The sequence below is a fragment of the Gorilla gorilla genome, chromosome 11 (genome assembly GCF_029281585.2).
Source record: "Gorilla gorilla gorilla isolate KB3781 chromosome 11, NHGRI_mGorGor1-v2.1_pri, whole genome shotgun sequence".
In the NCBI taxonomy this organism is placed as follows: Eukaryota; Metazoa; Chordata; class Mammalia; order Primates; family Hominidae; genus Gorilla; species Gorilla gorilla.
In genome coordinates, this window is record NC_073235.2 from 100,717,906 (window position 1) to 100,862,084 (window position 144,179).

At 37.1% G+C, this 144,179-nt stretch overlaps 1 long non-coding RNA gene across 1 annotated transcript; it reads right to left on the minus strand.

Annotated features, from left to right (window-relative positions):
• Positions 1-15,868: 15,868 nt before the first annotated feature.
• LOC109025908 (uncharacterized) lies at positions 15,869-91,615 on the minus strand. Its single transcript, XR_002004866.4, has 3 exons — positions 91,401-91,615; positions 90,993-91,134; positions 15,869-18,320 (listed from the first exon to the last, which is right to left on the minus strand). It is a non-coding gene; the product is annotated as an uncharacterized lncRNA (long non-coding RNA).
• Between the last annotated feature and the right edge of the window lie 52,564 nt (positions 91,616-144,179).

Sequence of the window (144,179 nt, forward strand, 5' to 3'; positions counted from 1 at the left end):
TGGAAGCTACTACATACTTTGAGTAGCAAGAATCTAAAACAGTGGTTCTCAAATTCTGAATCTTTGATGAACAGCATCAGAATCACCTGAGAACATGTTAGAAATGCATTTTCTCAGGCCCCATTTGAGATGTATGAAATCAGAATTTGCATTTTAACAAGACCCCCGGGACTAGTACACACCCTGAAGCTGAGAAGCCCCATTCTAGATCACCTGGTCTTTACTGTGCCGATTTTATTGTACAGTCCGGCCATTCTATTTTTATTTCAGATAAGATTTTAAATTTTATGTACTCTTTAAAAATGTTTGATTACTCATTTTCACCACAGTCTAATCTGATTATGGATGCAATATCTTCTCAAAACATTCTGAGGCTACTCCTTATACATTTGGGCTTTTTTCCATTTTCCACGTTATTTCTGTTCTTTCCAGTTTTCCTTATGCTGCTTATTAATCTTCTTCCTTGTATTTGTCAGCTGTCCTGTGGTAAAAAGTGGTCCCAGAAACCACCATGGCTCATAAGAACAAAGGTGTATTTCTTGTTTATTGTTTATGTTGGCTGAAAGTCAGTACCAGTTCCACTCCTGCTCCCTGTATCTTTTCATCCCAAGAGGCTAAATAAGGGGGCTTAAAATGGGCTATGCCTTTTTTGAGGAAGAAGGAAAAGAGCAGGAGGACTGATAGAAACACACAAGGGCTCTTAAAAGTTTTGCTGATTCATACCTGTAACCCCAACACTTTGGGAGACTAAGGCAGGCAGATTGCTTGAGTCCAGGAGTTTCGTACCAGCCAGGGCAACATGGCAAAACCCTGTCTCTACAAAACATACAAAAAATTACTTGGGTATGGTAGTGTGTGCCTGTAGTCCCAGCTACTCAGGAGGCTGAGGAGGGAGGATCACCTGAGCCTGGGAGGTAGAAGCTGTAGTGAGCTGTGATGTGCCACTGCACTCCAGCCTGGGTGACAGAGTGAGACTCTGTCTCAAAAAAAAAAAAATAGTTTTGCTTGGATACGGGGTCCATCATATCTGCTCACATGCTATTGCCAAAGCAAGTCTTAAGGTAAATCCAATATCAAGAGGATAGGAAGTACGCTTCTTCCACAGGAGGCTCCATAACTTACAGATAGATGAAGAGACAATCAATAGAGTTATATAATCCCATCAGAAGAAGGGGAAGTAAAAAATTGCAAACAATAATACAATTTGCTTCCTGTTCTTTTATGATGTTGGTTTTCTTCAAAAACCTGGTATGTATACATATACATACATACATATACATATGTGTATATGTATATATGTATGTATCAGTGATAGATATTATACTATGTAATGAAGCATATATACAGGCGGGGCATGGTAGCTCACAGCTGAAATCCCAGCACTTTGGGAGACCGAGGTGGGAGGATCGCTTAAGCCCAGAAGTCTGAGACTAGCCTGGGCAACACAGTTAGACCTCATCTCTACAAAAAAAAAGTTTGCTGGGCATGGTGTTGTGCACCTGTGGTCCCAGCTACTTGGGATGCTGAGGCAGGAGGATCACTTGAGCCCAGGAGTTTGAGGCTGCAGTGTGCTGTGATAACACCACTGCATTCCAGGCTAGGTGACAGAAAGAGACCCTATCTCAGATAAATAAACATCAGCCCATCCTGTTCATGTATAAATGTAACCAACCTATGTTGGTTTGTATAGGCAGTTGGCATGGATTTCCTCTGAAACTGCAGGTCTGTTTTCCCTGCAGACTTCTTCCTAGAACGGGAGGGTGGTAGCTATTGCCATGAAAATTTGGTGTGTATTCTGATCATCGAGCTTCTTTCTATGCTGCCTGTCTGAGAAGCAGGCAGGTGACACTTGCCAACAACTCCTGGAGTGGTTTATGCTCTTTATTCCGGCAGGCACTTCTCACTGAATTAGGAGTGGGCATATGGGAGGGAGAGTAGGAGGAGAACAGAACATTCTCAGATCAAAGAATATTGGTCTAACGACTTCTAAAATGTGATGAAACTTTGTTGTGATCGCACTCTACCACGGGGATCTTGGTGAGGGTGTTAATGGTAGAGAGCCTTTCAGCCCAGGCTGGAGGCTTGGAGATTTTCTCAGCACAGTAGGAAGGCACTGGAGGGTTCTAACCAGGGGAGTCATGTGATCTGATGTATAAATCATTTCATTTTGGAAATGATGAAATATTTGATAGAAAAGAATATTTGTTATATTAATATAGCAAGATGAAGAATATTAATGAAATGAACGCTCACAGGATATTCCAAACCAATTTAAGTAATATTTTATCAGCCAGGGTCCAATCAGCTTACTGAAGCCATACTAGTTATTTGAACAAAGTGAATTTAATATGAAGAATTGCTAAGTACTTCTGCAGTTGTTAACTAGGTAGGGGGAGGGTGAAGGGAAAGCACTAGAGGTGTCATAGAGGTCGCAACTGCAGGGAGCGGCTACCACTCTGGGAGCTAGGAGAACAAAGGGAAGATGCTAGAATTATTAAAACTTGGAAGCTTAGGGGAGAAGCCCACAGAGATAAAATCTAGGTCTCTGAGGAGGGTGCACTGCTTGGCTAGTGATGTTACCAGAACCTTAAAATTCCCTGAGAACCTCCCCTGAATGTTACTTCCTAGCCCACAGAATTAACCACTGTCCTGACTTTATCCCTGTCCATTTCTTTAGAGTTTTATCACATAATTATTTCCATGCATTTCTTTAGAATTTACCGCATGCACATGTATGTATCCAGCATTATATTATTAAGCACTCCCTGTTTTTAACGATTAAGAATAGTATCTTCTAAATGTTTTCTTCTAAGAGTTGTATAGTTTTAGCTTTTCTTTCAGGTGCATGATCCATTTCCAGTTAATTGCTTTCAGTCTTGGGTGAGGTGAGCGTTGAGGTTCATTTTTTCCCCCGTACCGAGACCCCAGCATTGGCAGTCTCAGTGCAGACACTCAGAACTGGACAACTGTCAGCAACCGCAGGAGATGGGTGCCCCTTGCCGGACGGCAGTGGGGAGGACCAGGAAGCCCACAGCAACCCCACACAGCTCCTAATCCTGATTGGACACTGTGTATCCTAGTGTAGGCATAACTTTCCTTACATTTTTTCATAGGCATTTGTTTGGTGGTTTGTGACAGTTAATTTTATGTGTCAACTTGGCTATGCCATGGTAGCCAGATATTTGGTCAAAAACTATTTTAGATATTACTGTGAATGCACTTTTAAGATGAGATGAACATTTAAATCTGGAGAAGAGCAGATCACCCTCCATAACATAGGTGGGCCTCATCCAATCAATTAAAGGCCTTGAGACAAAGAAAGACAGACCTCCCTGAGGAAGAGGGAATTCGGCCAGCAGGCTGTTTTCAGACTCAAGTTGCAACCACAGCTCTTCCCTGGGTCTTTAGCCTACTCACCCACCCTCCAGATTTTGGACTTGCCAGCTTCCACAATCATGTGAGCCAAGTCCTTCCCATAACCGCTCTGTATCTGTACACATCTTATTGATTCTATTTCTTTGGAGAGTCTGACTAATACATGGTCTTTTTATTGGATTTTTGGAAATAGGACAACTTAATCTGCAAGGCTGTACTGAAATCTCTCTGTCAGCACTTCAATGCATGGATTGAGACTTTTGTTTGGTTCCACATAGATGGTTGTGTCTAACTGGATGTGCAGAGGGGACAGTGGGAAACTCTGCTGAGTACTTGGTCCAGGTTTCTGTGACCAAGAACAAAGAGGAGATGGATATTGGGTAGGCAACCAGTAGGCTACCATGGATGGAAAATGACCCGCCAGGCTGGCCTTTTCCTTCTCTGAACTTAATTCTTTACCCAAAACAGGTCCAAGCAGTAGGTGCACTTCTATGTGTGGTGAGACAAAGTCTTTTCAAGGTTTAGTGTGTTTCTACAGTGGACCAGGCTCTAGAGGGCATATGTGGAAACTGAATGGAGTAATTTTTGCTACTAGAGGAAACATCTGTTCTCTCCCCCAATCTTCCCGACCCCTTGCCTTTTCTCTCTATGGACACACATTGCATTAGTTCCTTGGCTTCAGAGGCATTTGTTCCATTTCTATGTGTGGGGTGGAGGAAAGGACAGGTCCTGGGTAGGATTCAGGGATCCCACCTGGCCAGGAGGCTGGCAGTCACGCTGAGCTCTGCTGCCCTGGGCTCCATAAGAATAAAAGAAATGTCCTCTGATATTCATAAAATTTCCTCCATTTGCTTATTTAGAAGCCAAACATCCACAATTTATTATGTGAGGGTTGATCCCTGGACATAAAAGAATGATAGGATATGTTAAGTCCATGCTCTAAGACCTGACCAACAAGGTTGTGGCCCAGAAAATGCATGACACTCATTATATGCTTTGGAGGACAAAGGCTGAGCCACTTTTGTGGTCTGAATTCTGGACAATCAGTGGTTGAAGCCGAAGAGCAGAGACAATTAAGTCATCCTGTGGCTTAGTATTATGACCACTTGACAATCATTTAAAACCCTAAGCCCTGACTTTTTAAGTGCTCTCTAGAGTTAGAAAGTAAAAACAAAAAATTAGGACACTTTCACAGCTGAGAAAAAAGTAATTTAAAGCATACAATCAGGTAAATATTTACTTTTTGATGTTGCAGAACTGGAAAATGCATTCTCCAAGGATGTTGTCCAAATTAATCCTCCTCTTAGAGTTAATACCCTGAAAGGAAGAGACGTTTGTCCAGAGCTGATTCAGATCCCCAAAGTTTGTCTTCTGCTGTGTATAATAAAATGACTTCCAAACTCCAAAGGAAGATGAGGAAGGCCCAATGTGTGCTTCAGATTAACTTGATAATATACTTGATTTACAAATGATCACATCAAATCACTAGAATTTTCTAAAATATCCTTTCATGCTGTAACTCATTTCTTTTCCAAGGGTGTTGTTAGAGAAGGTGCATTTGCAATATTTTAACAATTTAACCGAGGCCAACTTTATAAAACAGTCACATAAAGATATAAAATAATGTTTAGGCACATTATAATATTTAGCAACACAGGAAAATAAGGCTCGCCCTTAATGATATTCAAAAACAGACATTCCAAGGAGAAAAACCTATGTTTTCTTTTTTTCTATAAGTTTATAAGACATTGCAAGAAAAAAATGATTAATTCCATCTTCTTTTTTTTTTTTTTGAGACAGAGTCTTGCTCTGTCACCCAGGCTGGAGTGCAGTGGCGCAATCTTGGCTCACTGCAAGCTCCACCTCCCGGTTCACGCCATTCTCCTGCCTCAGCCTCCCGAGTAGCTGGGACTACAGGTGCCCGCCACCATGCCCAGCTAATTTTTTGTATTTTTTAGTAGAGACGGGGTTTCACCGTTTTAGCCAGGATGGTCTCGATTTCCTGATCTCGTGATCTGCCTGCCTTGGCCTCCCAAAGTGCTGGGATTACAGGCGTGAGCCACTGCCCCTGGCCCTTCTTCTTATTTTTTAATGAACCAGACACGGGCTAGGTGTAGGGTCAAGGCATTTTACCTGCACTGTTTAAGATAAAAGTCTTAAAAGCCCCAGTGGGCTAGGTAGGTTTCCCATTCATTTTGGTAACATTTGGGAAGAGAGGAGGCTCCACCTGCATGAGATGCGGCCAGGGAAAGACTCCTCAGGGAGATCAAAGGAAACACATAGTTGATCAAAGGAAACAAGTAGCTGATTTCTTCTTGCAAAGATAAAAGTGGCTTTTAGACTAAGATTATGAGTATTGGGATATTTTTGAACTATAGGAATACCACTGAGTCCTGGAAACCTGGAATCAGGACATACCAGATAAAATAGATAATGATATTAAGAAAAATATAGTTTTTCCTTCTATTTTCCCCTTCCTGTCTCTTTCTCTTTCCCCTCCCTCCTTTTCTTCCCTCCCTTCTCTCTCTTTCTCTTTCTCTCTACCTGTCTTCTTATGGTTTGCAGTCACAATAAAAAGTAAAATGAAACCTATTCATTTTAAATAACAAATTTATTTAACCCAATATACCCCAAATGTTATGTTAATTGGGATCAATATAAACATTATGAATGAGACATATTACAGTATTTTTGTTTTTTTGGTACTAAGTTTTTAAATTGGTGTGTGTTTTGCACTTACAGCACATTTCAATTTGGACAAGACACATTTCAAGTGCTTAGCAGCTGCATGTGGCTTGTGGCCACTGTATTGGACAGTACAGCTCTGAGGAAAGGAAAGAGTGGCATTAGCAAATATGTGCTTGATTCTAGTTTTTGGAGAAGTATTTTCAAGGCTGTGATAAGAAATATTGTTATGTGCCAGTTTATAAATGCCTTGATCTTGATTGCACATTTAGATATTTAATGATCTCAACCCTACATGGCAATGATGTATCAAACAAAATTTTCCTCAGGAGCCCACAAATGAGTTTGCCAGGCAGAATATTCCCAAAGTCTGTTGAAGGCTATGGGCCGACACAGGAACAACATGACCCTCCATGGGGTTTAGCAGCCTGGAGCACGCTCATGTGGCCCATTCTGATCATTGTGATAAAGTGAGACAGACATCAAGGGGCTCCAAGGGAATATTTACTAGAAATAACTGGCTAGGAAAAACCTTAAAAGACACAAAACAATGTAAAGATGGTAGTTAGGTAAGGTTAAGAGAAAAAAATACTGACGCGTTAATGTGAGGAAATAGAGAAGATTTATATGGGATATAACTGTAGATGGCAAGTGAAGTTTGGGGGAAATTTTTCTTTTTCTTTTCTTTTTTTCTCTCTCTCTCTCTCTTTTTCTTTCTTTCTTTTTCTTTTTTCTTTTTTAATACAGAATCTTGCTCTGTAGCCAGGCTGGAACGCACTGGCTCCATCATGGCCCACTGCTGCCTTGTCTTTCTTCCTGGGCTCAAGTGATCCTCCCAGCTCAGCCTCCTGAATAGTTGGGACCACAGGCATGTGCCACCAAACTCGGCTAACTGAAAGTTTTTGTAGAGATGAGGGTCTCTCTGTGTTACCCAGGCTGGACTTGAACTCCTGGACTCAAGTAATCCTCTCACCTTGGCCTTCCAAAGCTCTGGAATTATAGGTATGAGCCACCGTGCCTGGGCTGATTTTGCTTTTTAATTACATGTGTCCATACTGGGTCGATGGCTCACACCTGTATTCCCAGCACTTTAGGAGCCTGAGGTGGGAGGATTCCTTGAGCTTCAGGAGTTCGAAACCAGCCTGGGCAATATGATGAGACCCCGGTCTCGGTAAAAAATACCAAATTTAGCCGAGCATGGTGGCCCATGCTTGCAGTTATAGCTACTTGGGAGGCTAAGGTGGAAGAATCGCTTGAGCCCCGGAGATGAGGCTGCAGTGAGCAGAGATCACACCACTGCACTCCAGTCTGGGCAACAGAGTGAGACCTGTCTCAAATAAATTTTTTAAAAAATAGTAAATGAATTAAATGTGTCCAATTTGGGGCCAAGAAGACATGCAAATTCCCATTTTTAAATTTCCTTCATTTTCAATAATTCTATATGCTACTAGGTTTTGCTGGGTGGTAGACATAAGAATGTGGGATTTCGGGTGTGACCTGACTGCCCGGTTGCATGATACCCTCCTCAGTCTCTCCCTGTACAGCAGCCGGCATGGATTTATGAGGACATGGATCAGATTAATTTGTTCAAAAGCAAACAAACAGAAACATTTAGAAGAAACAGATGCTGTACTCAGGGCACTTAGCCCTACAGAGGAGTCTACACGAACTCATAGGATCAGGCCCTGCCAGGCTTTTCTGTCTCATCCTGTCCACCTTCTGCCATTCGCCACCTCCAGCCTCTGGGTCCTCAAACACTCTGCACTTACTCCCACTTCAGGACCTTTGCATGTGCTTGTGGCAGGCTGATTAAGAGGGCTGACCTGGGAGCTAGCTGGACAAGCTGGGCTCTGCTGTTAGGGGAATGCAAGAAAACCCTCTGTGCCTCCGTTTCCTCATTTGTAACATGGTGATAGTGACAGCGCCCCTGCCTCCTAGGATTGTAATGAAGAGTAAATGAATTAATGTGTGTGAGCACTTAAAACAGTGCCTTGCATTGAAAAGTAAAAAAAAATATAGCTGAGTAAATTATGTCAGATTACAAAAAAAAGTGAAAAAAGTAAGTTTCTTGCAAACTCATGTAGCCATAAAATGTGACCTGTACTGATGAGGCTATTGGCGTGTTTCATCCCACTTCATGTGATAAATACATGTTTTCTGTGGCAGTATTTATAAGACTGATCATGAGTTGCTGTCCCAGATCCTGCTGTGGGTGTCATATACAACCTGGTATGTTGTATATGAACACAACCTGTGTTCTCTGTCTAAAATCCCAAAATTCCAATTCTGAAACTCACCTTTCCCTAGGGGTTGTGTATAAGTGACGGTGGATGTGTTTACCACTGTTCAAGATTCAGCTGACCATTCCCCTGTTTAGAGAGGCCTTCTGACTGTCCTACCTGGCTGGCTTTCTCTGTGCTGTGCCTTCTCTTCCATGATCCTGTTTGCTTTTCCTCATTGGACTTCTCATTATCTGCAATTACCTTACTTGTTTCATGGCTTTAATGGGTACTTTCTTCCTAAGAGGTCCAAAAGTCATACTTCCAGCACGAACCTCTCCCCTGAACTCCAGATCAAATTTACAAACAACCCCCTCACGTCTCCACTGGGACGCCCGAAAGTGGAACTTCTGTTCCCTCTAACCTGCCCCTCCCAGGCTTTCTCTGTCAAGGTTACTGGAAGCTCCAGCCTCTCTGCTGTGTCAGCCAGAATCACTGGAGTCTTCCTTGTCTGCACCCTCTCTCTCCTACCCCACATGCATTTTCCCGGAATCCCATTGGTTTTGCCCTCATAGTCTATCTGAGGCCTGTCTGCCTCTCCGCCTTCTGCCGTTTTTAGACTGGTGCACCTCATCAGAGACTTTTGCCCGTGTTCCTGCCATGGCCTCATAACCTTCCTGCCCCCCTTTCGGTGCAGGATCAGTCTGTCCTCCAGGCTGGTCATCTGAGGGCCTGCCACCTCCCTCACAGCTCAGTCACAGGCCCGTCCCAGTGTGGCTTCCCTGGCAGCCGCCTTTACTCCCTGACCCCTTGCCCTATGCAGCCTGTCCTCTCCAGATTCACTGCCTCCATGCTGTCCTCCAGTCTTGCTGCCTCTCTCTCTGTCTAGAGTGTGCCTCCCTCTGGGCTTCCTCCCTAGTGTTTCAATGTTCATCCCCTACTCAGAGGGTCTTGCCTGATCACTCTGTTAAAGTTGCAAATTTCCATTGCCTTCACGATTCCTAGACCCACCTGCCACTCAGTCTCCTCATCACAGGCCACACTTTTTAACTACTCTCGTGGACCCAGTCCATGCCCCTTCCTGGATTCGCTGGGCAGTGCTTCTCTGCTCAGTGATGCTCCGGGAAGATCACCCAGCAGCCACCACATTCTGGTGGGCATAGAGGGGAGGGCTTGCCCTTGCCTGAAAGCAGGCTTCTTGAGCTCTGTCACCATCCTGGTGGGGCGGCAACGCGGCGTCCCTGCCTTGGGCAGGTGGGCCCTCTGCGAGAGCCACTTCCAATACCCCATTCCATGCTCAGGCCCAACTGGACTGAGCACTGCTTTTAAGGAAGCTTTAGCCAGTTTGACAACTCTTTCTGTGCCTCATCTTTTCTCTCTTTCCTGCTTCTCTGGAATTTTACTCTCAAAGAAGTTTTAGCCATAAGCTGTTGCCTCAGGTTCTATCTTCTAGGGAAACTCCCCAAAGTGTAAATCTCATACTATGTACTTGGCTTCTCAACTTTATCATCTATCTCCCCTCCTAGTATATAAGCCCCGTAGGGCAGGGTGTGTGTGTGTGTGTGTGTGTGCGCGCGCGTGTGTGTATTTCATTTAGGGCTGTATCCTCAGGGCTTAGAGCAGTGTCTGGCACATTGAAAGTTATCAATACATGCCAGTTAAATGGATGGGTGGTTATCAGAATGTTATCTGTCTCTCCCACTGGAACTTAACTTCCATAAGGGCAGGATTGCTGCTATCTTTCTCCGTATTGTTTCCCCAGCAACCACAATAGTTTAAAAAAAAATTTAAAAAGTCTTATCTGATGACAGATTAACACCACAGTAGTTTGTGGGACATGCTGGCTCTCAATATTTAAAACTAATACATAACAGAGGTGGGAGAAAGAAAGCAATACATAAAGATAATGTTGTTGAGGGAAGCATAGACATTGGAAACCAGGGAAATAGCCATGGAAGTTTCTGGAAAGGTCCAGGGACCAGGACAACTTAATCAGAAGGATCCAGTCAAGGTCATCCCACTTGAAAAGTAGCAGCTTCACTGGAAGTGTCATGGCATCTTTGGCATGTCATTACATAAACAGTTCAATACTGAATTTTAATAATCTTTGGAAAAGAACAAAATGTAGCCCCCTGTGGCCCATGCCCCTTCCAGTGCATTGGCCCAGTGTGGCTTTTCCAGGCATCCCACCCAAGGGGCTGGACATCTCTCCTCCATGACCTTGGAAGGCCTGTATCTTACAGGAACACATGTCCCTAAGAGCACTACATGGATCTAGCCCCATTGCTGCAGGTAATTTGATTGCCCCTCGGTGTTTAGTTTGAGTTAGTTTTATATGAAGGTTTCCTTCTCTCCCCCTTTTCCATTTATTCCAGTCAATAAGACTTTCTTTAAAATAGAGAACCTGTATGCCAGGTACTGTTAGGATTTGGTGATATCTATCAATCAACGGCACCAATAGAAAACAGAGGGTACCCTCAAACTGAGATTATTCCGAGAGAGTTTGCACAGCAGGGGCTGTTCACACTGTGCGAGTGTGGGGGAGCGACAAAGACTGGTGCAGTTGCTGGAGCCAGTAGTTGGTGCTCCCCTGACAGCTGCAGAGCCCAGGGCAAGAGTACAGATGGAGGCCCATGTGCTCCGAGTCAGAATATTTCAAAGTTATAACTCAAGCAAACACATTGTTGAATAAAATCTGTTCTGTTCTCTACCTCAACAAATGGGGCACTTATGTAATGACTTTGAAGACCAGGTCTGCACATAGAATTATCACATTCTCTAAGTTACAGACCATACCACCAGAACATGGAGGTGAGGGATAGACATCTTTCCCTCAGTTCTGCAAACACCTTTACAAGCTCATGGCCAGACACCCTAGGCCATGTGTCCAAACTCCCCTCACAGTTCCACAAATAACTGCCCCACTGGCCCTTGGGTCTGGGGTCACAGTTCCCACCCACCCTGAGACAGAACTGAGGATTGGACTTGAACAGACCCTGGAAGCTGGCTTGGGTCTATCTGAATGGGAAACCTGAGTTCTGAGTACACAGTGTGTTCTACAAGTGGAGAGCTCAGTAAAGATTAGTCAGGACCCATGTGCCTGTGTCGGAGGACCACAGCGATAGTACCAGCAGTGCTAGTATTACCAACTTTCCTTGCTAGGAATGGAGGGAGGAGGCAGGGCTGTAGACTGCTACCTTTGAGCAGGGGTGATCTTCTTTCTAGAGGCAGTGTCATCTGCAGGTAACCTTGCAGCAAGGGAGCAAAGGGTCATAACCTCCCTGTGATACCAAAACTTCCTATTGGCTACACCCAGCCAGAATCCAGAGGGCTTGAGGGTTCTCATGATGGGGCTCTCCAGGCCAGAGAGCAGGCAGAGATGTCTGTGGAGTGAATCTGGGGGTGCAAAGTAAAGATACCAAGCACAGGATGCATCTGTGAAAAATACAGCCCTGGGTCCTGGACCTCACCCACAGTCAATGCTTTACCAATGCCAGTAAAAAAGAGTTTGGCAGTGCCCATGGCCTTAATGTTGTCTGGGCCTCAGGGAAAGTTCAATGGGAGCCTGGAATCTGCTTACCCTTTGACCTTCAGGATTTTTAAGAGTTGAGCACTTGAAGCTACTGGGAGGAGAGGAGAGGCACAAAGGTAATTAGCTACAGTGTTAATGGATGTTGTCACTTGCGTGAGTCCTTGAAATAATTGTATATAGGACATTGTTTAAAATTACTGTATGACTTTTCATTATTTGTATGAGCACATTGCTAATTAACACAAGTAATCATCCATACAAATGGATATTTATTGTGCACCTGTTTTGTGCAAGGCACTGTGCTAAGTCTGGCGGGGACGTTCTGTGCCCCAGGAGCTTAGAGTCTAGATTTGGCTTCCAGCTCTCTGATCCTTCCATTCTCTGAGATTCTCCCCATTTCCCTTCCCAGCCACCCCATCTCCTTAATTCCTCTGGGATCTAAGAAAAAATGAAATAGAACAGGAGATGGAACTAAAGAAAACTTCTCTGGGTAAGGTGGGCCAGCAGAGAGAGAATAGAAAGGAGGTTTTTAAAAGGGGCAGGGTGGCCGGGTGCAGTGGCTCATGCCCGTAATCCCAACACTTTGGGGAGCTTAGGTGGGAGAATCACTGTAGCCCAGGAGTTTGAGACCAGCCTGGCTAACATGGCAAGAGCCCATCTCTACAAATAAACCAAAAAAAAAAAAAAACCCAAAAATTAGCTGGGTGTGGTGGTGGGTGCCTTTAGTCCCAGCTACTCGGGGCTGAGGCAGGAGGATCCCTTGAGCCCAGGAGGTCAAGGGTGCAGTGAGCTGTGATCACACCACTGCACTCCAGCCTGGCAACAGAGCAAGACCGTGTCTCAATCAGTCAATCAATCAATGAATAAAAATAAATAAATAAAAAGGAAGGGAGCAAAGTGTCTCAGAATGTAGTACCCAGGGAAGCAGGTGGAGCTCTGGAAGGAGGATGAGAGAGGTGATGAAGAAGACCATGAATTAGTGAAAGAAAAAAAAAAAAGAAAGAAAGAAAAAAACATGTAGGAGGAAAGGAAGGTCTCACCTTTTGAGCATGCATTCATTTTTCTAAGTACCCATACACTGAATATCCTTGTCCTGGTTCACTGAAAAACATTGTTACCGAGCTCCTGCTGTATATACTGGAGGTCTCCAGTGTGCACAGATGCATCTCCCACAGATGCATACTACCTAGTCTCTCTGTAAGATTATTTTGGTGGTCCCTGGAAGCAGTCTTGTTTTTTCAGGACTAAGGTGAAAGTAACTTAAAATTTGCATTAATCAAAATTAATGAAAGGAAATCCATGATGAACAAAATATCAACAATTTATATAAAGGCAATATCAATATCCTGGTGCTGAAACAACAGATCATTTATGTTCCTATCAATAGTGAAACTCATATAGATTTCTTATAATTAAAACAAAAGGAAGGGTATAGGGAAAGACACCAGCCCGGGCAGTCTTAACTATTCACAGTCTGCTCAGTTGTGCAGGCTCAGTTGAAACAGCTGGTCTGGGGTCTGTGGCCGCTTTAGGGATAATTCTGAGGTGGGTTCGTGCTGCCATCTAGTGGTCATACTGCATTTTACGCCGTCTTTACTTCCGGAGGCTCTCTTGGGGGAAAACGTGATTAAACCTGAAAAGATCCAGGTCAAGGAGGTAGACGAATGTGAGAAATTCTCCGGATTGACAGGTTTTTGGATGTAACCAATTATTTGATATTCTGGTTTTTTTTGTTCTCTTAAAATACGAATTGGAATCCTCTTATGTTTGAGGAGCTGTGCTAGATGCTGGATATGGTCTGGTGAATATGCATGACCATGTCTTTGTCTGGGAGAGCTCCTTGAAAGAGTCCAATTCACCCACCAGCCCATTTCATTAACAACAAAGAACCCTGGAGAGAGTTGGAGAAAGTAAGTGATTGGTTTAAAGTCACATAATTAGTTAATTGGGGAGTCAGCCTTAGAATCCAGCTGTGTAAGCTTTTCATTCTATACTGTTGTCTTCTCACCTTAACAGAAACTTGTCTTTAAGATGTTGAGCCAAGCATTTAAAAGTTACTCCTCCAAATCCTTCCTGAAAGGAGTAGTTGTAGCATATTTCAGATACAGCTGCATTTCTGCTATTAACTCTCTAGTTTAAGTTATAGCAAGCAGTGCTGCTAAGAAACTTACTGCATAAGTACGTAAGAGTCAAAGTGATACAAAATTGACAAGAGTCATCTTTGTTAAATGTAGTTTACTTAACACTAGAAAAAGGGAAGTGATAAGTTACCCTTCGTCCTTGTGCCAGCAAGGGTATCATTTTTTTTTTTTTTTAATAACTGAGCTGCTTCCCATTCCAAATTTCAGTAAGACCCTGGCTTCAAGGGATCATCAATGATCCCTTCTCCTACTAATCTCTTGAAAGTAGCTTCATTTTTCTAGGTGCAGGGCACTATATGTTCACCAGCAATACTTCTTATATTGAGTTTGTTTTTTGGGGGGGACAGGGTCTTGTCTGTCACCCATGCTAGAGTTCAGTGGCGTGATCTTGGCTCACTGCAACTTTCACTTCCCAGGTTCAAGCAATCCTCCCACCCCAGCCTTCTGAGTAGGTGGAACTACATGTGGTGCACCACTATGCTTAGCTGTTTTTTTTTTTTTTTTTTTTTTGAGACGGAGTTTTGCTCTTGTTGCCCAGGATGGAGTACAATGGCCCAATCTCGGCTCACCACAACCTCCGCCTCCCAGATTCAAGCGATTCTCCTGCCTCAGCCTCCCAAGTAGCTGGAATTACAGGCATGCACCACCATGCCCAGCTATTTTTTTGTATTTTTAGTAGAGACAGGGTTTCTCCACGTTGGCCAGGCTGGTCTCGAACTCCTGACCTCAGGTGATTAGCCCGCCTTGGCCCCAAAAGTTCTGGGATTACAGGCGTGAGCCATCGCGCCCAGCCTGCTTAGCTGATTTTTAAAATTTTTTGTAGAGACGAGGTCTGACTATATTGCCCAGGCTATGTTGATGCTACTTGTTCAAGATAAAATAATAAAGTCTAACAAGGCGAGATAAAAAATTTTGATTAAGTGCTAAGTGGCATACATATTTAATATATACTGTATTTAATTTTTATTATAAAAGCTTTCAAACATACACAAATATAAAGTTTGCAGTGAACCCCAATATATCCATCACCCAACTTGCCGACATTGGCATCACTCATTTAGCAAGATTCTGCTGTATTGTTTTTTCTATCCTGTTTTTCTTCCTTTTTTTTCTGAAGAATTTAAACAAATCACAGACACTTTACCCTTATTACACTTTACTCTTAAATAAAAAATTAAAATTCCTCAAAAATATGGTTCTTTGTTTATATATAGACAGTCATATACTGTATAACGAGGTTTTGGTCAACAGTAGACTGAATATATGATGGCACAATTATTATGGAGCTGAGAAATTCCTATCAGCCGACATGTTACTGCCATTGTAGCATCATAACTCAATGCATTACTCTTGTGTCTGTGGTGATGCTGGTGCAAACAAACCTACTATGCTGACAGTCATATAAAAATCTAGCACATACAATCGTGTATAGTAAATAGTCCTTGATAATGAAAATAAATGACTATGTTACCGGCTTATGTATTTACTATACTGTGCTTTCGATCATTATTTTGTAGTGTACTCCTTCTACTAATATAAAAAAATTAACTGTAAAACAGCATCAGGTGGGTCCTTCAGGGGGTATTCCAAAAGAAGGCATTGTTATCACAGATGACAGTTCTTGCATGTTATTGCCCCTGAAGACCTTCCAGTGGGAGAAGATATGGAGGGGAAAGACAGTGATGTTGATGATCCTGACCCTGTGTAGGCCTAGGCTAATGTGTGTTTGAGTCTTAGTTTTTGATAAAATATTTTGAAAAGTTAAAAGAATTAAAAATAGAAATGAGCTCATAAAATAAAAATAAAGAGAGAAAATATTTTTGTACACTTATACAATTCATTTGTATTTCAGGCTAAGTATTATTATAACAGTCAGAAAATTTTAAAAATTAAAAGGTTTGTCAAGTAAAAATGTTACAGTAAGCTAAGGGTAATTTATTATTGAAGAAAGAAAACAATTTTAAAATAGATTTAGGGTAACCTAAGTGTACAGTGTTTATAAAGTCTACAGTAGGGTACAGTGATGTCCAAGGGCCTCACATTCACTCATCATTTACTCACTGACTCACCCAGAGTAACTTCCAACCTGCAAGCTTTATTTATGGCAAGCAACCTATACAGGCACACCATGTTTTATCTCTTATACAGTATTTTTACTGTACCTTTTCTATGGTTAGCTATGTTTAGATACACAAATACTTACCATTGTTTTACAATTGCCTACAGTATTCAGTACAGTAACAGGTTGTACAGGTTTGTAATCTACCAGCAACAAGTTATACCATATAGCCTAGGTGTGTTGTAGGCTACACCGTCTAGGTGTGTGTAAGTACACTATGATGTTCACACAATGATAACAGTGCCTAATGACACATTTCTCAGAAAGTATGCCCACTGCTCAGTGATTAATGACTGTATATATATGCACACACACACGCACACACGCACACACACATATATATATGAATTTCTAGATCTATATAGAAATTGGCTAATGCATGATTATGGAGGCTGAGAAGTCCCAAGACCAGCAGTTGCAAGCTGGAAACCTGGGAGAGTCAATGTATAGTTCAGTCTGGAAGCCAGCAGACTCAGGATACAAGATAAGCTGATTTTCAGTTTGAGTCGGAAGGCAGAAAAAGAACAATGTTCCAGCACCAGAAGTCAGGCAGCTTGAGATCACCGTATTTTGGGGGAGGTTCAGCCTTTTTGTTCTATGTAGGGCTTCCACAGGTTTGATGAGGGCCACCCCCACTGGGGAGGGCAGTCTTCTTTACTCAGTCTACTGATTCAATGTTAATCTCATCCAGAAACATCCTCACAGACATATAAAAAAAATTTTGACAAATGTCTACACATCCTGTGGCCTAGTCAAGCTGACATATAAAATCACCTGTCACAGTAGTGTCTACCATATTTGTCCTCTACAGGTGCTGTTTCCCTGGGGGAATGAATGAGGATTCCGTGTGTGATATTCTGTGACTGTGTCAATGTCCTGCTCCCCAACATTTTATCCAATGGAGTCATAGAGCTTAAACTGCTAAAAGGTGCTACAAAGTGCTTGGGTTAGTTGAAAATAGATAAATAACTTCCTTCAATGTTAAGAACTTCCTACAGAGTCCAGTTCAAGGTCAAGATCCAGACTGGAAGGCTAAGGGTCAGAGAGCGATATGAATCTGACAGGGTGACAGTCTTGAGCCAGGCAAGGGCAGGCATGTGGCTCTCCTGACTGGTGGCCCATGCTCATGGAAACCCAGATTTGAGGAAAAACTGTGGGAACTTTCAGGTTGCTCTTCAAACTCTCCCCAGAGCAAGGGTGCCAGGGCTCCTGAAGAGAAGGTAGGAGAGGGTGGTTACTTAGCTCAGCAGGAGTCTGAGATGGTGAATGTAGCCCTGGCTTCAACTTGGAGAACTCTCGGACAGTTCCAGGGGAAAGGACTGTCACTCTGCTGCATAGTGACACCTTGTTTTGCAAATAAGTGCATTAAAGGGACTGGTTCTGGGCTTTCCATCTCTGTCACTGTATGCATGGAGCCTGGGAGGTGGGACAGATCTGTGGGAGGAGAACAGGGGCCAGGAACCATCTCCTTGTCCTGTCCTATTCATCCTCAGAACTATAATGGACCCCAACAGAGTAACCCGCCTTTGCGGAGGAACGAACTGTCTGAGCACTAGAAGACTCTTTTTTTTTTTTTTTTGAAAGAAGCTTTTTTCCAGAATTCCTCCTCTCAAATAAACTTTGTTGTTGTTACTGCTGCTGTTTTAAGACACTATATAGGATTTTTAGCTAATCAGTGTCACTCACACATCACGTTATGGCCTTCCGAATGTCTATTTCATCTTAGGTGATTTACATATCCTTTTTTCCCCCTTACTACCTCACATCCACTACTGTACCTTCCAGTTGCCTCCAATTTTTCGGCATTTTATACATTTAAAAGAGAAATGTCACACCTTTTATTTTATCCTCACAATAACAAGGAGATATTGTTGCCAGTTTATTTTCTGTAAACTGAGGCAAAGGCAAGTAAAATAACTCATTGAAAATTCCAGAGCAATAGCCCAGGTTTCCTGAACATCTGTCTTGTGAGAGGCACCCACAGCTGAGTCTCTGAGGGGCATCTTCATATTTTGCAGACTAGAAACTTCCATTATTGTCCTTTACTTAGGCTCAACAGGACTCAAGTTACTTTTCTAAGCAATATCTTTTGCTTTTTTTTTTTTTTTTTTTTTTTTGAGACAGTCTCTTGCTCTGTCGCTCAGGCTGGAGTTCAGTGGCATGATCTTGGCTCACTGCAACCTCCGCCTCCTGGATTCAAGCAATTCTTGTGTCTCAGCCTCCCAAGTAGCAGGGATCACAGTTTTGACCTGGGAAGTATTGGAAATAGAATACATATAGATAATTATTTTAGTATGCCAGTTGTTCTTAATGTAAAATATTTGGCTCCTTTTTTGAACCAACTTGATTCTACAGGCAAAGAAGAACCAGATTATTGATTTCTCAAGTCATCCCTTTGTTAGTGTTTGCTGGAGTTACCTGGAAAAAACTTGCATTTAATTCCTTCTTTGCCATTTCCTTGAATGTCCAGGCATGCACCACCACACCTGGCTAATTTTTGTGTATTTTTAGTAGAGATGGAGTTCTGCCATGTTGGCCAGGCTGGTCTTGAACTCCTGGTCTCAAGCAATCCACCTGCCTCGGCCTCCCAAAGTGCTGGGATTGCAGGCGTAAGCCACCGCACCTGGCCAGCAATGTCTTTTTCATGTTGATACATTGAAAAGTTTGCTCAGCTCTGCCTTCTAAAAGAAACTACAAAAGCCGTTGCTATGTCCTTCCCTATTTATTGTTTTAAAAAGTTTTGACCTGGGAAGTATTGGAAATAGAATTAGGGGGAAGATCCATCCCAGGCTACCTTGTACATAAAGTGATGTACAAGAAGTTCAAGCTAATGTACGAGAAACTTTACCTAGGAGAAGGGAACGAAATGTATAAAAATAAGTTATACTTAAAAAAATAAGTAAAGATTACAACTTTGCATAGTTTTAGAATGAGCAAAGATAGATTCTTCTCCATGAAATGGCCTTTTGAGTGTGGAAGGGTATACGAGATCACTTGTATAATGCTTCATTAATCTTAATTACTAATCAAATGACTAGCATTTTAAAAAATAAGCAATTATACTAAATTTTAACATACTACTTACGGAATTTACTTTAAAAAGAAATTTTCCCCCAACATGTAAATAATACTTGTACATATAAACACTCTTAAACAATTAAAATCACAAGTTTAGGGCTGGGCACAGTGGCTCACGCCTGTAATCCCAGCACTCTGGGAGGCCAAGGTGGGTGGATCACTTGAGGTCAGGAGTTCAAGACTAGCCTGGTAAACATGGTGAAACCCCATCTCTACTAAAAATACAAAATTAGCCAGGTGTGGTGGCGGGCACCTGTAATCACAGCTACTTGGGAGGCTGAGGCAGGAGAATCACTTGAACCCGGGATGTGGAGGTTGCAAAGCCAAGATCACACCACTGCACTCCAGCCTGGGTGACAGAGCATGGCCCCATCTAAGGAAAAAAAAATCACAAGTTTAACAGATCAGATTACCTTACAAAGATTAAAAATCTTTCAAAACAGACCAAACACAAACTAACCAGGGTTCTAAAAGTGCTCAACACACTTACCACTAGAACAATTAAGCAGACAGTTTTATCCTTATCTTGATTCTCACCACAATGTTTATCCTCACTTTCATTTATTCCTGAGGTTGCCTCCTTAGGCTTTCAGTAAGCAATACATTTACTAACCCAAAGTAAAAAGAGATGTGGCCTCAGACCAATAGAAGTTACAAGATTTGGCTGTCCAGTTCAAAACTCTTGGGTGGGTGTGAGACCTGCTTATTTAGTTCAGGAGCTTCAAGCCTGCACACTGATCATTAAGCTGAGTGTCTATTAATAATCAGGGCTTTCTTGTTATGTCTTCAGCCCTCATCGGGGATATAGGCTTTAATTTTTTGAAACTAGATGTCTTCCACAGAAATAAGGTATCCTTCCAGCTTCACGTGGTCCAGTACATAGCCATCGTCCTAACATTATGATTCACTGAGCTACTTTTTCTTAGCATCATTAGACGTGTGTGTTCCTTATTAGTATATTATAAGAATTTGTGGGTTATCTAAAGGTTTTGGCTCCTAGGAGATGAGGAAGTCAGTCTGCTTTATGAGCCCTCCTCTTTGGACCCTCTTTCTGTTTTGTCATTTGCAGCACATTGTTGAGCCTTCTTTCTACTTGGTCATTTTGTGTGACCATCCGAGGTTAAATGTGGGTCCTCTGGTTATTATACAAGACCAGAATACTGATCAGCCCTTCCTGTTCTTGATAGAGTTCCTTCTATTTCTGTGTTAGTTCAGCTCACTCCCAATTATTCTGTCCATTCTTCTTTTCTACTTACCCTGAACATATATATTATATACACACATATTTATAAACTAATATAGCAGCAAAATTTGTGCATATAATTCATATATGCATATGTATGTACATTGGTATACATATAGGCATATATACATCCCTTACCTCATGAAATAATGACAAACATAAATCCTGTTTTCATTCTTCTTTTGTATTATAAGTTTCCTTTTTTTTTACTATTTCTTTTAGCTTTTCTCCTTTGACTTTGATTTTGAACTCAATCTTTCATAGATCAAATCATTCCAATTACCTAATACTATTTTTATTTTATACCTAACACTAATTTTATTTTTATTTAATTATAATGTAACAATAATAATTATTTAATATTTGAATTATCACAACTTTTCAATGAGAATTCCCTTAAGTCAGATCCTTTGATTTTTTAATCATTGTCGCTATATTTTTCACATTATCCTCATTTTCTGGTACCTGCAGGATGTTCCCAACCCATCCTGAGTGTTTTCCTTTTGCTTACCAATTCTGAGTTCCCCCTCCCCACCACCTCCTCAGCCATCAGCCTTGCTGGCACAGGCTCTCCGTGATCACACCTGGGGCCCTAGGCAGTCCCTCTCTGCAGCTGTCTGTTTAGACACCTCCAGGGCAGGATATGGAATGGCTTTGCCTGCAATTCCAGCAGATCCACCAACGTCACTTTCACTGGCACCGTGAAAGCCTGCATCTTTTGCAAGACTTATATCAATTTGCAGTATGTAGCACTATATTGTTCAACATTTCCAACAGCAGACTATCTGGGGAAAAATTAATGAACAAAGCCTTGACTTTATGTGGGGATGGACCCAGCCAGGAGCACTCCTGGAGTGGGGACTAATTCTTATAAGTTGTCAGATTACTAGTAAACACTTAATGTTATGGTGATTTTTGCTTTCCTAAACAATCTGGCATCTTCAGGAAGTCACACAATGAATGCTGGGTTAACAAAGATCTATTATACTAAATAAATCTAGTGCGCTAAATTTCAAGACTTTTAACCTAACCCAGCACTTAAAATCTAAGATTAATAATCAAGCAGAGTGGGCATTGGGAAGGCGTGAGCCACATTCCTGGGATCTTCCTTCTGAGACTGGGTATTGCCCAGGCTGTGAAAATAGGCAGGCTCATGACCTGGAGCTTTCCTGTTCACACCTCAGCTCTTCCTGCTGGTGCTCAGCCTTTACTGGAGAAGGTAACTCGGTCTTTTCATCTTTTGAAGAACATGAGCACCCAGTAAGATGTCAGCAATACGCATTATCAGGTTCTTTTTGCCTTCTGGTATTGGACCAGACCTGATGTGAGCTATTATACAGAGACCTTAGTGTAAGGACACCTCCCTTGGTAGTAAGCGCTGGGCTTTAATGATCTGAAGAAAAACTGAGCTGCGTCCCAGTTCTAGAGTTCCTAGAGAGAGCACACTCCCTCTCTGGAGATTCTATTTTTCCTGTAACTTATGGCAAAGTGGTCCCCTGTGGATTTTTTCTTTGCCAAGCTTCTCCCAACTCCACATCCCATTGGTTTTGCCCTAATTGTTATTTATTTAAGATAAAAGAAAATGTAATCCTTATGCACCATATTCCATAAATTTAACTAATAAAAATGTTGTTTTGTAAGAGCCTTTTGAAGTCCAAGTAAACTTTGGAATCATTTTTATGAGACTTTAAAAATCTTTCTCTTAGGGGCAGGAAGTTATATTTTGCCAAGAATAAATGAACTCAAATAGCAAAGGGATTGGGCTTGACATGAGGTGCCAAACCCACAATGTTTCAGTGGCTTCTGAGCTGGGCCAAGTGCGTTTTCCCAGTCCTGAGAGTCAGGACTGGTATCTAAAGTTTCAGACTAACATGTTATTACTTATAAATAATTATTTTAGTATGCCAGTTGTTCTTAATGTAAAACGTTTGGCTCCATTTTTGAACCAACTTGATTCTATAGGCAAAGAAGAACCAGATTATTGATTTCTCAAGTCATCCCTTTGTTAGTGTTTGCTGGAGTTACCTGGAAAAAACTTGCATTTAATTCCCTCTTTGCCATTTCCTTGAATGTTCTTACCTTCTTCATTCATATTAATTTAAGATAATGTAATTTTTTTCCATGCCCACATTCTAAAACATTTTTAGGAGTGTTTCCAAAAAGAGAAGTGATGATAAAACAATATAATTAATGTTGGAAGCCATGAAAAATTCATAGACACTTCAAAGAGAGTATCAAGTTGTGTCATATGAGGGCGTATCATTCCCAAAGAAGCTTTTATAAAAGATGAATATGAAGCTGGGCATGGTGGCTCACGCTTGTAATCCCAGCACTTTGGGAGGCTGAGGCGAGCGGATCACAAGGTCAGGAGATCGAGACGATCCTGGCTAACATGGTGAAACGCTGTCTCTACTAAGAATACAAAAAATTAGCTGGGCATGGTGGCGGGTGCCTGTAGTCCCTGCTACTCAGGAAGCTGAGGTAGGAGAATCGCTTGAGCCAAGATTGCGCCACTGCACTCCAGCCTGGTTGACAGAGCAAGACTCCATCTCAAAAAACAAAACAAACTAAACTAAAAACAAACACACAAAAAAAGATGAGTATGAAAATTAATAGCAAGTTCAGTTGTCATTTTAAGACAAGTTATTGATTTAAAAACAAAAATATTTGACCCGCCACCCTCTTCTCCACTTCCCAGCTCTTCGCCCATCAACACAAGGTTTTCCAATTGTATCTTCTCGTTCACTGTCTCTTCCTGCTACCTCTGAACTTCTGTCACACATTCTATTTCAGTCTTGCTTATGGCTGCTGTTATCATCACCATTATTTTGTGCTACCACTTCCCAGGTTCTCCGTTACTCCAGATCTTTCTCTCAAAAACTCAGTCCTGATGGCCTCTGTTTTTCTTGAGTTCACTTCCTCTGTCAGTCCAGGATATCCTGTCTTCTTTCTTATCCCCTAATTCCAGCCCTACACACTCCCCAGGCACAGCCTTCCTGTGACCCTTGTCCCAGCCAGGCAGGCACCAGATCATTAACTTTAGATTTCCTGACCACTCCTCAAGGAAAGATGGAAGATCTTTTCCTTGGCTCCAGCTAGGGATGTGAACAGACACCTTCCCCACCCCCTGCAGCCCTCTCGCTAATAGGTAGTCAGGATGGCAGCTTGCACCTAGGCATCTGGTGAATTCAATTCACTTCTCTCAAGTAATCACTCTGCAAGGGCCCACTGTGTGCCAGGCACTGGGCCATGTGCTTGGTAGGCAAAGATGAATCAACTAGGGGCTGATTATTATCACAGGATGCAATGCAAAGCAGCCTCCTGGAAGAGGCAGTGGTGAATTCTGCTGTGAGGGGTTGGCTGGGAAGGCTTTCAGACGCAGCAATGCTTGTACTGGATTTGCATGAGAAGGAGAAGAGAAGACAAGAGGAGACCATTCCAAGAAGAGGTAGCCACTTCTCTAAAGGTGTGGAGTAGTACACAATGGGGGGTGTGGTTGAGGAAATACAAGTGATTATGTTTTAAAAGAATGACAATGACAAAGGGGAGGCATAGTGACAGCCACCCAAAGGTTTAAGGGAGTGATGTGATTTGATTCCTCTGGCGAGCAGGTGGTGGTTGCACTGGGGAGAAGGGTGTGGGGAGGACTGGAATAAAGCTGACCAGAGAGGACACTGCCATAGGCAAAGGAGGTCACAGGCTAGAGAGTGACAGTACAGATGGGAGGAGGGGCAGATTCAGTGTAATGAGGGGTGCATGACCCACCTGGTACCTTGCAGTGAGGTTAGGGTGAGGCAAGCTCTTGTGGAATTAGAAAATCTCAGGCCATAGTTTCATTCAGGCCTGGAGAAGGTTGTAACATCTTAATCCTCAACTAATTCCCGCTTTGCCAGAACGCTATAACCTATTTATAAAAGTACCCTTGTCAAGGATACTTTTGACCTTGTTCTATGAGAAATACACACATGCATCCATATATATGCATACAGAGTATGTGTAAGATATATATATGTAAATATAAATATATATAATATTTATACAACATATGGATTATGTATGCCAGGGTTCTCCAGAGAAACAAAACCAAAAGGATGTGTGTGTGAGTGTGTGTGTTGTGTATGTGTGTGGAGAGAAAGAGAGTGTGTGTAAGAAATATTTATTATAAGGAATTGGCTCATGCCATTATGAATATTGGCATTTTCAAAATCTGCTGTAGAATTCAGGCCTTCAACTGATTAAATAAGACTCAGCCACATTATGGAGGTTAATCTGCTTTATTCAAAGTTTATTTAAAAAAAAAAAACCTTTGCAGCTACATTTAGACTGATGTTTGACTAAACAAATGGGCACTGTGGTCTTACCAGGTTGATACAAAATCACAGACACTTTGCTTTACCTTCTTCCCATGTTCCCCCACAAAAAGGTGAATTCTGGATTTGTGTTTGTAATTTTGTACTTATCTGCAACTTTAGACTAACTCTCAGAGTCTGAAAGAATAAAGATGTTTTCTAAGAATAAAAGCATTGTTTGTATATTTGCTTCTAACCCTATATTAAATATCTAAACTGCATTAATTCATTAAATGCATCTTTTTACTCATACCCTTTTCTTTAAGTATTTCTTATGTGCTATCCCATTAACAATGGATACAGTAAGAATTATCCCTGTTTTGCTGGTGATGATCTGACCAAGGTCCCTGGCTGGTGCACGCTTTGCTGTCAAACGTTCTTGTTCTACCTCACAGCAGCTTTTGCTGATTCCAGCGTAAAGTTGCTTCTCTTTGTTCTCAACAGTTGTCCATCTCGCTTATGACTTATGAGGTATTTATTTTGTCTTTGCATCTTTTGGAAACTTCTGAAATAGTCCTTATTTGTCAGTTTGCCAGTCCCTTGCCTAGGGAGTAAATTTTAATGAATTTACTTGGGGAATTTAATGATGCCTTTATTTTTAAATTTTTAAATTTTTCTTGAGACACAGGGTCTCACTCTGTTGCCCAGGTTGGAGTACAGTGGCACAATCATGACTCACTGCAGCCTTGACCTGGGCTCAAGCCATCCTCCCACCTTAGCCTCCCAAAGTGCTGTATTACAGGCATGAGCCACCACGCCTGGCCCTAATTATGCCTTCAGGAGAAATAAAGCCCATGCCCCAGATGAACATGGTTATTTATCTGAATACAGTATAAATGTAAATTGGGTGGTTAGATTTTGATGAGGTATTTGAACTAAATGTTAGTAATGAGAAATAGGGATAGGCCCAGATGATTTGTGATATAGATGCCAATTCATATTTTATGATATCTATACAAAACAAGGAAATAACCAAGGTGGATGCCTTATTAGATCAGAATTGGGGAAATTAACTTTAACACGTAATGTGACCTTTGTACTGTAATCACCAATGTACTAAGCTAATCTGCATGAAGTCATGTTTTGGGAATTTGCTTATATTTATTCATCTTTTTGGCGGAAATAGCAATGATGGTATTAACAATTGGTATCTCAAACAAAACTGTACAGATATAGTCATGGCAGAGAACATGCTTTATGGTTTGATTTGTAAAAATGTTTTACATAATATTTTTCAGTTGAAATCTGAGTTAAAAATTAATTTTTAAAGGATAGCTGAGGGACCTACATTTTAGAACTAAAATGCTGAAGGATCAACAAATAAATATGAATACCTATTAACTATAAAAGCAAGAGAAAAAACTTTTCTCTATAATAATCTACAGAAAAAAGCTCAAATATTCAGGAAGTCAAATGGGTATAGAAATGTTTACTTAAAATTTGAAACCTTATAATGTATATTTTAACCAAATGGTATTTTTACAATTGGCATAATTTATGTAGACAAAGGAGAGATTGATTTCTATCGAGTGCTCGCTTGCAGTTTTGAGGGATTGAATTAGAGATGCCGTGGGGTGAATGGCTCGCAAATTCCACGAAAAAAACCTATCCCAAAATGGACACAAGAGGGCGCCAAAGATGCAGTAGCTGATGGAGATGTAATGGACGAATACTCTGGCACTTAAAAATGAAGCCATGTTTATTTTATTCTGGGTAATATATTATGCACCTGCTTGTTTTATTTTTTCGACTGATTCGTGTCAAATGACTTTCCAGAAATATGACATGTGTACTGGATCCAGGCAGAACTAATCTTTCAATGTAGAAGTAGTACTATTTTGTACAAACTATATTCCATGATATAATGAAGTTTTACTTTATTGTACTCACTCTAAAGAGAATTAAGAGAATGTAACAAGATGGCACATACTTTTTCAAGCATTTTGTCTCTGTAACTCACTAGGAAACAGTTTTTGATTATGGGATATTTACCACACACACACACACACACACACACACACATACCCATACATACAAATTCCTTTGTTACAGGAAAAGAGTAGTGAGTTTTTGTCTAGAGCATTCAGGGACTAATTTAGGGCTGAGACTTCCAGAAAAAAGAGGACACAAAATGATAACTGAAGGAACTAGAGTTTGCCGTGCATGAGGAAGAACTAAGTCATTTTGGTCCTATAAATGTTTGGCTTATATGTTATTTTGCTAGGGCTGCTATAAAGAAATACTTTTGTCATCACAAAATAAGCCAAAATGGGTGGCTTAAACAATGCTATTTAAATAAATAGCATTTATCTTCCCACAGTTCTGGAGGCCAGAAGTGCAAGATCAAGGTGTCAGCAAGATTGGTTTCTCTTGAGGCCGCTCTCCGTGGCTTGTAGATGCCCATCTTCTTATGATACCCTCACGTGGTCTTTTCTCAGTGCGCACGGAATCCTGGCATGTCTTCACATGTCCAAATTTCCTCCTCTTATGAGGACACCAGGGAGATTGAATAAGGGCCTACCCTAAAGGCCTTATTTTAACTTAAACCCTTCTTTAAAGGCTCTAACTCAGTGGTCTCCAACTTTTTGGCACCAGGGACTGGTTCTGTGGCAGAAAATTTTTCCACAAATGGGTGGGGTGGGAGGTGATGGTTTCGGGATGATTCAAGCATATTACATTTATTGTGCACTTTATTTCTATTATTACATTGTAATATATAAAGAAATAATTATACAACTCACCATAACGTAGAATCAGTGGGAGCCCTGAGCTTGTTTTCCTGCAAGTAGATGGTCCCATCTGGGGGGTGATGGGAGACAGTGACAGATCATCAGTCATTAGATTCTCAAAAGGAGCACACAACCTGGATCCCTCACATGTGCAGTTCACAATAGGGTTGGCACTCCTCTGAGAATCTAATGCTGCTGCTGTTCTGACAGGAGGAGGAGCTCAGGCAGTAATGCAAACAATGGGGAGCCGCTGTAAATACAGATGACACTTTGCTAGCTGCTCACCTCCTGTTGTGCAGCTTGGTTCCTAACTGGCCACACACTGGTACTGGTCTGTGGTGGGGAGGGGTGGGAAGTGGTTTAGGGACCCCTGCTTTATCTCCACATACGGTCTTATTCTTAGATAATGAAGGTTAGCGCTTCAACAGATACATTTTGGGGAGACACAATCCAATCCATAACATCTTGGTTCCTTGCTTGTGTAAGTTTAGAATGGTGGAGGGCAATGGGCTCTCTCTCTTTCTGAGTTTACTGACTAGCTTTCAGTGAAACAAGCTCTGTGCCCTGCACACATCAGGTACTCAATATACATTTGTTGAGTGGGTGAATTTCTGCCTGGAAAAGCGACACATTTTACTCTGCTTAGCCTTGCCTGATATCTTCAGCTGCCTGACAGGTAATAATTAACTGTTGAAAGAAAGGCATAAATACTTCCTTTTAAACATTGACATTATGTCCATCTGGTGAAAGAAAAGGATAGAAGCAAATAAAGAGAGTTCAGGAAATGCTAAAATTTCTCTGAAATAATTTCATTGAAAATTAACAAGTTGATTATTGTGAAAACAGATTCCAATTTACACATAATGGCCAATCATCTAGTTTTCCTGGCCTTTGATGAAACCCTTCCTACCTAGAGTGATCTGCTTTTTACCCCACCATAATGGTTATGGAGGGCTTCTTAGGTTAATTTGCCTTTCAGACTTCAACCGCTTAAAGATAATACATTTAACTCAATTATAAGCTGTCGTCTTGTTCACAGTGCAATTTCTTCTGCCCTGGCAGCCCTGCCCCAACACTTCTGCTGCTGTGCCCACCCCTCATTTAGGGTGCAATAACTGAGTTCTTTGCAATTGGACAACTTGTACGGGGTCTCCAAAACTCTAGCACAGAGGCCGGCAGGGGCAGTTAAAAATCAGAGTCTCCCATTTTCAGAATTGCTCTATTTCAGGATGAATTTCTGGCCACAAGAAGACAAAGTGAGGTCTCCTGGGTTGACCAGCTGAAAGTGGGTCAGGAGGCTGGGCTCATGGGAGAGCTTCCACCTACACTGCCTTACAGGGGCCACTGGACACCAGGCACACGCTCACTTGTCTAGGCTCCCAGGGCCCGGCTTAAGGGACAGGAGGAAGTGAGGGACCCTAAACTTGGTCTTCACTTGCTATAATGTTCCCTCCCTTGAAGCATGTTTCTGTTTTTCCAAACAACTGGTTAATTATTGATTGATTTTCTAAATCTCACCCTCTTTAATTTGGAGCTGTGGGCTAAAATATAAGGCATCGAGCTGGATTTAATATAAATATCCCATCCTTCATGCATCTTCAACTTTCTCCTAACCCTTCAGAAAAAGATTGTTTCTTCCTCTTGTCTCTTGGACTTCCCTTTTTCAGGCTGCTGTGATAAAGTTCTTGATACTTTCTTTCTCAAAAGACTTTTAAAAAATCCTTTATGTTGGCAGGGAATTAACTCATGAATAAATGGATAATAATACCGGCTGACATTTTTGGAGCGTTGACTATTTGGCAGGCACAAAGCCGAGGGATTTGCTCGCATTATCTCACTTGATCCTCTCAACAGCTTTGTGATAAAGCCCACTTCACAAACGAAGAAACTAAAGCTGAGAGAGTTAAGTAGCTCGTCCTAGGTCATGGGATTAGGAAGCAGAAATATTCAATTCTCAAGTTCAGGAGAAAGGAAGGAAAGTCCGTGACTCTGAAACACACACAAAGGTGGAAGGTCCAAAGCTAATGTTTACTACTTTCCCTTAACAAGGGTGTGTAATGCAGCCACTATGCCTAATACCCCGAAGGTAACAAAAGGGGCCGAGCTATAGACCTTGCCCTTGGAAACATTTTTAGTCTACTTTGGTGGTTCCCAAACTGTGCTACACATTGGACTGATATGAGGATCTGTGAATGTGTATACTAATGCCTGCTAGGCCCCCAGAAAGTCATATTTAAATAGTTTGTATGAGAGTGTGATGTGGGCATCAGGACTTTCAAAAGCTTTCCAAGTGATGTTAAGGTGCAAAGTCTGGGAACTGCTGGGCTAGCAGGAGAGTGACGCTGTCATACATTGATTGTGAAGCAGGAGGTATATCCATGTGGCATTGTGTGGCTGGGTTATAATTTCCGCAAGAATTTTCATAATTCACTTGCCATTGAAGTCAGGTCAGCAGACCCTCAAATCTGTTCTTTTGTGTTTTCCTCACTTTGCTCTGGATAGCACATTACTTTGATTCACAAAGCCCTGGGCAACAATCAGTATTTTGGTTTCTTTTCTTCCTGCACAAGGTTCAAGAAAGAGCTTTGGTTCACCTGGGTTTCTGTGGTCTCGCCCTGGCTACTCCCCTTCTCTCCTCTGTTTCCCCTTACCATCTAGCTCGCTTCCCTGTTTCAGCTTTTGTTCTCCATTTTCACTAGTTTTTTTTTGCTCGCTGAAAATTTCTCATCATTTACTACTCCTCGTCTGTCACTCATCTATCTCCCTGATTAAAATTTGACAAGCTTAGTGCTTAAAAAAAAATACAACTTTTTTTTTTTGAAGGGAAAAAAGCTCCAATGTCTTTTGTGCACTCATTTGATTAGGAAATTTACACACATTCTGCCCTCCTTTCTACAAACTCGTATTCCATTCACCTGTGTCATTTCCTGTGCCCCTGTTTGGAGCTGATCACCTAATTATTTTTCATTCAGTATCTGTTGTTCACTCATCCTGTCCAAAGCACTGCTATTCCTCTTTGAATAGCATTTTTAAACTTGTTACGGAAATGCAGAATTCCCCTTGCATGTTACCATTACTCCATTTGGTGTTTAACTGTACTGAACATATTGAAAGGTTGAAAGAGACATTACTATTTTGGTTATTTATCTGTTGCCGAATGTACATGAAAAGATGTAGCTTCTTCCAATGTTCATCAACAGCAGATAGTATTTTATGGCTATGAGATTTTTAAAGCAATTACAGCTATTCATTTACATTTTACTAATTGTTAAATTTTACCAATTTGGACAACGTTAGAAAAATACAGAGGAGGTTTAAAAGAAAGCCATGAGGAGATAGGAAAAAGAAATACTAGAGAGTACAGAATTAAAGTATGAAATTAATTCCAAATAAACATCACCAATAGAGCTGCCGAGATCAAATAGAACAAGAGGAGTAGAGACACATACTTAGAACTATATAGAGAGAAACAAATTCTTAGAACAAAGCAAGTAGGTAGGCCTGGGCTAAGGTTAAGTAAAACACCAGAAATTGAAGATAAGAATGGATGAGTGAGAAAGAGAATTAACAGTTAGAAATAAAGAGTTTACTACTTACAAAGGTATATACGCCAAAGGAAAAGAAACACAGGGGTTAAGTTGTCCTGGTCCTAGTCATAAAGGCGCAAACTCACACTTGTTAATAAAGACCATTGTATTCGAAAACCTGGTTGAGGATTATTCATTCTCGGTAGAAAGAACTTTCAGCAGTTTGACAAAAGTAGAAAGCAGGAGTTGCTTTTATGGAGCCAGAAGATGGCACTGTTGTCAATGTTTGCAGGCAGAGAATAACGAATTCTTGTTATTCAGGCTGATTTCTGTACGGTTTAGCCCAATAGAATGCCCTTAAAGGAGGATTATGTGTGGATATTTGTTCTATAGGTTTTCTATAAAATACAGAAAAAAAAACCCAAACCAATTTGAAACTCAAGAAAAATGATGCATGATCAATGTTTTAGATCCATATACCTGTTACTTATGGTCAATATAGCTGCATCTTCATATGGGCATTCTATTTTGGTTATGTTTTTAGTTTATTTTCCCCATAATTAGCAAAATCTATTTCTAGCTAATTAAGGGTAAGTGATGGATTAGTTGTATTATGTTTCTAAGTTAGTATTATTGGAAATCCATAGACATCATTGTGTTGCTATTGTTTTAGGATGTTAAAACTTCTGCTCTGGTTGTGTATTACCAACCATGTTTTCCAGCTGTGGTGGCTTATCTTACTATGATAGGATTTATGTATTTATTATCATGCTTCAGACAAAAAGATGTACAAGGAAAAACATTTTGATTTCATTTAGAGTAAATATGAAACAAGGCAGGTCTCACTGTTGAAATTTCTTTATAGTAACACATTTCTTGGTTTGTTCTTTGCAAAATTTTGAACAATTAAATAAGTATCAAAAAAGTTAGTCTTGAGGAATAATTCCTGGACCTGAAAAGGAGGCAACACTGCAATTCTCACCCTAAATCTTTCCTTTCCTTTAACTCTCTCTCTTTCTCTGTGTGTGTGTGTTTGTGTGTGTGCTAGGGCTGTTGGTGAGGAGAAAAACTGGGGTGAGGTGAAGGTCAAGAGACAGAGTAGAAAAACGATTTTAGCTTTGGCTATTTTAATTTCATACTCAGCGCTGAATTTAATCACTTTTTTATCAAATGGAATTCTAAAGCTATATTCTGAAGAATCACATTATGCTTAAAAAGAATATATTTGAATGTAATTTTGAAAAATTAACCAGTAATTAAAAAAATAAGAACACATTCTGCAATGCCTATTTAAAAACTTTTTAAGAACTGCATTTGGTGTTCTGTTACATTATTAATCCAGGTAAACTTCCTGCATTTATTCACACAGGTGGGTACATTTCATCACAACCACATATGACTCAGACTTCTAAAAAGTAAAAACATGACATTTTTGGTTAATAATTATTTCAGCAACATTTCCCGAGCATCTTTTATATCATAAACAACGTGGATCCTGATTCAGCTCTTCTGGATTCCATAATAACAGATGGATTGCGAGACTGTTTACTGCTGCTTCCCACAAACTTCCTCTTTGTAAACTACTATATTATTTATGAATCAGAAAAGTTTCAAAGAAGCCTCCTATCTGATTACTGCTTACTGATGAACTTGCATCAGAGAAACTTTTAGCCCAATTATCCCAGTTTGTTACAAAGAACTGTTATTATTTCAAAGTCTGAATTTGTTAACTGGTTACTATGCCTGCTTCTTTGTGCCATTTTACTCACAAAGTCCTTGTCAGACAGATTGCAGTAACTCTATCCTCAGGAAACAGGTCATAGTGAATATATCGGCACTGAAAAATGAAGGTAGACTAATACCAAGTATTTTATAAATAGTATTACTACATCAGACACTTTGAGATCTATTTGAAATATGCTTTGGAAAATATTACAAATGATTTGGCTTTGAACTGATTTATATTTATCTTTGTGGAAAATCATATCTAGGTTTGTGCAACAATGCAGTCATGGAGTTTGTAGACATTTTTGGTCACTGAACTTGACACTTGTAATTGTTGGTTTGAGTGTCATGCAGGAATAAATGCTGAAACATAATGAAGCTGCAGTATACCTCTTTAAAGTTTATTTGAGCCACCATGACGGGCCTGATCCATTCTGATTTTACAATTTACTTTAGCAATAGAGGCAACATTTCTTTTCTGTGAGTGTGTGAAGTGGGCACAAAGATACCCACACTGATAGGTTTTTAATTAGACTCAAGAGAAAAGGAGACAAAACCAAAGGCAAACAAAACAAAAATCTCCCCTAAAATAAAGGCCTGCGAATAAGCCTAACCTTGCCTTCCGATTTCCACCCTCTGTGCTACATTAACGCTATGCAACAAGATTATGATTAATTTATCATGACCTTGATAAGAAACATATTTACAGAAAAATGTGGCAATTACAATTGTTCTTGGGCTGAATCTGAGCTAGTTGTGTGTGTGTGTGTGTGTGTGTGAGAGAGAGAGAGAGAGACAGATACACAGAGAGAGAGAGAGAAAGAGAGAGAGACAGGACCAGTGATGTCATCATCCTATCAAAAATATAATTGTAAATACGCTGATTATGAACTGAGGAAGTTCTCACCCTGCCCCTAGATGCTGTCCTCACCGGTGACTCTCGCTGCCCGCATGGGGACCTAATGCTGCGGCAGAGCAGCTGCAGAATCCCTGCATGCCGAACTCAACCAGGAAGAAGGCTGTGACAGATGCCTCTGCATTTTATGCAAATAACAACTTCATGGATCAGTTTTCCTTTCCTCTATGGAATATAAGCATCTGGAAAATAGAATTCCAAGAGCCTTAGCACATTAACAAATGAACAGAAATGACCAAACCACGCAGGTATAACAGGACTGACCTAGAATGTCAAAGAGGAGTGTGTTCATTAAAGCCCTAGTTTTATTGTAATTCTTTCCCACTCAAACTGGGTGCTTTTCTCACTTCCTAGTACTTTCTTTCCATAAGTCTGTAGTAATTGAAAAGTATATTGTTTTATATCACTGTCTCCCAGCCACTATCCCAACGTTTTAGAGTACATGTAGTCAGAATAAATAAATCAACACGTTGGTTGAAGATGTGTTTAAAATGGTTCTAAACAAAAGCAAAAACAGAACAAGAACATTCTTTCTCAGAAAAAAGTTATTTTTTCAAAAGTAGAACTAAGTTTCAAAGCTTAAGATTTTAGATATTTGCAGTTAAATAATTACTATTTTTTTATATTGCTGTGCCACTTAACATATACTTATGAAAAATCATAAGCTTTATAATTAAAGATGCAGCAAACATTTATGTATATTCTGACATTCAGCTTCAGCTTCTAAATGGAGATTACTACTATTTCAATACATAAATAATTTTATAGTACTCTCATTTGCTTTAAGAAGGCTTTCACATTATACCTAATTTTATGTAAACGTTATTCAGATTTCAATCCAAGAGTTTTGTAGGGGAGGTTAAAGGGTGTTTATCTTGATTTGTTAAAATGCACCATTAAAATTAAGCAGTGACAAATATTATGACTTTTTAAATTGTTCTAAATGGTTTTATTTGTTTATTAGTTTTGTGTTTGTACAAAATATTTTAACTCTTTAAACGTAACCTAATTTGATGAATTGTTCAAATAGGAGCTATACTCAGCAAATAGATCTGGTAATCTCATAAATTCAAAAATTAGCTTGTATTCTTAGTAAACCTCCTTTATGAGTATTGTTTAATGAAATGAAATGATATATGTCACATTTAGAAAAATTAATCATGATGAAAATCAATACAAAAAGAAAGCTTTGATTATTTTATATTCTAAAATGCTACCCTTTATAAAATGATCATAAAAATTTGTGCTTAAAATGTATTTATTGAACATACTTTTTTAATGTTTGGGGAGAACATGTATTTATCTAGAGTAATCACAAAAGAAAAGCAAATTGACAAAGAATATTTCATTAGTTTGTTTTAAAATACTTCTGAAATTGATATTTTAAGGAGAAAAGGAAATAGATCAGAAATGTTTCTTCATAAAAGTAGGATTATTATATTCCTACATATTACTTATGAAAAGTAATCAGCAAAGAGGGTATAGATAAGGCATGGCTCTAAATGAAACCTTAACCCAAAATTCAAAAACCCATTTCAGAATCAAGTATTAATAAACTTCATTTTAGTTTCTCATAAGTGCAGCTGCATTTTCTGTTTAATTACGGGTTTTCAACAGTAGTCATTTTTCCTTGACCTACGTACTCAATCTCAAAAGTCAGAAAATTGCTTCTTTTTAAAAACTGACAATGGCACGGTATGTTTCCAAAGAAAAAAGACAAATTACAGAAAACCATTAGTTTAAGCATATTTAAATAGCCAGGAAGAAGTTCTAATAGAAAACTTGGTGAAATATGAGAAAAAGTTATGAGTTGTTTTTATTGCATGGCATAACATAAATGTTAAGATATTATTATTTTCTTTTTTTCTAAAAGTAAAATAAAAAAATTTGTTGTATAATTGTAAAAAGCCCAATGCGTTAAAGATGACTGGTTTTTTGCTCTTGTAAAAGGGATTCTTTACAACTGTAAATTTATGGAGATTTTATCTGCAGCCTGTGTAGTAGATGAACAGGAAAAGTCATTTTAAAAGTGAAAAATTTAGCTTATTAAGAGATGTAGAATAAAATAGTAAGATAAGTAGAGAGCAGAACATTGGCCTTTGAAAATGTAATAAGATTCATCTTATTTACTCATTATTTACTGACAAATCGAAGCAGAAAACATATTTTTAATTTAAATTGCTAAATCACAATAAAGAGTGTAAACATTCAGGTTTACTTTTAATGAAAAACAAAATAATCTCCCTTATTTAATAAAATAGATTCTCAACCATAGAAGTGAGGAGATGGGATTTTTGTTTATTTGATACAGAGATTTTATGTTTTTGCCAAATTGTTAAGCCTTCTTTTGTGGCTTGTGAATTATTTGTGGGTTAGGGCACAAGTCATTGATTGACGACAGAAAGAAAGATTTAATGAACAATTATTCACTATTCAATTTTCTTACTTTTATCACATTAAAAAACTTTTTTGTATGTATTTATTGAGAGTTCCCCTGATGCCTTAGATGGAATTAAGCAAATTGCATAAAATAAGTTAAAACTGGCAAGAGAATATTCTTTCTAAATCTTAGTTATTAATAATTTCCTTTCCATCATTTGTAATAACAACACATTATGTCTTCACAGTCAAAAGGTGGTTTCAATACCCAGGTTAATTAAAAGGGCCAGGTTATAGAATCTGAATCATTGGTACCACCGAGATCTGTTGAGAATAATAGATCCAGCCAGGAAGCCAAGGGAAACTTTTAATAAAAATCAGAGATGCGAAGACATTCAGAGCTTTGATCTCTGCTCATTTTGATAGATTTGATATCAATGGAATGACCCAAAACCCCCTTCCAAATGCAAAAACTCAGGTTGTCCTGGAAGTCAGGACTCACATTACAGTAAATTTTATGTGAGAATACCATTGACATTTAGCTTAATTCCCCCCCTAGAGTTTCAAATGATTGTTGTATTTTGTAATTTACTTAGTAAAATATCTCTTACAATCTATCATTTCTTGTGAGCAAGGCCCAAGTAAGGATGGCATTCAAATGCCCAATAGCTTCCTCGGAGGCTACGAATTAAAAATACAAACTTGTGGCTTAAAAAAAGAGGCTACTAAACACTGAGAAAGAATTGGGATTTAATCAGCTGGGCAGCAGTGAGTCTGCCCGTGAAATTTAATCACAACATTTCTTCCTGGGACAAAGACTCATGTAAAAATGGTTCTTTGGAGTAAAAGAGACCATGAAAATCTAAATAAAAAATAAATACACATTTGCACCCAATTTCTTGTAAATTATCAACTCATAAGAGACTTATCTTATGTGTCACAGTCAGTTACTACAAATTTTCTTGCCAGTGAATAATATTTTATATTGTCCTTATGAACAGTTCACCCATAAAACAAATGCATAACAATTTTAGATACTTTTTTAATGGTGTGAGAAATTTAATGAAGGAAGTCCCCACAAAGTGAAGTAACTACAGACTTTATGTTTATTTCTTAATTTGTTGAGATATAATAAAATGAAAAAGGTAAAAATAAGCTATAGGTCTACTAGACAGGGTATTGGAATATGTTTTAAGAGTCCAGGGAACCAGTTCTAGGTCCGACAGAGCTCTCTGTGTCTTGGTTTCTTCATGTGTAAAATGAGAATTTAGGTTTAGATGGTCTCTTGGGTCACAGAAAGTTCTAAAATTCTACAACTTTGAAAGTTAAGGATAAAATGCCTCTTGATTTCCCTTTTTATTTAAAAAGCATTGCTCACATTCTTACTATATTACCTTTCTGTGTAACATGCCCAGATTTTGGTAAAAAAATCTAGAAATGCATTTTGGCATGCACAAAGGAAGCAGTTAAAGTTCACCTAGAAAATGAAGAGTAAAATGACTATTGAAAGGAATGGAATTGCTGGAATCAAATTTATAGTATTACCACAAAAACAGGTAAATGTTGAAAAGCCATCATTTACTGAACAAGGATTTCAGAGTAAGAAAAGCACTCCCTCTTCTTTCTCCCATTACAAAAAAAAAAAAAAAAAAAAAAAAAAAAGCCAAAGAGACAAGAAAAGAGAAGAGAGAGAAAGTGAGAGAGTGAGCAATATGGGCTAGCTATCTTTGCATTTACCGCAGGTGTCCCATTTAGGATCAAGGGGATTTTCATCTCTGGCATGCTATATTTTGTAACCACTAAAAATATATAAGCACTTTATTAAAATGGCAAGGCAATGAGGTAATAGTTTGAGCAAATAAGTGCATAGGCACAAGTAGTTAGGTCAGGGAAATCTACAGGTCACAGAGACTGAGTGGCTGAGCCAGAGGTAAAGAGGAAGTTGGGTGATGAGGAAAAGATAACCATTAGCGGGGTAAGGGCCATGTGATAGAAATTACTCGAGGGATAATTCACCACTTTCACCCCTCTTATCTTTGGTCCTCTTTAAAAAAAGGAAAAGCAACAATAACTATAGCCTCATAATTTCACAGCTGTAGTCTTCTGAGAAAGCCACAGTTGTTTAGGAAAATCCCAATTGACTCCTGTATCTGATACTCTAAATTCCGAAGACCTGTGGTGTTACATCATTAGCTGTGAGTGTCTGGCAGGCAGCTGGGCATTAGTAGATCCACGCCATCAGCTTTCATTATCTTCTTTATTTGCTGGGAAACACTGGTTGTCAACTGAGTGTTTTGGTGGGCTATTAGCTAAAGTCTAGCTATGATGAATTGACTTAATCCCTTTCCATGGGAGAAGATGTCTTGCAACAAGGCTGTAAGCATGGACTAAGATTCATGGTAGCTGGTGCGTCCTTTGCTGACTCATCCCATGACCTATACTCTAATAAAGGGCTCAATTCAACTGTCTGATAAAGGCACTCTACAGGGTTAAGACTCCAAAAATTTAACAATCCAGAAGGCAGGCACCATCATCAACAAGGAAGATAGCCTTGAACAGGTCTGGGTTCTCTAGGCTGAGTACTGACTTCAGCAGTATGGGCTAGTAGCCAGCATCAAAATATATTCCTAAAGAGTGTAAGCTCCAAAATTCAATATAAGATGTAAAAAGAATCCTTTAATTTTAGGTACAGCTCTTGTGGTTATTATTATAATACTATGATTTGGGTTAGTATCTATCTTGATATATTGGGCTCACAGATGGTTCTTACAAGAAAAGATCAGAATTTGGGGTTAATTTCCGAGACGCGTAGGAATATTTCAATTTATAATTATTCTGTTATTTATTTATTTTGTTGTTTAAAGTTTACATGTTGGGAAAAATTAGGAGCAACTGCCGTTGTCTCTTCTCCTTCTTTCTCTGCATCTCCTCCTGTCTTCCTCTCAGTCCCAAAGTCACTTGCTCAGTACTGGCCCCTGTGGTGGGTTTGCCAATTGGCCGTATGCACCTAGAAATGGTGTTTCACTTTCCTCACCTATCCAAGTTATTCTCTTTAGTTGCCTAAACTTTCAAACAGTTTGAGGTTCAGAATATGTTTTATTGTGATGAGTCTTTTAAAAGCAGGCACAGAGATATGGATTAATTTTATAAAAAGAAGGGAAGGATATTATTTGATGGTGGTAAAATTTTTGTATGCAAGGTCTCATTTTCCCATTTGCTTGAATTACAATTTCAAAAATTCTTTAGGTTTATTTCAAATATTTTTTTCAGATGGAAAAATTTCTGAATGTTAAGATTTTACATTTTTCTCTCTAATCCATCTTCCCCACTCCTCTATCACTGACCTACAAATGAAATCAACACTTAAATGCAAAAGCACAGCAAGTTTGTCACATTCAGTTATCACCTTGGAGCCAAGCAACTTGGTTTTATTAAAATTTTATAAAGTTTAATATTTTATCATGACATAGTAGATTTATTCAATTTTTATACATTTTATAATAGTTTAAATTTTTATTAAGAAATAATTGTGAATATTTGTTCTTTCATGTTATCCAAATATTTATAAAATCATAATTAGGATATGAAAAAATGCTTTTTTTCTTTGAAATTTTTCAATGAGTCATGGTGAGTTCAAAAACTAACCTATTCTTCTGTGTCACATTAAACATAGAAATGTGGCTTTTGGGACTGGACACAATGAATCCTTCTCAGACAGTAAAATTTTCATTAGGAGAATAATAAAATGCTTTTAGCAGCATGAACTATTTCTGGTTTTCTCTACTTGGTAAAGCATCTGCTTTAAATTCCAGGTTGTTTGGCTTATGATTGAGATCATCTTTAATGTCACTGGGATGAACTTTTAACAAATCTATAAAAACTTGTTAAAAATAGCAACAAAATTTGGTGAAATTTAGTGGGTATCCTGTGGTATTCATATACACATCATCTGTTTTTATAAGTATAAAAGTAAGATAATACCTCTGGACTTTACTCATAATTACAATATAGCCTCCTTTCATGAACAGAAGAAACATTTGCAAAATTTAGTACAGAAATTTAGGGAGGAGGCGTAGATCTATAGAAGTGGGATCTCAGAAACAGGATTATATTAAATCATTATTCTGATTTTGGTCATGTTATATTTAATTTGAAATAAGCCATTATTTTCCATGGCATTAATAACTGGTAGTTAAGGAAAAACTGGTTATATAAATAAACTTATAAGTGCAGTTGCCTCACACCTAAGTGATAGAGCTAAGCTTGAAAGAGAAAAGTGGCCCAGAGACCTCTTTGTGTGAAGTATCTCAACATATTGCTGCCTGTTATATTGTACCGAACACATGCACTTCTGTTTAGTAATATTTTGGGGAGCTGAGATTTAGGGAAGAAAAGACTGTAGCATCTTTGCAACTAATTCTAAAGTTTTATAGGGTTATTTATTTATTGGTACTGTGATGAACATGCATTATTTGTAATAACATTTTCAGTTTAACATTCCTTTTTTTATTTAACTCTGATTTTTAGACCTTCGAGTTTTTCTTTGCTTTAGCTTGGGAAAACCAAATAAGTGCAAGTTTCCTCCAAGACACCTCATGAAAACATTTTTTTTTAAATAAAATCAAGAGTGAAACGAGTCTATATTTATTTGGAAGATCATCTGACTACTGCTAAATGGAGTATCTCAATCTGAAAGTGAAATCTGTTTCACTGCTAAAAATTGCCAAGAGTTTTTTGACTGAGATTTGGGAATCTGCAGAAAATGTAAAAGTTTTTTTTTTTCTACAATAATCTGTTCAGTGAACAAGCTGTGAAAAATAGTTCTGTATTTTGTCCATGTGATGCAGCAGACGGTAAATTTCCATTTTAAAGAACGATATGAGTAGCTTCTGGCACCCATATCTATTGCCTTACTCGAATCTACTTACACTGAGTTACAACAATGCAGTTTATTATTTCTTTAAAGCAAAAAATAACAAGAGATCTTATATTCTTTTTTTTCTACCATAGCTCAGCTCTATTCCTCTATCTGGGATCAGAAATGTGAGGGCACTTTGAGGCCTTATCAAATATGCCTTAAAATACCACATAATAGTAAGAAGATACTATTTCCCTGCATTTAATACTTTGCATTTGAAGAGCTTTAAACAATTTACTATTTCTTTCTAAACATATTTTTTGAAGTAGGTTGTCCCATAATGAATAGTTACTATAAACTGTTAAAGGATAATTTTTTAAAAAGTATAATTATGATTCTTATACAAACATAAGATGAACATGTGTTAAAGATTTTATTACATTAATTAATGAGGAAAGCAGTAAGATGTTACAACCTACTCAAAAAAGGGTTCAAATTCACATCTACACACATATAGGCAGATAAACAATGCTGAAATGAATTTACAAATAGAAGCAAAATGGATCAATATACGAGGCAATAATGAATTGCATTCTACAGGTCATACCTTATTTGTATTTCTATGAACTAGAATGATTTGCATTATTATTAATTTTCTATAAGTCACAGAGATAGAAAATAACTCGAAGACAACAAAAGGTAGGGATGGCCCAGAAGGGTGTACTAGACAGGATACCTAATAATCTTTTTGGGTTTATCTCAGTTTTACCCAATTTTTACCTAAAGATCCAATTAAAAAGTACTTGTCACTTTTCCCACTGAAATTAATAAATTTTGTTTTCTGATTCACATTTCCCTTTTAAATCAAGTGCCTAGAACAATGTCTGACACATAGTAGTTGATACATATTTGCTGAATAGATGAAATTTTTGTTGTGTCTCCTACTGAACATTTTCCTAATAACCCAGTAGTAGAAATGAGTATGTTATTTTGTCTGCAGATCTCGAGCATGTCAGAAAGATTCTGAAAGAAACTTGGGGCAGCTTTTAAGGTTTTAGTACATATCTTTCTTTTGCCTTTGATCTTTAGAGTCAATGATGCATCAACTAAGGGAGTATGAGAAAAATAAAAGAAAACCATGAGTCAAATGTCCACTGTATTTCCAGTCCTCCATGGCAGAGATATAAACTCAGGTGGGTGAAACTAACATCAGTCTGGCTGTTGGGTGAGTCATCTCTGAGGGCAAGAAATCTTACCTCTCTAAGAACAATAATGTACCACGCTGGCTTATTGCAAATCATATGCTTGTTGTGACTTGGATTTTGATAATGTTAGATTGTCCTGGAGTTTGTTTTTGTTCAGACTCAATTTATTTCAACTAAATGATGACCTAGGAAGTACGGTTTCAGGCTTAGCAGAAGGGTTCTGATGCCCATATAATCCTTTTCTTCCTAATTTGTCTGATGCCTAAAATTCTGCCATTATTACGCCATCTCTTTATCACACTGTGACTTATCAGCTGCAATGATTCCAATTATGTATGTACACATTTTCTTTGGAGAGGCAAAAATTCTTAATGTTTTCAGTTTCCACACTTCACTGGGAAGAACAATTAAAGATCGGGTTGTGATTTGTTGTCCTATTAAGATTTTGAAATGAGTATGTAAGACAACTGGGTGCCAAAGGTGTATGACAGGTCAGAGAAAGGTGAAGTCAGGAATGAGAAAGTACTACAGGACTGAGGTCACTTTCTTCAACAGATTGATGGCACTAACTCTCTTCTTGCTGATATCTCTAAAATATTTTAGGCAAAAAATACTCTAGTGTCAGCAGCAGCATCACAAAAGTGGAGGGTATTCTTTTTACCATAGAAAAACTGAAAGTTTTTCATAACTAGCTATTTTGAGTCTTTAGTCATTGAAATACTTTGTTATTTATTAAAAAGTTGGTGACCTTCTGATAGCTTATCACATCGATCACTGGTTTATGGCATACCTAAGATTCTCTTATAGTTTACAAGGTATTTTCATATACATTATCTCATTTAATCTTTATAATAATCCAGTAGTCCCTGGCTGTGAAAAGTGAACTTTGACTCCAAAAGTGTTTTTTTCTCACTCAAGGCAGTGTGTCCTGGGTGAAATAAATGACTGTAACATAATCGTTTTGTTCTCATCAACTATATGAATGGTAGAAGTTGATTACCACAAATTATTTTTGTTGTGGTAGCCCATATCCTGCATGAAGATAATAAAAAAAGAAAAAAACTCTGCAGTCACAGCCTGATTCATCTGCCATTTATAGGTGTGGTTTAGTCTTTCCTTCCTCTCAAGCTTTTCTGTTACCACTGAAAAAATTAGTTCTATAAACACTTCAAGTCTTGACTCACTGTCACTTTGCACTGTGTCATCCAATATTTTCAGATACAATAAAATTTGTATGACAGAATCCTGGAACATAGGTTATTCATTATTCTCATCTGTAACTCTCTATTAAAGCAGTAGAAGTTTTGGAATGGTAGTTGGACTTTATAAATAATGTAACTTGTAAAGGTAAGCATAAGTGATCTTCTGATAGTTCTTACTCTAAATAGCCAGTGTCACTTTAAACAAGTGACTTACTTTTCTAAAGTGAAAAGAATAATACTCTCAGTTTAGATCATAAAAGTATTGTGAGGAGTAAGGGCAGTGAAGTATTCTTACTTAAAATATGTCATTTAAATGTAAAGCATTATTACTATGAAAAGGAATAAGGGACATGAGTTATGTTATGATTAAATTTGCTTTTAAACTCTTGAAACTGAAAGGCCAAAGAAGTCTGTATTTCTGTATCATTGTGTATCCAATAGCTATCTATCTCAAAAGTGACTTTGAATGGATTTTTATTAAATGAGTGAATAAATTTTATTACATTCTCAACTGGCTTTATTTAGTATACAGTTTTACAAATTTGAATGGCTCAAGCATGGAGTGAAATAATTTAGGTGTATCCTTAAACAACAGCAGTGAATTCAAATTTGTATGTACTAATTAAAATTCTAGTTTGGAAAATCATTAACTTTAATGTATCTCAAAACACCTTCCTCTGCCCACTCTTTTCTTACAATACGTTTTTTATTTTAGATTTTGTCTCATCTACATTGATTCTAACATTTGTCAATTTTTGGTTGTCCAGAATCTCTGTTATTTCAAGCACCTTCCCCGCCTTTTAGGAAATTGCATCTCTACTAGTATACTTCCCTAGTACTGTCATGGGGCAATTGAGTGTCGATTTTGGCCAATTAGACACCCTCTTTGGGTACATCAAATTGGAGGAAGTGACAAGGCCTGAAGCATGACTAGAAGTTCTCATAACAGCAGCAGTGGCAGCCATGGCGGCCTGTAATGGTGGTGGCATCCTGGCCAGCAATTCCAGCCATAAGCTAGCTGGGTGCTGTGCTTCTGCTTCCTGTTTCTTAGTCCTTGAAGGGGCCTTGAATCCTGCCTATACCTAAGCCCAGACTTCCAGCTTCCTGTTCATTTTGTGAGGCGTATAAAGGTCTTCCAATGAACTGACCTTTTGCCTAAAGTAGTCAGAGTCAGTTTCTGTTGCTTGCATCCAAGAATTCAGACTGAAACAATGCATTTGTGTTTCTGAGGAATAGCAAGTGAAAAAAGAAAAGTTCCAAGAGTATTACTCGGTTCCATGTAGCCATTGAAATGTTGGCCACTATTATTATCACATACTCTTCTTTTAGCACTATCATATAATATTGTAATTGTCTGTTTAGTTTGTCACACAGACTTGAATGCAAACACTTTGCAAGAATTTTGTCTTAGTGATTTTTGCATCTAGTTCAGTACAGGGAATATAGTTGACATTCAATAAATACTTGTTGGTTGGACCAAAAATAAGTTAAAATTGGCATTATTAGGCATACTATAGGCAATAAATTTAATTAAATTCACTATTAAGTTTATTTGATTTGTTGAGCCCTACTAAGTCCAAGTTACTCTGAGAATTATAAATATGAATAAGTCATGCTGTTTGCCCCTCTACCTTTAATACATCTGTAATTTCATAATGAAGAAAGGATAAAATAAGAAACTCATATTCACTCATATTCAGGTACATTCCTCGACATGAAGATATCTTTTTCGTGAGTTGGATATTATGGTATTATATGATAAATTTGAATCCTGCCCTTAAGACTGGCTTTTTCTAAATAGAGGTGTGATTTAATACTAAATACATTAAAATTGATTAAAAAGTTAAAAATGTATGTATTCTATGATTTCATCTGGTGATTTGGATTAAAGCTGACTCAATAGTTTCATAATCAGGGATAAATGAGATTTCACTATTTTTAATTGATATTCTGATTTTAATAGATTTCATTAGAAGTAGAAAGAGTATTTTGTATTTTGTACCAGAAACTTATTTTTTTCAGTAAATGACCTTTCACAGTATGAGTATTCATAAAATATTGGTAAAATCAAATGAATCTATCAGTTGGACTGAGTACTAGACATATTTATTTAAGTCTACATGTACATAGCCCTTATCAGAACACACAGAAAGACTCACAGCTATATTTCTACATTGTAATATATTATAGGAAGCAGGAAGTAGGACAAGGGTGGACACCATTCTCAAGGGTCTGACTTAATAGTGACCTATAAAAGAGAAGTGTATTTTATAGGAAAGGGTAAGCCCACATCTCAGTATTCTTAGAGCTGGGTTTTCCAAGTATGGACATCTACCAGTGGTTCCTCAGAGTATGGAATGTGCATGAGTTTTGCCCTATCAACTGTTTTTTTGTCTGCTCAAGACAAAGTATTGCCCCAGAATATAAGTCATCTTCATCACCAAATACACCAAGTGTAGCTAACAATTTTTTTAGCAAGACTTTATTAATGGAGGAATCTACGTATTTTTTACAGTCTGACATGAGTTCCTTACTTCACTGTAGACCAAAAACAAACACTTTGTAGGAATCTCTTGTTAAAATGCAGTTTTAGGGCTACATAGGACACCTATTAAATAAGGCATTTGGGGAGGATAGCCACTAGAAATCTTTGTTTTTAATAAACTCTGAAAATCATCTTTCTATACATTTGATGTTTAAGAACCATTGTTTTAAATATAACAAATAGAAAAATATCCTCCTAGCATGACATGGAGCAAAACTTATTTTTTCATTTTTCAAAAACATGAAAGCTTACAATTTTGCAGATTTCCATTAAAATAAGAGATCTAGTCAATCTCTCCAAGGTGAACACCAATATCCCTGTGGCTTAAGCTGCATTTATCAGATTTGTGATATTACACATACAGAACGCTAATAGCAAGGCTATGTGGATATGTACATTAACTTATTAGAAAACATTTCCTGATCTTTCTTATACCTTCATTAATTCAAAATAAGACCATTTACTCACTAATTAATTTAAGAAAAGAAGTAAGAGCCTAAATGAGATTCTTATAAAAGCCTTATTTGAGCAGGATGAGGAATTTCTATAATTTTGAAATAACATTCAGGGGTAAGTTTTTAATAGTAAAAAAACCCAAACAAATCTCAATTGGTCTTCTTTGATAGCTGAATTGCCTTGGCTGAGGGTAGATACATATTTGATTGATACCAGTTGACATTAGTTATGAAAGTCCTTTAGTTAGGGGACAGTGTGAGAGTCTGAGAGTCCCTGGAAGGCAAGTAGGCTATCTAAATTGTTACCCTGTGGTTGGCCATATACAGACTAAGAAAGAAGGTAGAGCCTTTCCTACATGAAAACTGGTAACTTTTCCTTTGTCATGAAGAATTTGAAGTGCAGATAGGAGGACAGGATGTTGAACAGACTGGGCTGAAATAGTGTTTCTTTAGACAATTGATACAGGAAGTTGGGGGCTATTTTTTTTAAATAACTATTTCTTTGGAGATGGTGGGATTTAATGATTTTGATTGATTTTTCTTGTGCTTATCAATATCTGATTCTTCTCACTTTGGCACATAGAAGATTGCATGTCTTAGGCTTCTTGCCATAGGGAGGTGATATATGACTAGTACTGGCCAATGGTTTTGTGAGTATAACTGATGTTACCTTAAGGCTAAAGTGTAGAAGAGTATGTGTAATGTAGCCAGGTGCTTTTTTCTTATACATCAGTAACTTCCAGGACTTCCTATGGAGGCAGCATGGCCTCAGAATAAAAGGAACCTAGATTGTCCAAATTATTGTATCGGAAACAATTGCCCTGGAGTGCTGCCGAACTCACAACAGAATTTGCATAAATGAGAAATAAACCTTGGTCATACCGACACACTGAGGTTGTGGGACTATTTGTTACCACAGCCTAGTTTTATTAACTAGTAAAATAACCTACTAATACTGTCTTGGTTGGCTTGATTTTGTACTTGAAATAAATCAGATTATGAAAAGACTGGTTAAATTAGTAGAGATAAACTATTTCTTTGTATCCATTCATTAATTTGTTCAATAACTCAGCAAAATATGGAATATAGATTATACTCCAATCCCTGTACTGTGCTGAGGGAAGCATAGTATTACAGTTACTAGCATGTGCTATGCAGTCACTTCCTGAGTTTGAATCTTGGTTCGTCCATGGGTGGGCTGTGTGATTATTGCCAAGTTTTTAACCTTCCTGTGCTTTAGTTTATTTCTTTACTTGGAAAACAGTGATTATATTAGTCCCTACCTTACAGAATTTTGTGAAGTAAAAAGGAGATAATATATGTAAAGCGCTTGGCACTGTGCTCCACTAAGTAAATTTTCGAGTGCGTTGATTGTTATTAGTGAGACTATCAAAATCTAGAAGTAAAATACTATTTATACTAGTAATTCATGTATTGGATTTTTATTACTGCCATAACAAATTACCACACACTTAACACACATTTGTTATTGCACAGTTCTACAGACCAGGTTTCTATGTTGGCATGGCTTGTTTCTTTTTCTTTTCTTTTCTTTCTTTCTTTCTTTCTTTCTTTTTTTTTTTTTTGAGGCAGATCTCACTGCAACCTCCATCTCCCAGGGTCAAGCAATTCTCCTGCCTCAACCTCCGAAGTAGCGAGGATTACAGGCGTGCACCACCATACCTGGCTAATTTTTATATTTTTAGTAGAGATGGGGTTTCAGCATGTTGCCCAGGCTGGTCTCGAACTCCTGATCTCAAGTGATCTGCCTGCTTTTGGCTCCCAAAGAGCTGGAATTACAGGTGTGAGTCACCGTGCCTGGCCACTGGCTGGTTTCTCTGCGGCAAGTTTTACAAGGCTAAAATCAATGTGTTGACCAGTTATCTGGGGGCTCCTGGAAGAATCTGCTTCCAAGAACATCCGGTTGTTGGCAGAATCTAGTTCCTTGCAGTTGTAGGACTGAAATTCTTCTTTCTTTGCTGACTGTCAGCTGGGTCTGCCCTTTGCTCCTAGAGGCCTCACTGAGCCTGTGACTGCCTCCATCCCAGAGCGAGGGACAGTGCAGCAAATCTTTCTCATACTTAGAACCTCTTTGACTTCTCTCACCTTATCACTCTTCTGCCTCCAGCTGGAGAACATACTTAGCTTTTAAGGGCTCATGTGATTCGATTGGGTTCACCCAGATAATCCAAGATGATTTCCCTACTTTAAGGTTTTTAACCTTAATTATATCTGCAAAGTCCCTTTTGCTATGTAATGTAGCATCTTCACATGTTCTAGGGATGAGGGCATGGACATCTTTGAGGGACAATAATGTGGCCTTCACAGTTTCCCTGGGTCCGTAATCTACCTTTTCCTGATTTTAGTAAATATACTACTACATTATTGAGTGCTTTCCGTGTGCTAGGTAATAAATGACAAGTCTCTAGCTCTCTAACTTTCTATTTAATTGCCCAAAGTACTGCAAACAAGTTCTTAATTTTTTTCATTTTTAAAGAAAAGGAACTGATGCTTGGAAAGATGATTGAATTTGACCAGGTTACAGATTTACATAACTGATAAATGGAAGCAGAGGGATTCCAAACCAGGTCTGTCTGACTGCACCCTTTGGAACTTTGACTACACTACGTGTCCATAATGGCCACTGGGGCCCCTCTCAACATCTTGGCTTAGTCCATTGTGTAAGACCAATGGGTTCCCAAACAGGCAGTGTTCAATAAATAAAGCTATGTTCTATTTTCTAGAGCCATCTAAATACTCGTGTGTCCAGAGACACAAACTTATTTTGGCAGTCTCTGGTGCTTTGGGTCAACATAAGAAGGGGAGGTGGGATGGTGCCAGCACCCAGGAGATAGACATTGTTCACATTACAATAATGATAAAAATAGCTGATATTTATAAAGAATCAATTATGTGCTGGGCACTGTGCTAAGCACTTTACGTGGAGCCTCAGAACTCATTTAATTCTCAAAACAAGTTTACGAGATTTATGAGATAGATGCTGTCTTCACATCCATTTTACAGAGCGTGAAATTGAAGTACAGCTGGCTCATGTAACTTACTTAACATCTCACAGCTACAAAGTGGCAACACTAGGGCTTGAACCCAAGCCCTAGAGCTCCCTTATATTTTAGTATTAGCAAGAAATAGTAGTCTCCAGATTCTTATGCTTTGGGTTGTACAATAACTATTTGCCATTCTACTCTTCTCTGTCCTCCAGTAAAGTTGCTAACAAGAGGGTCTGTAGTCAGGACTGGGGCTAAGGCTAGTGGCAGGGGGCAGTAAGAGGATAAAGCAGAATGTAAGTGGTGACCTTGTCTCTGGATTAGAGAGTGGCATTTAGCCTGCTAGCTCCTCTCCCCAACATCGGAGTAAGTGAGGCCCCAAGGATGGGAGAGCTTGGGTCACTATAATAAACCACAGAATGAAGAGAGGTCCTTCTCTGGTGCTACCCTGACACCACATTCAGCAACCATTTCAGATGGTTGCCCTTCCCCAAACCAGAACACTTCATCTGTGAGCATGGGTTTTGTGTCATTATAAATGACACTTCTCTTCCTTTCCAGATTGTTGTGCTATGCAACTGCTTTTCCTGACCTTTATTCTTTTCTCCTTCAAAAGTAGTGACATGATAAAGCATATTCTTAAGAGTCTGTGTGCACTTTTACTTATTTATTTTTTTGTCCTGATTTGGGTTCCTTCCACAAATATCTTGAAAATATAGTCTTACATATGTGACTGTTTTAAAATCCTTTTAAATAAAGTTGTAAAAAATGATAAAGAGTTCTGTCTGTGTACGTATGTGTGTGGTTGAAAAGCTCTTGGCCATAAATTAATGGAACATAAAATAAAATACAGTTTTGAAATCATTTTACATTGGTGAAAAATTATGTGGTCATAATGACAGAATTGACTTGTTATTTTTTTATACCATAGATCAAAGCTGTAATAGTGATATTGGGGCTGAATTGAGACTTGTGAGTTTGCATGGTAATAGCCAAATAACTCAGAAGAAACACAAATGATTCACATCCTTCTGTGGACTAACATTCCCTTGAAAAGCTGTTTTAACTTAACACTGAAAAACAATGACAATTAAAATGTGCTCTTAATTATTGGGCTAGAAACATAAATATAATTGTCCTTACTTGCTTTCTTCTTTAAGAGCTACAGATATCTTAAAAGATATAACTTATTTTACCACATTTTACTGCCTTTAATCTAAACTGCAATACTATTATTCTGAGTTTCCCATGGCTACTTGGGATATTATTTAATTTAACATCACACAGCAAAATATGAACTTCAAATGATAGATAATCTTGCAAGATTTTATTTGCTTTCATTAATTTAAAAGGAAACTCTTTGTGATATAAAAGTGGTTCTTAAATTCCTGCCAATTAAAAAAGCACACTAGAAAACTCATCTCAAATATAATCGAAATGTAACTCTCAACAGCTGAAAGCTGCCATTTGGAGAACTTTGATGAGGCTGTAGAGGTGGAGTCAATTCACCTTTTGACAGCAATAGAAATGTGGCTCAGAAGTTTTCAAGTTGTAAGGTATGTTCTGGTTTTATTTTAAAATGGAAAACTGTCAACTTATTTTACAAATGGACTTATATTCAATTTTAAGTTATCCTTTGTCTAATGTTGATGCAAATGTTACTTTTTCTTTTCCAACATTTATGATGGATTATTAGATCAACAAGGGCTGGCCTAGTAATTGAACAAAACTTAAACCACTACTTGAAACAAGCATATTTGGGATTTTTAACAGACCTTTGGAGTTTAATGAACAGTTGTTCAGTCTTGCTGCAGTCTTCATGAAACAAGAAGTTTGGATTTGTTGTTTATAAAACAATTGCAGGCTGAGAATACTGTTGCAGTTTTCAGCAAAGCTTGATACCATTCTAGTACGTAGCAACATTATCACAGGGAAGTCCCTAAAGAGGCTCTAAAACTATTTAGTAAGCTGTTTGGAGACAAAATTTTCCCATATCATTTTCTTCATATTCTTAGCTCCATATTTAATACAGCACTAGATACTTAACATCTATTGACTTAATAATTTATTAAAGACTAGTGGTTGATAGAAACACCACCAACAGAAAATGAAATCATTCATTCATCCATCCAACAAATAATAATTGTGTTAAACCTTGGCTGAGAGCTGGAGATGCAGCAATAAGCAAACTAGATAGGGTCTTTGCTCTCATGGAGCTTATAGGCAAAGAAACCAAATTTCCTCTCTTTATGGGAAACATTTTCTATTGGGCCTAATGGCAGTAATTTTGAAATAAAATCTCCAGTTATTAGATAAACTCTTGTTGCTGATTTCAAGCTGAGTTATATTTTTGTAATGTCAAATACTGACTAGTAATAGCCATACACTGCTATTTATTTTGCTTACTCTACTGGAGTTCTTCGAAAATTAACAGATGATTATAAAACACTATGCATGTGCTTACCAGTATATCATGTCTGGGATTAGCTCTCCTTCACCACTATCTTTTTAGCCTTACCTGTTTAACAAACTAGACAAGCTTACCTGTTTAACAAGCAAAATCCAAACCATAGGTCTTGGTTTCTACTTATGCTCAGGGGGAAATGTTATGAAATATTCTTAAATTCTTCCCTTCTGGCCTCTGCCAGGACTTTTTATTGGTTACAGAAGCTCTGTGTGATAAGGACTCCTGCCCTGATCAATGTGAGCAGCCTGGCAGTGATTAGCATAATCATTAGCACACTGATAAAATTACAAAATTGCATTTGTATATATTATGTGCTTTGCATTGTGCTAAGCATTTTACATGCATTATTAAATTTAACTTTTAAGATAACTCTATGAAGTGGCTATTGTCACTCACATTTTACAGATGAGAAAACTGAGCACAGAGAGGTAACTTGACCAAGATCACAAAGCTAGAAAAAGTTGGAGAAATACGTGAACTTCAGAGATGATGCTCATTATCACGTAATCACCTCTTGCTTGTTGAGGGAACAAGACTTAGGGAATGTTCCTCTCACTTACCTGTTGATCCTGTTAATTCCAGCATTCTAAACAAAGTCATTTTTAGGTTTTTTTTTTTTTCTCTGTCCTCTTTCACTACAGCTCCAAGAGATCAAGTGAGGTTAAAATTCAACTCACTAAGTTCTGAAATCAGCAATTTTTAAACCGGAAACTAATACAGCCATAAAATAAATTTAAAGAATAAAAGCCTCTCAAAATAACTATAGGGATAACAATATAAACTTATAAAACAGGGCTAACTAACATAACTGTCTGAAACATCTAAGAGATATAAATAATGAAAAAGGAACTTCCAACATTTTTATTTACTTCTCTGTCACTGTCCAAGTTTTTAAGTGACTTCTGACGTGTGTGTGTGTGTGTGTCTGTGTGTGTGTGTCTGTGTGTGCGTGTGTGTGTAGTTCTGTGCACAAAACACGAGCATTTAGGTCCTCATGCTGTGAAAGTGGAAAAGTTAGCTAGGATTTTCTTCATAAGAATTTTACAATAGGATGAGAATGTAACAAACCTTGAATAGAATGTCTCTTCTTGATTTCAATAAGCTGTATTTGTGAGAAGCATAATAATGTCTTCATCTGCTGGAAAGATATGTTCAAATGTAATGGCATAATGACTCTTGAATTTGACTATGAAGATAGAAAAATCTATTATAGTGGTGTCATGCCCTGATAGTATGGCTCTGTCTCTAGACACATTCATTACCTGCATCTGTGACCAAACTATTGGACAAAAAGAGATTTTTTAGAAGTTTTAACTTGATGCACGGGATAGTGAGTGTTCTTTTACAGATTTTTTTTTTTTTTTTTTTTTTTTGTGGGGAGGGGAAGGCAGTCAATGATTTCCAGCTAAAGCAACTTCAGGTTCTTAGAGATGGGTACTTTACAACTGTGTTGTCCTAGATGGGTCCTTTGAGAAGGAGCAAAGCAAGGAGTATGCTGGTCTCCTCTAAAGATACGTCTGCAAGTAGACATAACCTATTAACTCATGTTGGAGGTCCAAATACTATGATTTTAATGGCTCTTGGCACGGAAATTTAAGAAGCTCTGTGGCCAAAGAGCTTTACAAATGCCACTATGGGTGCTGATCAATACTAGTGCTTTTAAAATAACATTTTGTGCTTTTTCTCCTAGAGAGAAGAGTTGCATCTGATTCAGTGTCATCTGGGGGTAGGGCGAAGGAGGCAGCTTTTTGCCTAGAAGAACTTTTCAGATAAACATAGAGAATTTGGATGAAACAATTATTAGTATTGCCTAAGATACAGGGTGACAGACTATTTCTGAACATAAGCCCCAGAGGGCTCCTGTGCCCCCACACTGAAGTTCTTGTTCTGATGATGCCATTTACCCTTTTGTGGTGAAGCTTGAGCTTTAAGAGCAAAACATAACTGTACCTTCTTGTCTTGCTTTAGACCAAACTTCAGGACATATTAATATCAGAGACTGTTTAAACAGAGCAATAAAACAACACACTACTTTAACTAAACCCAGCTTGCAGGCTAATTTTAAGGCAGCCGGGTTGGAGGAAGCCCATGCATTAATTTACTCTAATAGCAATGGGGGAAAGGAGGGGAAAGAGGTTGAAAGGCATTGTTAGAAAAAAAAAAAAAAAGAAAACCAAGAACTTGTGCTCAATTTCCTTCTGTCTTTTTTTTAGGTGTTTAACACTTGTACAATTTGGTCAAATTATGGGCAGGACAGCAAGAGAAGCTAGTCAGTTTTAAAAGACAGAGAGCGTGTGAGACAGGACATGATTACTTTGCTGAATCTCCACTTTTTTTTTTCTTCCAAAAGAGACAAAGGGAAGTACTTAAGAACCAATAGTGATGGCAAGGAAGCAATCATTGAGTTGCAGGATACCTTTGTCTCTAGGGGCACGCAGTAATTTTTCCATGTCTGCCACTGAGTGTCAAACATTTTCTTTTCTTTTTCTTTCTATTCTGGATGGCCAAACTGATTATCTAAAATAGAAAATTAGCACACAATGGGTTTACTCTGCGATACCCCTCATGCAACTAATGGCAAAGCTTGTTAATTGGTTGTAAATGCCAGCAGGTTGCCAGGATAATACTTCAGAAATAAGCGGGTATTCTGATAATTACAGCAATCTTCATCTATAAAAGCTTAAGTAGATGAAGTAGTGGCTGGCTTAAAACCAAGATTTATCCCGCTGCACTCACATTAAAAGAAAAAATAAGATGAAAACAATAATGTAACAAAACAATTATGTAGCAGGAAGCTTTGTAGGTTTTAGAGATTGTGAAAACTCAGAAAGTAAAACAGTGCTGTAATAACCAGTTATGGAAAAATAGGCCATTTACATTTGTGTATAATTAAATAGTAGGCTATGCAATTTCACTTTTTAAAGTAAACTGCCTTTTCCTTTTTTATAGGGCAACGTAGCCATAATTGCTGCATTAAAGCTTTAATGAAAGAAAAAAGCAGCAGATCAAGATGACATGTAACGTCTACATTTGTATCGTGGCGCTTTGCTTGTTTAGTAATGGGAAGCTACTGAGATTAAAATTGCAGAATTCTTCATAGTTTGTTCTAAAATTGCTATAGGAAGATCATTCAGGGTCTAAAATATACACAATTTATTTTTCCACCTTCAATCTGCAAGAATTTAATGGCTTTCATAACTAGTAGGTGGTTGGAGATATGTTTTATATTAGAGAGAGAACTACTTCAGATCATAAAAATTATCAAAAGTGAATAGATCATCAGAATTTAAACCTTAAGGGACTTCCTTGGTACATTAGAATATTGTGCCACATATTATATTATAGTTAGTGTTTAACTTGGTGCAGTATAAGGAGTTTTCTTATTCAAAATATCAACAGGTTGGTTTATAACATATATCCTTTATATTTTGCAGTTTCTTTATCACTTCATTAACATTAGGAACTGGTGCAAAAGCCAGTCAATTCACATAGAAGAAGGTAATGTTCTGGTAAGCTGTTAATTGGCATGTGAGCTGATTTATTTTATTATACATATTTTTAAAGCAATAGTCTCTCCTGTGAGCATCTTTCTCATAAGTGAGATATATTCTTCAGGTGTTATGCTCCATATAGGTTGACTATGTTTTCTGTAAACCATCCCTGGCAAATAATGTAAGCAGAGATTGGAAACCTTCATTATGTGTTACAGTACTGAGCACAGGGTATGAAAACATGCTAAAAACACACCAGGCAAAAGAGACAGCAGAATACCAAGGATATTAGTGCCAGTGGCGGGAGAGAGAGGCTTTCTTTTTTTTTTTTTTACATTTATATAAAACCTACATGATCTTATTCTTCCTTTTGTAAAGAGAAGAATGCAAAAACGACTACTTGTAAAACGGAACCTAAGAATGGACACTATAATATAAAGGCCTGGAATTCTGGCTTTTTGGGTTTTCACTTTAAGAAAGTGACTCAATTGCTCCAGGGTTTTGTTTTGGTGTTGGTTTCTCACAGGGCTGATGAAAGGCATCTTTATCTATGTGCAGTTCTTCTGGTATAAAAACTTTAAATACATAGCCTCCTGGAGTGACTGGCTTCCTCACAGTAATCAGAATATGGCACTGGCATCCTGGCTGGAAGCGCGGGTAAGCAGAGCTCGGAAGGGCCGTGGCACCCAGGAAACAGAGCAAGTGCCAGGCAGAGCAGCCTGGGTTGGGATGGGAATGTCACCATCTCACAAAGAGCATCTGCAGCCACTTTTTGTGAGAATACTACCTGAAAAGGAGGCAAGGGGAGGGGAAAGGAAAAAGAAGGGTTTTTAGAATACCTGTGGAAGAAGGGATACCCTTCTACCCCAAAGTCCATCGGGTAAAAGAAGTGAGCCCGTTACCTGTGCTTGGCTGCCTCCTTCATCCTGTGCAGACTTGATGTGAGAAGACTGGCCCCGTACCCTCCCCAACCAGTAATTCATGTCTCTTCACGGCTGGCAGTTGTTGCAGCGCTTAAGATGGGCACATAAGGCATTTTGTTTTAGGCGAACTGAATTAAGATGTTTTCTTTAATCTACATCTTTACATGTGATTTGAACAAGCAGAGAAAATAGAGAGAGCATTTCTTTCCAACTAGCTTGAAACTGGCAGGTTTTTTTTTGGGAACTGGGTAGGTGGGGGGCAGGAGGTAAGCTTGCAAAGGAAGAAAAACTAAACAAATAAAGCAAACTATTCAGAATTAGAAATAGTAGGGGCAGGGGAGGAGCAGGAGAGGGGAGTGGGAGGCATAATAATCCAGGACTGTCTTTTCTTTGACTACCTGAGACCTTGGACACAACTACCTGTATATGTTGAAATTTTATTGACAGGCCTGGTAAGGCAGGCATCGTAAAATAGATCATCTCTACATTCATGGAGGGAAAACTTTTTGAAAAGATAAAAAAAATCTTTAACAAATCAAACAAAAGCAAGGGCACATAAGATAATTTTTTTGCCAATGTAAGAACTTGTGGAAATTATGCATCTAATATATTTTTACATTTTTTGAAGGAAAGAAAACCATTTCTCTTAAGTCTGTTTTGTGGCTGGCCTAAATTCTGTATTATTCTTAATGGTAGGGCATAGTTTTCCCCAGGGTAGTGAAATGCCCATGTGACTTTCCTGAAAGACAAATAAAAATAAACTAGGTAGAGAATACGGTGCTTTACAGTTTTGTCTTTCATATACATGGTGAATATTATCTTTTTCTTGGATGCTTTAATACTATCTTGGTTTAAGTTACTCATTCTTGAAGGGCCATTCAAAATCTCTGACATTTTTGACATCTTTGAGAATTGTTCAATATATGAGCCATGTGCATAACTCGATCAACTTCTATTTGAACTTTTTTATGCTACCAGCATATATTTTTTTTCTGTCACTTATGCTTTGGTGAAGTACACATTGCACAGAATAGGTATTTGAGAAATATTTCTGAATGAATTATTTTTAACTCAAGAGTGGAATGTTTGTGCTGCTTTTCAGGGTTTTAATGATGAACATATTAAATTGATAAGCATTTTTAAGACATATTTCCAAGTCAGTTTGAGGGGTTAGTACTTAAAAGGCAAAGTTCTTTGGCTAGAATTTTCTCCTAGGAGAGAAGCATACTCTACGTGCATACAGAAAGTATAGTATGCCATCCTGATAGCATTTCTTGTGAATCGTGTGTTCATCCTAACAGTGAACATTTTCTCTGTTTCTGTGTCAGTTGTCACTAATCAGTTATACATCTGATGTGCAGATCCATCAGGGAATAGAATTTAAGTCATTTTGGCTTTAGCACATATGATATGCTTGTACAGGAGTTTACCAAAGCCCCTTTTGATACATTTTCAGAAGGGGGACGTGCATATGTTATGGTACCTCTACAGCAGCACTGACTGAACTAGCTGACAAGTGACAGGAGGGTTTTTTCCCTCTTTGGTATTTCATGAAAGTGTGCACAAATCATAACAAGTTGCCTCTCTTTCAATAAGACAGGGAACATTTCCCTTAAAGCACACATGGCTATATGGTGTGTTTGTGTACATGAAAATTCATGCTGCTATCAATTTTAATTTTGCCATTTTTGTTGTTTTTAAATTTCAGGTTTGAAGTTTTTGAAGAGGCTTAAATAATCACTTTCAATTTTGTCTTGACTGATTTTTGAAGAACTCTACCAAAGCCTTAATGGAAAACTAAAGTTCTTCACCACTGAGAAGAAAAGCTTGTTAAATAGTAGACACCAACCGTATGTCAGAGAGTCCCATGTTAGATGATACAAAGCAGGCCATGGCTCACAATAATCTGTCTGAATTTTGACCCATGCTTTAAAGCAGTATTAACAGCAGCAACAATAAAAATAAAAACCCTTGCCTTGCTGTTTCTTCACTAGGTGCAGGGTACTAAGCTCTGTGTTATAGGAAATTTTGTGATAACTATCACAGTAGCATCTCCAGTTTAATGCAAGTAAAGCAGACTGGTGGAATGCAGAGGAAGTGGGTTTGAAGTCAGTAAGATCTGGGTTCAAATCCAGCCTTTAACACTTATGAGCTGTATTTTTGCCCTGGGTCTCAGGATCCTCTAAAATAAGGATCCTGTTGTGAGGGACCAATGCTTAAATCACCTACTATATTATTTGGCACACAAGAGATGCTTAAAAAACTTTATTCTTTTGAGCTGACTGCTCCTTCCTGACCTCAGAATAGCAAGGGACTCCATATAATTCTTTCTAAATAAGTGCCAATCTGTTTTTTCAGGTAAAGTAAGATCTTTAGCAGATAGGTTTCTGGATTCATAGAAGCTGACATCTGAGATAAGCGCCAGTAAAATGATCTGCTCCAAATAACTAATTAACTACCATATTTGTTATATAGTCATGCACTACATAATGATGGATCGGTCAATGATGGATTGTATTTAAGAAGGTGGTCACGTAAGATTATAATAGAGCTGAAAAACCCTCACTGCTTGGTGATGTCATATCTGTCATAACATTATAGTGCTATGTATAACCTTTTCTGTCTTTAGATATGTTTAGATACACAAACACTTGCCATTGTATTACAATTGCCTGCAGTGTTCAGTATAGTAGTGTGCTATACATGTTTGTAGCCCAGAAGCAATAGGCTAGACCACATAGTCTAGGTGTGTAGTAGGCTGTATTGTCTAGGTTTGTGTAAGTACACTCTATGATCTTTGCACAATTACAAAATCTCCTAATGACACATTTCTCAGAACCTATCCTCATCATTATGCCATGCATAATTATTGTGTATATATATTCATATATACAGACACTATATATATATACACACACATATATATGTAAATATATACTCCTTTTTTTCTGGTCAGCAAATATATATGTATATATGTATACATATATGTATGTATGTGTGTATATATATACACATACATATACACATATATATACATATATATACACATATATATACATATATATACACATATATATACATATATATACACACACACACACATATACATATATATATATTTTTTTGAGATAGAATTTCGCTCTTTCGCCCAAACTGGAGTTCAGTGGCATGATCTCAGCTCACTGCAACCTCCGCCTTCCGGTTTCAAGGGATTCTTCTGCCTCAGCTTCCCGAGTAGCTAGGATTACAGGAACGCGCCACCATGCCTGGCTATTTTTTGTGTTTTTAGTAGAGACGGGGTTTCACCACGTTAGCCAGGCTGGTCTCGAACTCCTGACCTAGTGATCCAACCACCTCGGCCTCCCAAAGTGCTGGGATTACAGGCGTGAGCCACCATGCCCGGCCCCACAAATGTATTCTTTTAGAGTTACTCAACATTTCTATAATTATCTGAGACAGTTAGATGTACACAAACACCAAATGATACCTTTCAACTACCTGTGGATTTTTCCTTGAATGAAGGGACAATCTTTTAAAATCATGGAATTCAGGGTACCAAAGGAGGAAAACAAAGAAAGAATTAACATGAGTTCATTCTCATGTAATGAATCCGTTACTAATCTCACGGTTGTGACTTTGAACGGAGTGCAGAAATGGCTCTTGTGTCTGTGACATGGTCCTGCAGACACCACTGCATGACAAGAGGGACATTAGAAGTTGAAGTATTATTACTGAAGAAAAGACTGTTTGTACCTGCATCAGGACCACATAGCATGTGATGATGATTTCCTGTCCCGACTAAAACCAGAGCAGTGTTACTGGGCCTACCGAACGCACTTGTGTAGACTTTACAGGAATGTCCCTACTGTGAAATAATTTGCGGTGTCTGTTCCCCCATTAGTATTTTTTTCTCTCTCTCCCTTCATACCTTCTCTGCTGCTCACCTCTGAGCATGATTAGTGTGAATATGAGTTTTTGAGATCCTGTGGAAGAGTGTTCTTCTTTTTTCTTTAGATATGAAGTGGCTTCTTTTTCTGTTTATGTCTTCATGTGAACATTCTGGATGGTAAGAATGACAGATTATTGGCTCAGTCACAATTTGCCTTACACATAACCTCACTGCCAATTTTATTAAAAAAAAGATGTCTTCCTTCATGGAAGAAATAAGCATAACTTTGTTGTGGTTTAAAAAAAAACACCCCAAAAAACTGTTTCGTTAACCAAAGTCTTTCATAAAAGCAGATACACCTGACTTCTATTTGAGGCGTAGATACTGGACACAGGAGCCTTATTTAACCTACTCTACCCTCTCATGCTGTAACCATCATTTCAGATTATTTCAGGTTGATCTCTAATTTAATGAGAGGTTAGAGCTCTTTTGAGGCTAATAGTAGAGAGAGCTCTTTTGAGGCAAAGTAATATTAATAACCATCATCATCTTACTTGGTGCTTTTTTCTTTCATCTTCCAGGCTGAGTTATGTTAGAGGATGTTACTCGAGGAGATAATTCTGCACACTTAATTTGTTCATACATTATTTCAACCTCAACAGGTTTAATTAACACAAACTTGTTCCACCTTTTTTCTCCAATTATTCTGAATGAAGATAATTAGTAATTTGCTAAGACCTCAGAGAACACAGTAGAAAAATAAAAAAATTTAGGTGATTTGATCTCATTCTTGTGCCTGTTTAATGTAAATCTATTGAGAATATTTTTTTAAATCACAAAGTACAGTTGAATAAAGAAGAAATGTCAGTTAAATTTCTGTATTATTTTTAAAGTTTTAGAGAGAAAACTAGATAACTAGCTTATCCATGATTAATAGGGGATAGGCAGAATAATAATTAGTTATTCTGTGGTATATGTTTCTTCTTCAGATGTTACTTTGATTCAGATAGAGAGATGATGTTAACATTCTTTAATAGATTTTAGATTCCCTAGGGTAAATTTTACTTTATTGTGTACTTAATAAGACTTTTTCAATGGTGACAGTGTGTTATCCAAAATACTGCAGTATTTTAAGTGTAAGTGACTGCTTCACAGTATGATTTAGGATTTTATTCTAGTTCTCTTACATCCATGCAGAAGCTTGAACTAAAAATTTCATTTTCAAATATTTGAAGACTTTTTTCTCTTTTCTAAAGAGACAACCATCTTGAAGATAATAAGAAAAGGTATTAAAAAGTATTATTCTGGTTTATATTGCATTAAAGAAAGCACATTTGATATTACAGACTTTATAGAGTTTGTGTTTTTGTGTAGTTTTAGGCCCTGCTTTGTTAGGACACTTTAGGAATAGTGTAAGAGGGTATTTAGGATGAAAGAGGCATTTAGCTTTAGAAGGCAGTCATTGTACCTACCTTGTAAGTTACCACACTTTTCATCTTGGGTATGCATTGAGAAGTTAATACGCTTCTGTCACTCATACAAATAATGTTAAAACCATTGTGTCTCTGGAGATTTTTGTGGCTTACATATAAAATGCAATGGATTATTTCGGAGGACACACCATGCAGTACGGGCTGACATGCATTAGAAGGATACACAGAAGATCTATGAAAACATAGTATTCTGCTCAAGGATATAAAGAGTGTCAGATATACAGTACTTAACTCTGCTGGGTGGTGTGTCTCTTTAAGACACTAAAGCCTTTAAGAGGTTGGAGAGTTATGATGTCATTAATTAATAACTGACTGCATGCTAATCAATACAATAGGTACACACTGTAATGGCTTATAAGCATGATAGCTTTTTAATGGCTCATGTATAAATGTTAATTGATTTAAAACAAAGGGAAATTTCTGTCTATTGGATCAATAGTTTATGGATTATGACTACCTTTTTAGTTTGAGATTGCTAAAGAATGCTCCTTCCTTACTCCTTCCATTCTCTGGATTGTCTTTCTATGTTTTTTTAATCAGGAATGCCTGCAAAGAAGATACATTAGACCAATTATTGGTACTGGAATCCAATAACACTTGTAAAGCCCCAAAGGCTTCTACAAGATGCCACACTAGGGTGTCATGGTAGATTTGTACAATATGGAATATATAGGAGTCTGTGGAAAGTTCAGTGTTTACTCTTTCATACTATTGCATTTTTATGCAAAAGATGTGTTATATAAATATGAACCCCTTGATTTATTATCAACAATTTTCTGTTTGGATTTCTTATGCTTAATGCGTGTAAAGAGATAAATAATGAATGTGTTATCTGCCAACGTAAATGACCTAAAAGGTAAGTCCATGTTATTTAGTCTAACATCTAAATTAAGAATCAAATACATTTAGAACAGATTTAATACCAAAAAAAAAAAAAAAGAACTGGCAGATAAAATTTTACCTAGGAAACTCCTATTGGCAAACACAGGAGTTGCTTATAACAGATATTATGAAGACTTAGGAGCTGATTATTGTAATATAGTTTTGTGCTTAATAGAAAAGCGGTATGCAGTTAATTCTTTATCATTCCATACGGCAGTTCTCACTTCATCTCCTCCTTCAACTGCCATGCTAGTATTTTTTTTTCTGTTTTATTGCTCCATTCTTGAAGGTCTGCTTTGGAATGGGGCCAGTTATCCTTTTTCATTTAGGCAAATTTTACATGAAAATACTAATTTTATATTTGAAGAAACTGGTGGCTTTGGAATAGTATCCTTGTCAGCTTTTATATGAATGTGTATGAAGTTTAAAAAGCCAAATGGTATTATAAGAGGTCTTGTGAAAAACAGCAGTCCCTTGCCTAGCAGACCTTGGACTCTTCCACAATTTGCCCTCCTCAGGGAAATGCTTCCAATGCTTCTGATTGACTTTTTGTTTTCCTGATGTTTACCTCTGCATTTGAAATAACTTGCTTATACTACAGACTGCTCATTTTTCAGTTTTATATATTGTCTACTGATTTCGTTATATAGAAGATAGGAATTTGACACCTTTATACCTTCACCTTCTCAATAACCTTCTTAGAAAGTTTCTTTAACTGCAACTTCTTAGAGAGTTAAGTGTTTATATTTATCTCCTTATTGTTAATCCTTACCCAGATTTTGTATAAATCTCCTCTTGGTATGTTCAAGCACTTCAGATAATCTGCCCAAGAATAGTAGGGAAAGTGAAACAAGAAGTCTCTTTTTCTGTGTGTGTGTGTGTGTGTGAGTGTGTGTATGTGTGTCTGGTTGGAGTGGGGGCAGGGGTATAATTTTAAGAGACACACAGAAAAGAACTAGTGAAGGAGACTGAGATGGAACAGTCAAAGGTATTGCAGGAAGACCAGTAGTAAATGGAAGTCAAAGGAGAGAGCATCAAGAAAGAGATGGTGAGTAAGTATCAAAAGCCATAGAGAAATGAACAAAGATGGTGACTAAAAACATCCATTAGCCAAGGCTGCCAGGGAATTGGGGTCAGAAGCCTCAATGTCATAAGAGACAATAGAAAATTTTAAGTTTTTCATTTGGGAAACTTGGCTCTTAGGTAAATGAGACACAAGGCAGTTTAAAAATAGCTAGATGTCAATGAAAGACTGCATTCAAAATAATTTTTTGAGATGAAACAGACTTTAGAATACTTGTAGATGAAGGTATAAATTAGAAAATCTGAAGGTGACCAGCAGCCTCTTCCAACCATGCTTCTTTGAATAATTATATTATAGTTTAATGACATTTTCTCTATATTGTACCATATAATGTTTAAGTTATATTGTACCATGTAATGTTTAAGTGAATGTTTAAGTGGCTGTAAAAGAGTTATCTTACCTTGTGTTTTCTCTCTCTCTCTTTCACACACACACACACACACACACACACACACACACACACTGAAAGCTAGCAATTTAGATGTTTCAAGGGGGATATGTCCGTTTTACAGGTCAAAGCCAGGACACAAACATGGCCTCTACTCCTAGTTCGGAGCTCTCACTACCATCCTGCAGCTGGCCTCTGAATCACTTTTTATCTATCTTCTTTTGCCTCTTGGTTGATCTTTGCTGTTAAGAATTTCCTTTATTCTTACTGTTTTGGCAAGGCTTATCTGTCCGTCTGCCTGCTGCTTTTATTTCCTTCAAATCCACAGCTATATCATGTGTTGACTAACTTCATCACACCATAAAGCTGCTGTTACTATTAAATCATACACAGATCCAGACATTTTGCAATGGAAAGAGATTCCCTCCAGTTTCGTAACCTATTTTGAGGACTTATTTTTGTTTGACTGTCACTAGAAACACCATTATCTTAAACAGCATGTGGACTTATTAGAGCCCTACATCAGGTTAGATGACAAAACCATTTTATGTAATTGGTGTTTAACATGGATACTGATGGTCTTTTGGTGCTAAGCTCAACCTGAAAATCTCACTAGGAATATATTTGCTTCTCATTTCACTTTGTAGAAATGACTTTGGTCAACCAGAGCACGAAAGGTTAGTTTATAAACTAAGTAGTGGAAATCAGTGATGGTTTTCAGTCATATAATTATTAATGAAAATACTTGGTGATGTGTAGGTTTCTGGGGTGCAGGGTGATACATTCTTTAATCACTCACTCATTCATTCAGTCAGCCCACGAAAATTTCCTGAGAGTTTACTATGTGCCAAGAACTACGCCAAATGTATTTCTGCCTTCAAGGAGGTCTTAGTCTTAGAAAGAAAGGAAGCAGGAAGTTGGATTTTAGAAAAGCTTGGGAATTCACAAAAGGGCTTTGAGCAAGAGAGCCACATAAGTCAATCAGTCTTTTTAGAAACCCCAATCAGGAGGATGGATTGGAAGGAAATAAGGATGGGGTCATAAGACCGGAAAGCCAGGTGAGAAATTCCTTGAGCTGGAGCTAACATGATGATGATGGGTGAATAGGAGGAAAGATGAGACAGACATTAATATAGAATCACCTGAGCTTGATGACAAATTTGGAGGAGAGAGAGAAGACTTGTGAATTATGATGGCTTCTCAGTAATACCTCTTGTGAATTCCTAGAATGAATGTGCTGGGATGTACTCTGTGGTAATCTGAACAGCTGTTTTGTATACATAGAAGTATACACACACACACACACATATATTTTTTGAGATGGAGTTTTGTTCTTGTTGCCCAGGCCTCAGTGCAGTGGCGCAATCTCGGCTCACTGCAACCTCCACCTCCCGGGTTCAAGAGATTCTCTTGCCTCAGCCTCCTGAGTAGCTGGGATTACAGGTGCACGCCACCACACCCAGCTAATTTTTTGTATTTTTAGTAGAGGTGGGGTTTCATCACGTTGGCCAGGGTGGTCTCGAACTCCTGACTTCAGGTGATCCACCCTCCTTGGCCTCCCAAAATGCAGGGATTGCAGGTATGAGCCACCACGCCCGGCCTATCTAATGATATCTTTAGCATTTCTGGGTACCTAGATTAAAAAAATCCTAAGCCTCCATCTGTATTTATGGCTGATGATTAACCTTATGCAAATGCTGATGTAATTCTGAAGTGAACTTTCTTGCTGTTCTGTGAAGAAGCAATGCTTTGAATGATCAGGGATGCTCTGCACCATGTTTTGGAAATGTATGTAAAGATATATTGATATATATATTGGGTACTTTCTTTCTTTATCCAGGTATAATATTTGATCCTACAAATTTGAAGTTTTTCATAAGTTATGACAATGTGACTATTTCAAACTCATAAAAATGTAAAAAAATAAAAACAAAAAAAAACACCTCACTTTCTAAACTCTAAGAAATTGACCTTGGCATCCTGAAAACTGAACCAGACAATTACATTTGGTTTCTGCATCTTTGAGAATAGAATGACTTTTTAATTTCTTAAAGATAAAAGTATTTATACTTTTTGTTTGCAAACTTCATAAATGCTCATTAAAAGCAACAGAGAATTAAATTAGAAATATATAAAATGAAAAATGAAAAGTGCCTTACAATCTACCATAATCTCATTGCTAGAAACAGTAATTAAAGTTTAGGGTGTATCTTCCAGATATACAAACAACATATTTTTAATGGTACCAAATTATACATAGTTTTTCATAATCTGCCTTCCTTAATAGTGTGTCATGGTGTGTCATGGATATCCCTCTAATCAAATATATAGAGAGCTATTCTTCAATTGTGTTTTTGTTTTATGTATATATAATTTATTTAGCCAGTCCCTTATTATTTTTCCCCTAAATTTTCAGCTGACAAATAATGTTGCTATGAATATCCTTTTACATATGTCTTTGTATATTTTTCCATTTTTTCCTTTTGATACATTTCTGAAACAGAATCATTTAGTTAACGTTGCACATATTTTAAATTTTAATAGATATTTTCAAATTAACACTAGAAGTTGTGCTATCAGCTAAATTTCAGAGTAAATCTTTTCACATGCTGTTACCTACCTTGGTATAATAAACTTTTTATTTTTTTTCTCTGTCAGAGAGGAAAATAAATTCTTGTGACTATGTTAATCTGAAATTCTTGTATTTTTAATATAATGCTGTGTATCTTATGTTTATTATCCTTTAAATTTTCTCTTTTATAAATTACTTGTTAAAGTTCTTTGCTAATTTTTAAATTATGTTATTTATTATTTGTTTATTGATTATTAAAAGCTCTTTGCATAGTGAAGTCAAACTTTTTCTTATCATTTATGATTTGGAGATTTGCTAAGACCTCCTCTCCCAAGATTATAAGCAGAGGAATTTTTAATTAAAAACAAAAAACTAGGGATAAAAGGTCAAGTGAAAAATAAAAAGTAATTAGGGATTTACTGACAAAAACATATGCAATTGGAACAGATTACAAAATGGTCTCTAGACAAGGAGAAACTTGCTCAATTTCCGAACAAAATAGAAATCAGAACTGGAATATAAATTGGATGAGGCGAGTGACCTCTGTCTTGTTCACTGCTGTGTCCCCCCATAGCAGCACTCGGAACACAGAAGTTGCTCAATAATATTTTTGGAATTAATGAATGAATGCATACATCTAAGCTTATATATAAAAGAATACATGAAAATTTGAATTAATAAAGCTCTAAAAATCAGTATTACTTCTACAGTTACTGTAGAAGTAATAGGCAACACCACCATTACAAAGGCAACTTTACTTATCACTATGGAACTGGTAATAGAAGGTTTCAAATCCCTTTTTTATTGAGGCATTGGTTGAGGATTCCCAATCTTCCTGTTTGTGAGGACATTAAATTTGTTCCTTTTGTAAACTTAGTCTTAGAATAATATAACTCCAAGGAGATTTAGAGAACTGGAAAATAATCAACACTATCCTATGGAGTCGTGGAAAAACTGGGCTGGTCATTAGAATATTTATTATTTAGTGATTTATTCCCAAATGATGACAAAATTGTCTTCCTTTGGGCTTCTTGAACACGTTTCAATATTTGACAAAAATGTAAAGTGCACTGGAAAAGGTATAGAAGTTTATCTAAAGAATTAACTTATTTTTAGAAAAGGCAGGTGAAAGAATAACATTGTTTTTATTTTAACCCATTGTTTTGTTATCTTAAGATTATTATACGTATTTATGCCTAAATTTTGAGTTCCAACTTATGAAAAAATAGAGTTAACATTCCTTTTTTTTTGTTTTTATGTTTTTCTGTTTCTGACTTTTCTTGAATTATAGAAGATAGCTTTTTATAGGCTGTGTTCTCTAGCATGTTTTCCCTGAAAGAATAATCTATTTTTATTAGTATAATAGCTAATTTTAATTCTATGTTACAGAAACTCCTTTTACTTTATATGGTATTTTATATAGTAATGTTTATTTTCTATACAAACTCGCTAGGATGTTTTATCTGTTTTATATCCCATTGAATTCTCCCTGAAACTGCACTAGTTTACAATAATTTTATTACTTTATTAATTAAACGTTTTCCAACAAGCTAGCTATGGCATTTCTTATCATCAAGGGTTCCATTAGTTTTTAATGGTGTGAGACAAAATTACCATTTACCCACATGCAATTTAAGAAGCATCATTAACACAAGAAAAGCACCAGGTGGGATTTCTAATAGTTACTGTTTCTCATTTTTGTTTTTATTTAAAAGAAATCACTGGTTTTGAGTTTTTTGTGGCTATATTGCCAAATCTTCACTTGGATTTTATGATCTAGATAATTTAAAATAATGTTATTCTATTTCCTTAGGCAGTATTCAACAATATTTTACTTATGTGCACACAGCTTCAGTCTAGCACTTTTTTTCTACACAGTCGAGTGAGTGTTGTCTGCACAGACAACAGAACAAAGAGGGATCTTCATGAACTCCATCAGATAGTTCGGCCAAGGGTTTGGCAGTGCCAGTGGTTTGGCCATAAACTGTCTCTGTTTTCAGAGAAGTATGAACACCAGGACTGAAAAGATCCAGGGGTCCTGGAAACCAAAATAAACTCTAGGACTCTTGCAAAGTGGACACTCGTTAATTTTTTTCCCGCAGATCATATGAACTCTTTTCAAGGGTTCACATGTTGTAGGTTAGATAATGCTTATCCTCTTGCAGACTGGAAAGTACTCATTCCTGTAAAATGAATATAAGAGAACCAAGCAGGAATATTCAGGCTGTGAAGTTTGTAATAACATAGATACTCTCAGAAGATTGGGAAAATACTGATATCTTGTAATTCAGTGTATTGTAAAACATATGGAACATAATACAAACCCCAATTGCCTATAAACCCTCACTAAAAGAGGCTTATTCATTTAAGTCTTCAGAAAAATTTGTGTCAGCCATTAACAAAAAAACAAAACAAAACAAAATCCAGATTTGCAGGAAGGGGTGTTATAAATCTATTTTGGGCAATTATTTCAGCTTTTGCTGTTATTGGACAGTTACTGTTCTGGCATATAAAGGAATTGGGACAGGGAAGGAAAATCAGTTTCACAAAGTTAGGGTTTGGGCAATACTTAAACTCTTGGACACAAAATAGAAAGATTTAGTAAAACTGACTAGTATTTCAAGATTTTTTCATGCAAGGGTAGGATATATTAAACAATAATTTACTCACTTGTCTCAGGAAAGGCAGATTAAAACATCTTTAATCATCTCCTAGAAAATGTTCTGTAAATTGTATTATACCTGAATAATCTGCTGCAAAAAATGAAGGCAAACTGTTGACCTGATAATCTAGCCGTCATGTCTTTCCTTTCTTTCAAGTGGTTTGTAAGTGAATGGATGGATATTTTGTATTTAGTACATTGCAGGGGAATGCTGTTTAATCTACTTTCAAATAGAGTGGTTTATTTTGAAAGATTTTTATGTGACAGTATTAAATATTAACTCAATTTAATAAATATTGATCATTTATTATAGGTTTGTTGTATAATAAGTATTATATATTGGTTAGTACACCACATTACATAAAAATATTTGTTTCATGACAAAGAGAATTGCTGTAATAAGGGAGTTTTAAGCAAAAAGTGAAGAGAAAAAATATGAATATAATAAAATCTTCTAAAAGTGGACATTTTGATACATAAGAAATAGTTTACTTTTTAAGAGTAAGATATTTTATATTAAGCCAAATATGCACTTCCCTCTTATACCAATCTACATTTTTAGTTAATTTCTCTATAAATAAGCGTCTGTAAACAGAAAATACTCAAGCTTATTTATAACAGTATTGTATTTGTGGCTTTTTTTTCCTGCACAATGATCGTATGGTAGATGGTTCTACTGTTAATACCACATATCAATTCTATATTTGTGTTGTCTACAAAAGGAAAAAAATTGAAGTAATCAGTGAGCTTCTGGGTTGCATTTTCCCTGTAGTATTCCTCTATTTTGAATTCGACCTGCATCAGCTATTAAATTTTAAATGTGTCACTTTGTCCATCACTTTGAATGAGAAATGTTATTTGGATAAATTTCTTTCAGCATTGGTGTACAGGAAGAATTATTCTATTAATCCTTCTCTGGAACAGTTATCACATAGTTTTGCTGGAGAAGTTGCATTTTATTTGGCTGGCACTTATGAACACTAGATTTCCAGGGATCCAGTAAAACATTTTTGGTGCTGCTGGATTCCTGGTGTTTGTTCTATCTCTATTCAGTATGCTTTTATTGTGCTCGAAGCTGACAGAAAATTACTATAGCCAATCACCAAAAAGTGCTTATTTTTTTATGATGTTTTATTTTCATTGCTCAACATTAACATAATGAAACTTCAGATTTTTCTATTAAAACAATGCAGTACATGTAAAGTGTCATGATGAATGACAATTTCTTCTGATATACATTTTGGTGCCTGTAAAATAAAGATTGACATTAGAGCTTCCTGGATTATATACTCTCCAATTTTATTTAGAGGCTTTATGAAAAGCAAACACATACTACACATGCACACACATACACACACACACACACACACACACACACACACACGTATGTTTAAATAGTATTCCTCACCAAAGGAAAAGTAATAAAAATTACTTTTTAGTGCATTGTTTTTTTCTATCATTCAACATCTATTAAACTTCCATTGCCAGAAAAAAAAATCTAGCCCTTACTATTTTGAATTGATATCTTCCACAGAATGGGATGCCTACAATATGTGATTTTATGTCTTTGTAGATTCTCAAAGGCAGTACACTTGGTATGGGATTTTTTGGAAGCAACAACCCATTAATAAAATGCTTTAATTTTATTTTGTATGGATAGCATAAGGTTGGTGTACTATAAACAATTTTTTGAGTTTACCTATGATGGGCTTTAAATGCTTTTGTTTTGAATCATTTTTAATAAGATGACACATAAATTAAGATATAATAATGGTTATATGATTAGGGAGGAAGAGGTGTGTCATGAAAGTTTAAAATTAGAATCCAAACTTTGTGGAATGAAACTTTGAGACAAATAAGTGGTAGATGTCAAAGAAAAGAGGCAGAAGAGTCAGAGGGATGAGGACCTTCAACTTTTGCTGTTATGTTGCACATCCCTTGTTTTCTGTCTGCATAGTTCGGGAATGTGATTATACACTTTCCAGAGCAGGGCATATTCAACAGGAGGAAAAATCAAAGTGGTTTAGATGGAAACGGCTTTGAAATGAGACACCTCTTGTTTCCAGTCTTGTCTCCAAAATCTCTAAGTGACCTTTGGCAAGTCATTTCACCTCTCAGACTTGGTTAACTTTATTAATCTGCAAACAGAAAAACAGGGTTCGATTGTTGTAAGGTTCAAACGGGACAAAACAACAATAATTCTTGCCACAGGGATGGGCACACAGTGCTAGTCAATGAATGGCTACTATTTCATAAGGCATGTTTGTAGCTCCAACTCCCAGGAAATACATAGTGATCAATTAGGTGACTTGGTTTGTGACATTTATTTATTTATTGAATTCAGTTATAGAACCAGAATTTTGATAATTACATCTATTATTCTTGGAAATAACAGCTGGCATTTATTGAGTATTTACTATGTGCCTGGCATGGTACTAAGCATGTGTGCCTTGATGCGCCTGGTACACATGTACACACACACACACAAAACTTACACAAAACACGCACACACACTCTTACATCTATAATCTCATTTTATTCTCTTCTAACATCTATTATGTAGCTACAACTTTATCACTATGTTAAAGATGAGGAAATGCAGGCCAGAGAGATTAAGTCTCTTATCCAACATCTGATAAAAGTAGGATTCAAATCCAGGTAGTCCCAGAGTCCACATATTTAACATGAGGAAAAAAGTGCAGACTGAATGTTAAATAAACACAAATAATTCATTTCAGCGATGAGTCAACAAGAAGTTTACAGCACTGAGAAAGACGAGTCAGCAACAGAAGGAAAAAAATCCAGAGAAAATGGCACTTGCTGCATTGGAATGAAAGATAATCTGCAGAAGGTAAATGGACAGGAGAGATTTTCATCATTTTTAATGTATTTGTAATGACGATGATTTATATTAAAGTTTCTCTTCTCTGAGGCTCAGTTTTCTCAGCTGAAAATAAGCTTGTTGGACAATTGAACTCTAAGGTGCCTTCTCTGGTTCTATTCTACATCACTTCATGAGTTCTTATCAGCTACAAAGAACACTTTCCACTTTTCCATATATGTTTCAGAGAAGATTCCAAATAATGTTTGATCATCTCTAGTCATATCTCAGAGCTGTCAGTTGATAACTGACTCCACTACCTCGGTACCCATTTTCCAAGATGTTGAGAGGAGTTTGGTGGTGCTGGAGAGAGACAGAGACTAAGAAGCTTGGAGACCAAGGGGACCCCTCATTAGCAGTGGAAGCGAATATCGACATATGTCAGCAGAATTCTTTCTCACATGGAAACTCTTCTGTGAATATCCAACAAAGAAATCCATGTTAATGGAATCTTATCATATTTAATATTTTAAGCCAGCAACCTAACATTTCCTACTGAGAATTGATGGATTGGCTAAAACAGAGTATTTTAGCCCCATTTGAATGATTAGCTTAAGTCTCTGCCCAGAAAAAGTGTGGTAAACAAAATCTTATCCATTGAAGCAGCCTGTTTTTTGAGGTTTAACAGCAGCCTCAGAAATTGGACATTTTATTTCATCTGCACAAGCAGTGTCACAAAAGATGGTGACACAGTGACAGACCTTGTGAACATGGAGCCTGGAGCTTGGAGGAAGGGGCACTCGGTGCGTTTACCACAATCAGGTAAGGGATGTGGTTAAATGGACCTAGAATCACACAACTTGGGCTCAAGGTCTGGGCCCAATCTTCAAGAGTATCTCTAAGCCAAAGTTTCCCAACATGGTGATAATTCATAGCATGTGCTATGAGGTAACACATGGTATCACATACTGTCCTGAAGAGTGAGATGATGTCATGGAAGTGCCTTGTAAACCGTAAATCACAGATGTTAAGTGGTTCTGCGGCTGGCTTCATTGTGAGAGGGTTTAGGTGAAGGCACTTTTACACAACAATAGCAGCATTGCCAAAATAAAATCTGCATAAAAGCAAAATAAGTATCATAGAGATCTATGGGCATAAATAACAAAACAATATGCATCAGAGTGTAGTGGAATTTAAGTGCCGGAGAGGTTATATGGGATCAAAGAGGAAAGTTAGCAATAAAGTCAGCCAAGGTACATTTCTGTATCTACTAACTTATCTTAACATTTTAAAGGATTGGAACTGTGAGGAATGAACTAATTGATGGAATTTTGGAAAATAGAAATGTAGGAAACACAATTACACTGGAAAGTGTTGAACATTTTAAATACCTGAAATTCTAAATGCTTAACTACATATTTATAATACAAATTGCCATGAATATTACTTTTGATTATGGTAGAAATTACCTTACGACATTTTAGTGTCTTCCTTGTACCTTGAATAACTATCTTAAGCACTCAAATAGAAGTCAGGTAATATATTAGCTCATCTCATTAGTGGACTTTACTGGTCATGTATCTTAGATAATATTAAGCAAAGAACCAAAGTGACTTATAGCAGAGTTTCTTGGCCATATTGACGTTTCGGACCATGTAACTTTTTGTGGTGCGGGTATCCTGTGCATTGTAGGATGTTTAGCAGCATCCCTGGTCTCTACTCACTAGATACCAATTGTACCTCTCAGTTGTGACAACCAAAAATATTCCTAGATATTGACAAATGTCCTCTGGAGGGAAAAAAATCATCTTTGTTTGAGAGTTACTCCTCTACAGTGACCACCTTCAGCTTTCATGACTCAGAATTCCAAAATTTCTAGGTTATTAAAATTAGAGATATTATATTATAAAGACTAAATGCTTATACATTTAAATGCTTTGCGTTGCTAACATTTTGCATTTAACTCTTACTGTCTTTTTTTTTCCTTTGGTTTTGTTATGAAGGTGCACTATTCTCTCTATGGTTAGACAAGGTACTTCTGAGGGAGTAGGTTGTACGTCTTTTTGTCTTCTAGCTCTGCAGTCTTTTACATTTTCATTTACCTTCTGTGTTTTATTATATGTTCTCAGGTGACTCCCAAAGTAGATAGAAATTGTGAGTGCTAGTGAGACAGCTGCTCACTAGCACTTTGAAATGATTATGTCCCACCCAACTACATCCACATCTGCATCTGCATCTACCTCTGACCTCCTCTGTTTTTTCTCCCTCTATTGATTGATTGTTGTTGCTAGCTCACTGTCTTCTATATACCCAGATACCTCTTAGGGTCAACTTTATTTCCTTATAAGTCTACAGCCTCTCCCCTAGTAATTCATTTCAACCAACACTCTCTCTAAGAAACGCCCCTCCCCACTTCAGATTTTTCTGGGGCAACTATTGTTATCTTCCACCTGCCCTTCCTGCCTCTGGTCTTTCTATATAAGGTACATTTTATTCTGTTATATTAATATCCCTGAAGCATTCCCATCCCAACAAATTCTTTAGCCTTCTAGGGACTAACTCTAACTTATTTCTTCAATCCTATATCTTACCACTGGAACTAAAAATAATTTCTCTGTATCCTGCACTTCTTTAGGACTTCATCTCTTAATTTCTTCAACTACTGTCATTTGATCTAAACCTTTTTTTTGTGTGTTTTTGATCATTTAGACTAACATTTGAAAAAGAAACCCATATCCCCTTTAATGTTCAATGTATATATGGGAACCCGAGAATCTAGAACTTAAGTACTCTAAAGTTACTTTAAAGATTATTTTAGAGAACTACAATATATAGATGGTTATAAAATACTTTACATGGAATTCATGCATCCCTGATGTTGATACTGTTTATTTTGCTTCTTGGAATTTAACATACAGCAGCCTTCTTTACCTCCTCATCTTATGGTGGGACATGAATATGTAAATGTAGTTTCCATATTTAAAAAAATTGTGCGTAAGTCTTAATCTGCATTCCACTTCAGTGGGTCTTAAAAATACTTGCTTAAGAAAGGCTGACTCTACAAAGGTCAAATATGGTGGTAACATAGAGAATGAGAGGGAGACATGATTATTTAGTGGCACTTATTGCCACAGGTACTGGTCCACTTATTGGAGTAGAGTGAGCACATATTGAACTTGTTGTCTGCCATCAAGAATGTTGAGCAGTTCCATGGGAGAAGGTCTTGGCTTGAGCCAAGGTTGATAGTAAATGTAGGCCATTACTAGTTGATGTCTGTTTGATGGTCTGTATGAAATGAGTTGGTGGTCTCAGTCCAGTTATTAGAAGACAGGTGTCTACATCTCAAAACATCATGACAATTGGCACTAATTGGCATCTTTGTTGGGAATCTCAGCAGAGAAGCAGAGGAATAAATGGGGGGAAAGGAGAAGCTATTGTTACCCTAGATAAAGAAGTCTTTGGGGATATAAGCAGAAAATAATTACCTACTGCTCAAAGAACAGTATTTTCAGAAGATCTAGACATTTCCAACATTGAAAGGACTTTTTTCAGTTATTTGTCCATCATCTCTCTCTTATCTTCCTTTCCATTCCCACATCCTCTTGCATTTTAGAACTGGACATTTGGTCCCACTTTCTCGTTTCTTATCTCAGGGAATATGTTCTGGGATGAAAAACATCTGCTTGGGTCTACCATGTTCTTTCATCAATTCAACCTCAGACTTCATGTTCCTGGTTTCTCCCAGGACTTATGATACCTCAGTTTTCGTGCACATACAAGAGCTGAGCATGTTGGTTCAGTTGCTACCTGTTAATGAATTTTTCTTCTGTGCTGTACTTTACTTGGTGATACTGGGATACATGTCTCTTACATTCTGCTGTCTCTCCCACTATTCTGAGCTTTCTGAGATAGGACCCTTGCTTGATTCATTTTAGCATTCCTGCAGTGCACTCATTAGGTACTCAGTTAATGAATGAGAGAAACAATGAATAAATGAATGAATGCATTTTTAGCCTTTGGAGACACATACTCGTATCTAAGAGTGAAATGAAAAGTAAATATGAAAGAGACAGAGTCTAAGAGACAGAGTGGCAGGAATTCATCGTTCTATTCTACTTGGTGCCTTTGACATTCTCCCACTCTCATTTTCAACGGTTGCTTAGTGTTCTAATCTATGCAAGCCATCTTATACAATTGCTTTGTAATCGGCATAATTCAGCTTTCTAGCTGAGGAGCCTGCTCTGATATATGTCTATAAGGAGGATTCTGTATTCTCTGTTAGAGTTTATAATTTCACCACTGCTATATCCAGTGTTTTTCATTGCATGTGAAATAATAATGTAATGAATGCGATTTTGATTATTTTAACCAATAAAATTATTTAACACAAAGGGAAGAATTTCTTAAACACGAGAAACCATGACTACATTTTGGCACTGCAAATAAATATATTAGAACTGTTTTGCTCATGTCTATTAGAACTGGGTAAATGTTTCTGAGTATTTTGTTATTCTTAAAATATAATTTATTATTAAAATGTGAAACAGTACTATTTTTAAAACCATAAACCCAAAATAGCTGTCAAAATGTGTCAAAAAGAGAGTTTTGATTCTCTTTTTGATTATTTAATTGAATAGATCTAACAACATTTAATATAGGACTATTAAATGTAGCAAATGGTGAATATAAATTAGTATATATTGATAAAATATGTGATAAAACACATAGACAGTAAAATTTTTTAATTATAAAATTATTTGTTATGATTTTTGACTAGGAAAATGGTTTCCCTTTTTCTATATCTATATGTGAACTTTAACTAGAATATTTCCCTATTTTTTTGAGAAAAAATGTGTCACATGAACATTGATTAGAAACAACTTTACAAATGTGACAATTTTAATGTCAAGATATGTTTCCTAAGTTCAACATTACTTGTTTTGAACATTAGACTGCCAAATAAGCAGCAACTTTTTACAAATCCTTTAAGTATTAGAACAAAATAACCCTCGTATTAGTTGTCAAGAGTGTGCCGTGTATTACTGGGAATCAGCATTGCAGAGTATTTATAAAAGGAAGGGCAAAACCAGATACTCAGGTTTGTGACACAGGATCATGCACGTTGGAAATCAAGAGAAGTCAATTCAGATATTGCAATCTTTAATAGCAGAACAAGAAACACAGAGCTACCATTGCACTTATTCATTCTTTAATTTCTTAGGTAATTTAGAATATCTTGAATTTTTCAAGTATGAACTAAATGATACATGTTAGGTAGGATTATTACCAAGATTACAGCTTAGGGCAGCGTTCACGTGCAGATCAGTGCTCTTAGGTAATTCAGACCAGTTTCAAGCAGTCAGTTTCTGCTAAGCACTTACCAAAAATTATTTTCAGTAAAGCAAATGACATTTCAAACCCAACATAGAATTTCTATTAACAGTAAGCAATTTGTGAGCTGATCAATGTGGATTCACTATCTAAGGCATGTCAGTATGTTATGCTTTCATGCCTCTTGATATCATCGCTGGAAAACTCTTTGGATTTATTTCCTTGATGCTCATTGCAACAGTCTCTAGAAAGCGTAGCTTATAGAATGGTTTTAAATTTCATCCTTTAATTCAGTTTATGGGCCCTCACCTTCAAAGTTTTTACATTCCCTTAAGACATATTTGGGCTCGCCTTTCTTTTTGATAGAGTTGCAATTAGTCCTGGGGAGCAGTTGTTTCCGATTAACAAGGAGGAGAAAATCACAACTGAAGTTTTATAACAAATCATTAGGCATTCTGATATCAGACCAGTGTATTATGAATTTTTGTAATAAAAATCTGTTACATATTGTTAAAAACAATCCTGCCCATTCTTATTTATTTAGGATCATTACATTTTAGTACTTACTGGCATTTCCTGAGAAGATAAATATTTTGGTGTTTTTGAGCTTCCCAGAGGGATAGAATTTCTACCATGCACATACACACCATTTTGATGTAGCTCATTTTATGTCACACAAACAATAAAATGCCAAATACTCATTCTAATACTGTGGCTTGCACTGAATGGTCACAGCATTAAGTTAAAGCTAACACATTTTTAATAAAGGAAATCAAAGTCTTTTTTTTTTTTTACAGAAGACAAGATAACTATTTTAATGAAACAATGATCTTATTCATCTCACAATCATGTTATAGTTTTGAATGGTGGTGGTCTCTGCCTCTGTAACTTTTTTTTAAAAATAGATGTATTATGATTACAAAAGTTTTGATTCCTAACATCTAAAACTGAAATATTTAATTTTTTTGTGTGATTCCCTGTCTATATGACAAATAGTTCATTGTAGATACCGGTAAATATATCTGAGGAATAAGAATGTGCTAAAACTTACCTTTGGTAATCATAGACTCTTTAAAAAGGAGAAAAATGAAAACTGCTATTTAGTAGCTTTTGATAAGATGCTGCAGTATATAGGGAGCTAGCCTGTAGGTTCTTTTTATATAGTTTAAAACATAACCTCCACCCCCACACACACAGATGTAGACAATATACATTTGTTGTGTAGCTTGTATTGATATTAATGGAACTTACGTGAGCATATCCAGGTCTAAAAGGTGGGCCCTAAGGGCTTTAAAAGATTCTGCTATAGCTGAGAAGGGAAGCTAATGTTTCCTTGATTTTAGAAGTCAGGTCGACTTTCACAGTGCAAAAAGCCAGCATTATGTAATGAAAATATCTCAGTAAATTTCATCAATAGGTATGTATTTTTCATGTTCAGACTTCAGGTAAAAACTGAACAAGCTTTAGTTGAAGAAGATGGGTGAATATTGTAATTTTTGTAGAACATCATTAACTAGGTTAAATAATTCCTTTGCTATTTGGGAACCAGATAAACAAGTTTCTGTAGAGCCCTTTATTAAGTGTGTGTGTATCTCCCTTCGTCTGTGTGTTTGTGTGTTCTGGGGAAGGGGATGAAAGAGTAGCAGGAGTTGTAAATTAGCAGTTTGTGCAATATGCCTATATGATTAAAAAATTTATGTAGAATATTACACGGTTGTTTTTCAGATATATTTTCCCTCCAGATGCAGCATAAAAGTTTTCTTGATTTCTAATCAAGCAATGCAGTTTCTTCAGATTTGAAGAACTCAGAAAGTTAGTTTTTTTATTCTTCTTCATTTAAGTATTATTTTTTAATTGCAGTGTATTAAACATAAAATCTGGTACAATCTTTAAAAATAAATAGGACCTAACTATAAATGGGCCCTGTTGTGTTTTTATCTTTGACAAGCAAGTAATTGCTTCTCAAATTTATCAGTTTGTTTATGCAAAAACCATTTACCAAGCCTAGCTCAAAAGCATCAATTTCATCATTATCATCTTATTAATTTAGCCAAGCTATAACACAGCTGATTATTCCTGAGTAATATCCTCTGCAGCACATCATGTGTGGCAAAACCATCTGTACAGTACCTATTTAATAAATAAACCCTCGGCTAAATGTCTCTGTTTATTGAGAACTAATGTTTATAGAAAATATAATGGAACTCAATAAATAACTCAGCTTCATCAACCTGCATGTGAATCAGTGCGAAGAACGCTGACATCATCACCTTTCAAGTACCAGGGAAAGCAAAATTACCCAAAAGAGCTATAGAGTCAATATTAAGACATTAAAACTGCAATGAAGGCATATTAATGCTTAAAACTTCATTGTTGGCAGTGGAATTGGCACAATGGACATATTTTATAACTCTAGGAATACTTAGGCTTTATGGCTGCTTCTTTGTTGACTGCCTTGCACTTAATGTAGTTTTCCACTTTAAATAAAAAAAACCCTCAAGATCTTTAAAAAAAAAACAAGAAAATTGCTGATTCTAAGCATTCATTTTTAAAATAATGCAAACTGCTGATTCCAATTGTTCAGATTTAAGAAAAAAAAAGCCAACTTCTTTAACTCCATGCTTCCTGAATTCATATTAGTAGTAACTAGATATTTTGTGGCAAAGGCTTTTTAAAAAGTCACAAGTATTTTTTTAAAGAGATTATTCTGAGTGACATCATTAGTACTGAGAATGTGAGAAGGATTTAGTCATTTTGCAAAGAAAGGCCAACTTAGGTTTTGAAACATTAGTAATATTCATGCCCAGTATATAAAAGTGCACAATTATTTAACATACTCACATTGATTCTCATCACCACACTATTTAAAAAATTTGCATTAATAACTTGAATTTTTAAGCTAGTATGAATCCAATGAAGCAAAGTGGATTATTCTGAAATAGATAATGAAAATGGAGCCATTGGTTACAACCTGTTTCAAAAGTCTATCTGTCCTCATTTTACCTTCCAGAAATAAAAGTTCATTGACAGAGAATAAACATTGTCCTTATTCAAATCCAAGGAATGGACCTTATTGATTTTTGAAAGCAACTCTATTTTTGTGCATTAGTATGGCCCACTTCACCTGGAAGCTTAGTTGGCATGTAGCTTAAACTCCTCCCTTCTTCCAGTGCCCACAGGACTTCAGATTTTTACTGAGGCCCTACCCTGTTATAATTTAAAACCTAGGGAATTAGTAGACGCTGACCTGTTGCTAGGGACATGCGGGCTCATTTTCCAGGCCTGGTTGCTACTTCCACTCATGCAGCTCTGAAACCCACCTGGCTCACTCTTCTAGGTGAAGATGGATATGTTCACACCTTGAAGACATTTTTCTAAGGCCACAAGATCTTTGTAAAGTTACAATTAGGGAAAAGAGTTGTGTATATACCTTTCAAATGTCAATCTAAAGGCAGGATGTTGTTTTTGTTTTTGCTGCTTTTCAAAACATTTGTTACAATGTCTCATGAGAGAAGGGGGCAAAGTGTGATAACCCGAGAGGGGTTACGTCCTGTAATCTGTAGATATCAGCTTTTTTTTTGCCTAGACGCTGGATTCATTATGCTAGATGTACAGTTGTGTGTGTGTGTTTTTTTAAGTGTTTCAATTCATGCAGTGGGCTCTGTGGTTTGTACAGAGACTACCCATTCTCCAATCCTAGGAAGGGTTGAGGGAAGATTCCTAACAGAATCTTCATACCTCCTAAATGAGGCAAATGCCTCAAACAAAATGAATACCACATCAAAAGAGCAGAAAGATAGTGAAATGCTGCCAGTAATTGCCTTTTGGGGCAACTCAGCTTAAACAACTTAAAGCTTGCAAACGCTGCACCCACACTACCCAGAAGAATACTTTTGTCCGAGGGTTTAAATTGCAAGCTAGGAAGCCAACAACTCTAAAACCCCTGCTTGGGAGCCAGAGCATGCAGTGTGCCTTTGACACATGTCTGTAAGGAAACCTGTGTCTGGCACATCAGCAGTTTTGAATAGCTCGGGTTTGGTGACCAAAGTCAACACCCCACATCTTTTGTCACAATTAGACTCAGATCAGCAAAAAGGCTGTTGGATTGACTAACTGGGTACATCTACTTAAGATGACCCGTGGTTTAAAAGAGCAGAAAGAAAAGAATGCTAGCCAACGCTCTGCATGCAAGTGGCCTATGCCCAGAGGACTCCTGAGATTAAGCAAAGTAAAATTTTATCTGTTTGTTCTGAGTCTAATTCAGTGTCTAGCCTCCCATTGTGTATCCATAAAGTCATTTTCATCCCATTTTAAGAAATCAATTTTAGATATTTCTGATGAGAGGTGATGTCAGGCCTTACCATTTTGAAGCAAGAAATCAAAATACCAATTCTAGTCATCCACCCTGAGATGGGTAACAGGGGGCAGGTGCATCTCTGCTGTATGTGGAAGATAGAGAGTATGTCTCCCATAAAATGTGAGTGATTTGGACATATTTGAATGCATTGGCCTAACATAGCTCTTAAATCCACCTTGGTCTAGTCCTTAGGACTCGTTAAGGGAGTAGTAATTTAGCTTATATCTGTTAAGAATCAATGCTAGGGGCCACTGAATGTGACAGACCACAATTCAAAGTTATAATGCCAAAGCCGAAGATGCAAAGACAGGCCTTTCCTATAGGCTGGCCATAGTCTTGGAGAAATCTAGGAATTGGTAAATCTGATGTATATCTGTGGAAAATTCCTGGCTTGAGAAAGGAGAAAAATTATGAAGTAGGTGGCACATTTTTGACTTTCTTGCATTCTATGGTGGTAGCAACTCTATAAAGAATAGAAAAACGTATAGTTTCAAAGGCAACATTGCAATAAATACCAATAAGAAGATGGTAATATAATTGGATGATTTAAGGCACAGTAAAATATATTCATCTGTCATGCAACAATATTTATCTAATCATGCAACAATATTTATCAGGTGCCTACATTGTGCTAGGCATTGGGATACTATAGTGAACATAAAGAGATACTGTCCTAGTTTCACAGATGGCACGATCTGGTGAGGAATTGAAAGGTTATAGAAATAAATGCAAAATTCAACTGTGAGAAAGAATATGAGGAGCAGATGCAGGATGGAGGTGTTGAGAACATTTCCAGCAAAGAAAATAGCCCCTTAAAACAACCATGGTGGTAAAGCAGTCCTGTGGTGCACTCAGAGAACTGAAAGAATAGTGTGAATGAACAGTAAGAGAAATCTGGTGCAAGGTGAACCTGGAAAAGGTGGCAGGGTTTGATGTTAAGAATTTTGGTATTTACAGCAATGTTAAAGTTAATCCATATTATCCACGGCCTTACTGTTCACTGGAGAACTTATTACTGAGTCCCATGGCAGAAAATATTTGCCATCAGCTGATACTAAAATATTATTCACTTCTTCAACTGATATTTTATTGAGCACCTACACCATGCAAGGAACGAGCATTGTTAATATAGTGGTGATGCACATATGCATGGTCCATGCTGTCATGAAATTTTTATTCTAAGATAATTTTTTATTTTTAAGCCACAGGGTCTCACTCTGTTGCCCAGGCTGGAGTGCAGTGATGGGATCATAGCTCACTGCACCCTCAAACCCCTGTGTTCAAGTGACCCTCCTGCTGGAGCCTCCCGAGTAGCTAGGACTATAGGCATGTGCCACCACACCCCACCAATTTTTTAAATTTTTTTGGTAGAGATGGGGTCTCACTACATTGCCCAGGCTGGGTTTGAACTCCTGGCCTTAAGTGATCCTCCCACCTCGGCTTCCCAAAGTGCTGGGATTACAGGCATGTGCTACTATGCCCTGCCAGAAAAGATAAACTTTGAATACAGGTGTAACAAGTGTTATAAAGACAGAGTGCAGGGTTTATGACAGGGGAGTCATTTTGATGGTGTGAGTTGGGGATGTCACGCTACAGGAGTGATTTAAGCTGACGTGTGAAATATGTATTCCGGCTAGACTGTCCACTATCAACAGTGAGAAAGTGGTAGGAGGTAAAGAGAAAGAATGAAGGGCTTAAAGCCTTAGTGACTGTTTATAGCTAAATAGTGGAAACCAATATGATTTTGTTAAATGCGGGATGTGGCAGTTGCCTTTTTGACATTTTTCCCATGAACCTGCAGGAATACATGAGTTTTGAGGAGTGAGGATATCTTTGTGAAATTGCTCATCACAACACACACAGTTTAACCTGGATTAGGTCCCTCAAACACACTGCCAGCCAACGGCCACTCCTGCCCTTCAGCAGGGCTCTGTGGTACGTATGAATGCTAAGACCTGAGACCATGATCTTTTTTGACAAGCCATTTTTTGTCCTGGGATCCCAATTAAATCCGTATGCATTCTGTCTCTGGGGTCAGGAGGATTAAAGCTGGGGATGGAATGAGGCAGATAATTATGACTACCTCTTATTTACTCCTTGTTTCTCTTTTGGGGATACTCATATGGAAATACATAAGCTATTTTTCTTCTGTTATCCTCCTGAGGAAAGAAGGAAAAGGAATGGGTTGGAAATCTTGGGCTGAAGCAGAGAGAACTGTGGGCTGTGCTGAGATGGTGCTCTCTGGTTTATAGACTTCCAAAGTTTTCTAGTTCTCATCACTGTTCTGTCAAGGAGTAAGTAGCTCTGAAGCTCTCCATAATATCTGTTCCTCCTGGGTTGCAGCTCTTTTGTATCAGAGCTCAGACTAAAAACAATAGCTGTAGGAGGAGGTATTGGAATAAATGAAAATCAATCACATACTGCAGAATCCTGAGCACTCTGCATCTGCATGGCTCAGACACTACTGCACACAACGTAGGAGTTTGTCTTGTGTTCCACATCATCCTTTGAAAGGGAATAACTCTGCACTTCACATATATACATGTTTATGGCCTAACATGTCCCACTGTCCTAGGCCTTTGTCTTAACACATTACATCCATTGTTTCTGCTTTCTACGGGTTGAGTGAAAATAGATGGTTACATCAATGCATATAGTAAATTGATGGTGGCCCAGGTAATCAAGTCTTGAAAAAATAATTTTAAGAAAAAGATGCACTTCATACAACCTTTTTTTTTTTTTGACTTTCAAGAACTCTTAGTTTAGTAAAAGCTACTCACTACTTTAAAGAGTTTTCCATTTCATTCAACTGTTCACACTGCTGAACTGAGTGACATGGGTACCACTTTTCTTGTAGAAAGGAAAATATAAGATTTACAAATATTTTCTGACATTTTTGATAAAATGTACAACATAGTTTAGTTGAAGAAGGCATTTCCTACTTAATGCATTTTAAATTATTTGTGTTTACTTTTACCTCTTTCCTATAAATCTGTAGTCATTCTGGCAAGATAAGTAATAGGCATCCTGGTGGTTACTGCTCATTAAAAGGGAAACACAAGTTTGACTCGAGGGAGAGGGCTTAGGTGAGAAAAGCCATTCCTTATACAGTGATGGTCTTCACACAGTATGGTGATAAAAGCTCAATGGAACTATTCTGGGTCATTCCTTTATCATCATTTGGTGTCATTTTTGCTTCTTCATTTGCTGATAAAGCATATTTTCTAATGCCAAAGATTGATTACTCCTGCTATACCTGAATTACAAATACAAGGGCTGTATCAGATGCTGTTGTTTCAGCATCAGCGTAAGCCAGAATAAGTATTTAAAGATATTGCAGTAATGATCATTCATAGAAAGAAAGTAGAACTTTGTTAGTGTCTCTGTGATTTAGAATTCAATGAAGGAAAGAGCTCCCAAGGTATAGAATTATTATTGCTTTTTAATAGCATCTGAGTAATTTTCATTTCTTTTCTTTGTCCTTCAAGTGTAAGAAAATATCAAGAATATTCCTTCCTTGTGGGATAAATCTCACCTACTTTTTTTTTGTAATTTTTGCTTGCTTCTTTGGAATGGAACTGAGTCTAGGCAGTATAGTTACGTTAATGTGGGCAGTTTGATTTTTAAAAAAGTCATTTAGAGAATGGTCACCACCTAGTTGGTCAGAATGTTCTCAGGGTGATATAGTAAATGCTGGCCATAGTTAACTTAATTAGCTGACAAACCATGAAACCTCTTGGTCACCTAGTCATGTAGACATGGTATTAAACTACAGACCACTAATGCATATATCTGAGAACTATGTGAAAGCTTTTATTGACTAAAGGAAAGTTTACAGCACAGTGAAATTATATTACTTAATCTATTAAGTTATGTGTTTTTATAAATACTTTGGAAATATCTCTCTGGTTAGTGCTAAGGAAATCTTCAAGTTAATATTAAAAAATTCACCAAGTTAATGGTTTTCAACCATATTATACCCAATTATCCATCACAAAAATATATTTTATGATGCCCAATATAGTAATCTTAAATGAAATTAACAGATAATACTTACCTACTTGTGCACATCATTGAAAGAGGATCTATCATGTTGTAACTGTAATATGTAGGAAATATAAAAGGGAAGTATATAAGGAGATACTATGTATGTAAGCTGTAAATGCTCTGACACCACTATTCTAGTAGATGGAAATACACACTATAAGTCTAAATTGCCACTTAGGTACAGGATTATCCCTCCTGAGAACCATTCCAGGAGTCAAGGGGTTTCCAGTGGTCTAAAAATATGTCTATTTTGTTCTTGCTCCATACCAGTTCTAAACATGGCATTTGGCATGGAGTAAGTGCTCAATAAACACGTATACCATGAATGTTGAATGAGCAAAAGAAACAAAACAAATCTTTCTCCTGCAAGAATTTATTTTCTGGTTAGAATGTCAGGTCAGTTCAGTAACACACAAAGCGAGGGTTCCTTGGTGCCCATGCACCCCAAACGGGCTGCATGGTGCATGCTGTGGGGAACTTGAGGATGCAGGCACCCACCCTGACCAGCTGTGAGCTGAGAAGGACTGCTGTGGTCTCAGGTCATCCAAGCAGCAGGCCAGTTATGCATCTCAACTACACTCTGCTCAGCGCACTTCTGTGCCAGTTACAGGCCCAGGTGCAGGGGACAGATAGGTTAATAAGGCCCTGTGCTCCTGCAACTGCCATTTGAAGGTGTTTCCAACATCAGAACGTGTCAGAAGCCCTTCAGGGATGGTTAAATGAATATTCCCAGGCCCCACCTCAGAGATCCCGATCTGCATTTTAACAAGTTTCAGAAATAAATTGTGATGTAAGTGGTTCATGGACCTCACTTTAAGAAACATCAAATGAGGTGGACAATAAACCTAAAATGTGTTCTTTATGAGAATTTTCAATATTTGGGAAATGAATGGCAACCATGGGTGAATGTTGAGAATTCTTTTGACAGGAAATTTCTTACATTCATTTTATAAATCAAGTGAATGCAAAAGATGAGAGTGTATGTTTTTAAAACTTCATTTATAAGACTGATGCTGTTTGTAAGACATTATTGTTTTAATATTCATGTGATAGTAAAAATGGTCTTGATTATATGTGATGCACTTATATTTGTTTTCTTTTGTTAGTATTGCAGATGGAAAGGTAAATGGAAATATATTTAGAAGTAGAAGATGGTGTTGTAAGGCAGCTTTTAAGTTTTCTAATATCTTATAACACCATCTTATACTAAGATTATTTCTAGGATTTTAAAAAATCACCTTAAAATTCCTTTTTAAGAAACACCTTAGGATTAGCCAAAAGTGTTTATGGTTTATCTCCTTAGTTTAAGATTTTATTTTTATGTACCTTGTACCTTTTATGTACCTTGTCTGAAGTTTTTAACTGTAATCAAACTGTATGTATTAAAAACATACACTCTTATCTTTTGCATTCACCTGATTTATAAAATGAATGTAAGAAATTTCCTTTCAAAAGAATTCTCAACATTGACCCATGGTGGCCATTCATTCCCCAAATATTGAAAATTCTCACAAAGAACACATTTTAGGTTTTTAAGTGTAATCAAGTTTCAAACTGTAATCAAAATAAGAGTATATCTGATGATACATGCCCTTTTAGTAGTATATATCTGACAATATTTTAAATATAGGTAGCTATCTTAGTTACAGAGAAGCTTACATACCAAAGACTAATACAAGTTTTTTGACTGTATATATTTGAATGCATTTTTAAAAATGTAATTGGGTGAAAGCAGAATAAAAGACTTTCCACGTTTTATTATGTATATTTAATAGCTCAACATAAGGGGGTAAATGGACAGTTACTCTGGTAGAAAAAGACCTATAGCTGCGGATAATTCCATTATATCTCCCTCTAGGCAAGGGGACCCACCCCTACTGATGCCTCCACGCACTCCCAGGCCTCATCCTCATGAAAATAAATCAACCAACCAACCAAAATAACCCTAATTTTGAATCACAGATCATTAGCATTACTTACAACCATATTCAAATTAATCACAAATTCACAAAAAAGCAATAAATTCATAGGTCAATTAATAGCTTTGTCTACATGATGTCAAACAAGGGTTTTATTACTATTTCTGAACTGAATGTTTTCTTTTTTAAAAATCTAGTTTCAATGCTATGAATACTTAGCTTTTTAAAAATCAAATAATTTACAGGGCCACGAAGATTATAGTTTTCTTCTTTTAAAATTAGTAATCATCTTAGCACATATAAAGTAAACAAAATGAGAAAACAAATGTCCAGTTTATTGTCTTAAGCTTGCAAATGATAAGAAGGCTGCCTTTTTATTCTTTGGAATAGTTCTATAGGTTATTAAGATAACAGAGGACTAGATGAATCTTTAGTGGGATACGTATTTACAGAAAGTTTTCTAAAAAATGCTTTCTATGGAGAAAATCTTTTTGCTTAGATGTGCTATTTTGTGGGTATAAATTCAACTGGGTAGAGAGTATTCTGAACAAATCCTGAGTTGTTCATTTGTTAAATTTGATTTCCTCATTTTTTAATTTTATATATGACTACTGAAAAACTACAAAACAAAAATTTGGTTTAATTTCCATTTAGACCTTTTCCAAGGAGACTCAGTAATACAAGTGAGCAAAGGTCACATTTTTGAAAGAAACTTCCTCTTTCTTATGTATTCTCAGAGTGTTGCCATCATTTATAAAGATGACCCAGCACATGTTATATTCAAATAGAAAAATGATTATAAACATCAACATGTGTAGATTTCCATAGACTTCCTGATATTCACAGGATGTGTAATACTGAAGAAATGAGGTACGGTTACACACACACAGGCACACACAAAGGACTCAAGCAGAGCAGAGTCACGAGCAGTGGACAGTTGAGTATGGGACTGACTCAAAAGAAACTGATAAAGTGAAAGTGTGTGAAGGCTATGCCTGGTGAGATTGGCCCATGGTTACACCAGATACAATAATAGGACACAGGCGAAGATCCCTTCTGCCTCATGTTGCACTGAGAGTCCAAGAAAGTTTGGCAAGTAGACCCTGAAGTCCTGTCCAGATAATCCAAAATCATCACCCATGGAGCTTAATTCTGAATTTCCGCCCCAGACGAAACTCCGATTAAATTCAATGAGTGTTTCTCATTTTAGAAAGTTGTGCATGTGCATGCCATATTCTTTTCTTAGATAAAAACATACCCACAGCTCCTTCCATACAAAACGAAACCAAACACATTTAGAACACATGTAAGCCATTTCTCTATGGGAAAGGCCATTTGTGGTTAACACAGAAAGTATTTATGGTTTCACTGTTAATTGTGGTTTCTTTGTATTAGCCAAAAAAGGTAGCATTTTTCATGTTAGAAACAGTATGAAAGCAATAGCCTTTCTAAAAAATATCCGCATTTTCTGGGGCATGAGGAAGTAACTGAATTTATGATATCTTCTAAACACCAAAGGAGTATATGCAACATAAAATTGTGTTTTCAATTTGAATAAAAGCTTATTCAAAATTATCTTAATTGTACTTTTGTACATTTCCACAAGATAAGACCGTATAATCAACATTGTATATTTAAGGCATTTGATTTTTTATTTGTATTTGTTATCTAGGAATAATAACATTTATTTCTGAATCAATGCTATTCTTGTAAATTAATTCCTTTCTTCTGAAAATTGTTAATTTTACAACGTGCATGTTTATAAACGCGGATTCATTTACCTAAATCAGTTGGCTGACCTGTCTAATCCCTTCCCTCTGTCTTCCTCTTTCTCTCTTCCTTCTTTCTTCTCCCCTACTCTCCTCTCCCCTCCCCTCTCCTCCCCTTCCCCTTCATTCCTTCCAAAATGCAATACTGCATTTTGGCAAGGATTCTATAATGAGAGTGAGTGCATTCAAGAGGTTAATTACATGTAAAAACAGTCAGTTTCATTAATTCGAATGTACTATACATTTTTGGGGCCTATATGTTAATATTTTTTAACAGACATTTCCACAAGTGCTGCATTTTAACATCTGAATGCATCATGTATATATTATTAGAAGAGGGAAAGAAGAGACAATTGTGATTATTAGGTCAATAACCTGAACACTTAGGAAGATTAATATATCAAGCAGTTTTTTGTAAGTACACTGGCTTTTATTACCTACAGGAAATAATATATTTTCTAATTTCATTATTATGCAATTTAAAAAATTTTAGAAGAAGCAATATATAAATATTTGATTATATCTTATTAAATTCCATAAGAAAAAGAAGCCATCAAAACATGACCCTAATTGCCTCTTTCTGAGTGTGAAAAACATTCTTTATGAAAATGCTTGGAAGTGTAATTTATCAATTTAATCACATACATTTATGTATATCTCCTGAGTGTACGTGAAATTGAGTCTAAATGAACATTTTATGATGTTAAACGCATTTTTCCAAAGATCTACATTTATTCAAAGATCATGTAAAAGGCTGTTAATTTGGATAAATACTATTCTGTCCATTGCTAAGGATTTATAAAATTCTGAGTTTAACTTAAAGACATCAAACATATTGGTACATTTAAATTGCACCAGTATTCGTTTTTAAAAATCTTTAATAAAAAATGTAAAGGTTTTGATTTATATTTTGTCTCCTTTCTCTTACAAATGGAAAATTAAACTGGAATATATTGTTATGTATGAAATTTATTAACTATGATTAGGTTATATACTATATAACTTTCTGCCTCTCAAATATTATTGTAATATATTTTATATAGTGTGTAATATTGAATCTTAGTGTAGTAATATATTTTGACATTTATAGATTTATATATTTTTAAATCTATTCATAATCATAGGATATGTTTTTCATGTCTTTTTGTGATTTTTAGTTTGAAAAACATAAACATTTTAAGCGATAACATTCATAGAAGGCAAATACTTCTCTGTGGAGTCTTTACAAAAAGGAATAAAACCTCAAACTAGAATTCATTTAACTTCATTTTAATAGATATGTTACGTTTTATTTTTGTTGCCGACATCTGAAGTAAATAATTTCTGAATCCAGGTAGTTGTTTTTGCACAGCAGAATAAAATATCTTTTTTACTATTTTACTATTTTCATTTGTATTCAAATATTGATATGAAGTAACCAAAGAACAAAACAGACTTTACTAATACATTCTTCAGTTGCGGGCAATCGGTGGTGAGAGTCAAAAAGAAGAAAAGTCCAAACAAAGGTTTTTCATTTCTTGCTGTTTACAAATATGTAAAAACAAGAATTCATAGTGTCCATATATTTCCTAGCCTTTAGTGTCACATTTTGTTCAGCAAAGGTTTCTTACCTTTTTTCATTGATGCCTTATTGAGAATCCTGAAATACTGCTGCTCAGTTCTTTCCTCTTCATCTGCTTGCATTGTGCATATCAGTCTGTAGGGGGCACTCCTCAGCTACCACAAAGACTTGTGATAAGTCCTTTCTGTGGTCTGAAATGTATTTAATACTCATTATTTTATCAAGGCACTTAGTTTAAAGAGAATTCATAGTTTATCTTTAAAGCATATATAGCCATAATTGAGGAAAAAAACCCTCAGGTATCAAGATGGGCATTTGGATTTCCGAGGATGTTAATACAAATTTACAAAACTGCATTGTACTTTGGTAAATTAGTACTTTTCAGAGCTTCCTTCTTTCTATTCTTTTCTTGGAGCTCAGGGTGGATTTTATAATACCCAGACTTTTATTACTATACCTTGAGCCTTGTTGTCTCTTTGCCTTGAGGGCTCCCAGAGAGCAGAATGTAGAGTGATCGTGATTTACATGTGGGAAGAGGAACCACAGAGTTTTTACATAGAATTACATGCCCTACACTGGAGCTTATAAACAGCTTATCTTTAACGGGAGTGAAATATTGAATTTAAGATTGTGTGTGGCCTTCTCTACTCCCTTTCCTCCCTTTCTCCTCCCATCTCCAACAAAATCTACTTGGGTGGCAATTCTAAGAACCCCTTCCATAATAATGACGTGGTCCTCTCACATGGCTGTATCTTCCAGGTTCACATCAGCTGTGGGTGCAGCTGCTTTGGCTTATTATAGATTTCCATAGTTACCTCTCAGAGAGACCAGCAGCATTAACTGGTCCAACACGTTGGGGGTTGACTTTCTTTCCACATTCAGCCTCTTACTTGCCTCTGTGCCAGTGCTTCTGCGTCCTGCTGTTACCATGGTTGTACTCTACTCACCCTCTTTGAGACCAGCCCCTCCTCTTGATCAGAGAGCCCCTCACTCCTCTGGAGCCTGACACTGGATGCCACTTCAGCAGTTGCTTCGTCCTTTTCCTTATCATCAAACGTTCCCTTTCTCTGCTGTAATTTCTCCTATCTCTCTTCACCCCACTTCTCCTGCAGCCTCTCCATTTCTCAATCCATTTTATTTTTTATTTAATTTTATTTTTTTGAGACTGGCTCTCACTATGTTGTCTGGGTTGGTCTTGAACTCCTGGGCTCAAGGGATCCTCCCACCTCAGTCTCCCGAGTAGCTGGGACTACAGGCATGCCCCACCGCACCTGGCAATTTTTCAGTCCATTTTAGAACAGAACCTCTCAAAGGCCTGTCTGTATCTGATGTCCCAGGCTTTCCACCCCTCCTTCTTTCCTTTCCTGCTCCACTGATGCTCTGTTCTTAAAATCAAGGACCTCCATGATGCTAAACCTAATGGTCAGTCCTCAGCCCTCATCTTTTACTTTATTTTTTTTATTGCTGCCTCCTATATAGTGACTCAGCCCTCATCTTGATTGACATAGAAGCAGCATTTTATTTTTCCCCATAGGGGATCACTCTCTCCTCTTTAAATTATTTCTTTCACATGGCTCTGGTTGTCTTCCTCCCTCACCAGCAGCTCTTACTCCACTCCTTTGCTAGCTGTGTCTCATCTTCTTTTAAAAAGCTTAAAAAACATTTTTTTTTTTAAATGAAGATGGGATCTTGCTGTGTTGCCTAGGCTGGTCTGGAACTCCTGGACTCAAGCAATCCTCCCAGCTTGGCCTCCCAAGGTATTGGGATTACAGGTGTGAGCCACCACACCCAGCCTGAATCTCATCTTCTTGAACCCAGGGAAGCTCAGGTGTCTCTCTCTACACTCGCTTTCTAGGTTAATCTCATCTCTCAGGCTTTACGTACTGTCTATATTCTGAAAAATCCCAATTTTTTCTTTCCAGCCAGGACTACTTCCCTCAACTCCTGGCATGTGTTTTTAACTTCTTTTTCACTGGACATTGCTGTTTGGATGTCCAACGGGCTTCTCAAACTGATCTCCATCCTAATCTCACAAAACAAGCCACTTCTTAACAGTCCTTCCTGTCTTAGAAAAGGGAATTTTCTCATGATAAAACCTCAGTTTTAAGACAGTAGTCCAAGCCGCTGTCATCATTTCCTGTGTCCATTTCTCCTCACTCCAATACACCCTGACATCAAATCCATAGAGGTTAAATATCAGTTCATTTCAGTCCCTTTCTCAAAACCCACCAGTGACTCTCTACAGAACAGAGTGACGGCCACAGTGCTGTTAATGACGCCCGGGCTCTACTGGATCTGACCTCTGAGATACCTCTTGGCTTCTTCCCTTACTCTGCTCCCTGGCTCACTTCACGCCAGCCACATGTCCCACTTTGCACTTGCTTGATAATCTAGGAAAATCCCTGCCTCCAAGGGATTTGTTATTTTCTCTTCCTAGAGTGCTCCTTTCCCTGATACCTTCATGACTCACTTCCTCACTTACATAATATCTTTCCCCAAAGTCATCTATGTACTGCGTAGGTGTCCCTGACCACTCTTAAAAATAGCAGCCCTTGGCTGGGCGCAGTGGCTCACACCTGTAATCCCAGTACTTTGGGAGGCCGAGGCAGGTGGATTGCCTGAAGTCAGGAGTTCAAGACCAGCCTGGCTAACATGGTGAAACCCCGTCTCTACTAAAAATACAAAAAATAGCTGGGTATGGTGGTGCACGCCTGTAGTCCCAGCTACTCGGGAGGCTAAGGCAGGAGAATTGCTTGAACCCAGGAGGCGGAGGTTGCAGTGAGCCAAGATTGTGCCACTGCATTCCAGCCTGGGTGACAGAGCAAGACTCTGTATTAAAAAAAACAACAACAAAAAAAGCAACCCTCCCTAGTGGACTCGGCATTTCACGCAACTTTCTGGCTTTACTTTTTTCCATGGCACTTATCACCATCTGACTTGCCATATCTCTCACCTGTGTATCATCTCTTGTGGCCATCCATGTGTACGCCCCAAAGGGCAGGGGTTTTGTCTGTTGTGTCTGCTTTTGCTTCCCCAGTGCCCAGAGAGATAACTGACATGCAGTAGGCTCTTCGTAATAGTTGCTGAATGAACAAACCCATTTTAGCATATCATCTGTGAAAGGATTTATGTCCAAATTTGGAACTCAGCCAGGATTTGAATTGTATTTTGTCTTTTCTGTTTTAAAGCTTGCTTTCTGGTTTAAATTAGTTCCTCAAAGTGATGCAACTTTATCTTGTGTTTGCACCCTTTGTTTTCTTCAGTTGACTTTGAATACATTGGTCTTTTTGCCTTTAATCAATATTGGATGCAATAATTTTTATTTTTTATTTTAAAAATCTTTTATTTCAACATTCAGCCAGACAGTTGAAGATGTAGCAATTTTTGGAGGCCTCACCATCCCCTCCCCTTTTGGGGGCCATTTTTTTTTATGGGATTAGGAATTTGGGGAGTTTAGGAAGGTCAAACTTCATGAGGAATTTTTAGTAAGGATAACTTTGGGTGTTTTCAAGGACTTCCCCACTTTTGGTAAAATGATAAATCTCTCCTGACGTAAACAAACTTTCTTGAGGAAAAACTTTTTGTTTTTAATAGAGAAAAATTCTGTAAAAGGCTACTTTTGGGGTATTTGGTAGAAGCAGTTGGTCACAGGCCAACTACTTAATTTTCTTGCTCCTCTCTGCCTTCTCCCAATACCCCAATAACCTCAAGGTTATTGTGACCATATGGGATCACCTTTAAATATTTCATCTATAAAAGGTAACATGTTTAATTCCATGCATCAAATTATATGAACAAATTAATTCTGTGCATCAAATTATATGAACAAATTGTGCTACCCTATCTAAGTAAATGTAGAAAAAGCTGTGGAAAAAGAAATCAACATTTGTTTAGGTCAAGCATTGTGCTAAGCCTTTTTCATACATCAACTTTTTATTTTTTTTTTTTTGAGACAGGGTGTCACACTATTGTCCAGGCTGGAGTGCAGTGGCGTTATCACTGCTCATGGCAGCCTCGACCTCCCTGGCTCAAGCAATCTTCCCCACTTCAGCCATCTGGATAGCTGGGACTGCCGATGCATGCTACCATGCCAGGCTAATTTTTTATATTTTTAGTAGAGATGGGGTCTTGCCATGTTGCCCAGGCTGGTCTTGAACTCCTGGGCTCTAGTGATTCTCCTGCCTCAGCCTCCCAAAGTGCTGGGATTACAGGCATGAGCCACCGTGCTCGGCCTTAATACAACCCATTATACAGACAAAGAAATTCAAATTTGGAGAAATTGTATAAGCTTCCCAAGATCTTACATCTAGAAAATTAGAATACTGGGACTCAGAGATTTGTTGGTTTTTCAGACTTGTGTTTAAGAAGCTACTTAATTTGCAATAAACTCTGAAATGCTTTTTAGGCAGTTTTCAGAAAGCATTATGGGTGTATCCTAAATTTTCAGAAAGTATTGTTGGTGTATCCTAAATTTTTAAACTTTCTTGCATAGCTGTGTGAGATGATGATTATTTATTGCACTGGGTCCTTTTCTAATCTTTTACAGGCATTAGCTCTAATTTTTACAATAACCCCAAAACAATGGTGTTATCATCATTGCTATTTTACAGAGAAGAAAACTGAGGCTTATGGAAGTTAAGTAATTTTCCTTATGTTAAAGATGCTGATACCTGGGCTTCTACCTAGGATGATACATCAGATTTTTACATCTTTTACCCCCTCACCTTATTCAGACATCTATTCAAATATCATCATATCAGAAGGGCCCTCTCTAACCAAGCTGTCTAGATAGTTCTGCCTCTAGTGGGTGTCCTCTTAGTCTTCTTAAGTTTTCTTTAAAACCCATTACCACCTAGACATTATATACTTATTTATTTGTTGTGTGCCTTTCCCAGCTAAAATATAAGCTATGTGAGAGTAGAAATATTGTCTATTTTTATTCTCTGCTGTATCTGCAATGCTAGGATACACAATAGTAGACACACAATAAATACCTGTCAAATGAATGTGAACAAGCGTGGCACTGAAAATGTAGGTGGTAAAATCAGATTAAAGTTGGTGAGTTGAAAACAGGAGATAAAGGATTCTTTGAACAAAAGAGAGTACAATAGAGAGGACTAGAACAGAATAGAACAGTCAGATAAGAAATATTGAAGAAATGTTAGAATTTAGGTCCACTTGAAGACAAACCTTGTGAACATTGAAAGGAAAGTCATCCTTTTACATAAGGCAATAGAATTTCTAGAAGAAAGTAATGTATATTTTTGCATCGTAGAAGACTAATAAAACTCACAGTATCTGTTGTTTAGAAAAGTCAGATTTCAAAGTAAAGGAGTATTCAGAGCCTAGACTGATACTTTGACTGGGGAATAAAGAAAAAAACAGACTATTTTGGGGGCTACTTAGGGGAAGAAGTTTTGGTTGTAGAGTTAATCTGAAGACATGTAAGCTACTAAAGAGTTGATGATATTTCTAATATTTTATACTTAAAGAAAATGGGACATTTTACTTAGTTTTTAGGCAGTTGCAGAAAATGAATATTTCTTGAAAAATAACAGGAGGTTTGCCATTGACATATTGTTTTGAGAATTTTAGTGAACTACTTTGTTCATAAGTTTTCCTTGTATCTGTGGGGTGGGGGATAGATTTGAATTAAACACAACATGATAGCACAAAGCAGCCTTTGACTGTCAAAAGCTGGTGCCATGTTTTTTCACTCTCCCCATTCTGGGCTTTTCTATGTTCTTTTCTTTATCTTATTTGTTTTTCCTTTTTGTTCTGTCTTCAAAGCAATAATAATAAAAAATAATTATTATAATAAAAATGATAATAACTGTTAACATTTGAGTACTTTGTGCCAGGCACTATTCAAAGCACTTCACATAACTCAGTGAATTTAATTATCTTGTTAGCTCTAAGAGGTAGGCACAATTATCATACTCATTTTACAGAGGAAATTATGACACAGAGACAGCAAGTCACTTGCTAAAGGTCACACAGCTAGTGAGTGACCCAGCCAGAATGATGAACCCCGGCAGATGGTTGCCAGGGTCCATACTCTTAACCACTAAGCTACCTGTTTTTTTCCTGATGACATTATATTTACATTGAGCTTTTAACCTTTGTGAAATGCTGTTACATACACCAATTTTCTATTTTCTTCCCCTGCCATGGCTTGCCACTGACATTACTCAGCTCCTGCACAGCAACTAGATGACACTTGGCATGAAGGAGCTTCCCTGCCTTGGCTCTCTAGGCACAAGTCATCAAGAAGTCTTTGAATGATTAAGTGATCATTATTACTTGATCATTTAGCAGAGAAAAATCAATCAGAGCCCTTGGCAGAGGCAGCTTTTAGGAGAGATGTTTTAATTTTGTTGATAGGACTTAAGCTGATAGAAAGATGTATGCATGAATGGAAAGTATTAAAACCGAAGTCTTTAATGGTAGGGAGAGGTGCAATAGGGGCTCCATGTGCCCTTTTTTAGGAGCTGAGAAATTCTGAATGTACTGGATTATGGAAGACTGGGAGAAATGTAGCATTTGAAAATTAATAAAAGAGAAGAAAATAAAGTTCTTATAAAATGTCAGGGAATATATTTCAGATAATAGTGGAAAGTTTGGTAATTTAAATGAATAAATATTAAGAGGCAAATATATAATTAATCACAGCTAATCATCCATCCATCCATCCATCCATCCATCCATCCATCCATCCATCCATCTACCAAGTCACATTCTATACACTTGGCAACTGGAGATAAAAAGGAAAACAACGAATTGATCAGGAATGGCATTGCAGGCATCCTATGAATCATTTACTTTAACAGAATTAAGAAGACATTTCTTTTATTGGAAATAAAATTTTCAATATTGTTACAATTTAATATACATGGACACTATACCACATACATTATCATTGTCCAGTTTTCTTGTCTAATTTCAAACATGGGGCTCTTTCTATTCCTCATGTTCAATATTAAGAGCATGCACTGGCTGTGAGAACTGACATGCACAAATTTGGGTCATGTTTGAGGGGGAGAATAATGACCCAACCTTTATAGGTACATACTTATGACTGATGATAATATAATCTCTGCTCCCTGGAAGTCGTATATACGGTTTGGTCTATATTGGGAACTTGTCCATAGACAGGTAGATTTCTTTTCCCATAAGCCCTCCATAGTTGTGGAGAACCATTTAGGAACACGTAAAGACAACTGTGAAATTAACACATTGTGAAAGGCACTTGATAATAGTGAAACTAAAATCAAAGTTACCTCTGCCTGGTGCCAAGAGCAACTTATCCACAGAACTTTGTATGTCTTATGGATCCAGCATGTGGTATTAAGTGAATATTTGTTGAAAGTTTGGCTATAAAAATGAAGAGATCTTTTCCTGTGCAAGAAGAAGCATTCATGCATTCTGTGTCTTTTAGACTGGAAGCATGCATTTTGCTATTCTCAGCTTTACCTCTCTTCCTTTGTCATACCATTTTCTTTTGCGCATGTACACCATTCTTTGCCTGCTACATAACAGATGTGTTTCTCAGCTCGTTCTTCGTAGAGCTAGGCCGTATTTCTGAAATTGAGCTTGAGTTTATCTTTATAGAGTTATTTCTTCTTGTCTTGACTATAGTTTTTTTCCAGGACAGCATGACTTGGCAGGTATTTGGGAGTGTCCACGAGGTCTGTAGCTTTCTGTATTGTAACAAGCCTACATTGTGTATGAAGGGGTACACTTATAGCCCAAGGCTTCTGTGTTGTTGATCTGCATTTCATTTGCATTAATTTTTAGTGAGGGGGGAGTATTTTTATTTATTATTTTTTTGCCCTCATATGCCTAGGACTATAGACTTTTGGTTTTCTAGGCATTACACAACAATAATAGAGGCATGCTATATATGATACCATGACAGCATGACTTCAAAATGACAGGTTTTTTTCTTCCATTTAGGAAAAATGTCAACTCCTTTTTGTTGCTCTTCTTCTGAATCCCATTGTATGAAAGAATAGTGACTAATATATAAGGCCGATAAGGGATAAAGAAAAGCTCCTGAAGTAGACTGTCTTATCTAATATGATATAACACTGAGATTTAGGTGGGAGAAGAAAACAGATGTAAAATGGTACCTAGAATAACATGGGGCAGGAGGGAGGAAACTGTTCCCAACAGGAGGCAATTAAGTGTTTGCTGTATACTATGGGTCCAACTGAACCTTTGACACTTTTCCAAAGGGGAAGGCAGAAGGGAGAATATAAATGGCTACCAAAGCTAGTGGCTGGCTTTGGAATGGGCATCTCATATGGTCTCCATTTAGCAATGCTGTAATAAACCAATGAATAGCTATGACATTTTGGAGGGTTGGAGAAGTGCAACATAGAAATACAGAACACTTTGGAAGCAAAATCACCATTCATCCCAGACATGGAGAGGTGCTAGTCTGACAGAGCCTGTATCTTCCAGTGATATCCAGACTGTGGGCTGAGGATGGGTTTGCCATGGTTAAAATCAGTACTCCAAGACTTGTGTGTTTAAAATGGAAAAAAGACTGGTGGTTGGAAACCTCATTTCTCTTTGTTACTGTTTTTGAAACATCAGGACATCAGCTTGTCTCTTGGGACTGTGCCCAGGAGGTCTAATTTTGCTGAAGGATCCAGTCAAGTCTTTGGAGTTAGTTTAGTATTCTAAATTAGTTATATTTTGATTTTACTTGGATTTGTGGAAAAACTAAAAAAGTCAACATCTAAGAGAGGCAATTCCAGGTTCTTCCTACCTCCCCTGAAATTGTATTTTGGTTGTTATGTTGAACATACAAAAGTAAAAAATATCTCTCTGAAAATGTTCATGCAGCACAAGCAGTTCCTCTTTGAGAACTAACTCATATTCCCTTGGGCTGAATGGCATAATTTCATTCCTAGAAGTATAATAGGAATTTCCTTCTCCTGTTCAGCGATTAGAATGTTGAGATAAATCCTTTCCTGATTGTCTCCATGGAGTGTAGGTACCTGGAATATACTATACAGATTTTTTTTTTGAATCACCAGTAGAATCAAAGAAAATGGGGAATGGAGGAAAGGAAACAGAATTAGAGATTCAAGTTACAACCACAATCAGTGAAGACTGAAACTAGTGAATCAGAGAAAGTCAAGAGATGGTCTGGATCCAGGAAATAGTCAGAAACTGGAAGTCAAAGTAGAGAAGTGAGTCAGAATCAAAATGGCAATGAACATAAACTAGAAATTGAGATGAATGAAGGTTTATAAAAGTGAGTGAACAGAAATAGATATGCTTTACTAGGTAGATGTACATATGACTTTGACTTACCTTGTCATCTTTCTGACAGAAAAGGGACCAATGACTTCTGGCTGTGGTGTCAGGAGACTGAGGGCTCAAAGACCATGCAGCCTGCAGCTGTACACTGTTACCCCAGAGGTGGGGGTTCTAGAATGCTCCAGAGGTTTGATTTTGGAAAGGATGACTATGCTGTGAATCCTTATACTTTCTGTAAATTACATCACCATTTCTTGCTCCATGCCATTCGGAAATATGTATTGCAAATTTAATTTTGTTAATTCACAAGTCTATTTTTTACCTGTTCAATTTAATACCGTTCAGATTTGCCAACAAGTGATATGCCAGTTTCCTGCCAGACTACTCAAGGCGAAATGTGAATCATCAGCGGCTAAATGGCTTTTCTTGACATTGAATAAACTTCCAATTTCCTATTTAGCAATGATGCATGTATATAACTGAACTTAATAGGAAAATAAGGTCTTTCTACACTTTATCTAGCTCAGGTCTTCACATAAGTTTGGTCCATTGTGGACATTTGTGTGTGTCAGTACCGCTTGCTTTATATGGATGTGCATATGCCTACTATGATATGAACACATGTAGATTTACATATAAAATACCTACAAATATGTAGAATAAAAATGACAAAACTTTTAGCTTGCTGTTTTGTTTAATATTAATTTATGTGTCCAAGGTATAAGCAGTTTTTGAGCAGATTTTACTTGTTCATTTTAACAGCTCTTTTAAGTGGGTAATAGTATTCTCATTTTCCAGTAGAAGAAACAGATTTTGAGAGATTAAGTAACTTTTTGTAAAACTCTGATTCAAACTAAGTCTGGTCATGCCAAAGCCCATGCTCACTTCCACTGTCTCACACTGTTGCCTTCTTCTTTTTTTTTTTTGAGATAGTCTCGTTCTGTCTCCCAGGCTGGAGTGCAATGGTGCGACCTTGGCTTGCTGCAACCTCCACCTCCTGGGTTCAAGCGATTCTCCTACCTCAGCCTCCCATGTAGCTGGGATTACAGGTGCCCGCCACCATGCCTGGCTATTTTTTTTTTTTTTGTATTTTTAGTAGAGACGGGGTTTCACCATGTTTGCCAGGCTGGTTTTGAACTCTTGACCTCAAGTGATCCGCCTGCCTCGGCCTCCCAAAGTGCTAGAATTACAGGCATGAGCCACCGTGCTTGGCCTCATTTTATACTCTTGTTGAAAACATGGATTACTTTCTTCACTATTGTAACCTATAGACCCTGAATCTAATTATTAAATTTATTTCCATAATACATTCACTATAACTGCTGCCTTCCATTTTTGATACCTGGGACTGAAAGAGTGGAGGAAATTTTGAAGGAAAATTTTACATGCCGGGTTTATCTCCCAAAATAATTTTCAAAGTATATGGATAGTGCGTATTAGAAATATATGCCTATGGATACTAAAACTGCTGAATTTTTTTCTTGATAACCACATCAAATGTAATTCTTGAGGTTTAGAAAGACAAAAATATTCCTTGGAAAAACAAAAGAAAATTAGCAAAAATTAGTACAAACACAAACACCACAAGAAAAACTTTATAACTATATGCCCTTAAGTATATGTTAATAAATTTAGCAACAAAAATATACAGTGCTTCATGATGTGACTCATTAAAAATGAATTTAACTAGATGGTGGTAGAATATGAATGCATGCACAATGGTTACAGTAAATGTGCGAGTGTAGGCTTTCTTTTAGACCAAGTATTAGGGAAGAAAATTGCATACTTGATGTCTGGTGGTTTCTGGAATGCTGTTTTTGTTTACGGCTTGGGCAAATGCCAGTGGTTTCAACAAAATAAGAATAGAAATCATACATTATTGTGGAGTTATTTTAAAACAACAGATGCAAGGGAGGTCATAGAATGTTTTTGTGACTGTTGGACATGAAAATGGAACCAGACTTTATGAAATTTTTGAAGGGCTTAATTTTTATGAGAATATCCCCAGAATTAATATTATAAATACTTCCCCTGATGCATATATTATGGAGAAATATCAGATTATTGGAATATTTGGTCCGAAGGTTAATTGAAAACTGAATAGATTTTTTCCCCTAGATGTAAAACCTAGGAGATTGCTTATTTCAATGAAGCTAGCATAATGTTAAAATCTGTACATCTTTTTTTACTTTTTTGAACTTTTTTTCCCCTTAGTGCTAATCTCACTAAATTTGTAGATGACATTTTAACTTCATAGAAGCAGCTCCTTAACTCATTTTAACTATGACTGGGTGAGACCTTCTGAGTATTTGGTGATATGTGCACATTTCATCATCACAAGCACTGAGATAAAGTAGTTGTACCCTGTGAAAAAGGATTAGTCACAAAACTTATTTCCAAAAGCAAATTCTTTTGGTTTCCAGCCCATGGTATACATTGAAAAGGACTACTTTATGGGAAAAATTTATGAAACTTAAGTGGATAAGAGCTGTTTATAAACTGATGACTGGCCACTAGCAGGTCTCTCATGGAATGGTGGGATACCTTGTATGTATCTTACGGTCCAAACAATGGGTTACTGACCTGGTTGTGTCTTGAGAAGCCATTTGCCAAGTTTTTAATTCATTTCTCAATTAATCTACTTCCTGTAATGGTTGCCTTCCAGTGAAGATAAAGGTTAAAAATATAACATGTAATTTTTATCTTTTGGAAGGATTTCCAAATGTATGTGGTTATTGCAATTTCTTTCTCTCTCATTTGTAACACCATTTCTGAACTATTATGTTGTCTTCCTCAACTCCTCTCACAAATACAACTTTTAAAATTTGATTTGTCATAGTTTGATTGTTTAATATGACCCCTAACTGTTTCATGTATTTTCTGGTTGGGTCATTCCTGGTGAACAGGATGACTTTCCCTCCTCTGAAATCTGCTGTGTCTTCTTGACTTGTCTGTGGATAAGGCAGCAAATGGCAGTGCTGTCCTACCTAACTGGTTCAGGCCAAGCCAGGATGTTCATGCCTTAATTCATTCCAGCCCATTCCCCCAAACTACCAGAGTGATTGTCCTAAAACAGAAATCTGATTAAACCACTGATCTCAATAAAAGTCTTCAACAGGCCTTAGGATAAATTCCTTCCCATAGGGTATAAAAACTTCATCACCTGGGTTATAACTCTGGAATCATCTCTAGTGGTCTGAAGAACTGGCTTTGACTGCTCTGAGCTACCATAACATCAAAGCTATCCTTTTTGTGCCACAGGGACCTGCGTTAGTGCAGCTGCTTAGCAGTCTCCACCATCATGAGCACAGAACTCTTCTCTGTCTGGGGTTACTCTCAGTGAGAGGTATCTGCAGGAGGTTTGCTTGGGCTCTGGCATGCTATAGAGCTTATGAAGTTCCTCCGTTTGATCACAGAATTCTCCCTTTCCCTTGTGCACACAGGCCACCACATTTGCTGAGTCTGGATGGGCTCAAGTACTCACCATGATGCCTTACCTGCAGGCTTTCCTTTCCTCTGACATGCACCTTCACTAGTAGACATGCACTCTTCCCGAGTCTTGTCCATATGATACATTCTCTCAGGGATACTATAATCCTGGCTCTGGATTTTGACTTCCCCCTAGGCAGGCAGATAAATCTAAACACCAATTAAGAGACAGTACAAGTTGCTTTACCTACTTTGAAGCTCCTCAGCTACCATGTGAATCAGTGGATACAAAACAGGATATTTGGAGAAAGGAGTGAAGCTACCACCACATGCTGCTGCATAATTCCCTTACATTACACAACACATTGCTTTAAACTTGTCTACTCTCTTTCTCCCCCAGCAAGCTGTAAACTCTTTGAGGACAGGAGAATTATATCAGATTCATTTTTATATTTCTGAGCATGATAATAATTGTGCTTGGAGGTAATGAACATTGACAGAAATATTGAACTGCCTCAATATGTTAAAGACCAGAGCAGAGTGGATTACAGGGGTGGATTTGAGGTAGAGGGAGAGTACTCTACTTCTGGGAATGAGTCTTCAAGGCATTTGCTAGTTCCTTTTTTTTTCTTTTGCAGAACAAAGTGAAAAAATAATTTTTGTGGTACAGATCCATTCTCAGTAGTCAGTGTGCACAAAAGTTTATTATATTTGTTCCCATTCTATATAGGACCTGCTCAGTGGCAATAAACATTGGCATTCTTGGAAACAGTGTTTGCCTAAGAATCTTCTGTCTGCCTTTGTTGCTTTGGCCATATTATGATAAGGGCATGACTGGATTTACCAAAATGGGCATGATTGGATCTACTTAATCTCTTATCAGGTAAGAAATGTATATTTGGTGTACATTTGATCATGAAAGATTAATAATGTGTTATGGCAGCAAATGTAGACTAATGATACTTTTAAAAAAGATTAGTTATGTTAATGTCAGAGATGAGCACGTGTATATACACACACATATATATGTATATATATATATATTCTGTGCCTTTTGTAGTCATGTAAGAATGGGTTTGTCAATAATCTTATCAAAAATAAAAGTGCAGTACACCAAAAATCAGTTGACAGGAACATGAATAATGGCATAATTTAAAATAAACGCTAAAATAATTTTATATTTTTAAAACATATAGGTCAGATTACGTACAGAAAAACGTGAACAAATAGGCATCATTAATTCATTGGCTATAATTATTTCCAGCCAATTAGCTTACAAATTCCAGATTATCTTTTGTTTCACTGCATAATATGATGTGAATAAATACCTGCTTTTCAGAAGGCAAACAATGCACTGTGGATATTGGCCTGAAGATGTAAGTATCTCTCTATAATTTGTGTGCTGTGTTTTTCTAGCCATATAATTTTACTTTGATAAATAACACATGATACAGTTGGCCTTACTGGCTGACCACCCCAAAGAAGTTGTCTAAAAGACTCCATAATATTTGCAAAGGAGTTGGGTCAGTAACCACAAAACAACGACTATTTCAAAGCAAATAAACAAGCAGAAGGCCAGTGGTGGTTACAGTCTGTGAAGAATAGTCAAGTCAATCTACAGAGGATAGAAAGTAGAGGACAATGAGTAGGGAGGCCCATTCAGAGGGGAGGGAGTTCTCCATCTACTGTGCCTGACTTCTTTCCTAAGAGAAACCTTTCTTTCATTTAAGATTTAAATGAAAGGTTGAAGCAGGAGGATCTCTTGAGGCCAGGAGTTTAAGAGCAGCCTGGGCAACATAGCAAGACCCCCATATCTATGAAAGAAAAGAAAATAGCCGGTCATCGTGGTACAAGCCTTTAGTTCCAGCTACTACTTGGGAGGCTGAGGCAGAAAGATCAATTGAGCTCAGGAGTAAGGCTGCAGTGAGCTGTGATCATGCCACTGCATTCCAGCATAGGTGACAGAGAGAGCCCCATCTGAAAAAAAAGAAAAAAGATTTAAAGATAGATTTAAAGTCATAATGTAAAAAAGAACAAGAAGTTAGCTAGCTTTCCACTCAAATCCTTGTTTTCCCAGTTTCTAGCTCTTTGGCCTTGGGTCTGTTCTCTTTATGCCTCAATTTGCTTATCTGCAAAAATGAGATGATACCTAAATTTTGGAGTGGAAGGATAAAATCAAATAACATAGGTGAAAGTACCTAGCACAGTACCTTTCATGTAGTAGGTAGTCTACCAGTGTTAGTTTTCTTGCCTCCCCCCATTCTCCCATGCATCTTTCCATCCAATGCATTTTTATTGAGTGATAACTTGGCCAGGCCCATGGAAACTATGGGAATATAGTTTCCAACCAGATCTTCTAGTTCTTATTATTGTAAATACCAAGCTTCTAAGAGACACTTTATATTTTTCAGCCAAACAAATGTGTGCAGCATTCCAAACAGGAGCACAAACTCTTACAACCTAAAGCTTTGCATATGGCAACTGCTTCATTTTCATGGTCCTCCTCACTCTTCCCTTTGACTTCTCCTAACTTTTTATTGAGAATTCTTTCCTAAGCTCACATCTTCTGTTGGTCTTTTTAGACTAATTTCACTTAAATCAGTGAGTGCAGTCATTTTGACAACTCCCTGGAATGTTGCATATGCTTGTGTACAACTTTAATTAGCAATACATATTTCAATACGTTTTTGGCCGTTTGAAATACTTTAATTTTACATTGTATGCAGTGATGTAGAATATATTTCCTCTGTACTCCCAAACCATAATAGCTTATCTTAAAGCAATGGGTTTTTGCAAATGATGACTGGTCATCCGATTGATTTTCCTCTACTCCTGATCTTTATCGTCATCATAATAAGAATGGGATATTCTTACTACTCTTAAAGTTGGAGTAGTTTCTGTGCTTTCACCTTATTACAGAGCCTCCTCCTTTGTTTATCAACACACTTTGCCTCAATGCTATCCACAGTCTTTAGCTGGCTTGAAATTAGCTTCCAGCAGAGTCCTCGGCAGCCCCTGAGTCAGGTTGACGGTTATTATACAATAAATGGCCTGATATCAGTGGTTATTTTTTTTCCATTTGAAATATTTAGTCATAAATTTTAATTAGAAATGATGGCAGAGAATGATTTATTTATAAAGAAAATGGCATCACATGCCATATATACATGATGTATATATCATGAGATATACCTTGTGGTTGCTAACCAAAACATTTGGAATGAAAGTCATAATTTAAGAAAATACAAACTCTGCATTGTTACATTCTAGGATTTATTACTTAAAAATAGCAAACATGCCTTTCCATTATCCATGTTAAAGTACATGGTCAGGATAGTTTATTTCATAAGAAGCAATGGCCCTCACTAGTGTTCATTATCCTTCTAGAGAAGCTACTTAGAAGTCATCACTTCCTATATGATCTCCAAAGGAATTCAAGGAGGATTTAACAATCAACCATGAATACTTAAGGTTTGCTCTGTTTCAAAAGTGGTGATCTGATGGAAACTACTGAAAATTTAATGGGCTTCAACAGAAGAAATGTGGGTTTTCTAACACTTAAAAAGTCATAAAAAGGAGATGAGGTAGGAAAATAAGAGGCCCTTATGTAAATCCATGGAGTTGGTCAACAGAAGCACAGCCTGAGTAGCAACGAAAACAGTGATGAGGCATACAAACACAAGGCCAGTTCTGTCCTTGGAAATACATGCATAGCCATCAAAGGGCAGAATTTGCCTAATAAGCAAATGTGACAACGGGCAAAACAACCAAGAAACTGACAGCTGATTAAGGAACCTATTGGATAAAGCTTTTTGAAATATTCAGAAAACTGAATTATTCTCTAAGCAAACCTATGAGAGATTTCGAGACAAAAAAATTAGGAGGTAGGAGTGAAGGAAAAGGAAAGTCAGTATATTTTTAGCAATAAAGGAGTAGTTAAAATGTTTTCTAAATTTCTGCTATTTATATTTACATTACACATATTTCTAGGTGACTAATGAGAAGCAGGTTTAATCTAATATTATACCGATTGAACATTATATTATCTGGTAGCATCATTTTAAAAGCATATATAGTGAATTACATTAGATTACATGCAGTATTATATGAAACTTAGTTCTATAAAATCAATTTGATTTTCTCATACTGGTGAGAATATGTAGCAACAGCAATGTGTTTCGGAAGGCTGAGGTAGGATTATCATTCTTAGATTGAATTTTTTTTTTTTTTTTGATGACATCTTGCTCTATTGCCCAGTGTGGAGTGCAGTGGTGCATTCTCAGCTTACTGCAAACTTTGACTCCTGGGTTGAAGCAATTCTCCTGTCTCAGCCTCCTAAATAGCTGGGATTACAGGCATGCACCACCACACCCAACTAATTTTTTTATTTTACTTTTTTTTTTTTTTTTTCAGGGATGGGGTTTTGCCATGTTGGCCAGGCTGGTCTTGAACTCCTGGGCTCAAGGGATCCACCTGCCTCGGCCTCCCAAAGTGCTGGGATTACAGGGGTGAGCCACTGCACCTGGCCTGGATTGGATTTTTAATATAGCAGGCCTCACATTTGCTTGGCTTTGAAAGTATGTATAAGAGAGATACGTAGCAGCCAGGGCCTCATTTATTCCCTTAAGTTTCCTTATGCCTTGGAAGTTGTTGGTTGATTTAAGACCTGAAGTTGGTCCATGAGAGCCAATTCTGGCATGTTAATAGCTGGGACATGATTTACCTTCTGACCCTTTGTCTTCCCTAGAGCCCAACATGTCTTCGTTTCCTAGACTTCTTGAGATTCAAACCAGACAACATTTGACTCAGAAAATTGCTTAATTAACACAGAAATACTGGTCAAATTGACCAATGCTGCTTTTCTGAGTGTTTTCCACATATTGAATTCATCTTTTATGTGTTTGTTGCAGTTTGAGCTTGTGGCAAACACAGTTCTCTATTATTCACTTCCATATTCTTGCTTAGGTAAAAACCCTTTGGCGTCATCTGTCATTTCTTTTTCTGAAGGAAGGTTGAGGTCATGTGTGGTCTCTGGTTAGAGCTACTTATGTGATCCTAACTTTTTTTTTTTTTTTTTTAAGAGACAAGGTCTTTGTTGCCCAGGCTGCAGTGCAGTGGCCCAATCATACCTCACTGAAGCCTCAAACTACTAGGCTCAATACTAGGCTGAAGCAATCCTTCTGCCTCAGTCTCTCTAGTAGCTGGGATTACAGGTGCACAGCATCACACCCAGATAATTTTTCTTATTTTTGTGGAGATGGGTGTCTCACTGTGTTTCCCAGGCTGTTCTCAAACACAAACTCCTGGCCTCAATCAATCCTCCTGCCTCGGTCTCCCAAAGTGTTGGGATTACAGGCATGAGCCACTGTGCCCAGCCAGCCCTAATGTTTATACTCTCCCCCTGGATACTGTCTTGTTGCTAAGGGCAGAATGTTATCTACATAGCCTTTCTATTACTTCTTCCCTATTTCTAATTTCTTGTTCTATGACTTCATTATCTCTCTTTCTCGCTTGTGGTTGCTGCTCTACCAGCAAGTTCACTCCTTTAATTTCATGTCTCTGTTACATAAGTCTACCCTATTAGTTAAGGTTACTTGGTACAATGGTAAACAAGACATACCTGTTGCTTTCAAGGAATTTACAATCTAATAAGGGAGAATGAAATGTAGGTAGAGCATTATATATGTGATAAGGTGCCACAACTATTGTAAACACAGGGTTGGAACACATATGCAAGGGTGCAAGAATAAGCACAAACTGATGCCATTACTAGCTGTGAGAAGATGAACTGAGCCAAACAGATTCTTTCCCTCCAGGAATTTAACCAGGAATACTAAATTAGCCAATTAGCAGCAGGCATTTAATCAGAAAGGTGATGAAAAAAGATAAGCATTTAGGATCGTTATGAGCAAGCAGATAATATATGAAAACAAAGGATACCAGTCAATATACAGAGACATATAGAATGAGGAGAATCAGAAGCACCACGAGGGACCACTGCAGCTCCTCCTAAAAGAAGGACTGGAAGGGCTATTGGGATGGAGGGCACATGGGGAAGGAAGAGTCTCACTAAGGATTTCTAATTCATGCATCTTGGAGACTTTTATATTTTTCAACATATGTTTGTCCAGTGAAAAATCAGCTGGATATAACGGTATGCACCTGTAATCCCAGCTACTAGAGAGACTGAGGTGGAAGGATTGCTTGAGCCTAGTAGTTTGAGGCTACTGTGAGCTATGATTGGATGAGAGGATGAGATAGGAGGTAATAGGATGTAGCAATTATCATCAACTATTGTGTCTAGAATGATATGGCTATGTTGTGTCACCTTTGGCAAACTAACTGACCATTCTCATTTTCAAGTTCTCTTCTCTACATTCTATAGGAAATAATAATTGTACTCAACTTTTAGGGTTATTTTAAGGATTAGATGAGATAATCCACTTAAAGTGCTTAGCATAGTTCCTTGTGCATACATTCTGAAAAATGGTAGCTATTATTGTTTTATTTTGCTTTAGTATACTAAAAGGCACAGTAAATTGGTGTTTCTTTCAAACTGCAGGAAGTAATCATGAGTATGTAATATTATAAATTTAGGGAAGAATAACCAACAATCTAAGAAAAGATATAGAATAGAGTATATAAGAAACACTTTCTATAGTAAAGGACTGATTTGCAAAAACCTTTTTTCAGGCGCACATGTCCATGTGTTTATATATCACCAAGCACATAATAATTTGAAGACCACTGTATTATATGAATGCCAGATGCTCATCTCTGTTCTTGTTTATGTATGAAAGGAAAATAAGTCCTTGGTACATCACTCTTATTTGGACTTTCTTTTAAAGGCTCAATTTAATCCCTAACTGATACAAACATGAATCAATACTTTATTAAAGGACATACCTAAATGAGAAATAAATATTTGACAAGATGTTTCACCACTTTAGTATTAAGAAAAAAATGGAATTAAAGGAAGAGAACATATCAATTTATATTTATCACACTGGAAAAAAATTAAAAGAAAATAACACAAAATTAAGAATACCACCTATGAAACCAGAGAGCCTGGGAAAATAAAGGATGCAATATGTAAGAATGCATATACAAGAATAATTAGTTTGTATCAGTATTTGAGGGAGCAAGAAACAAGCCCTTCAAAAACTGGAAATCAAGTGAATGCCTATCACTAGAGAAGTGTTGAATAATTTGTGTTACATTTTCAAGATGAGATATTATGCAGCCGTTAAAAAGAATCAATTTGATGTATCTCTGTTAACTTGGAGAAATATCTGCTATCTACTGTTACATGGGGGATAAAAAGTTTCAGAAAACCCATATAATGTACATATATATCTTTGAAAGCAATTATATTAACAAGAAGACTTTTATAAGTCTTATAAGAAGGATTCAGGCTGGGTGCAGTGGCTCACGCTTGTAATCCCAGCACTTTGGGAGGCTGAGGAAGGTGGATCACCTGAGGTCAGGAGTTTGAGACCAGCCTAGCCAACATGGAGAAACCCCGTCTCTACTAAAAATACAAAAAATTAGCTGGGCGTGGTGGTGGGCGCCTGTAATCTCAGGTACTTGGGAGGCTGAAGCAGGAGAATCGCTTGAACCAGGAGGTGGAGGTTGCAGCGACCCGAGGTTGTGCCATTGCACTCCAGCCTGGGCAACAAGAACGAAACTCCATCAAGAAAGGAAGAAGGATTCAGACCAGGTTAACATTGGCTACAAGTGGGGTATATTGTCATTTTGGAGGGGCAGGAGGGGAAAATAAAACCCTACATTTAAACAAGGTGATAATAATGAAATATGAAAATTATAGATATTCGTGGACTCAAGACATATGAACTGAAACATGAAAAGTTTCCAAAATGTTAATGGCAGTTATCTCAAAGAAGTGGGTTTTAGGTTATCGTTGCCTTTTTGAAAATTACTGTATATTTTATATGTTCCAAATAGTTTTATTGTTGTAAAAAAAAGGTAGTTGAGACATCTTAAGTAGTTCTGTTTTTTTTGAAATGCTTAGCTATAAAGAGAAGCAAAAGTGGTGTGGAAGACAGAGGTGAATATAGGTGTCAGGGGAAGTTTGGTTGAAATGGTACCCAGATGAGTTTGAATGCTCAGGGATTTTGTAGAATGGGAGAATTTGAAGATTCAGGTGACAGAGGATAACTGAAGACAGGAAATCCTGGAAAAAGTGAGAAGATATGAGAGGATGGGATCCAGAACCAATGTGGAAGGCCTGGGTTTGGCAAGAGGAAAGACACTTCCTCAATTGTAAGGGGGCTGGGAGCACTGGGGAGAAAGAAAGAGGAGGAGTAGATGGCAGGTGGACGAGAGAACAATATGGCGGTTTGGAAAGATGTGGAAGTTCCCAGCTGATGACGTCGATTTTCTGATGAATTTTGAGGAGTAAGGAACAGGGAGGGGTCTGGAAGAAAATGTGACGAGAAACGCAAATAGTCTTGGTGGAGAAAGGGAGAAGGAGCTCACTAGAGCAATGTAGCAAAATTGCCCGGCAGAGAGCCACCCCGGTGTAGCGACTGTATCCTCTGTTTCCCGGACAGCTGCCTTTATGTTCTGGCTCTGCTGGACCAAGAAAAGGTATCGGGATCTGACACAAGGAGTGGGATGAGTGACTCCAAATTGGATGTGAGCAAAAATAGGAATTCCTCCACTGTGCAGAAACGTGGATGCTACATTTCCTATAAAACACTGTTATACACCAACCCGTTATTGTGTGAGCTGCAGCAGAAGTGCCCAGAAAATAGAAGCCAGACGTGGCTACTGTTACAGGGGTAAAAAGAAACAACCATAATTGGTTAAATATTTATTGAGAACCTTTTATATATGCAGAGTTGTAGGAAATAAAAGTGTAAGACCTAGTATCTGCTCATCAAGGATCACATGAGACAATTACAAAATAATCAATGGGTGAGCTGATGCCTGAGCCTGATTTCAGACTGGGAGTCAGGAAGCCCAGTTATTATAGTTCTAGATCCACCTCAAGCTATACAGTCTTAGGAAAGTTGTTCAGAGTTTTGGAGCTCCCATTTGTTTTCTCTTGAGATGGTTAAACTCAATTATGGGAGTATACTCTGACATTGATGTTCTCCTAGCTGTGAATGCTGTAGTTGGCAGATTTTGCATGGCGGAGGGCTTCTTCAGGTGTTGGCTTTAGTGTTACCTCCTTAGTAACTGTCCTGTTTAAGTAAATGCTCCTAATATTTTCTCTAGCTCTATCTACTGTTCATTTCCCTTGTAACATTTATCATGATATGTGATTATTTTCTTATTTGCTTCTTGATTTTTGGCTATTTATCTGAAGCCAGGGGACTATGTCCTTTTTGAAAATTTACCAGTTACATACCAGTGACTAGTACAGTGCTTGACACGTTGAAGTGACTCAACAAGTGGCACATAATAGTGGGATATAGATGCAACAGATACTCAGACAAGCAAGAGCTCTGCAGAGCTACAGGAAGAATCAAAGGATTCATGAGCTTGTCCTTGAAGGATAACAGAGAGGAGGGATGGTGTCCCATGTGTAGAGGAGGGCATGGGCTGTGAGATGAGAGAGAATGGACATGTGGTGTGCAGGGATGAGGAGCAGACCTGCTGGACTGGACTATGAGGCTATAACAGATTGACTAGGAGGGGCCACAGCAAAAGGAGGTGGGGCCTTAAATGCGACAAACTTGAACACCTTTTTCAGTTCTTAAGAGATGGATGTGGCATGGCTCATAAGATGAAACTGGCATTAGTCAAGAAGGCAAATCGAACAACCTCCTGGTGATAAGATTGTTCTTTTACCTGGCTGATAGGGGACTTAACGAAACCAGAAGGCATATGAGATGCTGGGGATCTCTTTAACATACACTTAATCCAGAGAGATTTTTTTTTCCCCACAGAAACCTCAAATCTAACTTTTAGAGTTCCAAACATGCCATCTTTGCTTTTAAGTGATCTTCAAGCTCTGTATAGGTTATCTGTGCTAATGCTGTTATCTATGAGACTGGTATTAAAATGTTCAGACTGTATACACCTTCCCTCATCATCTCATGGACTCCAGTAATCAGCAGGGCTGCCCTCTCACATAAAGTCAAAACTAGGAGACTAGAAGAAATAAGGTGAGCCATGGATTCCTTTTCTCTTCTTCTTTTTTTTTTTTTTTTTTTTGAGACGGAGTCTCTCTCTGTCCCCCAGGCTGGAGTGCAGTGGCGCCATCTCGGCTCACTGCAAGCTCCGCCTCCCGGGTTCACACCATTCTCCTGCCTCAGCCTCCCGAATAGCTGGGACTACAGTGCCCACCATCACGCCCGGCTAATTTTTTTTTGTATTTTTAGTAGAGACGGGGTTTCACTGTGTTAGCCAGGATGGTCTCGATCTCCTGACCTCATGATCCATCCGCCTCGGCCTCCCAAAGTGCTGGGATTACAGGCGTGAGCCGCCGCGCCTGGCCTCTCTTCTTTATTTAAGAACACATTTCCAAGCAATATATCAATGTGTAATTTTTGATTTTATAAGGTTGTGGTTATTCATGAGATGTGTTTTATGCAAACTAGAATGAAAAGTAGAGGCTGCCTCCATGTCCCTTTGGCCCTCAGTTTTCTACTTGCTATTCCAAACACCTACCTCAATAGCTCTGTTTACAGAGATTTATAATCCAAATAAGGGTATCTGTGGAGAAAAAGGGGACACTGCTGATAAAAGAAAAGCTGGGCTAGTAGTCCTAAACCAAGACTGTAATGGGCAACATTAAGCAAATAATTGTCCTTCTAGTATTATACTTTCTCCATGTACTCTGTGGAAATCATATCTATTTTGTTAATTTCTTATAGCTGCTCTAACAAATTGCCACCAACTTAGTGACTGAAAGACCTCAATTTATTCCCTTACAGTTATGGAGATCAGAAATCTGAAACGAGCCTTAGTGGGCTAAATCAAGGTGTGGCAGGGCTGGTTCCTTCTGGAGGCTCCAGAGGAGAATCTATTTCCTTGCTATTTTCAGTTTCTAGAAGCCACCTGCACTCCCTGGTTCACAGCACCCCATCATATCACTGTTCCTTCTCCTGCTTCTATTGTCACATTGCTTCTTCCTCCTTTGATCTCCCTACCTCTCTCTTTTAATGACCCTTGTGATTACCTTTAGAGCCTGCCCAGATAATCCAGGAGAATCTAGGATAACCTCTCTGTCTCAGGGTCCTTAATTTAATCACACCTACAAAGTCCCTTTTGCCATATAAACTAACATCTCCAGGTTCTGAGGATTTAGGAGCTGTTATTTAGCCTATCACATGTATTATTCTAGGTAACATCTTACAGAAAGCTATGACCTATTCCCCTCTCCAAGTGACCTTTTCCAGTGTTGATTTCTGGTAGCATCCCGCTTGTTCTCTTTTTGGGACACTTGTGGTTTCTTGTGCTGCACTGGGGTTAGTTATGAATCTGCTTTCCCCCCCCTAAAAAGCACAGCATAAAACACAGGGATACATTTAATGTGGACCCTATCCTCCAGAGACATACAGCTGAGTCAGAGAATTGCTAGAGGTTTACAGAATATTCATTTCCCTTAATGTTTCTCAGGTAAAGAGAAACTCACTTTTTAGCTGGTCATATTTTATGGCTTTCCCTTGCTCTCATTATAAAGTCCAAAGTCTTTATATTGACCTACAAGGTCCTGCATGATCTGACCTCACTGCCTCTGGTCTCACCCTGCACCACTCCCTCAGTCTTACATTTAAGGAATAATGGACTTGTTTTATCTCCTCAGATGTTTTCAAGATCTTTTTCTTTCTCATATCTGTCCTTCTGCCCTCTGTTCCACTGTAGGTGTATGTGTATAGGTGGATCTGTCAAAACACACCACACACACACACACACACACACACGCATGCACATACACACTACCTGAACATTTCTTCTTCAACCTTGAGGTATCTAGCACTCATGTACACAAACCTTTCCTGATCCTTCAATTATTTTGAGTATACTTCTTATACACTGCTTTTGCAATCTGTACACCTCCCTTAACATCTCTTTGTACAATGGTAATTAATTTGTCATCATTTATGTGTCCTTATTCCTTCACTTCCCTGCTAAGCTGAAAACTTGTCTAGGGAAACTGTCTGTGTTGTTCACCTTGATCTCTAGCACGATGCTTGACATATGGAAGAAGGGACTCAGTAAATATTTCCTGATTAATATTCTGCCACAAAGACTCTCACTTTGTGGATAATTACCTCAATATCTGCTTATTCAGTTGACTGCAAGAGAAATTATATTTTTTCTTTTTTATGAAAAGAGTCTAGAAAAATTTTGTAACTTTTAAGATACTGAAAAACTGTTGCCATATGTATTAACAAGAAACCTGCCTCACCTCGGAGTATTCCTGTTGTCCCACCTCTGAATCCAAGAGGAAAGCAGTAATGGTATAAGCCTAGGGTAGGAGTAATTTTAAGAAATCTAACCATGGTCCAGGCTTATTTCAGAATAGAAGATAATCATAAAGTTTGCAAATTTGTTCTATGTTTTTTGATGATTTTCATTGACATAAACGTAAATACAAATTCGAGTCCATGAAGGTACCTAACTGGCCTTTTTGACCCACTGGGAGGGGTCACCCCAGGTGTGTACCAGGCTCATCCTACACCTGTAATGTATTACATCTTTAAAGAAAGCCGGATATTTTTCTGCCTAGTAATTGTCAACCTTGTTCTGCTATTAACCAGTTTTTCTTTTGTCTGTTCACATCATACCATACTCAAAGTGTTTCCTGTTTTATTACACAAATTTCATTCTTTCTCAGTGTTAAATATGTGTGCTTTTGCTATAGTTGCCAAAACCAGGCATGTGCTAGTATCATATCTCTCTTTCTAGTAGATAGTTCTTTAAATGTAGAGAACTATTCATGTTCAGCTTCACAGAGACTCTAACAAGGGTCTATTCTGCTTTCTGAACCTTTCTGGGTTGTAACAATGTGTGCCATATGGCCTCAACAAACACTCCTTTGCAATGCCTAATTTTTTTGCAGCCAGCTTTCCCTCTTGAATGTATGTACTCGATGTGATTTTGCATATGCTTCTTTTATATAATGATCCAGATTCTTTGCTCTTCTGTTATATTATTTCACCATTGCTTCAAGGTCTTTAGCTTAAGCAAAAGATGACAGTGTCATCTACATATTTGAGGGGTCTCCAGTCCTTGAGTCCTTCTCTTTATCTGTAGAAACCTTGAAAGTTTTCTCAAGGCAGGAGGTGAAGAGTCTTAGTGAGATACCATCTATTAATTCTACACTACAAACTAACCTTTACCACCCAATTTTCGAGTTAAATGTAAGTGTATCATTTGTGAAGATATGTTTGGGGCACTTACCATGTGGATCTTCTATTGCTTCTTTTGTTCTTTCAACAAAGCATCAGTTTCCATTAAGTCAAAATTCTTTTCAAGTCCGACAAAAGCCATACAAAACAACTTGCTTATTGTCTATTGTTCAGCCTGCTCTGCAGTTTGAAAGCAAATAAAAAATAATGCCCACTTTAACTACCCATACATGTTGGGTTATATCAGTTGTTACATGCTTGTTTATTGTCTATAAAAAGGTGTATCTCTAATTGAACTTCTGGACTACCGATAATATTAATCAAATGATTAATTAAGAAGCAGCAATCTTGAAGGAATAAATGTCAGCTAAGGAAATGGCCACGCTTTCAAATTGATTCAGCCAACACTGTCACCCCATTCAAAGTGCAAGCAGAAGAAAATAAAAAATAATAAACAGAAGCTATGTAAACGTCAGGATCACAAAACATCCCCACAAAATGCAGATAAAACTCGTGTCCAGGTGGACTCTGTGTACGCACAGTCTCACACATTTGTTAGTTTCTCTCTGGGTCAGAGGATATGTGCAGAGATGCCTTTGCTGTACCTTTTTGTTCCTTCCTCCCTTCCAACCCCTTTCTCTCTTCTTTCCTGCCTTCTGGGATTCTATGATGAAGATCTGTATATGGGTGGTTCAAAATGGAATAATAATGACAGAGGCTGAAGTGCTGTAGAATGCCTTATTTGTTATCTATACCTGAGGAGCACATTACTCCCAAACCGCAGCTTCAAACAGCAAATATTTATGACCTCACAGTTTCTAGGGGTCACGAATCTGGGTCCAGCTTAGCTGGGAGCTCCTGACTCAGTTCTCTCATGAGATGGTAGTCACATTGTCGGCTGGGGCCTCACCTGAGGCTCGCTGGGGCAGGGAGCACAATCCACTTTCTCCACTTGCACATGTCTTCACCTGGCTGTTGGCAGCTTTTGCTTTTTCACCAGGTGGGCCTCTCCACAGGGCTGTCTCATGATGTGGCAGCTGATGTCCCCTGGGGTGAGTGTTCCAAGAAACAGTATGAGAGAGAACCCAAAATGGAAGTCACATATCTCAGAAATGACACTTTTTCACATTTGCCATATTCTATTCATTAAAAGTGACTCAATCAATTTGACCATGAATATGGTTGCACAAGGGCATGAATATCAGGAGGTAGGGATTAGATAGAGTCATTTTAGAGGCTGCTACCAAATGTCCAAAGGCTTCTGCCTCCTCCTCTCTTCTTCCCCTTCAAATAGAATGTAAATTTATATATTTCCTGCAGTTAAATGCAGAAGCAATCATTTGCTCTTGTTTTGACATATTTATTAATATAGTGACTTTCATGGGGAAATGCCCTTTTCTTCCTAATCCCTACGCCTCTTCATCTCTTCTTATTGAAATGCTACCTACCCATCAGTTTGGCTTATCTAATATACTTCTGTTATTTATTGATCAGTATATTCCTAGTGTCTAGCGTAGTGTCTTCTGACACCCAACTGATACTCAATAATATTTGTTAAATAAACAAAATATGCCAACTCCCTTGAGTCATTACCAACAACCTCTTCTAGTCATGGGCTCTCCTTCCCCCAAATCTCCTTGCATTTTGAGAGGCAGTATGGTTAAATGCCCAGTCTCTAGAGACAGAATTACTAACTTCCTTTCCTAATAGTGTCCTTTGGGAAGCTACCTAAATTTTCTGTGCCTCAGTCTTCACTGTAAGTGGTGGTAGTTTTGTTCTAAGAGGAAGAATAACACATATAAAGCTTAGTGTATTTCCACATGGCTGACACTTATTATTTACTATATTACCGCTCATTATATGGGTATTTCTCATCATTACTCAATTATTTTCAATGTACTTCTCTTATGAAATCTTGCATTATTGTGGTTTATATATCATTTTATCCCAACAAATAGAATATGTCAGAACTATTACAGTGAAATTGCTCATCCGTCTCCCTTTCCTACACTGCAAAACTGAGACATGTCTGATTTGTCTTGGTCTTCCCAGTGCAGGACTGACACACAGTTACTTTTTAACATACCTTTTTGTACTTCAGACAAATTATGAGTAGAAATGGTGGCTTGTAATATAATTTTTTTTGTACAACCCTTAAGACTGTTATAGTGCAGTGCCTTTTGTAAAGATGCTTGATATATTTTTTTGAGGTTTTTGGAATTAAGTTGAAATCTTGTCCCTTTACTTCTTCCTAACCCTAATTTTCCTTTCCTGCACTCATAATGGATTAACACAGTAAATCCAGACCTGCCATATATTATTTTAAGCTGCCATGAATACTTTTTAAACCAAGGTAGGGCATGCCTAAATAAATGAAACTAATTCATCATGTATATCTTTGGTTTCAATTCCTTATCTACCTTGGAACATTTCCTTTCCCCCCATAATCTCAAGAACACATCATTAGGATTATTTTTCACTATTTTATTAACCCCAAATGCTTAATTATAGTTATTTTCAGCATAGGTGATAATGGTTGAATATTAGTGAGTATGGTAATAAACTATGGAAATGCTGCTCCAAACAGATACAAACAAGGGTAAGAATGTATGGTGTATTAATATTTTCCATAAGAGGTTTCTCTGAATCTATTTTTTTCATGCAAAAATTATGTTGAAACTACACTGGGAGAACGAGAGCCTCCAGGGGCTCGTAGATGATGTTAGGCTTGATTATGCATATAATAAGCTAAAACTTTAGAGAATTCAAAAATATAACCAGGATAAAACGAGAAAACATTCAACTATTTCCAATGTTTTAAAATGAAAAGAGAAAATGGCGGCTAAATAAAAACTAAACTATTCATTTTATTATAAGTACAAGCTACAGAGCCTGGTTAGATGCTGCATTTAGAAATTGTTTGGAAGTTGAATTCATTAAAATATTTCATAGTGCAAAGTTAGTATTGCTTCAAAAGGGAGTTCCAATGAAAATTCAAACAAGAGACATGCCTAGGTGTTCAAGAATGTGGGACCAAGTTTTAAAATAACTTATTTTACTAAAATGTAAAGTATAAATTTCTCATTTGGAGTCAGTTTCTACCAGCTGTCTTGTAAGTATTTATGATTATAGCATAAAGAAAGCTAGAAATGAATAAAGTAGCATGATTCACTTTCTATATCTCAAAGATTATAGACTTCCATTTGAGGTTTGTATTAGAGACACATTTTACTTTTGATCGTTGTGAACATGTGGAGACTTACAATTAAAATTTTGAAAAATGTTGGTGATATGTGAAAGTGGGAAAAATGGTACAATGATGCCTGCTTTTTTAGCGCTAGGAAAACCATATCCTTAACTGTTCTAATTTATACAAAGAGAGTCTGAAATCTCCCATCAGAGTCATTCCAAGACTATTTTGAGTCAGTGTAGTTAGTATTGTTCAAGTGTTCCAATATCCTTGAGTCAATTGACATTATTGGATCCCAAAGCAGCTAAAGAAAAGGACATGTAAAACCTTACCAAAAAAATGAGTATAGGAAATTGATGCTAAATAAAACTTACAATAAATTAATTACCAATATAGAAAGATAAGAGAAAAAAATATTTAAGTGAAGCTTCTATAGTTTGGTCCTAAGCTATAACATCAACTGAGGGAAGTGTGTTTACAGTCATTTACTCAGCAATTTAAAAACTGCAGCTTCTTCATTCTGCCTGTCCAAGTTTCACTGTGGTACCACAATATGCTTTTCCTATCAAATCGTATTCACACTATGCCCTATTTCCTTAGGGATCATCACAGCATTAGGTGAGAAATTATGAAAAGGGATCAATTAATTCCACAATGTTAGCACCTTCAGAAAATTAAAATACGTATCCATTATAAGGATACTTTAGAAATGATGTTTATGCTGGAAATTTCTGACCCTGTAACAAGAGCGAGGGAATCTTTCTTTACTTTTCTGGAAATTGAGCCTGAGCTACTGAAGGCTTCCCTGTCTTACAGCACTATTGAGGGGGAGGATCAGAAATGAAAAAAAATTGGTTTTTAGAAAAATGCAGTATTTTGAATGCTTACAAGAGAATTTTAAGTTTCTTGTTGTTTTTGGGAGTTAGGATGTTAGTGGCATGAATAAAACACTATTCCTTTTATTCAGTAATTTTGACTTCATGTAATTTAGTATAATCACTATTAGATAATCCAACATCATGTATTGGACTATCTTAAATGGAATGATATATGAAGTATAATCAAAATTATGCTTGAAAATACAATATGGGCTCTAAACTTGCTTCATTCTGCATTGCTTCTAGTTTGAATTTAATTTTTGAGTGTAATAATCCAATATTTGGATTGTCCTAAGTATGCACAGTCAGAAAGGGTGATATTTTTAAAGAGAAATAGTTTTCATCAAGTCCTCAGGCTTATATTAGGAATGTTAAGAAACATAAAAGATATTGTGAGTTGCAAATTGACAGTCTAATTAATAGGGTCTTTCCTGCCAGCTGATGTTAAATTCTAGGCACTAGAATTTTTCTTTGCTTCTATTTGGCTTTTGGTTAAAAGCTGGAACCAAGATGGTGTAGAAACACCAGTTTTTCCTGATCTCTTGTTTCAGTTATTGTAGAAATAGCAAAATATTTTAAAAGTTATAACATTTCATGTATTAGATATTTTAAGTATCAGATATAGATCAAACTATTTGTGGGGGAATGATTTGCACTCATTTAAAATTTCACCCCAGCGAGCCCAGAGGGGTGATGCCCAACATTCCTCTGCGTGTAGTTGCTGCCTAAGTGACACTTCTGAAGCAACACTTCGGGGAGCCGATGGCTGCTCGCAGCTGTTCCTTTTCACTCTTACTGGCTCCCAGATGCCATTGCAAAAAGAAATAACCTCAGTTCGGATTAATTTATGTTTTGATCAGAATCTCAATTTGGCCCCTGAGATACAAGAATTTCCAAGTTATTGGTTGAAGCTGGGCATCACAGAGTTTTCCACTTCTGTGAGGAGGACAGGGAGGTAAAGGGAAAGTGCATGGAGTTTGTAGCCACGGGCTTGGATCACTAACTGTAAACAGGTTAACCACTTGGACCTTCAGTGTTTTCATCTGTAAAATGGAAATTTGAGATAATAATATGCTCCTCATAGGGTTGTAGACAGGAGTAAATTAGGTGATAGATGAAAAATACCTAGTCCAGGCTTAGTTCATTGTAGGCATTCAATACTCTTTTATTCTTCATTTCCTCTAAGATCTCTTGAGAATCAGTTTAATTCACTGTGTGAGCCCTTGGTTTGGTATCCTTCTCTCCTGCGTCTTTGTGCCTTTCTTCCCAGGTAGTAATATAAATGGCACTCTAAACATTTAGTAAATTCGAGTAAACTGACACTAATCCTGAAACAAAATCTGGGCTTTCTGGAAAATACAACTTTTTTTTTTTTTCCTGACTCTAAAATAAATTCATGTTGGGTATAAAAATTTTTAAATTCAAAAAGTTATACAAACTGAAATAAAAAGTACAGTACTTATAATTTCCCTACCCCAAATTAACAACTGATAATATTTTGGTAGTTTTCCTTCATATCTGTATTTTGATGTCTGTATATATATAAATATATATGTGTAAATCAAATCTCTCTTTACAGGTGTGTATTCACATATATGTATATAAGTGTGTATATATATGTGAATATATATACATATATAGGTTTGTATATGTATACATATATAGGTTTGTGTATACATATACAAAACAAGGGTTGAGTATATATTGTCCTGTTTCATAGCTTTTTAATTTAATATTCTATTGTGACCATTTCCTGTGTCATTAAATATTCTTCAGAGTAGATTTTTTACTGGGTGATAATATTGCATCATATGGCTGGGCTATCATTTATTTGCTTTTTTTCGTATTAGTGCCATTTAGGTTAATTCCAGTATTTTGTGCTATTAGTAGTAATGGTATACTAAGCATCTTTTCATGAAAATCCTCATGTATCATTCTTATATCTTCTTAAAGAAAATTCTAAAAGTAGGATTGTTGGGTCAGAAGAAATGGACAATTTAAGGCTGTAAAACATATTGACAATTTGCCTCTAAGAAGCAAAGATTGTGTAATATTAACTTACATTATCGTCAACAGAGTATGAGAGTGCCTAGTTTCCTAAAATGCTCATTGACACAGGATATTTTAAATAAATATTGAAAATGTGATGGCGACAATGGGGGAGGTATAATTTTTTTTAGGTGAAAAAGTGGTATGTTGTTAGCATACATGAGAGATGTTGATTTGTGAATTCACAATTAGTTTGGAAAAGATGTTTAATTTTATTATACTTAGGTTCTTTTTATTATATTATATCCTTAGATTTCTAGGAGTAAATAGATACTGAGTTTTACTAAGTATTTGTTCAACCTCTATTAAGATGTTTTGTCTCCCTTTACTTCTTAAAATATATGTTAATATTTTCTTACAATTAGTTTATGTCTATTGAAACTGTAGTGCAGAAGCTGTAAGTTCCTTAAGGGTCTTGCACAGTTGGGTTCTTATCAAATGGAGTTTCTACTTATCAAATTTCAGCTTCATTCTCTGAATATTCAAATACATTTTTCAACTGCCTTCAGAGGAGAAACTGAGACTGTGAAAGGATGATGATACAACTGAAAACCTAATTCTAATCTTTTGAAATGTAAAATTGTGATTCAAAGAGCAGTGGTCCAGTGGTTATAAATATAGGCCATGTTATAATACCGGGAAGATAGGAAAACATACCCGAGGTTGGCCCCACCCCACGTTAGCTAAGAATGTATGGTAGGGCTGAGATGTTGGTAGTGTTTTCAAAGCCTCCCAGCTGATTCCAATGAACAATGAGGGTTAAAAAACTATTAAGGAAATTGGATGCAGGTTCAAGCTCTAAATCTGCCCCTACTCAGCTGTAGCATCTTAGACAAATAGCCTATAATGCTTGGGCCTTCAGAGAAGTAAGCGGGGTAACTAGCTGTTGAAATTTAAGCTCTCTACCTGTTGTAGAGTAAGCCAAAGCTTCTACGATGCATGAATGTCCCCAGCCTGATGGTATAAGGAAGAAATGTTAACATCACAGGTACATGTCGATATATTTGATAGAGCATGTAAGTGTGGTTTATATACAGAATATATCATTTGAAATTAAAATAGAGGAAGTTTTAAGTGATTTCACTTCAGGGTCCTTGCTAAAGGCCGGGTAACGCTGCCAGTTCTTCTGTGAGAATTACAGATTAGCAAAGTGAGAATTGTAGCAGTTTGGCTGTAAAGATATTAAAAAGTCTAGTAAGTTTAAGTTATTTTCACTCCAGGAAAACTATAATCATTTGAAAGACCGAAGAACAAGAATGAAATTTAAAATAAGATTACATATTCACAAAGCACTGTGTTGCTTTGTAGAGAGACATTGATGATTTTTTACCTGCATTTTCATTGTACTAATGGGCTAATATCTTTATATTAAGAACAACTTGCAGTAGCTACTGTGAATACTTTAAACCTGTAAGATTAAAAACATTTGCTTGACCGACATTTTTGTTATTGTAAGGAAATCATCTCATTTCATGCTAAGGGTAACTTCTGCTATATTGAAATGTAAATGTATTACTGGACATAAATGTTCAAATGTCACTGAGCATCCTCTCTGTTTAGCTCTCAAGATAGGAGCAAATACAATTACTCTTAATTAATTGTTTGCATAGAAATTCTAGAAAGTTTGCTGACCAAACTACTCAAAAGGAAACACACTGTAACATAGCATTTCTAAGTGGAGCCTTAACAAAAAATGCTAGCAGTTAAAAAGTGTCTGTGTGTCTGAATTTATAAGTGTGGATTTGAGTTGATGTGAATTTCCATGGCCTTATTAATCTTTGTAGATGTGCATCATTATTAACTTTTTATGCAACAACTGTTCCTGTGTTGAGTGCAAACAATGTAAGAGGTGGAGACACCATACATGGCAGGCACGGATTTCTTGATCCAACTCTTAAAGGGACGCTTGTGGGGAAAGTAGCATAAAAGATAGAAGAACCCAGCTTCCTCATGAAATTTAAATTGTATACATTCGTAAGCTAAAATTACTGCTTTTAGCCCTCCTGTTTTACCGGTGTATTTTCTAAACTAGGGCAAGTAAAAACTAAAATTCATAATTTATAAACAATGTGGAAAAATTAGTGAATTATTTACAACACTTTTGAAAAATGTGTTCATATCTTATACAAAAATTAGCTACTCTGTTAATCACAGTGGTGCCACAAATATGCTGGAAATTAGGACTTCCAATGTAAGTTTGGAATAAATACTCCTGTAACTCAATCTGTGATTGGAAAACCAAACCGATCCTGAATGGTCTATTTAAACAAGTGCCAATTATTGAATAATTCTCTGACCTACACAGAAAGTTATTGTATATGGAAAGATTTTTTTCCTTAGAGTGCTTTATTCCAGATGCCCTTTTAAATTGTTTTTAATTCTCTGTGGGCAGTAGATAACTAAACCTACAGAATGTAGTAATGGCAAGGAGGAAACAATCACGTTGGCCACTTCTGGTTAAGAGTCATAGAAAAGGCATCTGTTATATATGAATTGCAGACTAGAAGGACTTTGACAGTTCATAGACCAGACCTAATTTATTAAACTAAGTTTCTAATATAAACAGTAATTTGTTTCAGGCACTGACACTGCAGGTCTGGATTATGTGAACCAGATATAAAGAACTGTATTTCCTTTTTGGAAAGTGTGGGTCTTTCGAACACTGAAAGAAAATAATCTAATATGTCATAATTGTAAATATGATGAAGATGGCCCGCCTTCCTGAGCATGGGCTGATTCACACTCTGCTTTTTAAATTTTCCAGAAGTTATTTTAAAAGTACTGAGGCATGGCTTATGAACTTCAAAGCACACCTGTGCATAATATTCCAAACGGATGAGAAAACGGTGAGGCTACTCGAAGAGGTTCAAGCTTTCAAGCACTTTAATCTGAGGTATATTTTAGTTTAAGTCATTGGTGAAAACATTCTCACTATAAAATCAACTGTTTGATTAGAACAATATGAAGATTCCATTACTCTGTTGCATTATATTATAGACAAAGTTTGATGGAACAGGAATCTGGTATTTACATATTAAAATACTCTGGACATTTGAAAAGGAATATGTACTAAATGTAGGTTCATTTCGAGACTTTTTAAGGTGTGTTTTAATTAGGCCGAGTAAAATGTAGTTAGATTTTTAAGTGGATATATACTTCGTTGTTTGTGAAACACTAACATGTATTCTCACATACACCTAGTACCCATTCTTATTTATATGCTGCAAATTCCTACGTAAAGCAAGAAAGAATCTACAAGTTCTTACTTTGTTGTTGTTCTGAAGAGAGGTATATTAGTTAGGATGATTTTGGCCACACATAACTCGTTCTAAAATGTGGTAAAGCATAAAGGGCATTTTATTATCCTACATAACAAGAAGTAAAGTGGATGGCAGGCACCTCCTTGACTGGTTGATCCAATGGCTCAATGCTTAATTCACTGGCTTTCTCCTTGAGTCCTCACTCAACATTATCCAAACGCATGACAGGGAGAGGTTCTGCCATGTATCACTCTGCAAAGAAGAAGAAAACTTTCCCTGAAATCTTAGATGAAGTTTATCAAATATACCTTTATGACTCATTGGTCAGCAGTTGGGAAATGTAGCTATACTATATTGACTATAGCCAGGAGAATGGAATTACCTTGACGGGTTTAAACTAAAGAACATATCACCTTCCACCATGAGGGATAAGGCTTTCTTTACTTTTCTTTTTAAAGACAGGGTCTGGCTCTGTTTTCCAGGCTGGAGTGCAGTGGCTCTGTCACAGCTCACTACAACCTCTGCCTCCTGGGCTCAAGCAATCCTACTGCCTCAGCCTCCTGAGTAGCTGGGACTACAGGCACATGCCACCATGCCCTGCTAATTTTTGTATTTATTTTTTTGTAGAGACAGGCTTTTGCCATGTTGTTCAGCCTGGTGTCAAACTCCCGGGCTGAAGCAAGCCGACTGCCTTGGCCTTCCAAAGTACTGGAATTATAGGCGTGAGCCACCGTGTCCAGCCAGCTTTCTGATATCTAAACAAAGTCAGAGTACATTTAGCAAGGAAAAAGTGGGAAATTACCATTTGGTAGGCAACCAGCAATGTCTGCCAAAGGTAGGAATAAGAAATAACATTAATCTATTAGTGACACCTGAACAATAGATGTTAAGCATACAAGGAAAATCTACACAATATTATGTTATTACCCAGACAAGTCTGCTTATCTTTCCATGACACATCTTATATAATGTAAATAAAAATATTTATAGCATAATAAATTTGTGATAAGGTAAAATCCAATAGAAGCTGTGCAATAAAAGTAGACTGAAACATTTAGATTATTTTTGTTGAGCTGACTATGCTGGTTAGTCACAAATAGGGTTAGTTTTCTCAACCATTTTGGCTTATGCAACTCTGATTTGACAAGTTATTGACTAAATGCATCCAGTCAATGGATTGTTTTCATGTTTCAGAGAGACAATCTGAATTGTCCTCCTACCTACTCATCAAAGGTAATGTTACCTTGGTGTGGAGAAAATGAGAGAAAGATGACGGGGGGTCTGGGTCAGGGGAGGAAACAGTGAATATGATATAGACGGAACCAATTGTTGGGCACCGTGACTTATTTAGTGTTCCTCTCTTTTACTATATTGAGTGATAGGTACTTTCATTCTTGCTTGTAACATAATTTAAGTAACTTTCATTTTTTAAAGTTAGACTCTAACATACAGCTTGAAAATACAATATATTGAATAGTCTTAAAAATATGTTGTCTTCTTAGTATGTGGGCTGTCCTTATTGAGAATGACATTGACCCATTTGAAGTGATGATTTGCTACCACATTTTAGTATCTTGGAATAATAGCTTCATAAAATTGTCTTCTCTAGTCAATAAATGTTGAAGCCCTACTAGAACTACAAGGAGCAGTACTAATCCTGAGCGCACTCCTTCTACGGTTTGAATGTTTGTTCCCTCTGTAATTCATGTTGAAATTTAATCCCCAGTGTGGCAGTATTGAGAGGTGGGGCCTTTAAGAGGTGATTGGGTTATGAGGGCTCTGCCTTCATGACTAGATCAATGGATAAATGGATTAATAGGTTATCCAGGAGTGAGACTGGGGGCTTTATAAGAAGAAGAGGGACCTGAGCTAGCACACTCAGCCCCCTTGCCATGCGGCCTCAAGAGTCTGCAGGGAGTCTAGTAAGAAGGCCAGCAGCAGGTGCAGTCCCTCAACCTTGGACTTCTCAGCTTCCATAACTATATGAAATAAATTCCTTTTCTTCATAAATTGCCCAGTTTCAGGTATTCTTGTAAGCAACAGAAAACAGACTAAGACAACTTCTATCTTTGAAAACATTTTAGAGGCGTAATAGAGATTCAGAAATTTTAGAAAAAACTGCTTTACTCATGGACACACTAATTCAGGGTGTATCTTTAAATAGAGAGATGATTTCATGATGAATAACTGCAACTGTTACCAACCATACTCAAATAGCACTTGCTCCTTCTGTTAAATGTGTAATAGTGGTTCACCTAGCCTTTGGTTTGACTCTGCCCACAAATGGGCTGTGTCCATGAAGTATGGTGTACCAAGTGAGAAGACTGAAAAACATACAAACAACGAAGAAAACCAAACCCAGTCTTATTTCATAGCTGCATAAGTTTTGGGATTTAGATGTGCACATTTACATAATGCAGGCAATTACTTGGGGAAGGCACATTAATTGCACATATGTTCATAGCTCTTAAGACTAAAATTTGCTCTGGAGGGGTTATTACTCCTTTTTGTTTATGATAGCTTGTTTCTTTTGAATATAACTTTTTAGTATTGTCTTTGCATTGAAAAATTTGGCATAGTAGTGTCAATGTATAGGAAGGTTAATCTGGGATTTAAATCAGGAGTGGACTTAAAATGAGCTAATCTAAAACACCAGTTTTCTCCGTTTCCTCTCTGTGTGTCTCTTATCCCACCCAACATTCTCCTTCCCTTCAAAAAAGAGAAATAAGTGTTTAGAAAAATCATGTACTTGGAGTTGGATATTTAAGTTCTTCTGGATTTCCTGATTTTTACTTCCACTTTTGCCTTGGTTGGAATAATATAATTTATATGCTTCTGATTCATTCACACTGATTGCCATTTTGGACAAGACAGTGCTTCAGTTTCCTCATCTGTAGCAGTAAAATTTCGTGATTCTTAGAAGTTTGGATTCCTATTTATTGACTCATGATCTTTGTTTTACATGATATAACACCTAGACTCAGAGGAATTTTTCACATTTCAATGGAAGGATTTCAATTACAGATTCATTTTTACTACTAAGTAGCTACATTGCTGCTTAATCCATGGAATTAGGTACACCAGTCCTGAATGTAAGTTGCTAATTAGAAGAATAGCTTATTTCAAATATAGATTTTTCTGTAACCAAGATATTGCAGATGTAGAATCACACCTGCAAAAAAAAAATGAATTTGAAAATATTCTGTGCATGTGTTTAGCAGTGAATTTGGTTAAAAAAAAATAAGTAAATTCTATAAATTCACGATGGCTTTCTTATATTAGAATGCTTTTTATTTGAGTCTCTCTTTGCCACAGTGTTATTTCTGGTTTCAGTGTAAAACTTTAAAAGGAATTTTGAAAGTTTGGTGTTTGCATTGCTTGCTTCCTTTGAGAAAGGCAAAAGCAAAATGAGCTAATTTTTTAGGATTATAAAAAAGTTGTGTCTTTTGTAAGTTAAATAAGCCTTTAACACATACAAGCTTTTAAAATGTATCCATTTTAGCTTGGTATTTAAAAGAATTTCCATTTAATTTTCAGACGTTATCTTTTTAAAATAAGAGAATAAAAAGTAGATACAAGTGTATTTTTAAGACCGTATGATTTTTTTCCCTTCATCTCATATAAAATGAAAAATCGTTATTGCCCATTGGTTGTTGCTTAGAACATGGAATGCAATCAACCTCAATGTGACTTTTTATCTGTGATTGTGTGCAACCAAGGGGGATCTTAATTGGATTTTAATTGATTATTAACTTTTTGGTAGGACATAGAAAGCAGGTGTAAATGATAATACAGCAGATTACTGACAAATTGTATTTAAAAGCTCTGGGATTTGTCACATCAAAGAAGAAACTCAAACAGCACATTATAAGCTAGAAAAAGAAAACATTATTCCAAAGGGTCTTTTTATGTAGTATGGAGGGGATTAAATCTGATGTGTTAAATTTTTTAAATAAATCTCCAGATTTGGCTTCAATAAAATTTTGACTTTATTTTCCCCTGATTCTTTTTCCATTCATGCTTTAGTTGGGATAATGTAATTGATGTATTTCTGATTCATTCTTACAATAAACTCTGTATTTTTCCTTAAATCTATTATCCATGTTAAAAATTACTTTAATAGCTATGTTTTTCTTACCAATGGCCATATTTTGTCAGTTAAGAAAGTATTTAACCAGCAAATTGATATGATATGCTAAGTGTTACAGAGTTGCTATCAAGTCACACTACAGTCTGAGTGTAGAAAATTGTAATATGGGCTCATCACTGGTGGGTCTGCTTTTCAACCTCAGTGGTGGAATACCAGGCACAGGTGTGGATTTCAGCACCTTAATCTGTCTCCACCTCACATGATCTCTAGGGTCAAAAGCCTGGGACACTACGTAGTTGCTTTGTGTTTCCTGGAGAGGACCTCGTAAAAGCAGGCCATTTTTTTCTTTATGCATTCTCTGGCCAACTCTTATACTACTTGAACTTGCCCATCCTGTGTACTTGGGACCCTTGGGATGTGTTTCAAATTTATTTTCACAGTGAATTGCTCCCTTACCCCACAGAACATGCTTCCTGAACTCTGGGAACACCACACCGGGAAATACTTTGAGTAAATGGTGGTTATGGAGATGAGAGTGGCATAGGGACTGGTGAGGTTTACTTCTTTGCATAAGATCAGATGTAGGAAGTGGATTATCTTTCTAATTTTTAATGCTATTCCCAAGAGGTATAGCTTATAAGATGACATTACATTTATTGTAAATTAAAAAATGGAATAGGAAGAATAAAGAAAATTTTGGCTCTGTATCTTTTTGCTTATGCATTAATATTTTGTAACTGGTGTCTCTGAAATCTTTGAAAGCAACCAATGTGGAAGTTATCTTCTGGAAAGAGGAGAGGGAGAGGAATATGACCTTATAAGAGTAATGACAATGAGCACAATTCTTCCCTGCTTGGAGTGAGAGAGATGGCTGTTTTGGTTGCTCCAAAGCAGAGAAGAAAGGCTTAATTTTCCCCACTGCATTAAACATAGGGAAGAAGACAGGAGTGGAAAATAACCAAGTTATAATATTGATGGATTCTAACCCCTACTCCAACAATGAATTTTCCTGGGCCCGTGCCCAGAACACTGCAAACACTATAACAGTGGTATAATAGTTTCTACACATAGACCCAGCATCTCTCATGCTCCTGGCACTTACGTATCCAGTACACCTAAAGTTCGGGGTCAGCAAATTCAAATGCCCCCAAGGGTCCAAGCAGTTAGTTTGAGTCATGTCTTGGGTGCAAACTGTGGCCATGTGGGGAACACAAGCCATTTCTTAACTGGATTCCGATGACAGCCATTTTTTTTTTTTTGCCAAATGGGAATATAAGCCTACTGTTACCAGATATTCCAGTTTTCAAGGGAAACCACAAGTTTGGATTTTTATGCAAAAGATGGACATTTTAATGTGAAATCTAACAATTTTTAAATGTTGGCAACCGAATACAATTTTTAAAAAAATGATAAAAAGGACTCACCTATCAGATTGGAGCAGTGAGTTTGATATATCAGACATATGTATAGTCTTGGCTGCTAGCAGTGCTAATAATAGTAGTAACCAATGTTATTCTCCTAATGTGCAATTTGTGCCCTGCCGAGAGGGAGAAGTATAATCATAGGCATATTCACTAAGGCAACCTATGTGCTTGAAAACATACATGGACAGTTTTTGTTCATATCCATAAAAGATAATTCAACCATATCTTTTAGATTTTTTTTATTATACTTTAAGTTCTAGGGTACATGTGCACAACGTGCAGGTTTGTTACATACATATACATATGCCATGTTGGTGTGCTGTACCCATTAACTTGTCATTTACATTAGGTATATCTCTTAATACTATCCCTCCCTCCTCTCCCCATCCCACAACAGGCCCCGGTGTGTGATGTTCCCCTTCCTGTGTCCAAGTGTTCTCATTGTTCAATTCCTACCTATGAGTGAGAACATGCGGTGTTTGGTTTTTTGTCCCTGTGATAGTTTGCTGAGAATGATGGCTTCCAGCTTCATCCATGTCCCTACAAAGGACATGAATCCATCCTTTTTTATGGCTGCGTAGTATTCCATGGTATGTATGTGCCACATTTTCTTAATCAGTCTATCATTGATGGACATTTGGGTTGGTTCCAAGTCTTTGCTATTGTGAATAGTGCTGCAATAAACATACGTGTTCATGTGTCTTTATAGCAGCATGATTTATAATCCTTTGGGTATATAGCCAGTAATGGGATGGCTGGGTCAAATGGTATTTCTAGTTCTAGATCCTTGAGGAATCGCCACACAGTCTTCCACAATGGTTGAACCAGTTTAGACTTTTAATACCCAGAGTTAGCAATAGTAGTTCTTGGTATTTCAGTATATACTCTTATTCATTGAAATATTCATGTTTTTGTTAGAATAATACCATTATTTGGTATTAATAATCTAAAACTTGAGGCATTTACATTTTAAGGCATACCTGGAATTAATTTTTTTTGTTTGTTTTTTGAAAAAGGGTTTTGCTCTATCACCCAGGCTGGAGTGCAGTGGCACAATCTCAGTTCATTGCAACCCCTGCCTCCAGGGCTCAAACAGAGGTTGATCCTCTCATATCAGCCTCCCATGTAGCCGGGATTACAGGTGTGCACCACTATGCCTGGCTAATTTTTGTATATATATATATTTTTGTGTGTGTGGTGGGGTAAAAACGGAGTTTTACCATGTTGTCCAGGCTAGTCTTAAACTTCTGGGCTCAAGCAGTCTGCCCACCTCAACCTCCTAAAGTGATGGGATTACAGACATGAGCCACCATGCCCAGCTGAAATTTTTTGAATCAAATAAAGTCTAGAAAGTGTTTTTCTGTATTGCCATAACCCTGATAAGAAGGAAAAAATATGACAATTATTGAAAACCTTTTGCAACAAAATGTATACAGTCACACTCTACTTCAAAGATTTTCTGAACAACTAGCATATGTGACTCCATTAAATTATACAAATAACACTGCATCAGAATCTCTACCTAAGATGATAAAACCATTGACAACAAGGTTAAACTGGAAAAGATTTTTTGTTTGGTGCTAAATTATATCTTGATATTGATAAAATGTTGGCAATAGTAGTACAAGTATTTCAGTATTAAGTAAAATACATAGTGACTATGATACTGTCATTTTGCTTTGTATTACAGTCACTGTGGGCACTAAGTCTGACTACAGGAATAAATGGGGCTGGGCATGGTGGCTCATGCCTGTAATCCCAGCACTTTGGGAGGCCAGCCGGGTGGATCACTTGAGGTCAGGAGTTAGAGATCAGCCTGGCCAACATGGTGAAACCCTGTCTCTACTAAAAATACAAAAATTAGCTAGGCATGGTGGTGTGTGCCTGTAATCCCAGCTACTCGGGAGGCTGAGGCATGAGAATTGCTTGAACCCAGGAGGCAGAGGTTGCAGTGAGCCAAGATCATGCCACTGCACTCCGGCCTGGGCAACAGAGCAAGACTTTGTCTCAAAAAAAAAAAAAAAAAAAAAAAAAAGAATGGGTACATAATTTACAAGTAAGGTTTAATAGGATACATTAGTAATATGATATTTTGCCTTATCTTTTCTTTCTAGTGATCTTATATACACATATTTCTTCCTAAATAAACTGACAAACTTTCACCTAAATGGCTTTTTGAAGATCAATACTCTAATTAGCTTTCCTAAACCTTACATAACATTTTTGCAAATTCTATTTCCCTAGACATGTTTTCTCATGATCTTCTACCTGAATAATTGAAATACATCTAAAGTGTATTTTTGTATGAATGTGGTTTAATCTCCAGCAGTTGGTTTTCTTCTTGTAATTCACACAAAATTGTCATTTTTCCCCAAAATATTACTTGCTATTTTAGATGATGAGAACAATAGGTGATACCAAACAGTGCTAATATGCTTTGTAAAACTGAAATGAGTACAATGAAGGATGCTACTAAAAAGATGGTATTCATTAGGGATAGAATGCTATTTCATTTGTGAGAGTAGAAAAAAAAAAAGGCTAAATCTTGGCACAGACAGATTCCAGGCTTTCTAACTGCCATTTGGCTGCTCCATCGCAATGCTCCGTACTATCACCTTTGTCTTTGAACTAGAGAGCTCACTGACAGCAGCTTTGCCTAGCTCATGGAAGTGTGCTAGCACTTGCTGAAGGGGGACAGAATGTTTGATATTTTTGAATAGATTCCAGTGGTTGTGAATTCTCCATTCTGCTTTTATAGAGGTTATTAAATTTTGTAATATACTTTATGCATCTGCAATATATTCATGATTTTGCTTAAAAACAATAGCATTGTGTACAGCTGAAGTAGAAAAACTGAGTTCAAAATAAAGAGCTCTTGTTATATAGAATATACAAAGGCAACTACTGCTGTGATTTTTTTTTCCCCTCAAACTTGAAAAACTCGAAGGGTTGCATCTGAATTTTTACAGCAAAGTGATACTGAGCAAAAACTAGGAAACTGCAACCATTTTACTCTATCAGTGCATGAAAGTTACAAAGTCCAATAGAAGTGTTTAAATAAAAAGAGACAACCTAAATATGCCAGGCCAAATTATCTATTAGCACTGTATTCTTTATATATGCAAATGAAACCCATCTGAAACTATTTGATCTCAGCATTGCTAATAAACAGCCAATGGATCTAATTATTTAACATTTACAATGATATTGTAGGAATAAATTTTCTCATAATAATTTTTATACACTGTATCCTTTGATCTAAGATCTTTAATGACACTGAAGTAATCATTTGTCATTGTTGGGCAGCCACAAAATATGCAGAGACTGAGCTAGACTGTGTGCAGCTCACCAAGAGTTTATGCCTACTGGGAGTACATGCATTTTGGTTTTGATATATGTGAATGATATATTACAGACACAAACTACTGTGTATTGATGATAGTGTTCTCAGGGAAAAGGTGGGCACCTGTATTACAAAGAGCAGAGATAAATGGTGGTTATTTTTATAGATATAAAGATCTTTCAATTTCCTCAAATGATATTAAAATACACTGCATGAAAATAGCCACTTTATGAATATTTAAAAAAATACTATATGTGTATCCAATCTACTCCTGAGGTGATATACAGGGAAAAATGTTCTGAGGATTTGGAATAAAAAATTATCTTCCTGGCTCTGCCAAATGCTTGATATATGACCTTGGACATGGCGAAGGGCAGTGACAATTACAACAGAAATACTCAGAGTGTTGCAGGTTATATTGTTGCTCTGAAAGGTCAAAGGTTGCTATATCTGGGTAAGTCAGGACAAAAGGAGGCAGCACATTCCACTTGTAGATGAGCATGGAATTGAGGGAAAACAAAATTCCTTGTCTTCTCTAGTTGGAATGGAGGCTTCTGCTTGAAAAGCCCTAACCCTGTATATAAAGTTTGGAAATTTGTTCTATCAGACTTAAAATAAGGGTTTGACCATGTAAATCTCTGAGGTCTCTCTGAGTTCTAAAACTTGATAACCGTCTTTTCCATTTAAATAAATTTCAGGGTTTTTTTGGCATTCTACTGTTTGTTGGAGCAAACATCAAATGCCATTTTGAAACCTTCCCCTTTTTGACCAGTCGTGGAGAGGCACTGATTTTTCTTCAGTATCTGTTCTGCAACTTGGTATAGTTATCTCTTAATTCTTTTGCCTGCAGAATGTTCTTATCTCATTTACTTGTATATGTTTTAAGTACTGGATTCTATAAGGTATGTCTGTTTATATTTCCAGGAGTGAATATTTTATTTTATTTTATTTTATTTTATTTTATTTTATTTTATTTATTTATTTATTTATTGAGATGGAGTCTCGCTCTGTCGCCCAGGCTGGAGTGCAGTGGCATGATCTCGGCTCACTGCAAGCTCCACCTCCCAGGTTCAAGCGATTCTCCTGCCTCAGCCTCCCAAGTAGCTGGGATTACAGGAGCCCGCCACCACTCCCGGCTAATTTTTTGTATTTTTAGTAGAGACGAGGTTTCACCTTGTTAGCCAGGATGATCTCGATCTCCTGACCTTGTGATCTGCCTGCCTTGGCCTCCCAAAGTGCTGGGATTACAGGCGTGAGCCACCACACCCGGCCGTGAATATTTTATTTGAAATATAATTGTTTTAAATGATTTTTGTAATAGGACTGAAATGTATAAATTTTAATGTTACAAATATAAAATGAATATTTTTGACTGTGAAGAAGGGATGAATGACCGACAAGTTGGTATGTTAGGGTATTTTAAAAGTCATATATTTTAGATGAGTTAGGACTTTACAAGCGCTTTTACAGAAGTGAAGAAGGTTATATGTTTCCTTTCGTTGATAGAATACAACCGTTTAAAATTAATACTTTCGGGCCGGGTGTGGTGGCTCACACCTGTAATCCCAGAACTTTGGGAGGCTGAGGCGGGTGGATCACGCGGTCCAGAGAGTGAAACCATCCTGGCCAACATGATGAAACCCCGTCTCTACTAAAAATACAAAAAATTAGCCAGGCGTGGTGGCAGATGCCTATAGTCCCAGCTAGGGAGGCTGAGGCAGGAGGATCACTTGAACCTGGAAGGCGGAGGTTGCAACCAGCCAAGATTGTGCCACTGCACTCCAGCCTGGCAACAGAGTGAGACTCTGTCTCAAAAAAAAAAAAATAAATAAAAAATAATAAAATAATAAAATTATACTTTCAAGTTCATAGCTTAAGAAGATATGTTTAACTGGAATTAGAAACAATGTTGACAATGTTTTCTGAGATATATCAGGAACAGGGTCTTTTAAAATTATATACTCATTGAGTATTCATTCTGTGGAAAATAATATGCAGGGAACTAGGGTAGGTATGATGGGGTGATGGAAAACAGTCAAGATTAAGATACTGGCTCTGGTCAGTGTTTTGAGAGTCAATTGAGAATGCTTTATCTCTTTTTTTGCTTATAACTTCTCTCCTCTTTTGTACTTTATAACTATTTTATTTAGCAAACAGATTCTAGTGGGCATTTTAAAGATACAGTTTATGATACAAGATGTAACATCATAAGACTGATTTTAAAAAATAAATGGACTTTTGAATAACTAGAAATTATTAATTACACACACCTAAGTGATATATAAGTAGACATACAGGAAATAGATGGCTTGCTTTGATGATTATTTTCTTTTACAAAACTTACTAATTAAAAGTAGAGTATTCTTAGATCATTGATGACAAAGTATTAAAGAGGACATTTAATTTTTCTCTTATCCATGTGATATTTGGTGTCCTCTGCAAATCTGGGGTAGAGGGTGTCAGGTATAGATACAGACTTTTGGATGGAGCATTCAGAAGCATGAACTGCTAATGGAAACTAAACTATGATTCAGAGAGCTTGAGCTTTAGACTTTTCCATTTATATGCCCTTTGATCTAAACTTTTCTGAACTTTTTTCTTTCATAAAAATGGAAATGTTAATTCTCACTTTGCATGTATCACAACATTGCTGTATATAGATGAATACACAGTGAGATATACATATAAGATGCTATTTGATATTATACTTATATGATAGTGTATAATAGTGTACAATCTGTACAATCAGATGGTGTATTGAATATTCTCTAAAAACTTGTAAAATACTATGTTAAGAGTTATAATGAAGAAATAACTTGTATCTATTTCTCCAGGCATTTTTGACTTGTTAGAAAAATAAATTCATAGGCCAAGTGCGGTGGCTCATGCCTGTAATCCCAGCGCTTTGGGAGGCCGAGACAGGCGGATCACGAGGTCAGGATATTGAAACCATCCTGGCTAACACGGTGAAACCTCGTTTCTACTAAAAATGCAAAAACACTAGGTGGGTATGGTGGTGGGTGCCTGTAGTCCCAGCTACTCGGGAGGCTGAGGCAGGAGAATGGCGTGAACCCAGGAGGCAGAGCTTGCAGCAAGCCAAGATCGCACCACTGCACTCCAGCCTGGGTGACTGAGCGAGACTCCGTCTCAGGAAAAAAAAAAAAAAAAGAAAAAAAATAAGAGGTTAAAGGAATATTATCTTTTAGAATAGTAAACCATATATTTACTGAACATGGTAATCTGTAATTTTTAATTGTGTTCTGCTGGTAGAATACCAAGAGCTAGGCCTGGCTAATCTGCGTATACAGGTTGTTATAAACCAGATGTAGCTAGACCTAGGGATATGGCATGAGGAAGTCTAAACCATGAGGAAAGGGTGAAAATTTTATCCCTTCCATCCTTAGAGAAATGTGGGAAGAAGAAAAAAAAGTCAAGTAGAATGAGAAAAATCACACAGCAAAGTCTTCATCCCTCTGTCATGAAGCTTAATCTTGCACCAGGGCAAAGAATTGTAGAATCATTTAAACATCCTTACTCTTGATATGGGAGCAACAAAAGATGGAAGAGGAGACGTCAACTATCCATTAAAAAATATTTTCTGAAAGAGGTTAAATATTAATACAAAGGGCCAGAGTCATATTGTCTCCACTACCTCCTCATCTTATCTTCGTCTAACAGGGTAAAAGACTTATGAGGAAGATAAATTTGTAACAGAAAAAAGAAATCTGAAGTAATATGAGAAAATGTGTTTCTCTTCTACAAATGTATTTGTTTCATTATTATACCATTTCATGATGTGTTATCTTGTGAGATGTTCCTTTGTTTTTAATGTACTTTAAGTTCTGGTGTCATGTGCAGAACATGCAGGTTTGTTACATAGGTATACACGTATCATGGTGGTTTGATGCACCCATCAACCCGTCATCTACATTAGGTATTTCTCCTAATGCTATCCCTCCCCAAGCCCCCCACTCCCTCACAGGCCCTGGTGTGTGATGTTTCCCCACCCTGTGTCCATGTGTTCTCATTGTTCAACTCCCACTTCTGAGTGAGAACACGCAGTGTTTGGTTTTCTGTTCTTGTGTTAATTTGCTGACAATGATGGTTTCCAGCTTCATCCATGTCCCTGCAAAGGACATGAACTCATCCTTTTTATGGCTGCATAGTATTCCATGGTGTATATGTGCCACATTTTCTTGATCCAGTCTATCATTGATGGGCATTTGGATTGGTTACAAGTCTTTGCTATGGTGAAGAGTGCCACAATAAGCATACATGTGTATGTTTCTTTATAGTAGAATGATTTATAATCCTTGTGTATATACCCAGTAATGGGATTGCTGGGTCAAATTGTATTTCTAGTTCTAGATCCTTGAGGAATTGCCACACTGTCTTCCACAATGGTTGAACTAATTTACGCTCCCACCAACATTGTAAAAGCGTTCCTATTTCTCCACATCCTCCCCAGCGTCTGTTTTCTGACTTTTTAATGCTCACCATTCTAACTGGTATGTGATGGTATCTCATTGTGGTTTTGATTTGCATTTTTCTAATGACCAGTGATGATGAGCTTTTTTTCATATGTTTGTTGGCTGCATAAATGTCTTCTTTGGAGAAGTTTGTTCATATCCTTTGCCTACTTTTTGATGGGGTTGTTTGTTTTTTCCTTGTAAAATTAAGTTCTTTGTAGATTCTGGATATTAGCCCTTTGTCAGATGGATAGATTTCAAAAATGTTCTCCCATTCTGTAGGTAGCCTGTTCACTCTGATGATAGTTGCTTTTGCTGTGCAGAAGCTCTTTAGTTTAATTAGATCCCATTTGTTAATTTTGTCTTTTGTTGCCATTGTTTTTGGTGTTTTAGTCATGAAGTCTTTGCCCATGCCTACATCCTGAATGGTATTGGCTTGGTGTTCTTCTAGGGTTTATACGGTTTTAGGGTTTACATTTAAGTCTTTAATCCATCTTGAGTTAATTTTTGTATAAGGTGTAACGGAGGGATCCAGTTTCAGCTTTCTGCATATGGCTAGCCAATTTTCCCAACAGCATTTATTAAATAAGGAATCCTTTCCCCATTTCTTGTTTTTGTCAGGTTTGTCAAAGATCAGATGGTTGTAGATGTGTGGTGTTATTTCTGAGGCCTCTGTTCTGTTCCATTGGTCTATATATCTGTTTTGGTACCAGTACCATGCTCTTTTTGTTACTGTAGGCTTGTAGTATAGTTTGAAATCAGGTGGCATGATGCCTCCAGTTTTCTTCTTTTTGCTTAGGATTGTCTCGGCTATGTGCGCTCTTTTTTGGTTTCATATGAAATTTAAAGTTGTTTTTTCCAATTCTGTGAAGGAAGTCAATGGTAGCTTTATGGACATAGCATTGAATGTATAAATTACTTGGGGCAGTGTGGTCATTTTCATGATATTGATTCTTTGTATCCATGAGCATGGAATGTTTTTCTATTTGTTTGTTTCCTCTCTTATTTCCTTGAGCAGTGGTTTGTAGTTCTCCTTGAAGAGGTCCTTCACATCCCTTCTAAGTTGTATTCCTAAGTATTTTATTCTCTTTGTAGCAATTGTGAATGGGAGTTCACTCATGATTTGGCTCTCTTTTTGTCTGTTATTGATGTATAGGAATGCTTATGACCTTTGCACACTAATTTTGTATCCTGAGACTTTGCTGAAGTTGCTTATCAGCTTAAGGAGGTTTTGGGCTGAGACGATGGGGTTTTCTACATATATAATCATGTCATCTGGAAATAGAGACAATTTGACTTTCTCTTTTCCTAATTGAATACCCTTTATTTTCTCTTGCCTGATTGCCCTGGCCAGAACTTCCAATACTATGTTGAATAGGAGTGGTGAGAGTGGGCATACTTTTCTTGTGCCGGTTTTCAAAGGGAATGCTTCCAGTTTTGCCTATTCAGTATGATATTGGCTGTAGGTTTGTCATAAATAGCTCTCATTATTTTGAGATACATTCTTCAATACCTAGTTTATTGAGTGTTTTTAGCATGAAGGGCTGTTGAATTTTGTTGAAGGCCTTTTTTGTATCTATTGAGATAATTATGTGGTTTTTGTCATTGGTTTTGTTTACGTCATGGATTACATTTATTGATTTGCATATGTTGATCCAGCCTTGCATCCTAGGGCTGAAGCCAAGTTGATTGTGGTGGATAAGCTTTTTGATGTGCTGCTGGATTCAGTTTGCCAGTATTTTATTGAGGATTTTTGCATCAATGTTTATCAGGGATATTGGCCTGAAATTTACTTTTGTGTGTGTGTGTCTCTGCCAGGTTTTGGTGTCAGGATGATTCTGGCCTCATAAAATGAGTTAGGGAGGATTCCCTTTTTTTCAATTGTTTGGAATAGTTTCAGAAGGAATGGTGCCAGCTCCTCTTTGTACCTCTGGTAGAATTCGGCTGTGAATCCATCTGGTCCTGGACTTTTTTTGTTTGGTAGGCTATTAATTACTGCCTCTATTTCAGAACTTGTTATTGGTCTATTCAGGGATTGGACGTCTTCCTGGTTTAGTCTTGGGAGGGTGTATGTGTCCAGGAATTTATCCATTTCTTCTAGATTTTCTAGTTTATTTGCATAGAGGTGTTTATAGTATTCTCTGATGATAGTTTGTATTTCTGTGGGATTGGTGGTGATATCCCCTTTATCATTTTTTATTGCATCTATTTAATTCTTCTCTCTTTTCTTCTTTATTAGTCTGGCTAGCAGTCTATCTATTTTGTTGATCTTTTCAAAAAACCACCTCCTGGATTCACTGATTTTCTTTGAAGGGTTTTCTGTTTCTCTATCTCCTTCAGTTCTACTCTGATCTTAGTTCCTTCTTGTCTTCTGCTAGCTTTTGAATTTGTTTGCTCTTGCTTCTCTAGTTCTTTAAATTGTGATGTTAGGGTATTGAGTTTAGCTCTTTCCTGCTTTCTTTGTGAGCATTTAGTGCTATAAATTTCCCTCTAAACACTGCTTTAAATGTGTCCCAGAGATTCTGGTACATTGTATCTTTGTTCTCATTGGTTTCAAAGAACATCTTTATTTCTGCCTTAATTTCGTTATTTACCCAGTAGTCATTCAGCAGCAGGTTGTTCAGTCTCCATGTAGTTGTGCAGTTTTGAGTGAGTTTGTCACATGTTACTTTTAATAAATATTAATCTAGTGTTTATTATGTGGTAGGTATGGTTCAAAGTGCTTTCAAATGCTAATTCATTTATTCCTCATGATAACCCTATGTGTCCTTTTTTTTCCAAGTGAGAAAATAGAGACACAAAGTCAGCTCAGTAAAAGTCATTCCAATTCAGAAAATCAGGCCTCAGAATACATATTTCCTACAAACCATTATGTTTGTTATGGTCTTAAACTCACAACCCTGAGTTTGAGGTGCTAGGAAATGCATAATATTTGCCCCAAAGGGCAGGCATTAAAGTTCACCTACTAAAAGCTAAAAGAGAGGATCTTAAATGTTCTCACCACAAAGAAATAGTACATATTTGAGGTGGATATGCTAATTACTCTGATTTGGTCATTTCATAATGCATACACATATTAAAATGTCACTTTGTACCCCATAAATACATAACTATTATCAATTAAAAATAAAAGTAAAAAGAAAACATATTATTTACTACATGTACATTTTTCTTAGAATGTATGTGACTTTTAAGCTATTGTAAATTTTCATTTGGTGATGTTACCAAGTTTTTTTTTTTAATTTTTGTATTTTTTTTTTTATACTTTAAGTTTTAGGGTACATGTGCATACATATGTAACTAACCTACCAAGTTTTGCTTTGATTTTAATTGTTTACCTAGAAGCTATCATGAGACATAAAATATATTTTCCTGTATTCCATAAATTAACATGGAATGACAACAAAAAGCTATTTCTCCAGATTTAGAAACTTCCATTTGAAGAAAGATACATGTTTGAAAACACAAATGTGTCAAAGTTCCCATATTGCCTTAACCCTGTAATCATTTATACATAAGAATATTTTAAACATTGTGAACATAATTTTTATCAGGTTATATAAAAAATAATATCCAATACAAAAGAGTTTAAAGTGTTTTAAGCTTGCAAAGTTGGTGCCTGGTTGCTCATCCAGAAGAAAGCAATATTCACAAATATGAAAAATTTAAGAACATTTTGACAATGATGTAATTCTCCGTATCTGCTTTTGTCAGAATCGACTGAATTGTCTGTGCAGGGAGAAGTCTGACTCCATAAGCTGTATCTTTTCCTGTCGAAGAAGTGTGGTTCATCAAGCTTTGTGGATAAATGGATAACAAATTACTGAGATGGTCAAATCTTAGATAAGAAACATTTCTTCTCTATAATGCTGACATTCTCTATATAACCCCAGTTGTAACAACACAGTCATAAAAAAGAGTTATAATATTTGAAATCACTTGTGTTAAAATTTCATGTCTTTGCACTTTATTTTGAAGTATGATCAAAATAATAATATTATACCAATATGTAATACTTATTATTAAATATACAAAGATATATTCATCTGAGACATCGTATTCATTATTTTCTTGTTAAACAGTAATTTCTTCTTTTCAGCCAGCTTCTTTTTAGCTTTTGTGAATTAAAAGGCATTTACTTGGTTGCTAATCCCTAATAACAATAATTATACCTTAGGCTAACAGTAGGTGGGTAGACTTGAGAATGTAATTTTTTCCCTTATGTTTCCAAGTATCAAAATAAAGGTTTAATAGTCACTTTAAATAGACTTAAAATGACAAAATATGGTCTGATATTTAATCTCTTTATGTATATGATTATAATAGAAAGACTCAGTGAGTCTAGAGTATGAGGACATTTTTGTAGAAGGTGGATATTTCTTTACAAAGGAGTAATAGGCAGATGGCCCTAGGTTTAAATGAGACTAAATTCTAAGACAGATGACACAGTGGACAGAGAGATGCACTTCACTGAGAGCAAGTGCTGTAGGATAACATAATTAC